Source organism: Eublepharis macularius, chromosome 7 (assembly GCF_028583425.1).
Source record: "Eublepharis macularius isolate TG4126 chromosome 7, MPM_Emac_v1.0, whole genome shotgun sequence".
Taxonomy (NCBI): Eukaryota; Metazoa; Chordata; class Lepidosauria; order Squamata; family Eublepharidae; genus Eublepharis; species Eublepharis macularius.
In genome coordinates, this window is record NC_072796.1 from 55,054,221 (window position 1) to 55,198,399 (window position 144,179).

The 144,179-nt window shown below is 41.8% G+C and overlaps 2 protein-coding genes across 2 annotated transcripts; one reads left to right on the forward strand and one right to left on the reverse strand.

The window, feature by feature from the left end:
* Positions 1–55,837: 55,837 nt before the first annotated feature.
* Positions 55,838–67,376, reverse strand: TIMM21 (translocase of inner mitochondrial membrane 21). Its single transcript, XM_054984331.1, has 6 exons — positions 66,823–67,376; positions 63,074–63,136; positions 62,879–62,976; positions 61,997–62,070; positions 57,721–57,826; positions 55,838–57,623 (listed from the first exon to the last, which is right to left on the reverse strand). Exons 1-6 carry the CDS (start codon positions 67,127–67,129, stop codon positions 57,531–57,533), a joined length of 741 nt encoding a protein of 246 aa, XP_054840306.1. The 5' UTR covers positions 67,130–67,376; the 3' UTR covers positions 55,838–57,530.
* A 765-nt stretch (positions 67,377–68,141) lies between these two features.
* On the forward strand, positions 68,142–100,337 carry FBXO15 (F-box protein 15). The gene is made up of 10 exons (XM_054985490.1): positions 68,142–68,315; positions 70,379–70,501; positions 78,898–79,002; positions 80,477–80,719; positions 81,038–81,244; positions 83,095–83,224; positions 86,492–86,571; positions 89,650–89,795; positions 99,063–99,187; positions 99,850–100,337. The coding sequence occupies exons 1-10, from the start codon at positions 68,149–68,151 to the stop codon at positions 100,123–100,125; spliced, it is 1,602 nt and encodes a 533-aa protein (XP_054841465.1). The 5' UTR covers positions 68,142–68,148; the 3' UTR covers positions 100,126–100,337.
* Positions 100,338–144,179: the final 43,842 nt, after the last annotated feature.

The following is a 144,179-nucleotide window of genomic DNA, read 5'->3' on the forward strand; positions in this document are numbered from 1 at the left end:
AATTGGAAAAATGGCAGAAGAAAATAACAGAATTTGTTTGGGCAGGAAAGAAGCCCAGAGTAAAGATGAAAGTACTTTGTGATGTGAAGGAAAGAGGTGGAATGCAGTTACCTGATCTTCAACTTTACCACGAGGCAATATATTTAGTCTGGTTAAAAGAATGGGTGTCTTTAACCAATCATAATTTGTTAACCTTGGAAGGCTACAACAAGCTTTTTGGATGGCATGCATATATGTTGTACGATAAGTATAAAATGGATTCAATGTTCCAGCACCACTATTTGAGAAGAAATCTATTGTTGACTTGGCTAAAGTACAAAAAATATGTATATCAGAAGAAACCACTGTGGATTATACCAGCTGAGTGGATGGGGCATAAATAAAGGGGGTGTGTTGAGGGAGGAAGACATCAGTAGAAGTGTCACCTCTTCAGAAACAAATGGTATGATATAAATCATGTTTGGTCTAAAATTATTTTGAAAACAATGGGAAAAAGTAATTTCTTGCCAACATCCATGAAATGTGTTCTTGTTTATCTCTTTTCCCCTCAGTAATATTAGATTTCATTCCGTGAATGACCTTTTGTATGTAGTTAGTAAACATCTAAGATATTTGAATTCATATTGAATATTAGATTACCTTTTCATCAGAACCAGCAGTCAAACCTGTTTTTAATCTGTATAAATTCAACAGCTTGACGGCCAAAAAGGCAAGTTTATTTTTTACTGCTCAGAATAAATAAGTTAGACTTTGACAGCATTGTTTGCTAAAGTGGAATACTTTCACTGTATGGGCATAGGTGCCAAATGGTTCCCTTAAAACACCATTATGGTAAAACTTGGAATGAAAGGAATATACTAAAACACATGCAAAATAGTTAATCTGTACCATTTGTCCAAATGGTTAAGGAGGGGGCCTATCCCCTTCTTTATGGAATGTTCCCAGTCTTGGGAATCTTAGGAAGGCAGAGGGTTTCTCTTGATCGTGTCCTTCCTCCTCCTGCATCCAGGTTGTCGCTCCTCCCCCCAGCCACTGCAGATCATCCTGACACTTTCCTAGGGTTACCAGGTCCAGGTTGGAAAATTTCTGGAGATTTGGGAGTGGGGGGGTGAAGCTTGTGGAGGGCAGAGTTTGGGGACGGAAGTAACCTCAGTGATGTAATGTCATACAGTCCACCTTCAAAAACAGTCATTTTCTCCAAGTGAACTGTGGCCTGAAGATCAGTTGCAATTCCAGGAGATCTCCAGCTATCACCTGGAGGATGGCAACTCTATACTTATTTACTTACTTGCTTAAATTATACTCTGCCCTCCTCATGAACGGGTTCAGGGCAGCTCACAACATTAATAAAATACAATAAATTAATCATAAAACTATAAAATCAACAATAATCTTAAAACATTAAAATAGTCAAGACGCCGTATCCAGAGGCTACTTAAATAAACAGTCAGGAGTCCATATATAGGCATATATATGGGCACAGCACATGGCTGAGGGCAGTCCCAGAAAAAGTGGTGGTCTTAGGTGGAAGAGGGGGGACACCCACTGGTCCTCAGCCAAAGGCCCAGCAGAACACCTCCATTTTACAGGCCTTGCGGAACTGTAACAGGTCCCACAGGGCCCTGATCTCCAGCAGGAGAGCCAGGGCCAGGGCAAAAAGAGCCCTGGCTCTGGTCGAAGCCAGATGGATGTCCTTCAGGCCGGGGACCACCAGGAATAGCTTGTCTGCAAAGCCCAATGCCCTGCAGGGGGAATAATGGGAGAGGTGGTCCTGCAGGTATGCAGATCCCAGTCCATGAAGGGCTTTAAACACCAAAGTTAACACCTTGAACCAGATCCGGAACTGCACTGGGAGCCAGTGAAGCTGGCACAGCACAGGATGAATGTGTGCTCGAATTGGTGTTTCAGTAAGGACATGTGCTGCTGTGTTCTAGACCTGTTGTAACTTCCAGGTCAGGCCTAAGGGCAGCCCAGCATAGAGTGAGTTGCAGTAATCTAGCCTGGAGGTGACCATTGCATGGATTACTGTAGCCAGGACCCAGGGAAAGAGATAGGGCATCAGTTGCCTATCCTGTTGAAGATGAAAAAAGGCAGACCTGGCAACAGTCGTGACCTGGTCCTCCATTGAAAGCATGGCATCCAAGGTCATGCCCAGGCTCCATACCATCAACGAAGGTTTCAGTTGTACCCTGTCGAGGGTTGGGAGCTGGGTCCCCAGCTTGATCGCCCCACAACCCAGACACAAAATCTCTGTCTTCAGGAGATTCAATTTCAGGCGACTCTGACGTAACCATGCTGTTACAGCCTCGAGACCCTTGGCCAAGGAATCTGGAGCGATATCAGACTGGCCATCCATCAGCAGATAGAGCTTGCTGTCATCCACAGACTGGTGATAACCCAGCCCAAAGCAACGAACTACCTGGGTGAGGGGACTCATATAGATGTTAAATAGCATTCGGGAAAGAATCACCCCCGAGGGACACTGCATACCAAAGAATGGCGAGTGGACATTTGTTCCCCAAGTTTCACCCTCTGTCCCTGATCATGAAGGAAGGAATTCAGCCATTGCAGGGTTGTCCCACATATCCCCACATCAGCGAGGCGGTGGGTTAGAAGATTGTGATCGACCATGTTGAACGCCGCTGTAAGATCTAAAAGTATCAGCAGTGCCGACCTGCCACGATCCAGGTGTCGCTGCAGATCATCTGTGAGGGCGACCAAAGCTGTCTCCATACCATGGCCAGGCCTGAAGCCAGACTGGAATGGATCCAGGATAGAGGCATCGTCCAGGTATACCTGCAGCTGTTCTGATACCACCCTCTCAATTACTTTACCCAGAAACGGAAGATTCGAAACTGGGTGGTAATAGGCTAGATCAACAGGATCCAGTGATGGTTTCTTTAACAAGGGCCGTACCACTGCCTCCTTCAATAAGTCTGGGAAAGATTAATGATGTCAGCTAATGGGACCCAAATCCCAGCATCACCAGTGGGCATGCGGCAGGTTTCACAGCATGCAAGACCCTGTCTGCCTCCTGGGAGAGTGGCCTGAATTGATCTAATGTCGACCCCGAGGACGACAAAAGATTCTCCTGTTCACATACTGTATCATCTGTGGTGGACAGGTCCCAGTGGCGTGACAGGATCTTATCTGCAAAATAGTCTCCAAAAGCCCCACAGCATATTACCAAATTTACATTTGTATTTGTCTCATGTGTGAGGGACGTTAAAGACCGAATCACTCTAGAAAGCTGTGCTGGGCAAGAACTAGTGGACGCAATAGAAGCTGCATAGTAGTCTCTCTTTGCAGCTTTCACTGCCGTCTCATAGGCTTTCATAAACGTCCTATAAGATGTTCTTGTTACTTTGTCATGGAGTCACCACCACACTCTAGCCGTCTCAGCTCCCATTTCATCTGACATTGTTCCTCAGTATACCAAGGAGCTACTCTAGTTCAGGGGCGGAGAGGATAACGGGGAGCGATCTCGTCGATAGCTTCAGAGAAATCGGCATTCCAGTCCTGTGTCAGCTCATCCAATGAGCCACCAGGGGGCATCGGATCCCACAGAGTGTTCTGGAATCCAATTGGATCCATTTGATTCCACAGGCAAGCATAAATCAGCTTGTTGCCTAAGTGGGGGCGGGGGGGGGGATGTCGCGGTGCCCAGACGAGCCCTCAGGACGAGGTGGTATGACCATGGCACTACTATGGGTTCGTCCAGATCCACCTGTATCCCCACCCCAAATATCAAGTTCAGCTCGTGTCCTGCTCAATGTGTGGGCATCAGTACAAACTGGGAGACTCCTAATTCCGCCATGGAGGCTATCAGGTCCATGGCCTGTGAGGAGGTAGCATCATCGGCATGGACATTGAAGTCTCCCAAGACCAAAAGCCCAGGGTACTCCAAGGCTATACTCTCCTCGGGATCCCACACCAGGCCCACACAGTCAATGCCGGCAATCTTTGGCATGGGGAGCGGCCTGATGGAGAAAGACTCTCGAATTAGCACCGCCACCCACCCCCCCGGCCACTGTCTCATGACTGGTAAAGGACCAAGAAACCTCTGGACCTCTGGCTGTGAGGGTGTAAATTGCACTTTGCAGCTTCTGCAGGCATTGCCCACCATCTCCAGACATCAAGGACTTCTGAGTCTTGAGGGATCAGATCTCTGTTTCCACTGTGACTCATCTAATGCCCCAAGAGACAGGAGGAGCCATGATGGCTGTTGGATTAATCAGCATAGCTATTGAGGCCCAATATTGTTCCCTGCTTGCAAGTACTGTAATTGGTCTCATGCCAAGAGGGGTGTGGTCTTGCAGCTTAGTTGGTACATGGGGACAGTTTTGGAGTTCAAAGGAGTGAGAGAGTTGAATCTGGACACCAAATAGACCGTATCATCACAGAAATCTATGATATGAGGTTTAGCAGGTTAGCCCTTCAGTCCAACAGCTGTGGAGGCCTAAATGTTTGCTTAGTCAGAAAATTTCTATGTTGCCTTTCCAGAGAACCTGCCCAAGGCAGCTTACAAAGAAAAACATAATAAAAACCTAAATTATGAAAGTTGTTTACAATTAAAAACACAGCAGTAAAAACACAACAACAGCATCAAACAGCTCTTAGGCTAAGAGTCAGAAGCAGACTGTAAAAATGATTGAAAAATTCCACTCCTTAATAAAAGTTTGGGTAAAAATAAATTTTAGCTTAGTGCCTAAAAGAGATTAGGGTAGGTGCCAGGCAAACTGAAGGAGAAGGGCTTTGTCTTTCACATAGTTCTTCCACATTTTTGCAAGATCTTCCATACAGATTTGGAAACTCTTAACTTCTGAGATGTTTCATCTCTTTCCATCATATTGGAACTACAAGACTGGTGTTTAGCAATTCAACAAACCTGAGAATATTGTAAGGCTTAAACTTTATGACTTATGTATCTTAACTATCCTTCATCAAGCGATGTCAGCTAAAAGCATTTTAGGACAGCTTAAAGGCAGGGAAGAATAGCTCTGGGTTTAAAGACCATTATTAAAACATTTATAGCCATCAGTTACAAGATTTTAAAGTGCAAACAGTTGCACTTAACTGCCTTAGACAGGTGGTGGGTTGTGACTGCCCTTAACTGCCTGAGAAGCCCCCAAACCTGTGATATGAATGAAAACCACTCATTCAGAAGCTCCTCCTCCCCTCTATATCTTATTGTAACAGACAGAACTGGTTTCAGCTCTGCCTCTCCTAAAAAACAGGCAATGAGAGCTGGTGAAATGCTGGGCCAGTGACAGTTAAAAGTTTGTTGGAAACGATTACTGAGGAGAGAAGCCTTGGAGGCTGCTATAGAATGGCAGCAGAGAGACAGCTGGCTGTTCATCTGTTCTGTTACATAGTAATCATTCCCTGTTTAACTATAATATATCTATATATTTTTAAATCATTCACTCTAGTGTTCTATGTTGTAAATAAAATTTATTCTTGTTTCTGTTTTAACCCTTGCTGTCTTGAAGTTTTTGGGTGAGGGGAATTAAAACACACACACAAACCACAAACACTCTGGTCACAACCAATGGGCCAATATGTTTAATCTAAATGGTGGCAGCGTATATTAGGGAAACTAAAGACTAAGTTCCCTTTCCCCAGTAGCCCTGGGCAGTAGCTGGATGAGGGTAAGTAAATATAGGGAATGGCCTGCCTGTCTGATGGAGCCTCTGGGAAGAGATGAGAGGGAACCCTGTGAAGATTTGGATCAGGGCTCTCTGCTTGATAAATATGTTAATTAAGTGGTGGGTTGTGACTGCCCTTAACTGCCCTGGAAACCCTCAAATCTGTGAAGGGAAGTTTATAGTGGGTGGTAAGTGGCCTTGATCTGAGGACACTTAAATCTGGAGACTGGAGCCATAAATGGACAAGACAGATCTTCCTATGCACCTGAAAAATGTCCCAGGTTTGCAGACAAATCTGAAATCTTTTTTTAAAAAAATGATAAAAGGAGTGCCTGTAAGTTTAATCAAACAGCCTCAGTGGCTGTTGCTAGGCAACCATAACAGTTAAGCCAGTATTCCAGGCTTGGTTTGTATCAGTAAAAGGCAGGGGAAGGGGGCGAGGCTCTTTTGGTCTTTGAGGAGGACATATTGGTCCACCAGATGACTTGCTACCACCTGTCTTGCATGACTCACCCAGGCCTGGCTGCTTGCTACTGTTCAACTGCAGCTCCCCCCCCCCCGAAAAGTTAACATAATATAATGGCTAGTGTTTCAGAGTAGAATCTGGTGAGACTTGAATCACTACTCTGCTGTGGAAGCTCCCTGAGTGATTTTGATCCAGTCACACACTCTCAACCTAACCAACTTCTTCAGGTACTTGTGAGGATAATATGGAGGCAAGGAGAATGATATAAGCTGCTTTGGGTCCCCATTGTGGAGAAAGGCAGTATATAAATGAAGTAAATTAGTAAATATAGATGACAATGAGGGGGCAGATAAAAGGTAATTTGATTGGGTGGGTTTGGAGGAGAGAAGGACATGTGGAAAGGTGAGCATATGGGAGCTACCAGGATGAGCAAAAAAAGAGGAAATAGTGTGGGGAAGGGGATGCAGGGGAAAGTGAAGCACTATCATCAAGTTCTCCACCATGCAACCAGGCCACAGGGAGAGACGGCGGGGAGGGGGGGAGGAAGAAGGTGAAGAGAAGGAGAGAAGGCAGCAGGAAAAAGAGGAGAAGCTATGGGGGGGCAGGGAAAGGAAAGAGGACATGGTGGGGAAGGGGAAAATGAGATGCCCTTCAAGTCCTGTTTGCAGGGATTGGAACCTCTAGAAGGGGGTTGCCAACATCTAGGATGGGCTTAGAGATCTCCTGAAATTACAACTGAGCTACAGACTACAGAGATCAGTTTCCCTAGAGAAAATGGCTGCTTTGGAGAGTACACTTTAAGGCATTATACCCTGCTGAGATCCCTTTCTAGGCTCCATCCCCAAATCTCCAGGAATTTCCAAACCTTGAGCTGGCGACCTTAACTAAAAGTAAACTGGGAGAGACTGTCTTTAAGGTTTGTGGGTGCCAGGCCATGAAGTAATTTTAAAAGTATGCATCAGTACCTTGAACTAGACTCAGAAACTTCTAGGCAGCTAATTTAATGACTATAAATTTAAATTGTGGTGTTCATCTTATATTCCCTCATGTAATAATATATTTCTGTCCTAGAATGGCCTTTTATTAGAAAACAACCTAAATACTTCAGTTCATGAAAGGTAACTTTGCTATGAAATATTTGCCAATATCTAGAGTTATCAACAGGCTTGGAGAAAAATGTTCTGTCCCTTTAACAGAGGCTTCATGTGTGGAAATGTGCATCTGAAGCTTTTCACGGCATGAAGGTGAATACCATCACCTGGAAGGTAACCTGCCATTCAGTGGCTTTTAAAAGGACAAGATTTTTTTGTAGGTAGTTGGCAACTCTATCAATATCTTGTCTGAAGCAACAGATATGTGTGTGAAATTTTCTGCAGGCCTTCATGACTGTAGTTGTGTGTTTGGAAGCAACCTAGTATTAAATTGGATAACTTTTCTCTAGATTACTCAAGTACTTTCTCAGTCTTAGTTTAAAAGGATTTAATTACTATTTTGGATTGCGCTATCCTTTGAAATCTACTTCCCACAGGGTGCTGCTTTAAGTGTTACTCACAATGAACTTCAACAGGATATTATGGTAGTGCCTCAGAGTATAATGAAACAAAACATTATTACCAAAAATTCTTGAATAATATTCATAACAGACCAGTATAAAAATATATACTGATAGTATAGTACATGCCAGTATCAGTCTCCTCTCCACTAAATCCTTAGCAACCCTCAGCAACATATTAAAAACGAATTGTCAGTTCCTCACCTCTAAAGACATGAAATTTGACCCTCATTTTCATACTGAAGCAAAAATGTGAAAGTGCAGGGAAATTCATATATGCTGTTACTAACCACATCAAAGAATTTTCTATGTTAGTTCTTATTCATGGTATTCATGCTACAAAAATATTATTTACGGCCATAGAGGACAGATCATTCCGGCTCCCAAGGAAAGATGAGTATGTGAAACTATTGGTTAATCTAGCCCAGTCTTGTCTAACCAGACTGGCAACAGCTCTCCCTATCTCAGACAGAGGAAGGTCTTTCCCAACAGCTATTAGCTACAGGGTACCAGACTTTAAACCTGGGACCTTCTGAATACAAAGCATGATATGCCTTGTTTTTCTTAGCCAGGAATCAGGTTTTAGCCAGAGAGTTTTTTTAAAAAAATCACTGAACAAAATGGGACTCTTCCTTTTTGAGGTCAGGTAATCACCTGAGAGCAGATGATAGTAGAGCAACTTCAGGCATTAACTCCCTTGACCCATTTCAGTCTGGTTTCAAGCCTGGGTTTGGGGCACAAACAGCATTAGTTGCACTGGTGGATGATCTATATTTACAAATGGATATAGAAAATCATTCCAACTATCAGTGGTCTTTTACAATTTGAGCCATCTCATTCGCTTAGGCTGGTTGAGGATGTAGTTTTTCAGGCACTATCCTCTGCTTTGTTTAGTTCCCCTCCCCAATCCTGCCAAATAGTGTTTCTATTGCAGAAATTGAGTTATTTTCTTGGGACTAAATTTCAGCCTGGATTCAGCAAACTTGGATCCAGCAATGCGCAAGAGAAACATAGATGGACTTAGCAGAGTTCTACTTATGCAAGACCTTGTGCAACACCTAGCAATTTCTGCCCTATCTATTTGGGGGGTTTCCTTGATTCTTAGTAGGTGCCTTCATTTATTTATATGTTGCTTGGAAACTTACCTCTCTTCTTAAGACTAATGTCCAGCTTCTTTAGGTTTTTAAGTTAGATTAATGCAATGTGCTCTGTGTGGGCCTGCCCTTGAAGACAACACTAAAGCTACAGCTAGTTTAAAATGTGGCTGCTTACCTTCTGGCTGATGTGATACATTATGAGCATATGAAACTAGTCTTAAATTAGCTATACTAGTTAGCTATTTGCTTCTAGGTCTCATTTATGGTGCTGGTTCTTTCCGTGAAAGCCCTTCGTGACTTGGGACCACATACTCGAAAGATCACCTCTTTTGAATCTGTATTCCAGTTGATATCCTCACAGAAATCCTTCTTGGTAGTGCCATCAAGTCAAAAAGAGCATGGAACTTCATCAATGGCTTCAGTCTTTTTCTGTAATGATTCTTTTCTGATACTGTAGATGAACTGTCTGAAGAGATACGATCGAAAAGACTTGCAAAGTGGTCTCGTTTGGCAAGGCATTTGCAAATGAATTATACTTACTGAAAAAGGCTAAAGGTAATTTTATTGGCACAGTAAGATTTCTATTTTTGCTTGTAATGGTATTGTCTTTAGTTTTTAACTGTTTTGGATTATAAGCCTCCTCCAAAGTGGGGATGTGTGCGCGCCCGTGCACACACGCACACAACACACACACAAAATTCATACCAAGAATCCAACAACGGCTTTTCTCAAAAGTATGGTTGATAGAATTTCCCCTTCCATGCAGCTACTAATCATGTCATGGTTAGACTGTAGTCACACGTTCTGGTGACCACGGAAGGAATTGTATCAGAGATTCTCAGAGTCTCAGCAGCTAACTTGAGGGAAACACTTGTTCAAACAAGCAGTCTGCTCATGTAAACAATATAAAGTGGGAGCTGCAAACTTGTGAAAGATCACTCCTGTCCTTCTGGTACAGAAAACTGCACTGAAGGACTCTTTTTTCATGGAGGTAGAGTTGTGGTGCTCTTGCATCATGCTACTCATGCCTGAGTGGACGTATAGTTTTTAACCATCCAGTAAGAATCCGTTCTCCGGCATGTGGAGGTCTTGCCATACTGCAACAAATAATATAAGTATGCATCCTTTTCTGTAAGTATCTCTGTCTTGTTGAGCTTCACCCAGCTCTTCTAAGAAGCCTTATTTCTCAACTACTGATCTGGGTTGGGCATCTCTGGAAGAAAATGCAGACAGATGTGATAAAACATTATCTGGAATGTGGAGGAATATCAGTTAGGGAGTAGAAGGATTTTGATTTACATACCAAACACTTCTGAACTGGCCTAAAATTAATTCTTTAGCTGAAGGATGGATTTCCCAACCTTTAGCTTATTGTCTGTACTTCACATTGGGAAATTAGATTGGGAAATTTATAAACAAGAGCCAAATGTGACAGCACAAGTTCGTGTAGCTACCATTCTTCCCTCCTGGTTTTTGGTGTACTTTTAAATGCATTTCACAGTACCACAATGATATATTTCTTGTCTGTTTTACCTGTTCCTTTGCATATAAACCAGCTTTCCTGCTGGTGGGGAAAAAAAAGAGGGTTTCCCTTTGACCACCGATAAGGTTATGCTGGGAATCATTTGTTCATTACATACTGCTCCAGGAAAGTCATTTTAAGGTGTCTTTGGCAAGATAATGTTAATCTTGATTGCCTGACCTGATGATGAAAACTTTTCAAGGCTAAAGTCCAGGAAAACATTTAATGGTGCCTTGAGAGCGAATGTTCCTGCTGATGACCAGGGAGAGGCCAGCTACATCTTGATTTTACCTTGCAGTCTCTCATTTAGCTGTTAGAATTCTCCTGGGAACCTCAAAATCTTGCCCTGTTGGTCTACAGTTGAATAGAAAGGTTGAAGTTCAATAGCACCTTAAAGACTGAGAAGATTTCCAGGGTATATAAGCTTCCAAAAGTCAAAGCTTGCAGACTATCTGATGAGGGAAGCTTTGGGTCTCAAAAGCTTATATTCTGGGAATCCTGTTGGTCTTTAAGGTGCTACTGGACTTGACTCTTGCTCTTGAAAGAGAAGGCTGTGATGGCTTCATCAAGAAGGGCAAGTTTTTATTTCTGATTGCTAAATGTTTTCCCATGGCTTTCTTTCTACAATTTGGCTTCTTTTAGAAATCTGTAGGGCACTTTTTAGAAGCTGCCCAGCCAGATGCTCCAAGGTATACCCTCCCTGTACTTAGCTTGTGTGCTCGCACACAGCAGTTGTGCTGGGTGGCATATTTTGAAAACAGGCAATTGTTTTGAGATGGGTAATAGTAGCACAAGTAGGGGATGAGTAACAGTATTCTAGTCTATAGCTGTATTACATTTGCAATTCTGGGTGAAGTTTCCATGCAATACACAGGTTTGGGTCCTGGAGAGGCCCTCAGAATGGTCTTGAGCAATGACTCTGCAAGTGCTGGATCGGCAAATGACGAGTGTGTGGCACAAGCAGAAAGCTGTTCAGAGCCAGTAGACTATGCTTCTCTAGAGCATGCCTCAAGCTCAAGGATCTCCATAGATGAGGAGGAACCATCAGAAAGGCTGCCAGAGAGATGTGGAAGAGGCCGGTCTCATGCCCATGGTCATCCAAGAGGCAGAACAGCTAGAAGATTTGTCCAAGGTGCAGAAAGTAGCAATACTGATGCCACATAAGACAGGAATGGAAGAAGCCAGTCCAAAGTTCTGCAACTGGTTCACCACATTGTACATGAACCTTCAGGGCCAAGGAGGGATGCCCAGAAAGAAACGATGTTAAAAGTTTTTGAGCTACTGCTTACAGAAAACATTATTTACCTCATCATCTGTGAAAAAAACAGATGTAGAACATGTATTCAGTCAATGGAACAACAACAACAACAAAACCCAGACGCAAACAGAGTTTTTAGATGTTTTGTTAAAAATTATGGCAGTTAGTGTTAGTTTTCTGATATATTACATACAAAATATTATTTTTGTTCATTCAAACTGAAAATAAAAATTACAGCTTTTTAAAGTGGCAAAACTGGTGTGAGTTTTTAATATGCTCAAATGAAAAAATCCTGCCTCATATGAAAGTGTGCTTTCAAGCTCTAGATGTTTTGGTATTGTCAAACCCAATCCAAACCAAAACCAAAGAGCACGCAGGCTCAAGGAAGTCACAACAACATGCGTTTTATGCAGTGCAGAATCAATAACTATATCATACAGTCCCAAATTTACAATATGATAAAGCCCAAACAGTGAACTGATATACTATCATCTATTAGCAACGAAAAATAATGTCATGTACTTGGTACATGACATTATTTTTCGTTGCTAATAGATGGATTCGTGACTAATAGATGGTGATAACTAACGGCCTGAAGAAGAAAATTGGTTGAAACGAGTAAAAGCAAGAAATATCGGTGCAGCTCGTCGCCGTGATTATAACTCTTGCCGTGGACATTCTTTTCGGCTGCTAACACTGTCAAACTTGGACACTTTGCCTAGGATTATGCCATGTATATAGCTAAGAGTGAATTCACCTCATAACAGCAGAACTTATACTGAATGGAAACTTTATATTGAATGTTCAATTGATAGTATATCAGTTCACTGTTTGGGCTTTATCATATTGTAAATTTGGGACTGTATGATATAGTTATTGATTCTGCACTGCATAAAACACATGTTGTTGTGACTTCCTTGAGCCTGCGTGCTCTTTGGTTTTGGTTTGGAACGTGTTGGGAAGTTGTTCCCTTCTGTTGGTTAATTGTCAAACCCAATGACTTCTGTCTCCACAAATATTAGTGATTTTGTGGGACATTTTCTACCCCAAGAGCCATTGAAATTTGGCTTGGGGTAGATATTATACGCAAAATGCAATATGTACAATTTTTTCCTCACCAAATTGGTTGAAGGGATAGGACATTTTTTCCGGACTTTGTTGGCAATCCTACCCACATCCCATCTTTTAAAAGGCTCCGCTGGACACAACCATTCTCCAGGTTCTTTCTTAGAAAACAAGATTGGAAGTCTTAATTTTTTTGTTCCCTATTAACTTTTGGAAGTATGCAAAACTGCTTAACCTATCACTACAGAGAAAAAGAAAGGAAAAGGTTTCTAATAAATCTTTTATTATAGTGATATTTATTATATCATCCAACCTTCAGGAATTGTTCTAGGCATTTTTTCTTTCTGAGCGTTTAAAAAAATAAAAAATACACAGATCAAAAGCTGAGATATGCGCCCTCTGCTGACTAAACATTTAACTGTAGGCTTAAATATTTGTAGTTGACATGTGCTACAGGCAGCGATAGTTATTCCTGTTCAAAGAAAAAAAAGAATATTGACCAAAAGCACAGAGAGGGGGCAAGGAAGGATTCCTTCTTGTGCAATGTGAAATTCAACATGCCATATAGAGCTTCAATATACATGCAGTATTTATTAAATAAACATTTCTATCAAATATTATTTCATGGCAATATTACCTTGTGAGTGTTACTGGTCAGTCATATTTCTGAAATTTCCTCTTGTTATCTTGCTTTATCTTGTACTAGATTTTGGGGACAGGGTAAAAGCCGGAACGAGACAGAACGGGCCGGAACGGGCACTAAAGAAATGCCAGTGCCACAAAAAAGAGGGGGATGTGTTAGAGACACTCCAGAACAATATTTTAGAAATGAAAACTCTGGACTGCCCCGCTTTTATTAACCCGTTCCATGCCAAAAAGCTCCCGGAACAGCACAAAACAGCCCGGAACGGGCACTAAAGAAATGCCAGTGCCACAAAAAACAGTGGGATGTGTTAGAGACACTCCAGGACAATATTTTAGAAATGAAAACTCTGGACTGGCACCCTTCAATTAACCCTTTCTATGCCAATATGCTCACGGAACAGCACAAAACAGACTGCAGTTTTCTGCAGACTCGGGACTGAAAGCACACCCAGACCATGTTTTTCGCTTCCCTCCACCCCAACAATTATCTGTTGGTAGCCTGGGACTTAGCCTCAGGCAAAGAGGAGTTACCTGGCTGGATGCTCCAAGTAACAATAAAAAAATAGGTCCTATTTTTTCAGTTATTTATTTGTTTATTTATTTGAAAAAAAATTAAGAGATGTCCGATTAATATATATAATAAACCAAAAAAAGGAATCCACTTTAAGGATTGCTTCCCATAGACCAATTCAGTTAGAGGGTCAAAATGAAGGTGAGTGCAAAAATGATGCGAAGGGTGTGTGTGTTTGTACAGTGAACAGTGGATTAATGTGAACAAAATCAGTGATGCAAAAATTCGTGACAGCTTGGTTGGAAAGCTGCATGAAGTATTGGTATCTGAAGAGGGTTTTGACTAAAGTGTCAGCAGGTGCTTGGAGAGACGGTTCAAGCATACAGGAGGGAACAGCAGAGCTGATTTGAAGAGAAGGAGACTGGGTAAGGTTGCAACCTCCAGATAGAGCCTGGAGTTCTCCTGGAATTACAGCTGATCTCCAGATAAGAAAGATCAACTCCCCTGGAATAGCTGCTTTGGAGGGAGGACTCTATGACATTATATGCCAACAAGGTTCCTTTCCTTCCTAAACCACACCATCCTCTGATATTACCCCTAAATCTGCTGGCACAAGCAGGAGTCAGCAACTGTAAGACGGGAGGCTGAGGATGGTGAAGCAGCAAATATCATACTCTAGAATGTAACAGATAAAGGGCTTCTAAGCAAGATCAGGTTTGCCATTATGGCCTCTAGGAGAAAATTTCCTATGGGATGGTGGTCTGGGGTACCACTTGTCTGCACACAACACACACGTCAGTGCCCAGGCAGCCAGGAGGGCCAATAAGGCTGGCTAGGCAAGAATCAGCCAGTGGTCTAGTGGTGCAGAAAAGCCTGGTGCTGCAGCTGCTGCCTATCCTCCTCACTTGGCTTGCCTTTGCCTCAGTTGCCCCATCAGTGATCCCTCTTGATCAGAGACACCAGCCACAGATGACCAATGATGAGGCAAGTGAGGCAAGGACGAGCCGAGGGAGACAGGCAGCAATAGTCCTTGGCTTCACTGTGGAGCTGCCTCCTGCTGCTGGCTTGTACTTGCATATTAGCCCATTATCTGTTGGATCTCCTCCAGATGAGGCAGTGTTGATGGAAGAGGGATGGGACCAATGGTGAAGAACCATTTTCCATGGCTTCTTTGGCAACCCTGTCCACCCCCGTTGCCACATCATAAAGATGATCCATTTCAGTCTGATTGTTGCCCTCATCATGGCAGACTAAGATCATTTGTTGCCCTGATGAATGCCCTACACTGATCCTCTTATTTGGAAACTGCATCCTTGTTTGTTTTCCTGTACTTCTTAGTGCCTTTTGATATCGTTGACAATGCCATCCTGTGACAGCACAGCATTCATATTTGCTAACGCTGTGACCTGGAACCAGGTATTTGGGACACAGGGAAGTTTAGGGGGCGTCGGGGGGAGCGGCGCAGCTGCGACCCCCGGGCCCCCCCGGCTGTCTTTGTCTTTGTCTTTGTCTTTGTCTGGGGATGGGGATGGGGATGGGGATGGGGATGGGGAATTTTATTTTTGGCAACCTCTTCTACATGCAAAACTTTTTTGGTACAAAGTTGTCTGTAACATCTTCTGTTGTGACTGGTTGGTCCAGATATTGTTTATGTTCTTGTGAGTTTTTTTTCCAAATTTCCTGTGATGATAAATAATTTAAAATATGATTAGTGTCAGGATTGTCTGATGTACCAATGGTTTGGTAGTATTCAGCAAATACATCGGCTAATTTTACAGAATTAGTTTGAGTTTTTCCTGGGTGCCTTTAATAGCTTGTACAGAATGTGAGGAGGTTTTTTCCTCTAATTTTCATGCAAGCAAGTTTATAGATTGGGTGGCCTTTTTTGTGTTCATCTTCTAGTTTTCTTATTCTAGATATCATTTCATTTCTAATGTTTTCTTTTTGCTCTTCATGACAGGAGGCAACGGAGATTAATTTCTCTCTAAGTACCACTTCCATAGCATCCTACACGTGGATTTGAGGAATGCCACATAGTTTGTTTCTATTGTTTAATTTCTAAAGAGACTTCAGAAGAAATTTATTTGTTAAATAAAAGTGATTTATTTAGTTTCCAATTTGTTTGATGTCATTTATTCTCAGTGTACATTCTGTCCAAGCATAGTCTGTCCACAACTTGTCACCAATCCTTGATGTAAGAGTTTGACTAATTAATTTAGGAGATAAGAATATGTCATTTAAATATGTAATTTAGAAGATAAGAATATGTAATCAATCCTTGTGTATATATTGTGGATAGAATAGAAGTATGTATAGTCTGTTACCAGTGGGTTTTGAAGATGTCACTAGATCAATAGATAAAGCCTAAGAGCCATTAATTGATCTTAGCAGCTTAGTAACTGTATTGTTAATTTTAATTGCTTTGACACGATAGGCAGTAAAATTTAAAAGGTCATTCAGAGAGGAGTGATACAAATGTTTACTGCTGACACATTGATTTACCCATGCTGAACGAAAGCAGAATTGAAAGCCAAGAGAATCAAGTGTACTCTGCATGAAGACAGCTCGTCAGGTTGTTTTGATCTACAAGCAGCTCTCCACACTGAAAGCAGTGAAAGCAGCTTTCTCAGTAATCATGCTTTGCGGTATTATCCAATACAATTTTTAAAGTTTGTATATGTACACTCACACATTATGCAATGCATTTATATTTTGTATCACTTTCATATTTATCAAAATACTTAATTTCACAGGTCAAGGGATGGTGTCATGGAAATATAAATAATAATAATAACTGTGCTTATATACCGCTCTTCTACACATATTAGTGCCTCACCCAGAGCAGTGAACAAGTTAGTGTTATTCTTATCCCCACAATGGAGCTGGGGCTGAGAGGAGTGGCTGACCCAAGGCCACCTACTGAGCTCATGTCAGTAGTGGGATTCAAACCAGTAGACTGCTGATTATGGTTTAGAACACATACTTCGTGAAACATATGCATTCTAAATAACGCTGTATGAACATCACTGTAGTTCTTTTTCTAGTATGGTGTATAACTGGTGTTTTATCTTTGACAGCCAATTAAAAATAGTGAACAGTATCAGATACATGTTCTGTAATTGTTAGCAGAGACCAAGGATGATCTGGTCATGTAACTTTTCTTGTCATTTTTACTATCCATATCTCTTATCTTGCAGCTGGGCATAGTGGTACTTTTGGCTAGGTAGAATGTCACATGATTGGAAATAGTAAAAAAGAATTAAATTATGATTGGTTTGATATTTATCTTTGTTATCATATGAAAAGATCTTAGATTTCTGCATAAGATGATATATAAAAATGGTAATCCAAATAGCAGATCAGGGTTTTGGCCAAAAGAAATCTCATGAAGATCTAGGCAGGAAACTTACCCTTGTAATATGTGCTACGGTAACTTGAATGCATTTCATCGTTAATCTGACTGAGTTAGATTTCATTAAGAAATGTTAGGAAACTTAATTCTTGTTGTGTTCATCTGTTCTATTTTTCTATGTTTTATTAAAATAAACATTTATATTTTGATACCTCATGTAATGAAAACGACTAGCGTTTGTTAATGAAAGAAGCCATTAAACTCTTAGGAGGAGTCTGTCTCCTGGTTGGGAGAGTGCAACAAAAACATACATCCCGTTTATTTTGTACTGAAAAGCAGTTTCTCTAAAACAGAGAAATGTGTTTTCAGTTCTCACTTGAAGGTTTCAAGCTGCTCAGGATTTAAGATAAAACCTTCAACCCATCTCTACCGAGTATTTAATACTTTTTACTTAATGTTTAAAAGTTATGTTTAATATTTATGCCTAATATGATTATAGAAGCAATACTGTTTGAATTATCTATAAACATATTTGAGTTGGATTGTTGGTAAAAATTTCATAAAATTGTAATTTTACTATTTTATAACATTACAACTTTGTACCAAAAAAGTTTTGCATGTAGAAGAGGTTGCCAAAAATAAAATTCCCCATCCCCATCCCCATCCCCATCCCCATCCCCATCCCCAGACAAAGACAAAGACAAAGACAAAGACAGCCGGGGGGGCCCGGGGGTCGCAGCTGCGCCGCTCCCCCCGACGCCCCCTAAACTTCCCTGTGTCCCAAATACCTGGTTCCAGGTCACAGCGTTAGCAAATATGAATGCTGTGCTGTCACAGGATGGCATTGTCAACGATATCAAAAGGCACTAAGAAGTACAGGAAAACAAACAAGGATGCAGTTTCCAAATAAGAGGATCAGTGTAGGGCATTCATCAGGGCAACAAATGATCTTAGTCTGCCATGATGAGGGCAACAATCAGACTGAAATGGATCATCTTTATGACGTGGCAACGGGGTTGGACAGGGTTGCCAAAGAAGCCATGGAAAATGGTTCTTCACCATTGGTCCCATCCCTCTTCCATCAACACTGCCTCATCTGGAGGAGATCCAACAGATAATGGGCTAATATGCAAGTACAAGCCAGCAGCAGGAGGCAGCTCCACAGTGAAGCCAAGGACTATTGCTGCCTGTCTCCCTCGGCTCGTCCTTGCCTCACTTGCCTCATCATTGGTCATCTGTGGCTGGTGTCTCTGATCAAGAGGGATCACTGATGGGGCAACTGAGGCAAAGGCAAGCCAAGTGAGGAGGATAGGCAGCAGCTGCAGCACCAGGCTTTTCTGCACCACTAGACCACTGGCTGATTCTTGCCTAGCCAGCCTTATTGGCCCTCCTGGCTGCCTGGGCACTGACGTGTGTGTGTGTTGTGTGCAGACAAGTGGTACCCCAGACCACCATCCCATAGGAAATTTTCTCCTAGAGGCCATAATGGCAAACCTGATCTTGCTTAGAAGCCCTTTATCTGTTACATTCTAGAGTATGATATTTGCTGCTTCACCATCCTCAGCCTCCCCAGTCTTACAGTTGCTGACTCCTGCTTGTGCCAGCAGATTTAGGGGTAATATCAGAGGATGGTGTGGTTTAGGAAGGAAAGGAACCTCGGTGGCATATAATGTCATAGAGTCCTCCCTCCAAAGCAGCTATTCCAGGGGAGTTGATCTTTCTTATCTGGAGATCAGCTGTAATTCCAGGAGAACTCCAGGCTCTATCTGGAAGTTGCAACCTTACCCAGTCTCCTTCTCTTCAAATCAGCTCTGCTGTTCCCTCCTGTATGCTTGAACCGTCTCTCCAAGCACCTGCTGACACTTTAGTCAAAACCCTCTTCAGATACCAATACTTCATGCAGCTTTCCAACCAAGCTGTCACGAATTTTTGCATCACTGATTTTGTTCACATTAATCCACTGTTCACTGTACAAACACACACATCCTTCACATCAATTTTTGCACTCACCTTCATTTTGACCCTCTAACTGAATTGGTCTATGGGAAGCAATCCTTAAAGTGGATTCCTTTTTTTGGTTTATTATATATATTAATCGGACATCTCTTAATTTTTTTTCAAATAAATAAACAAATAAATAACTGAAAAAATAGGACCTATTTTTTTATTGTTACTTGGAGCATCCAGCCAGGTAACTCCTCTTTGCCTGAGGCTAAGTCCCAGGCTACCAACAGATAATTGTTGGGGTGGAGGGAAGCGAAAAACATGGTCTGGGTGTGCTTTCAGTCCCGAGTCTTCAGAAAACTGCAGTCTGTTTTGTGCTGTTCCGTGAGCATATTGGCATAGAAAGGGTTAATTGAAGGGTGCCAGTCCAGAGTTTTCATTTCTAAAATATTGTCCTGGAGTGTCTCTAACACATCCCACTGTTTTTTGTGGCACTGGCATTTCTTTAGTGCCCGTTCCGGGCTGTTTTGTGCTGTTCCGGGAGCTTTTTGGCATGGAACGGGTTAATAAAAGCGGGGCAGTCCAGAGTTTTCATTTCTAAAATATTGTTCTGGAGTGTCTCTAACACATCCCCCTCTTTTTTGTGGCACTGGCGTTTCTTTAGTGCCCGTTCCGGGCTGTTTTGTGCTGTTCTGGGAGCTTTTTGGCATGGAACGGGTTAATAAAAGCAGGGCAGTCCAGAGTTTTCATTTCTAAAATATTGTTCTGGAGTGTCTCTAACACATCCCACTGTTTTTTGTGGCACTGGCATTTCTTTAGTGCCCGTTCCGGGCTGTTTTGTGCTGTTCCGGGAGCTTTTTGGCATGGAACAGGTTAATAAAAGCGGGGCAGTCCAGAGTTTTCATTTCTAAAATATTGTTCTGGAGTGTCTCTAACACATCCTACTGTTTTTTGTGACACTGGCCTTTCTTTAGTGCCCATTCCGGGCTGTTTTGTGCTGTTCCGGGAGCTTTTTGGCATGGAACGGGTTAATAAAAGCAGGGCAGTCCAGAGTTTTCATTTCTAAAATATTGTTCCGGAGTGTCTCTAACACATCCCACTGTTTTTTGTGGCACTGGCGTTTCTTTAGTCCCCGTTCCGGGCTGTTTTGTGCTGTTCCGGGAGCTTTTTGGCATGGAACGGGTTAATAAAAGCGGGGCAGTCCAGAGTTTTCATTTCTAAAATATTGTTCCGGAGTGTCTCTAACACATCCCCCTCTTTTTTGTGGCACTGGCATTTCTTTAGTGCCCGTTCCGGCCTGTTCCGTCTCGTTCCGGCTTTTACCCTGTCCCTAGATTTTGGGTTAATATTACTTTGCCTGTCTAACAGTGGGGAGTGGCCCTCATCCACCCTGTGTGGACTGATTATTCTTTTGTGTTAAAATGACATCTTTTTTACATTTAAGGTTGCCAGATGGGATCCAGAACAATATCAGACCCCAGGGAGAGGGAGGGCATACTAAACTTTCTTTAATATTTGTATGTGCTCCTGGATGGCAGTTAGCATCACTGTGCCAACCACTTCTATTCCCCCCCCCCCAGGCTGGCTGGCCACTCCTGCATGGTGCTGTGCAACTGCAGGAGGCCAACCGGGTGGCCGACTCCTGCCGGCACTGCGCAGGAGGTTGGGCGCCCAGGCTGCAGGCCATTTCCCCAGCTCATGGCAATGTTGCACAGGCAGCTGTGCAGGTAAGCTGGGAGATGGGCCAAGTGTCTGGTAATTGGGGAACATTTCCCCCGGACAGTCTCCCAAAATACCAGAAACTCTCAGTGAATACCAGACACCTGGCAACCCTATTTACATCTCTCTTTTTGCCTTGCCTTGCTTTGCCTTGATGTTCAGGATATAAATGCATCGGTGTTATGGATGTACACTCCGCACATCTGATACAGTAAATTCTTACTCACAAAAGATTATGCTGGATTAAATTCTATTTCACTGTACTGGAATCCTCTTGTATTATAGTAACTGGGTATTATAGAAGCATATCACACAGATCAGATATCATTGCATGCCTCAGAATGGTCTAGGTTGCTGCTGGTAACTGATTCTACAAAATGAGCCTATTTATTTTCCTCTCCTTATTTTTGTATACATGCAACTCAACCTGTAACATGCTATATGCAGAATGACCAAAATGAGCCCTCCTTTCTGTTTTGATGGATCCGCTGTAAAATGGACAAAAATTCCATTAATGGTGTGTCAGAAAATGTTCTGATGACCTTTTAAATTGCAAACTATCAGTTAGCAAAGTATTGTTCCAGATTATGCTTAAATACAAATAGAAGGTCTAAAACACAGCCAACACTGCATTACATTGCATGGGGAAAAGAGGTTGTTATCACATATAATTCTTATTAGCACAGGGTTTTATAAAGACAGAAGCAGAATAGTGCTAAGATTCATGCTTCTTTATTTAATTTGTCAGTTCTGGAAGTGGGCATCATCATAGAGCAGGGATAGGCAGCTTCTCTGTCATGAGGTGAACCCCTTGTTCTCCAAATATTAAGGCTGGAGCAATCCAATTTACTCACATATAGTCAGACTATAATAAAATGGGCACCATCCATCAGAGGTCTCACATGTATGGACATCACATGCTTGCTTGATTGGAGAGGCTGAGGAACCAGCGTGCTGCCAGATAGTTCTCAGATTAGCAGTGGTCCTTTGCTTTTATGGAACACACACGAGAGACTAAAACAATATTAATAGGAAGTCTCCATTTCTTGATCAGTAAAATGATGAAAAATGGTTAATCATACCATGATGGAAATATGGTAGAATTGCCAAAGCCTTTAACCTAAGAATATTCCTTTATTTCACCTATTTGGCAATAAGGAAAGCAATTGACTTCTAACCTGGAGGAATGTCCTTTAGAGGAGACATTTTGTAAGCCCATGTCCTCTCAGGCCTTCTCCTGTCGCTAGTCTTATTAGTTCTGCTACTGCACAGAGGTGCTCATAGTGATTTGGAACAGGGGAACTGTTTTGTCCAGTCCTGTCATACTAGTTCCCCATACTGAGGCCTGCCACCTAGAATTTATGATTAAACATTGCCCTTCTCATTGGTCAATAAAAAAAATTAGAAGTAGGTTAAAATGATAATTTTGTGGACCAACTTGTATGATGGTGCCAGAATATGGAAGCCATTGAGTTTCATAGCACTCTTCATCATCCCCTAGTTTCACATTGTAAATCCTTTCTGATTAAGTTGGGATATTATGTATTTGTATTAGCATATGTTGTATTGCAACTATGACAAATAGAAAATTAAGAGGAGAAATTACACTGTAACAGTCAGTCCTCATTAAATGTTTATGAAAGTATGTAATGTTTACAACAAATACATTCAATAAAGATAAAAGTGCTGAGAATCCTGATTAAAATTTAATCTAAAAATAATGAAACGTGTTTGAATACTTCATTAGGTCATTAAATATTTAAACCACTTTATCTTCTAAATGTCAACAGTAATTAAAATTAAGTTTGATTTGCAAGTGAAGCTGTATAAATGGACTCGTCCTCTTAATGGGCTCCAAATTTAGCAGCACATGACAACATGCACATGGGCTATAGGATTTGCTCTTCCCTCCCCATTGGTATTGTAAGTAGCTTATTTGTAAGATTTACATCTCACCTTTCTACTTCAAAGAGCACTTGGAGCAGCTTTTGAAATCGCTATTGATATTTGGGATGTAGTTTCAGAACAGATTGTAGTATGTGCCTATGTAGTTACGTAGGGCCTGGAGAAAGAAGAAAAGCACAGCTGTTTACACAACTATCCATGTACCTAGGAGGTTTGCTAGATTTTAGCCATACTGGCAGACTTACTTTGTGGGCCACACCAAATGATCTGAAACCTCTTTCTAGTTGTCTTGTCCACGTTGGAAGTAGAGGGCAGTGCAATGTCTCCTTGTACCAAGCATACCAATAATGTAGAGGGGGCAGTAGAGCTACTAAGATGAACAAATGAAATTCCTCTGTATCCTTCCCCTTCTCTGTTTTGCTGCTGTCGCTTTTATCCAGAATGCTATTCTTAGGGACTTCCTTTCTTATGCCTTCCTCCTCTCTCTCTAGTCTCCAAGAGGGCAACACATGCTCTATGAATCTCTGAAGCTCATAGTTAGCTAGAATGCTTATCTTTTCTTTCCTGTAGGGTAACAACTTTGGATTGGGAAATTCCTGGAGATTTGCCTGTGCAAGTTTGGGAGAGTGAAGCTCATCAGGGATGTGTAGGGTTGCCAGTCCCCCGCTCTCACCTTCCACCCCCTGCCCCTGCTCACCTGGCCAGTGGGGGAAAGATGGGGTAACTTGCCTCTGGGAATATGCTCCCGGGCGGTGCAGCACGCACCCGCGCTCTGCAGTGGGCCAATTTTGGCCCCACACAGGCCCAATTTGGCCAACTGCAGAGTGCAGGAGGACTGCCAGGAGGGCCCTGGAGCATTCCTGCACTTCACAGTGGGCCAATTTAAGCCCAAATGGGCTGAAATCTGTCTGCTGCAGAGCACGAGAATGCTCCCAGAGGTAACACAAGGCCCTATGTGATGATATCACTCCCAGAAGTGACATCATCATTTGGTCCCGGAACTGCACATGCATTGTGCACACATGAAGTTCTCCACAAAGATGAATGCCAGGGCTCCAGCCTCCAGCATCCCTCATAGAGGGTGAGGGGACCTGTCAACCTTAGGGATGTGATAGAGTCCACCCTCTAAAGCAGTCATTTTTTCAAGTGGAATTGATCTGTCATCAGGAGATCAGTTGTAATTCTGGGAGATCTTGAGGCCCTACCTGGAAGCTGGCATCTCTACTTTCCTAGCGCAGTATAAATTTCTTAAACAATAAATGATACCCTTTCTTTTCTGAAAGCAACAAGCCTCATATGGACTTCATTCTAAAGCAGCCTCTTCCTTCCACTTGTGTACAACTAGCTCCTGCTAACCATCGACACAGGAAAATCCAGTTGTGACTGACTTCTTTCGCAGAAAGATGGCATTCATTTACAATGCCATGTGAATGCAGTTTTAGACAGCACTGCTATGCTCTCCTGTAAGGTTCCCAGATGTATTAAAAACAATGGGATTTCCTTTCACCTAATCTGTTTGAAAACCTATTTTGAAACACAGTTGCAAAACTGTGAATCCAGTTTTTTTTGGGAGGAGGCCTGTAAAAGCCAACAGAACAAGAGAGAATTGGAACCCAAGTAGTAATCCAGTCTATAGCTCATAGAAATCCATAGGCAACAGATTAATGATATTGCAATAGGATTACAGAATCAGATAATATGTTTCACAAGGGATTTCCCAAGGGCTAGACAGTCCCAGTCCATTAAAAGGTACAATTTTGGGTTGCTGCTGATACAATGCTAAGGATGGGCGGCGGGGGACGGGGGGACGGGACACAACCACTACATTACTGGCTAGTACCAATGAGTGATAAGAAAGCTTGGGAGCTCCACGTTGTAGCAACATCTCATACAACTCATTTCTAACACAATATTTGTTGTCTGTGGCTTGCAGGCATTTGACTGGACATCCAGAGTTGCTCCAGTGGCAATTGGAGCCAATCAGGTAGTACCAGAAGTCAGTATCTATTTGCCTCTTTTTTTCAGAAGGAACCCAGAGTAGTTTAAAAATGCAATCAAAATACAATAAAAGCAAAGATACAGTTTAAATATGTGAACAAATACGAATAACCAGTGGTATCTTGGGCTGGTCATGTATCCAGTGGGCTGGATGCTTGAAGTCATAGGGATGAAGCCATAGGCTAAACGGTAAAGAGCCTCAGCACAGGGAAAAGCATTGCTTTTGCTCATCATTGCCTCCCAGACCTGTTCAGCCACCAACTAGCAGTGGAAATACACATTGCAAATTACCTGCGGATGTGCAGGTGCAGGTTTTAATGTGTGGTCGTAAATTCACATGCAGGCTGTCTCTTGCTGCACACATGTGGGAGCTCCCTTTGTGAGGCTGCATTTGCAAGTGAGTATGAACACGGAGTTGGGAGGGCAATTCAGCTCTGTTTTCACAGAGAGAACTCTCAGGGATGGACACTGCAGAGCAAGTACTTTAGGCTCCTTTGACTTGCTAATTTGCATTCCTTTAAGGTGTGAGACAGTATCAAGATCTGCATTTCAATGAATGGATGTAGGAGGTGGGGGAAACTGGGGATCTGGCAATTGTAAAACAGCCTGGGATACTTTTAGCAGTTGAGGAGGAACTGATATCAAACACATGAATGTACTCATGAGAAAAAAAGTGAAGTGTGACTGTGTGAGCAAGTACGTGGGAAGTTAGAGAGGGGACACTTGAAATGAGGTTCATTTGAGCATCCCTACGAGTCTCTCTACATAATACTTTTGATACATGTTCTTCACATGGTAAAAGACGCAATGTTAGTCAGGAAGCATAGTCTTAAATGACAGAGCCAGTGAAGATCACTCTGGAGGGCATGGATTCTCCGCTGTTTCTGGTGTCTCCCCTTCCAGAAGCTTTGCTCTGCTGTGGTGCAGTTAATTCAAAGTTTTATGAAGCAAGGGCAACAGGGTAGAAGCTCCAGAAAGGAAGACAGTCTGCCCACCAGAGGTGGCGGAGGGCTGTGAGAGAGTCTGTTCCTTCTGGGGCAATGTCTGCTGGCTCTGTCTTCCGAAGTACGCTTCCCAGCTAACATTGCATCTCCTGGCACTTGGCAGACATGTGCCCCAGCAACTTATATGGAGATACTCTAAGGCAAGACCCTGAAGTGCTGGAAGCACAGCAGGGGTTTGGCATGTTCCTAGAGGGTCTGGCCAAGAACAACCCTTTTGTCTCCCTCCTGCCCACTTTGTTTGCCAGCACAGCACCACCTTCACAGGTAAATACTGCATCCCCCCCAACACTTGGGTTAAGTTGCTCGCTTACTTGCTACAGTTGGCAGCCTTGTTCCTCCCAATCTGCCCTCAACTGTAAACAATCAGTGTCAGAGGACAGAGGCGCTTATATATTCCAGGCGACTTTGGGGATCAGCTGGAGAGTAGCAAGAGAGATTCCTGGCTGAGAGAGCTACGAGGGAAGGAAGGAAAGCAGGCATACAAAAAGATTAGGGGGTTCTGGCAATTCTACTTACAAGGGTGGTTCTATGCCAAAGAGCTGGAAAGGAGCCTTGGGAAGAGGTGTGAAGAAACATTCCCACTTTGTCTATATGATGAAATAAGACAGGGCTCGGGCACCTTTCAGGTAAAATGCTGGGGCCAGGGTTGTGTCCTCTGAGGCCTCGAAGAAGTGCAAATCCAGCACACAGATCTAACTGTTGCATCCAAATTTTATCTTTACTCATTTCTGCTGCACAAGAGCTGTATGTGAACAATGTAGAAATGGCTGTCCTTAGCATGGAGTCTAACTCACACTGCTGCAACTGGAGAAATAATGCAGAGGGGCTCACAATACTGCACAATATAACAGATAATTAGCCTTATGCTAATGTCGGGGTCAAGGCAAGCAGTCAGAAAAGCATAATTTTAACAGATTAGGCTGATGAATCAATCCAAATGTATCGGTTCAAATCCCACATTGATTTCAATGGGCTTAAGTGCACCTCATGATATGTTGAATTGTTACAATTATGTCAAACTAATTTTAAAATAACAATTAATTTATAAAATGCATTCTACCATGTTGTACAACAGTCTGAATAACAAAATCTCGTGGATTTCAGAGTACATGACATAAATCTACCAAGAGTGTTTAGAAGCAAGGTGCAAATGTTTCAAAATGCAGGTAAGCCTTCTTTGTTAAGAAGCTACCTCAAGTACCTTCTGATGTTTTTACCCAATGTCATTTATTGTTGCTGTGTCTGGACATGCCCACAAATACAATGTCCCCCCGCCCCACCACATCGTTTCCAATGGTTTAAATGAAGAAATACAAACATCTTATTGAAGGAAAGATTTTCATGGGTGGGGGGAGTCTTTTATATTTACTGGTTGAGTGCAGTGCCCATCTCTGTGTTTCCTGGAGTCTGACGACTGACAGGGAGAATAAAATGAAGTATGCTAATGATGAGGAAAATGGGAGGGAGGAGGGTGGAATCTGGATGCAGTTCAAGTGCAGAAATAATCCAAACTTTCATCTGATAACCATTGAATGTGCACAGGCTAGGAACAAAATGTTGCTCTTACACATCACAGTTGGAAGCTTGACTCCAGCAAACTTAAGTGCTAGAAGTGCATGGCAATCATACTGATTTCTTTCATATGTGGTGGTTCTAAGTAGGGCTGTGCGCTTTGGGTTTTACTTCGGGTAATGTTACCCTAAGCAACCTGATTTGGAAAGCTTCGGAATTCCCCGAAGCGGGGCCAGCATGCCGAAGCTAAGCTTTCCAAAGTAATTCGTGTCGCTTCGGAAAGCTTCAGAGCAGCCGCAAGTGCGGGAAGCTTGAATAAGCTTCCCATTGCCAGCTTATTGCAAAAAGTAGGGAATATACTCATTGAAGCAATTTAAATGATACATCCTAATACTGATACCCAAAGATGAGGGACATGGAATGTTCTGTGTTTAAAGCACATACTGCTTCAGTGATCCAACCATGATCCTTGGATGCAGGAAGAGGTGTGGTGTTTGAGATTGATCTTCCCATACCACACAGGCACACAAGCAGCCACTTGACAAAACATAAGCAAAAAAGCAAGCCTATGACAAAGCTGTCACAAACCCATTCAGCTCTGTGTATGAGTTGGACAATGAAGAGTGATGTCAGGGTAACCCAATCAGAAGCTCTAAATTACTTTTGGTAATTTGTCTGGCTATTCGATTTATTGGACAAAATCTTGGTGTTGATGGCACTAGGAGACAATATATTATGGAGTGTATTCGCAGATGAATATTTTTGGTGGTGCCCAGATGTCATTCCTTACCTTGGAATATTCATTCTTAGAGATATTAAGTACATGATTATGCTGAATATCAACAAGTTGATAGCTGATATATCTTTGGATTTGGACAGAAGGGCAGTCTTAAACCTGACTTTATGGGGTAAAGTAAACACACTCGAAATGAACTTTATACCATCACAGGAAAATTTCCACCATTTTAAAATGGTTTAAAAATGCTGTGAGGGTCCAATCCTGATTAGGCCCACAGCACTCTAGTTTCCCCTGATGCCTATTCAAGGGCTGAAATGGCTGTATCCCCATGGTTTTTTCAGCTCTTGAACAGGTGTGTGTGCTTGGGGGGGACAAGAGTGACTCAGCCTAGTGCACTGTGGGCCTGATTGGGCCCTAATGGTATTTTCGAAACCATTTTAAAATGTTGGAGGTGTCTCCATGGTGGATGCAAGGATGCTATCACATCTAGTTTGGCCCTAAGACACTAAAGTTGAAGGGCAGCCACAGCTAAACACTTTTCAGAACTGTTCAGTGGGAAAGGCTTATCCATGGGCACCACTTCAAACCCTACACTCCATTAGATTTAGATTCCCCTTTCCTAAAGCAGTTTTCCACATTATCACACTTCTGTAATTTTATGGAGAAATGCCTGTAGATCAGTAATGTCAAGTGTCTGCTATAACATTTTATGACATTGTTATAAAATGAAGCCATGACTGTGGAGTCCTTCATAAGACCAACGTTTATTTTTTATTGTATTTGCAAAGCAAACTTTTAGTTCCCTTTCCTGGAAGTACTAGAGAGACAGATTTTTAAAAACCCAGAAGCTTTGGAGCCAAAAAGAGGGGAAAAGCTTTGCTAAAAAATCAACTGAAGGGTAGTTGGTCAAGTAAAGAATCACAGGGGCATGAAGAATTTAAATTTAAACTGAGCCACTTCTGAGATTAATGATTCTATCAACTAGGCTTCCTTACAACATGCTGGTCTGGATGGGAAATAAAATTAACTAGGACACAAGGTGTCCTAAAAGGATTTGTTATGATTAATCCGCTTGTGGAAGGGGCTCCAGAAGAAACTGTTGAAATTCACCCTAGATGGCACACCTGAGAAACATGATGGACTTTCTGTAGCAGGCAATCTGACAGACCATCAGCAGTGCCCTTCCACTATAAGAAGAGTGCTATAAACTTTGTGGTAGAAACAGTAAAATATGTTTCTCTGGCTAGATGACTCCTATCAATCAAATGGAAAAAACACCTGCTGGCGTATGGGTTTTTTGTTGCTGGTTAAGATTTATTTTTTTCTTTCCTCCCAGCTTGCTGGAAGCCATTCTGAATTTTGATAGAGGTTGAAAGGATTGAACCAAGTTGACAGGGATAATAAAATGAAGTATGCTAATGATGAGGAAAATGGGAGGGAGGAGGGTGGAATCTGGATGCAGTTCAAGTGCAGAAATAATCCAAACTTTCATCTAATAACCAATGAATGTGCACAGGCTAGAAACAAAATGTTGCTCTTACTCATCACAGTTGGAAGCTTGACTCCAGCAAAATTAAGTGCTAGAAGTGCATGGCAATCATACTGATTTCTTTCATATGTGGTGGTTCTAAGTAGGGCTGTGCGCTTCGGGTTTTACTTTACCCGAAGCAACCTGATTTGGAAAGCTTCGGAATTCCCCGAAGCGGGGCCAGCATGCCGAAGCTAAGCTTTCCGAAGCAATTTGCGTCACTTCGGAAAGCTTCGGAGCAGCCGCAAGTGCGGGAAGCTTGAATAAGCTTCCCATTGCCGGCTGCTTGCAATTGCAAGCAGCCAGCAATGTTTTGAAGCCTATTCAAGGCTTCCCGCTTTGGCTTTGGAGAGGGGAGGGGGAGAAGGAGTGAGTGACTCACTCTAACCTCCTCCTTCCCCCTCCCATCTCTGAAAAAGTGGCAGGAAGCCTTGAATAGGCTTCAGAACTTTGCTTGCTGTTTGCATTGCAATGCAAGCAGCAAGCAAAGTCTGCAGTGATTCCCTCCAAATGTGCAGGTTTGGAGGGTGAAGAAGGGGTGAGTGAGTGCAAGGGGGAGAAGAGAGGGGGATCAGGGAAGGGAGGGGGAGTTAGGAGTGGCCAATCCTGCAGCAGCATTCTCCTTCCAGCCAATAAGATTCTCGGGAAGGAGAGTGCTTTTTTATTTTATTTTTTAATGCTGCAGGGCTTTAAATTGGAGGCTTGCCTTTAGGAAGCTTCCAATTAGCCCTGGTGGAGAGAGAGTGACTTCTTGGAGGAAGAGGACTTCTGGACATCTGGACTGGTCTGGACTTCGGGAGTGGGTTCCCTGCCCTGCTGCTGTTGACTGGACCTGCTGCTTCTCGCTGGTGAGTCTCACTGACTCACAGGCTTCTTTTCTTTTGGGGGGAGGGGGTGGTGGTGGGGGAATGGGATTGGGAAGGGATGTGTTTTTTATTTTTATTTTTAAAATTTAACTGTGGCTTCCCAGGAGCAGAGTCACTCCAAGCCCTGGTGTGTACTAAGGCTTTGGCCTAGTTGCGGGGGGGGGGCTTACTAGAAGCTGGCCCACTGCTGCTCTGTTTGAAGTTCTTTACTTTAAGTGCTTCCACACTTTTGGATTGAGAGGTTAGAATTTAGAAATAGTTTTGAAAGAGTTAATACTTATTTAATAATCAGCTTCCATTCTGCTCTGTCCTAGAGACTGAGAGACTTGAAAGGCTCCCGCTACTGCTGTGGTTGGTTGACCCTCTAGTCTCTGTAGTCTTGCTGTGGAGGAGGACTTCCCCTGTTGTATTCCTGTGTGCCTGCCTGGACTGCATCACTGGACTGCAGGAGTGGTGAGCGAGTCAGTGACTCACAGGATTTTCTCGGGGGGGGGGAATTTTTGAGTTTTCTTGGTGGGTGTGGGGTGGGAAGGGGAGGGTTAGGGGTTTGACTGGGTGGGGGTGAATTTGTGTTAAAAAAGATTTTCTAATTTTTTTTCTATTTTTTTTTAATTTGCTGCGTTTCTGGGGCTGGGCCTGAGTTAATTTCAGTTTTATTATTTGTCTTACTTCTTAGCTGTCTCTGTTTGTGCATGTGATTTTTCTAATTTTCTACCTAATTTTTTTCCAGAATTTTTTCTTAATTTTGTAGTTGGGGAGTTGAATTCATTTTTACTGTTGTTGGTTGGGGGAGGGGGTTTGTTCTTGTTTAGAGTATTTTAAGTTTGCTGTTTGAAATTTGAAGTTTCATTTCTGGTTTTGGTATGAGGGGGAACTGTTCTTGTTTATATTGTTATTAAAGGTTGCTGTTTTGGGAGATTGAGTTTTTTTCAGTGTTTTTATTGGGGGAGACTGTTACTTGTGTGAATTGCTTGCTTGTGTGTTTCTTCTCTGCTCTCTGTGTGTTTGTGTTTGTGTGTGACAGTTCAAGGTTAAAAGGGTTACAGAGTCTTGGGGGGGAAGGGTGTGTTTCTTTGTGTGTGTGTGTGTTTGTGTAAGTGAACTAAAGTTTAAAAGGATTAGAGGCTCGGAGGGGGGAGGTGTTTTTCTCTGTTTGTGTGTGAAAGAGTTTCAGTGTAGTGTCAGGCAGGCGGCTGTGGATTCTGGGTTCTAATGTAATTTGCTGCGTTTCTGGGGCTGGGCCTGAGTTCATTTCAGTTTTATTATTTGTCTTGCTTCTTAGCTCTCTCTGTTTGTGCGTGTGATTGTGTGTGTCTGTGTGTAGGGTTGTTTAAGGGTTAAAGGGTTGCTTGGAGGTTCAGGGTTTTTTTAATTGTTTGCATTGCTGTTGTATTTCAAGTTTTACAGTTGTTTGTTTTAGTGTTTATTATAACAGTTTGAGTTTTACAGTTGTGTTTGTTGTAGGTTGTAAAGCAGAGTTTTGGTATAAATTTTAGATTTAAATAGTTAACTGTTGTTAGGTAGGCATTGTCCCTCCTTAATAATTTGTTAGGGAATCAAGGTTAGTTCTCCCTATTAAATAGGGTTCAGTAGAAAGAGTTAGGTAGAGTTAGGTTTCATATATCTATACATACACACACACACACACACACATATATATATATATATAAAGAGGCTGCCCATAGTACCCCCTTAAGTAGGGTTTTCCTGCCCATCTCTGGCACCCTTGGAGCCAGGCCGGGCACATTAGTTGCAGTAAGCTTTCCTTTAGCTTGGGATTTAGGGCCAGCTTGATTCCTGAACAGGAATTTAGCTGTTCGTTAGATTTAGGCTCCCCAAAATAAATAGGGCTATTTAAAAAGAAATTGTACTGACCATCTCCAATAGTACTAGGGCCAAAGGGAAAAAAAAGGCTTAGAAATAGGTAGATTAGGTAACTGAAAACCAGTTTTCTTTTTGGGGTTAGCTTAGGTTTAGGGAATGGCTGATAGGAAAGGTGAGAGGGGCCCCGGGGGAAAGGCCAGAGGCAAAGCTAGAAGGGTGGAGGGGAGGGGGAGGGGGATTGCAGCGATGTTCCTCCCACTTGAGTGGAGGAGGCCCTCCCCTGTGCCACTGCTGTTCACCAGCCTGGCTTCTGGTGACAGCAAGAGGGTTCACAAGGCCCTCTTTTCTGAGGCAGCTGCTGGAGGGCCACCCCCATTCCCGGTGTCTGAGGCAGGGGGTGCTGGCACTGGGTGGGGGGCCTGCTGCTGAGGCTCTGCCTTCTCCAGAGGTTGAGACCCAGCTTCTGGAGGAGGAGCAGCATGTGGTGTCTCCTGGGATGGACGAGGGGCACATGACTTTCCCTGCCCACTCACTTACCCCAAGAACCTGGAGGATGTTGGAGGAACTGCAGGAGGAACCACCTGCTGGGCGGTCCTCCCTGGTTTTCTCTGAGGCCAGCAGCATGCCTCTCATGGCTGTGCAGGAGGAGAGGGAGCTGGAGGAAGAGGAAGAGGAAGAGGAAGAGAGTGTGGTGGAAGAGCCCACATCTCAGCCCCTTCAGCCTCTTCCATCCCCAACTGCCTGGCCGAGAGTGGAATACGGTGTGTCCGGCCCATGCACCTCACAGGAGGTACCTGCTGAGGGGCCCGTAAGTGCCTCCTCTGGACGGCCTGGGGCCCCCATCACCTCCGAAATCTGGAAGCACTTCAAGAGAACAGAGAACCCCCGATTTGCCCAGTGCCAGCACTGCAGGTAGCGTATCAGCCATGGCAAAGATGTCAACCATCTCACCACGTCTGGGATGAGGAACCACCTGAAGAGGCAGCACAAGGCGGTGCTTCTTCAGGGGGAGAGTTCGAGAATAATCATTGGCAATGTTTAAGCCCCTTGGAAGGCTTGAGCCCACTTACATTTATTAATCACATATCCGAATGTATAATTATGTCTTTGATATTATGCTTTTTTCTGAAAGCTACAAGCGGAGGTTCCTGACATCCTGGGATCTCATTGATCAATGGCCAATATTTCAAAATAGCCTGTCGGATCTGGTTTGCTTTGGTACTATAATCTAAAACTCAAACGGTTCGTTTGGTTTTTGTACGTTCCCTATTTTGAAATAACTCATTCCTGTTTTTATTAATTGCCCATTGTTTAGCATCCTCTAGGACCCTGACGGGATTTTTTTTGGAAGGCTTGAGTTTGGGCTCAAGCCTTCCCAAGGGCTTGCACAAGTGTGGCAGGTGCAAACAATGTCAATTAATTATGAATGAGAACGAATTGCAGGAGCTTAACATCAGAGTACCACAAGTCTTTGTTAACTGCAACTCTCATCACGTAGTATACCTTTTAAAATGCCCATGTGACTTTTTGTATGTGGGCAGCACGGCTCATTCTATAAGGATTCGCCTATGCGAACATCAGTCCCGAATAAAAAATAAAGTTATAGAGGCGCCTTTAGTTCAACATTATAGTGATCTTGCGCATAAAGAAACTGATATGAAATTTGCAATTTTGTATAAAGCAGAACATAGAAATTCGGATAATGCAATAAAGGAGCTTAGAAGGAAAGAAACATACTGGATCTTCAAGCTTAACAGCTTGACTCCAGGGGGCTTAAACATTGCCAATGATTATTCTTGTTTTTTGGATTAAATATTAAAACAAGGTATAGTTAATTGTTAATATAGTTCTCTTTAAGAAATGATGACGAGCAGATTTATGGGCGTGGAGCAGCTGGATATATTTAGCTTGTTACTGATAATGGTAACACAGCATCAATAAGTGATTTTTGTGAATTGTTACTTATGAATGACATGAATGGATTTTTAACGCAAGTAAAGCATCTTGTTTGTATTTTATACTTTGTATTTTAATGGTTAATAGTATTTATTGATAATTACTTTTGATTTTTAGTATTGTGTGCTCCTTGACAAAGACTGTAGGAAACGGGTCACATTAGGATCTGGATAACCCGTTGGAGGACCAATTTTTGGATTTCGCACAACCATTATGAAATAATAACAGAAGATGAAATAATATACAACAAGAATTGTTTTATTTCACTGGAACTCTTCACCCACTGTTGGACTGTTACTATCCAGGACCTGTGAAAAAGAATATGCTGAGAGCAGGACCACAAGTGACGCCTGACACAGGTTGGACACTAGTCAGCTTCCCTCAAGTTTTGATGGGAAATGTAGGCATCCTGGTCTTGCAGCTTGACTCTCTGACTGCTGTCCAATGGACTTTTCAACTGTCACTTGTCCAACATTCCGCCAAGCTGCCTACATTTCCCATCAAAACTTGAGGGAAGCTGGCAAGTGTCCAACCTGTGTCAGGCGTCACTTGTGGTCCCGCTCTCAGTTGTTACTAGGCACTTGCATTTTAATTACATAAATGTGCAATGATTTCCTGTAGCATTTTGTAGCACCAGCACTTTATCAACTTGTGGTACCTGTATTTTAGCAACTTTATTAATGGTTTCCCATATGTGAGGTGTTGAATCTGTTTTATATAATTGCCTTTTAGAGTATATGTGTTTTACTGTGTAATGTGTTTCTTGTATTAAATATACTGGTTTAATTGTTGTCAGACACATTTTTGCTGTTAGACCTCTTATGACACCACTTGATACTCTCTTTTTTGCAGCTAGCCAGAGGGAGGCAGGCTCCCCTGGTGCTCCCCCCCCCAAAGGTTCCTGTAGGGCAGGGATGCCAAGCCTCTCTGCCAGAGATGCTTGGTAAAAAAAACCCTAAAAAACTACACAATGAAAAATCACCCGGGTATTTAGAAAAATATTCAGTTGTTATTATTTAACAAAAGGACAATCACAATGTGAAAAATTCATACAATGTGCAAAAAGTGCATTCATATACTCTAATTATCTCTAAGAATGTCCTTATCTCACAGTCCAAACCATGCAGGGAACTCCATGCCCCACTCCCATCCTCTTAGGAACACGGCAAGTACTCCATGGGTAGAAGAGATGGTATCAAATATATTAAGGATCATAAGTGATTCATACTTACCATCTCTTAAGTCCAGTCATTAATAATGACTGAACAATTTGCATTGAGGGGGTATCCAGCTGAAATTATTGATAAAGCTCTACAGAGGGCTAGACTGGCAAAACATGAAGATCTCTTAACATCACAAAAAAGGAACATAGACTCCAGAATGAAATGCATTTTGGACTATACTCCCCTCACATATGATATTAGGAGGGCCATTTACAAACATTGGCATTTGGTGGCAGATATACCAGGGTGCCAGGCACCCCCGGTAATAGCATTTCGCAGGACACGTAACATCAGGGACCTTCAAATTAGATCTGAATTTGTGTCCTCCACTGCATCGGTTCCTAGCCACTTACCTGTTGGACATTATTGTTGTGGAAGATGCAAGGCCTGTTCTCTGGCACTCAACGAACGGGACTTCCAAAGGTTGGACAAAAAAACGACCCAGGGCTTTAGTAATGGTAATACACAAAATGTAGTTTATTTAATAAGATGCAAGTGTGCATTATTGTACATTGGTAGCACCACTCGTCAGGTCAAACAATGTATCCTCGAACACCAGTCCCGTATCCGCCATGGTGTTCTTGAGGCTCCCTTAGTCAGTCATTTTTTAGAAGCAGGTCATAGTGATCAGGACTTTGAGTACACCGTACTGTATGTGACTAAGGAAAAACGTTCAGAGGCTGCTGTGTTTGATATTCATAGAAAGGAAACATTTTGGATCTATAGATTACATACATTGGCCCCGGGAGGTCTGAACGCAAGCAATGATTTCTCCTGCTACCTTTAATTTAGTCACCTTTAATGAATTCCTTCCCCTGTTGCCACACATGATGGCTATTGGCCGGTATGTCTCTTTAATAGTTTTGATCAGCTAATTGGTCAGCGTTGTATAAAATAGGCAACTTGTAATTGTTCATACATCACCTTTGTATTTGACTTTCATGAAGGAGAAGGGTTGATGCATGTATGGAATTATTATACTGTTATGTGAGTACAACTGGAATTGTAAACATAACAATGTTGTTATGACTATTTATACTATCGCAACTGTATATCATATTGTACCGTTGTACCTTAGGAAACAATTAAGAAAAGCATCAGCACCCTTTGTGGTACCATCTTGCCATCTTTGAAGAAGATCCGAAATGGCTTTTTCAGGAACCGGTCCATCTGTCGATGGCTTGTTCGTGGTTGGACTGCTCCTTCCCTTTCTAATTTCCTCAGCAGCGTCCTAATAGTTTGTTACTGGATTAACTATTTGTGAGGCAAGGGGTGCTTGAACGGACTACACCTTGCCTTAGCACCTTGCACTTTAAGAAAATATTTATATGGACTTTAGGAATTTGTATGAGTAAGGCATAGCACATAGCACTTTAACTGTGACCTCTCCTAACAAATTAATGTACTGTAGAATTTTGACGCTGCAGAATGGTCATTGTGCGGTCTGAATTATATAGCATACAACGTTTGTTAAATTATAGCACTTGATATATTGATATATTTACAATAATTACACATGATTGAAACATATGATTGTTATTTATTGTTGTTAGTTAGGTTTCACGAATTTCTCTTGGGTTTGTATCTCCTCGTGATACTCTCTTACGTTGTGGCCCAGTTAGAATGACTGCCCCTTCTAAGTCAACTGAAGTCAATGACCATCCATAATTTCATCTACTGCCCAGATGCAAAAGCAGCTACAAGGTGGAAGGAAATGAAAGCCCATCGCCAAAGGTACTGCCCCCGCTACAGCATGGTGCTTGAGTGAGATGGCTGCGAGGTAAGGAGATCTGATGCTTGGCTCATCAGTGATTGCAGTTGTTGAAAATGTTATGTTTGTCCACAGGGCAGGGGAGGAATTGTGGAAGATCCTGAAAAGTAATAGCAACTACATAATACCTTACTGAGTTTGTTTTCTTCTTTGTGCACAGATACTAAAAGCCTAGGCTTGCTCAGAGAAGTGAGCTGAAGGGCTCTTATCTTAGGGCTTTGGACTCACAACCCCACCTCCCAATTGTTTCTGTCTTTCCTCCTCTGTCTGTATTGTTAGCTGCTTTGAGTCCCCATTTGGGGGCTAAAGTGGGCTATAAATGTACTATGAAATAAATAAAAGGTCACTGTGAAGTTTGTAGCATCTCTAGCGAAAGACACAGGAAAGCAGTGGCACCAATAACTAAAGAGTGCTTACTAAAGATACTGCAGGTTGCAGAAATGGAATTATGATGGATGATGAATGTCAGTTGAATGCCCTGGAGCTGTTTGCAACTTTGACTGAAACGGACTCCTTTCACTTGCATTAGAAAGTGTGCTTGTGTGATCTTAAATAGGAAAGCATTCTTCTGCAAAATATAAATAATAAATACATTCAAACTTTTAAAAAAAGTTGTAATTCAATTATCTTGAAATCCTTGATTGATGGAAAGACAAGCTACACATTCTAAAATATTTGTGAGTGTCAGTGTTGTGAAGGCAGGTCTAGGCAACGGATCATAGGATTATGTAAGAATCCTATCCTGCAATAGTACAAGACATCTACAAGACTTATTAAATTGAATGGTTTGTGTTGGCTGTACTAAAAAATGGATTTAAGCAGATGAGTTTGTGTAGAACCATCCCCATTGTCTCACCCAAGCCCTGGTACACTAATTTAAAAAAAAGGTTCAGTAAGCACTACAGCCAACATGGGCCTTGTGGCTAGAGTTTCTTCTCCTAAATGCATGGCCAACCGCAGCAGATGGGCAAAATGAACAATTGCCTGTACATGTGCATTCTTTGTGGTGGCCCCCACCTCATGGAACAGCCTGCCAGAAGAGGTCAGGAAAGCTCCCACTCTCCTGGCTTTCCACAAACAATGCAAAACTGAACTTTTCAAGAGGGCTTTTTTATTCAGACAGGAGGACTGTACTGTAAGGAAGCAGTCTCAGAGGGATGCATCAGTCAGTAGCTATCTGATGCTCTGGGTATGATCCTACTGCATAGTTCTATGTTGTTTAATTTTAATTTACTTTAATGCATCAGAATTGTTTATGCTCTGTTTCAGTATTTCTTCAACTCTGTATTGGATTTCTGCTGGTTTTCAATCTTTGCAAGTTTGCGTTTATAGACCCTATTTTATTTATTTATTGAAATGTCTTTGAAATTGGCTATACTAACTCACACTACGTAATCTGTCTTGAGTCTCATTGAGAAAGGCGAACTATAAACGATAAGAAAACTAACAAAAATTTTTATCCTTTCCCATGGGAAAAAAAGGTTGTATCAATTGTTAGCAGAAATATGTTCTGCCAAGTGAATTTATTCACAGGTTGTAGCATAGTTATACATTATCTGCTGCATGTTCTTCCCGGTACAACATATTCAGGAATTTACAGATCTCACTGACAAAAAGTCATTTTTGCTTTTGTCTTTTAATGCAGCTCTATGAATATAAGGGCTTGCTATGCTGAACATCTGAATCTACACCATCTGTTACTGACCCAATCACAATTTTGCCGAACCCATCTATTCTATTGCTACTCATGTTTTTTCAACACAGGCACAGAAGATACATGAAATAGATGCCACAAACAAGAACTAGTTATCTCTTATGTTCAAGATGAGTTTGCTGGCAGCCAGTTAGGCAATAAATTGTACATCATTTTTATATCAGACTCTACATTACTAGACTTAATCATACATAATGAGAATAGACGGATGGCAGATACCCTCAGTTTATGAATGGATAAAGCTAGGTTGGAACCTGAGTTTAGGAAATGAGTTCAGTTGCTGCAGCTTGGCATTACAGCAGGGCTTCAATCCAAGATGGCATCCATCTGGCTCAGCAGATGCACACAATGAAGGGTGATGATTTGCTTCCTTCAAGCCAATTTCAAAATGTTGTTTGACTGCCAGTTGTAGAGCTTAGTGCAGAACAAAGGGTATTAGAACTAAATTCTTATTCAAGATAAAGGGTATATCAAATGATCCAGTCCAAATCAACTCTTCACACGCAGCTTTGCTTCCCTATGGCATGTTCCCATGTGGTTGTAGGCTTCAAGTGACTAGCATAACCACATAGATGGGGGTCAATTTTATGACTCTCGGTCAATTGAAAAGATACACAATCAACTCCATGAGGTTGTGGTATTCATGAGCTGCCTTGGGCCACACCATGAGGAAGTGGCTCCTTCATTATGGTGACTGTTTGTAAAAGACCTCTATGCCATATGCAGACACCAGATTGCTGTGGCCAGACTTGACTTTCAACATGCAGTGTAAAAGCTTTTCTCATATTTTCATGGTTTCAATGCAGTGGTTGACTGCAGCAGAATGGATCATTGGATACTTACTGAGAAGGGTCCTTCTCCTCTGAGTAGCAGAGGACATCTTGGGTGATTCCCTTTGCCCAGTCAGGGAGGCAGGAAGTTAAGTTTCTTCCTCTTTCCTGTTGGTGTCTGGAACACTCTCTCCCTCAGTTCGGGTGACTCCAAATAGCAGTGGAATTTACTCTTCTGAAAACTGGAGCTACTTGAAGGCAGCTTTCCTTTCGTGGAGTAACCTGAGAATGAAAGAACACTGAAAAGGGATAGTCAGAGAGCCATGAGATTAGATGATGCTGAAAGTATTCTGCATGAACTATAGATACAGAAAGAAAGAAAAGGTGACGAGGAGTCTGGGAGGGGCAAGACGTCCTCCGCTACTCAGAGGAGAAGGACCCTCCTCGGTAAGTATCCAAATGTCGTTCTCCCTCTGAGGCGGTGGACATCTTGGGTGCTCCCAAAGCAGTTAATCTTTACATGGTGGGTTGAGCTTCTCATCTTGTATCACATGTTGCAGCACTCTCCTTCCAAAGGCAGCATCTGCTGAGGTGGATAAATTCACAAATGAAGATATGGACGACCACGTGGCTGCTTTGCAAACCTCTTCTATAGACACATTATTGTAGAGAGCCACTTTGGTGGCTGCACTCCTGGTAATGAGCTGTGATACCTTTAGGAACCTCTCTATTGCTAGCTCTGTAGGCTTCCATGATGCAGGATTTAATGTTCCTCCCTATAGATGTCACAAACATCTTCCTCTTGATGTTAGGTGGAGAAATGTTAATGAAAAGGGAGTCCAATTTCCTGATGGACTCAGTTGTAGTTAGGTAAGCCTTGAGTGTTCTCCTCATGTCGAGACTGTGCTAATCCTTCTGTCTTGGATGTGTTGGATTGGGACAGAAGGACAGTAGGTAGATCTCCTGCGCTCTATGAAATCTAGAGCTCGCCTTAGCTTAGGAAGGTTAGGTCCGTCCGGAGGACCACTTTATTCCTATGGAAAATGCATAGGTTCGTTTTTTTAAAAAAATATTTATTAGATTTTTAGTCCGCCCTCCCTGCCAGGTGGGCTCAGGGTGGAGTACAACATTCCAGTTTACATAAAATACAATTTAAAACAGATAAAATATTATAGGAAAATTAAAACAACTGTATACAATAAAACTTCTCCTCAAGATGGTGACGGTAAAATACTGCATTTCAGGCACGGCCCATATGTATATAGGGTGGTGGACAGAGCTTTTCAGTATGGCTGGTGGGGGCCCAGCCTACCTTTCGCCATATGCCTGGTGAAACATCTGTCTTACAGGCCTGGCGGAAAGATAATAAATCCTGCCAGGCCCTGGTTTCATCATACAGAGAGTAAAGTGTTGTTGTGGAGATTCAGGGCAGCCAGGGATTTGGACAGCAAATAGTGATAATCCTCCACTTTGAACAATCTGTCTGGTTGGTCAGGCTTAATAACCTCTACATCCTCTTCCTCTTGTTAGGCCATTTTCCCTCTGTACGGCATTGCTTAGCAGGGCGGGGGGAGGGAGCGGAAGCTGTCTCTCGGCCTGAGACTTGCAAAATCTGAGGATTTACTCCCTCATGGTCTGCCTTAAAAGAGACATAAAGTCACCCTGAGAAGGGGCTCCAAGCTCACAAAGTACGTTACCAGACATGGAGGGGTCCGAATCTGCAGCTGGCAGGGTCCAATCCGCTCTGGAAGGGCCTGTTGTGAGATCTCCTGCTGGGAGGCTGGCAAGCACGTCATTCCTGGCTGTGTGTGATTTAGTGCGGGCTCCGCTGCTGTTTCCCACCATTTTAGCTGTCTCCATTTTGGCACGTTTTTCTGCCTCCAAGCAGGGTCACACCGCCAATTCCTCTTATGGCTGCTTCTTTTGGCTCCACTTGGTGGCAGTACATGGCTTCAGTGCTGGCAAGTTCCCAGGATTCCGTTCTTACTGTGAGGACAGGACAGTACCAGAGGAATTGGCACCTCCTGCCATCTATAAGTGGTTGTGACAAGGTTCCCCTCCTCGCCCTCCATGAAACTCCTGTTGGAGTCTGCAGGTTCCATCGTCTTCTACGTTTGCCAAGGCAGACAGAAGGACAGGAAGAAGGGAAGATAGATAGCAGCTCTGAAGAGTGAAGAAAGATAATAAGTAAAAAGGAAAGAGGAGATGATAGTACTAAGGAAAAGAAAGTGAAAGTGAAACGCTAAAGTGGCAGAGCAAATTGTCTCTGCAGCAGCTGTCCCTGGAGGCAGGAAAGAACAGGGGGAAAGGGTGTTCCAGGCACCAACAGGAAAGAGGAAGAAACTTAACTTCCTGCCTCCCTGATTGGGCAAAGGGAATCACCTAAGATGTCCCCCGCCTCAGAGGGAAAACATTAAATTCTTAGCTAACGTTAATGGAAACAAATTTAGTAAATCTAACTTTAATTCCTAAGTATATTTAATTTCTTAGTGGATCTGCCTTCCATTGCATTGTAACAAGGTTATAATGTTACTAGGTATATTGATAGGATAGGCTGTGATAGCAAATTCAGATTGTTTGATGTCTCAGTGCATATCTAGATCAATAATACTTCGATAGACTTGTGGAGGTTGCTTCTCTGAGAAACAATACTCTGGCTCTATACGGTAACATAGTGCTGCTTAGCAGCAATATGATTATCTTTCTTTAAATGTTTGTTTCTTTTATTATTGTGAACAGAGGTCATTTCGTAGAAAAAGAACTGCAGGAACTTACTAGAATAACTCAGTCATTAGCATATTTCATTAGCATATGCCACACCCCCTGCCATCACTGGAAGTGTGTCAGAAGGCAACACCCACCCCTCAGGACCCTTTCCCCAAAAATCTCCAGGTAGTTCCTGAAAATAAAGCAGAATGAATTTAAAGCAGCTTTACCCTCCTCTGGAGAGCCAGCCCCAGCAGCCCAGCTTGCACGCACGAGTCATGAATGAAAATAAAGCAGCAGAATGAATTTAAAGCAGCTTATCCTCCTTTGTAGAGCCAGCCCCAGTAGCCCAGCTTGCACTCACTCACTCGTTCACTCACGAGTCACGAATGAAAATAAAGCAGCAGAATGAATTTAAAGCAGTTTAGCCTCCTTTGGAGGGAAGGCAGCGGTGATGAAAAGGAATCACGTGGGCGGGGCCAAAACCCACGTGACCTCTTTTTAAGATCTACAGGAATGCCGTTCCGGCGTGTTCCCCCTCCAAATGAGCCCTGATTGTGAATTTCATTTATACCCAGTTTACATCACTTTAGGAATTTGGTCATGCAAACCCTGATAGAAATGGCCCTGGCTAGACTGATCATGTCAGATCTCAGAAGCTCAGTAGGATCGGTGGTGGTTAGTACTTGGATGGGAGAACACTAAGGTCGCTATACAGAGGCAGGCAATGCAAAAACCCCTCTATTCATCTCTTGCCTTGAAAACCCTATCAGCACTTGCTGTAAGTTGGCTGCAACTTGATGGCACTTTATACTTACACACACACTATTATGACCCCTTCTTTCTCTTGGGTAGATTTTGCCTTTAATCTTTCCCTTACACCCTCTGGGTAGATTGCTGCCATCAGGCATATTATATTCCGAGATATTTTATTTAAATTTTCCCTTTAGTAACGTGCCCAAGCGTCAGGCTCCTTCATGGTTCTATGTGGCTCTGAGGATAGGAATGGGATATATCAATGACAGCTGCTCTGGGATATAACAAAAACAAAATAAACTGAGCAGTTTAAGCATTTCTGTGAAAAATATTTTGTCTTTCCCTGACGAAATATTTTTCACAGAAATGCTTAAACTGCTCAGGCAGCGCACAGCTTGCCTGCTTTTCTCTGACTGAAACTTTGCTCTCCACTCTCAGTCTAAAACTGCATTCACTCCGCCCACACTCTCACTCATCAACCAATCATATCACTCACTCATTCTTCTCTTTCACCCCCCACTCTTCACCTATCTCACACCAAGCATTTAAAGATACATGCACACATTTACTTGAAATCATTACACTCACATACATGAGTTTTGTATGGAAAATGCACTGTACATTAAAAAGATCCCCAAGAAATACCATGACATCAGAAGGTGGTAGGAACAAAAATTCTGAGCAGTTGAGACTTTAATGGGTGATGGGGATAGCCAACAAGTGGTTCCTGTACAAATTAAACATTTTCTTCTGAGATCTTATATTTATTGTCCTACCTTTCCACCATACACATGGCTTTCAAAGCCTCTAAAAAGGTAACAAATTAGCAAGCCCTCTTACTTGGGCTACCCCAAGGGGATAGCCTCCTTTGGCATTGCTCTTTTAGAAACATCCAGTTCATTTTGATCCACTGCAGATAACAGCCATGGATAAATACTCCAAGTCCTTCCCCAGAAACAGACTGTTACAAGTCCGCTTATCTTGTCAGTCTTTGCACAAATGAAATTTCTGTCTCCATTCTAGCCTCACTTTACTGCAGAGCCCAACTGCTTCATTTTTGATGTCAACAGCAGCCAAGGAAGTTCTGGAGGAAAACTGTTGTTTCAGTACCCTCGTCCCAGCCCTTCTAGTACTCTGTGTGGTCTCTAGGCATGTGTACTTCCAAGTCTGGGCTCTAATCTACACTAAAATAGTTTGACCCCAAGAAAGCTATATTCCTTCTGCTGCCTCTCATTCTTGAGAGCTTCTGACTCAGGTTCTAAATCTACACCCAGTTTAAAGAACACCCCTAGTCTGTGCAGTGACTCTCAAAAAGAGCTTATAAGGGATCTTTGACAATGTGGTGAGGCACCTCTACAAGCTTGGAAGGAACACTGAGAATCTAGATAGAGTAAAATAAGTTTATTGAAGGGTATAATAAAATTTCTGGGTTGGGGACTTCCTGTTTGGGATCCATGGAGGTCTAACACAGCTCTGGGAGCAGAGCTGACCGGGCTGCTGTTTTTAGTGACCGGCGGGGGCAAACAAGCCCGCGGTCCCCTGTTCTCAGGCGGAGAACAGGCTTTGAACGCTCAAGTACCTCAGGGCGCGTTGATCTCGGGTGAGGGGGGGTTCTGCGCAACGGACTCTCCCCCGTCCCTTGAGGTCCCACCCTAAGACAGGTCGGCCTATATCTCTGCGGCAGTTCTGGGGCCAGTGACGGCTGGCATAAGATCTACATGCCCAAGCATCAACAGGAGGAAAGAAGGTGAAAGAGAACCTGAGTTTGAAGCAGTGATTACAACCCAGAAAGACGTTTGAAAAGGTAAAGATCACTATCTCTTGAAACGGGATGAATTACTTAAAGTAAAGAAGCATTAAAGGGGACTTTTAAACTGCAACAGTTTGATTAAAAGTAGAGGAAGACTCGGCAAGAAACAGATTAGTAAAAGGACTAAGCTAAAAGAAGTAATTAGAGAAATTGGAGGATTGTTGTTCATACCTGTGGTTGTGAGGAGATAATAGACTGTGAGAAAGCTTCTACCATCGCGAGAGCTGCTGTGAGGAGACGGGAAACAGGAAGTACGTAATTGTGATAGAGCTGCTGGAGAGAGACGGCCCTAAGGCAGACAGGAAGAGGGCAATCGCCATCTTTGAAGAGGGAAGGGCACGGGCTTCAGCAGAAGAGGAAGTATGCCATATTGGATTACAAAAATATAGAAAAACCATAGAGAAAAGACGCCTGGCATTTTGGATTTTGTAAGTGCTTTTTTTTTCCTTTTGAAACCGGGACATTTGAATTAAATTAAATTAAAGGGACACTTAGCCAAGCGCCACGGAGTTAAGGAAACGAGCAGATTCGTGGGAGCGAGGCAAGTCAAGCCCCACGATGTCGAAAAAAGAGTGGCAGACGGCTATGAAAATTTAGACAAAAGATTTTTGGAAATGTTAAAGGTCCAGCAGGAGCTGGTGAAAGAGATCAAAGAAGTTAAAGAGACAGTTAAAAGTGAATTGGCAGAAATGAAAAAGGGAATGGAAGCAACACAGCAAAAAGTTAACCTGGTGGAGAAGGCGATGGAGAATCTCTCAGACACGCAACAGACAGATATGAGGACGATGAGGGGCAGAATGGCTATTGCGGAGAGCAAGTATATGGAAAAGCAGCTAAGGTTTCGCGGTTTGCCGGAGATGGAGGGAAAGACAGCTCAAGAGCAAGTTGCTGAAGTGCTAGCTGGATACCTGGGGAAGGAAGAAGAAGAAATCGTGGCTATCCTAGATGTGGTGTATCGTATAAACTCAAGACTTGCGACCCAGAGGAAGTTACCAAGAGACGTGATTGTGCAATTTACAACCAGAAATATGAAAGAAATGATTGTGAGCAAGCAATTCCAAGACCCATTGGAGGTTGATGGCAAGACGGTGATTATTATGAAGGAGTTACCTAGATCGGTGTTGCTTGATCGGAAAAAATATAAAGCCTTAGTCCAAATTTTGAAGGACATGAAAATAAGGTATAGATGGGAATTACCGGAAGGACTGGCATTTGAGTTTGGAGGAGTGAAAAAGCGCATCAGATCTGAATCTGAAATGGAAAAGTTTATGAGGGACAATGAAAAGGACTTACCAGCAACAAGGCTATGAATATGGAATGTAAGGTTATATCTTGGAATGTAAATGGACTTAATTCACCCAATAAGAGAAAAAGTACTTTTCACTGGCTATTAAAACAGAAATGTGATATTGTTTGTTTACAAGAGACTCATATTAGAAAACAGGATGTAAAATATCTAAAACTGAGCAAATTGGGCACTCATTTTGCAGCGGCCACAAAAAAGAAAAAAAGGGGAGTGGTCTTGTATATTAGAGAGGAGCTGCAGCCAAAGTTAGTGTTTAAGGACCCAGAAGCCAGATTTTTAGCGGTGGAATGTACATGGAATTTAAAGAAAGTGCTGGTGATTGGAATCTATGCACCTAATGGAGCAAAAGAAAGCTTCTTTGAGGATTTGAGGAAGCAATTAGATGAACTTTCTTACGACCAGATAATTCTTGCAGGAGACTTCAATGGAGTTACAAATTTGGAGCAGGACAAGAAATCAGCAACTGCACAAAAGAAAAGAGGACTACTACCAAAAACTTTTTTTGCATTAATGCAGCAGGAAACTTTGGAAGATGTATGGAGAATACAGAATCCCAAGGGCAGACAATTCACATTTTTCTCCGCAAGACACTCTACTTTATCACGAATCGACATGATCTGGACCTCAAAGGACTTAGTGTTATGGACTAAAGAGGTGGAAATAATGCCTATGGTAGGCTCAGATCACAATCCAATTATGTGGAAGTTTGGGAAAAGAACTAAGAGGAAAGGATGGAGAATAAATGAGGACTTGTTGCAAGAGGGAGAAAACTTGGAGATGTTGAGAAGGGAAACCGTTCTTCATACAATACAACATGAATCGAGAAGTACCAACCAACAAGGTATGGGATACCTATAAGGCAGTAATTAGAGGCATACTAATGGACTTAAACGGAAGAGCCAGGAAAAAACAAGAGGAGAAGAGACAGGAGATTACAGAGAAAATAAAAGCCAAAGAAATACTACTAAAGAAAAGACCAGGGAAGAAGAAAGTTTACCAAGACATTAAAATTTTACAAGAACAGTTGACAGCAATGAATAATAAAGAACTGGAATGGAATCTGAATAGAATGAATCAAAAGTCGTTTGAAGGAGCAAATAAACCTGGGAAATATTTGGCATGGCAATTGAAGAAGAGAAAGGAGAAGAAGACAATAAATAAAATATGTGAGGATAATAAAGTATATCTGGAACAGACTGCCATTAGTAGAGCCTTCTACAAATTTTACGCTAAATTGTATAATAAAAAAGAGGTGAATAAAGATTCAATAGCGACATATCTGGGGAAAATGAGGCTCCCAGTGATCTCGGAAGATTGGAGAAATAAATTGAATAGTGAAGTGACAGAGGAAGAGATAAGGAAGGCAATACAGTCAACAAATCTGGGTAAGGCGCCAGGGCCTGATGGACTCACAGCTAAATTTTATAAGGTAATGGTCAATGAACTGGTGTCATTCCTAAAAGAAGTGATCAATGGTGTTATGAGAGACCAAAGAATTCCAGATACTTGGAGTGAAGCTAATATATCATTGATCCCTAAAGAAGGACAGGACTTGACTAACGTCAAAAATTACAGACCTATTTCCTTACTTAACAATGACTATAAGATCTTTGCGAAGATCTTAGCGGAAAGAGTAAAGGGATGGCTATCCGAAGTTATTGGGGAAGAACAAGCTGGTTTTTTACCGAATAGACAAATCAGAGACAATTTAAGGACAGTTATAAATGCTATTGAATATTATGATAGGCGTTGTGATAAGGAGGTTGGGTTCTTCTTTGTGGACGCTGAAAAAGCATTTGACAATTTGAACTGGGATTTTATGTTCGCCACTATGGAACAGCTACAGTTGGGAGAAAGATTTATCAGAGCAGTAAAAGAAATCTACAGAGACCAGAGTGCAGCAATTGTGGTGAATGACGAGGTGACTAAGAAATTGACTATAGGCAAAGGTACAAGACAAGGTTGCCCGTTGTCTCCACTGTTGTTTATAATGGTTTTGGAAATTTTGATGATACAGATCCGAGAAGATAATGCAATCCGTGGAATAAAGATAAAAGACTTTTCCTATAAGGTCAGAGCATTTGCAGACGATATAATGTTAATTGTGGAAGATCCAATTGAAAACATGCCAAGGGTAATAGAAAAAATCACAGAATTTGGAGATTTGGCAGGTTTTTTTGTAAACAAAAAGAAGTCAAAGATACTGTGTAAAAATATGACTAAACAAAAACAACAGCAACTTATGGAAATAACAGACTGTGAAGTAACAAATAAGGTGAAATATTTGGGAATTGAACTGACTGCAAAGAATATAGATCTATTCAAGAACAATTATGAGAAATTGTGGACTCAAATAGAGCGAGACTTGATTAAATGGAATAGATTGAATTTGTCATGGTTGGGAAGAATTGCAGCAGTCAAGATGAATGTGCTGCCAAGAGTGATGTTTTTGTTACAGACAATACCAGTTATTCGGGATTCCAAGCAGTTTGAGAAATGGCAGAGAAAGATATCGGACTTTGTTTGGGCAGGCAAAAAGCCTCGAGTGAAAATGAAAGTGTTACAGGACGCGAAAGAGAGAGGCGGAATGCAACTGCCCAACCTAAGACTTTACTATGAGGCAATCTGCTTGGTTTGGCTGAAGGACTGGATGATGCTTAAAAATCACAAATTGCTGGCCTTAGAGGGATATTAAAAAATATTTGGATGGCATGCATACTTATGGTATGATAAAGTAAAAGCGGACTCTATGTTTTTACACCATTACATTCGGAGAAGCTTCTTCACAATATGGAAAAAGTACAGAGATTACCTACAAGAAGGAATTCCCTCCTGGGTGGTTCCTTATGAAGCGATAGATCCGAGAACTGTTGATAATGAACAACAGTGTTTAACGTATAAGGAGATAACACGAATAGAATTTTCTAAATTAAGAATAAAGACGCAAGAAGAGTTGTCGCCAAACTATGACTGGTTTCAATATAGACAGCTCAGAGACCTTTATAAATCGGATTGTGCCAAGGGAGGGATAAGAATGGAGAACTCGGACTTGGAGGAAATAATTTTACAAGAAGACAAAAAGGAAATTTCAAAGGTCTATAAAGTGTTGTTAAAATGGTATACTGAAGAAGAGGTAGTTAAGGTGCAAATGGTGAAGTGGGCTATAAATTTTAATAAAGAAATAACAATGGAGGCGTGGGAATATTTGTGGAAAAATACTTTGAAGATTACGACATGCACTAACATTAAAGAGAATGTCTATAAAATGATCTATCGTTGGTACCTGACACCAAAGAAAATTGTGCTAGGGAATGTGAACAAGTCTAATAAATGCTGGAAATGTAAAAAGCATGAAGGATCTTTGTACCATATGTGGTGGACTTGTGAGGTAGTCAGGCAGTACTGGGGGGAAATAATAAGAGTAATAAGTGAGATTTTACAGTTTCAAGTTAATAAGAACCCAGAACTCCTGCTACTGAACTTGGGAATGGAAGATATTCCAGCACAACATAGGACATTGCTTTTTTACATGACAGCAGCGGCTAGACTTTTGTATGCGCAAAAGTGGAAAGTACAAGAAGTGCCAACTATCGAGGACTGGATTCACAAATTGCTGTACATGGCGGAGATGGATAAACTGACAAGAAAACTAAGAGACCTTGATCCAGGACAGTTTAACACAGATTGGGAGAAGCTGAAACAATATTTGGTGAAAAAATGGGAGGTGGGAGGAGAACTGTGGCAGTTTGAAAATTATTGAAGAAAAACAAAAGAAGAGAGAAGTGACTATACCGGGGGGAGGAGAGTTAAAGAAGAATTACTAAGCAATTATTCTATTTGATTATTCTATACAGTATTAAGTAATAGTTATTATGTGATATATAAGAATAGAAATTAATTAATTAATTATGTTGCTGGCAGATAGGGGTGTAATTGAGAATTAACAGAATTAAAATTTATGAATACAAGAAGGGGGGGAATGAGAAGTAGCATATAGAATATAGGTTAAATTGATTGACTTATGCTGAAGGTATTTTTGGTTATAGCGATATTTAGAAATGTGCAGAACATGGGTCAAATTGATTGACTTATGTCGAATGTATATTGTGTTTATAGGTATATTTAGAAATGTGTAGAATATGAGTCAAATTGATTGACTTTATGTTATAAAGATAAGAGATATAAGAGATATAAGAGGAAGTAAAGAGTAACATATAGAGTATAAGTTAAATTGGTTGACTTATAAATGTATTCATCACTTATGAGTACTCAAGCTATGTATAGGGAGGGATAAATTGTTTGTCCCATATTGATGACATTAGAATGAATAAGTTAGAGTACAGGATATTGAGAATATTACCAGTATTATTACTATTGAATAACATGCCAGGAATGTATTAGTTAGTTGATAAGTGAAGGGAAATTGACTTAGTACTGTGTTATAATAGACTAGCTTAGAAGAGTGTGAAAGTATATGTTTAATTGACAAAATAAGTTGAAATGAGTAGGGGAAGAATAGACAAAGGGTTGGAAAACTGTTGGAAGTCAACAAACGGGGGGGAAAGGGAGGGGGTTAGAACTGGAATATTAAAGTAATTTGATTGTTATAAATGACAAAATATTTCTAATTCCAATAAAAATTCTAAAAAAAAATTCTGGGTTGGGAAGTAGCAACCTCAAGCAGCCAAAATAGCAGCAAGTATTCATAGAATCATAGAGTTGGAAGGGGCCATACAGACCATCTAGTCCAACCTCCTGCCCAGTGCAGGATCAGCCATATAATTATTCATTCTAAAATCCAACACTAGGACTCTCATTAAAGCAGCCAAACACTGAAACACAGTGCAGCTTCCTCAAAAGAGAAGGAAAGAAGTTAAAGGGGTGGAGTGAGAGAGAAAGGTGAGAATACTATAGTTACACCCCTGAAGTTAGCATGATGAAGTTAGGGGAATGCAAATGGACTTCTATTTTATGAAGTTATGTGTAGGGGTGTGTGCTTCGGGAATCCGAGCATGCTGGCCCTGATTCGGAACTTCCGAAGCAAAGCTTCCCGAAGCATTCATAATGCTTCGGGAAGCTTTGGGACAAACTTTAAATGCCTGTTTCTTTGCCGCTGAGCAGCGGCAGGGAAAGGGGCATTTAAACCCCTGAATCAGCTGCTCGTGGGGCTTTCCCAATGAGCGGCTGAGTGCCCGAGCTGCTGTCGGGGCCCGGGAACTCACCAGCCCCATCTCCGGGGGCTGACAGGGGCAGTGGGGACAGGCATGTGGCTGCGAGCCCCAGCCGAGCGCTCCCTGTCAGCTGCAGCGGATGGGACCGGGGACTTCCCGGCCCCAGCAGTGGCAGCGGTTGACAGTGGTAGCAGGAATGCAGGAATTTGCCTGCAGCCCCTGCCAGCCCGGAGCTCTCTGTCAGCCGCCGCTGCTGGGCCAGGAAGTCCCGGGCCCTGGCAGCAGTGGCTGACAGCGGTGGTGGGAAGGCAGGCATTTGCCTGCAGCCCCCGCCGATCCGGAGCTCTCTGACAGCCACTGCTGCCAGGGCCCGGGAAGTCCCAGGCTCCGGCGGTGGGGGTGACAGCGGCAGAGGGAATGCAGGCATTTGCCTGCAGCCCTCGTCGGCCCGGAGCTGTCAGCTGCCTCCACCGGGAAGTCCCAGGCCCCAGTGGCAGTGGCTGACAGCGGTGGGGGGAACACAGGCATTTGCCTGCAGCCCCCACTGGCCCGGAGCTCGCTGTGAGCCGCTGCCGCCGGACCGGGAAGTCCTGGGCCCCAGAGACGGTGGCTGACAGCTGCGCTGGGAACTGACGTTGCCTCCAAGTGTCCCCCCCACCCGAACCAGCTGGAGGAGGGGAAGAGGGCTCTGAGGCGAAGCTGGTTCCTGCTGATATCGGTTTAAGCAACCAGCTTGCAAGGCAGGGGCACTTTAAACTATCAGCTGTCTGGCGGCAGGGGGGAATCTCCCTTGCCCCCTGCCAGCTGATAGTTTAAAGGGATCTTTAGGGCCAGGTAAGGTGGTTGGAGGGGAGGGGGGCTAAGTGGGGGTGGGTTGGAGTGGGGGTGGGTGGGGTGCTGGGAGAAATCCCAGTCCCGTAAATCATTTTGGAATGCTCCGAATCTTTACAGAGCATTCTGAAGTGATTGAAATACTTGAATCCAAAGTGGCTTGCCGCTTCAGGTTTTGGGTATTTCCTAATATATTTCCTGCTTCAGGTAAACCCGAAGCAGGAAATCTGAATATTTTCAGGGTGCACACCCCTAGTTATGTGTAGTCCTTTGTGCATTTTCTTTTACCTTGGGAACGGTCAGAGGGTTATGAAACAAAGCATAGTCATCTTGGCAACACTCAAGATCTTCTTCCTAACATTGCTGTTTCTTTTTCAGATTGAAGTTGCCATGTGTTAAATACTCACCTGTACTGGCAAAAATAGGGAGAAGTGAAACATCCATGTCAGCTACATTCTCTCCCCCCTTTCCTGACTTCTATGAACTCTAAGGGGGGTTGTCTTACATTTTGAGTAAATATGTTACATAACAACAGTAAAACAAATGGCTGCTTCAGTTCATTATTTGATTCTATCTGAATAAAACCATCCCTTCTTACCAGAGACTTTTGTATTAGAGCTGTAGTGTCTATAACACTCAGTTAGCAATCTACCATATGGGTATTTCACATCAAGCAGGTTCTGAGGAATGACAGCTTAGATATTTTCTAAATTCTAAATAAATATGGTACCTTGAAACATGGTAGGCAGTCCCGCCATTTTGTTTGGTCATAAAGACAAAAATCTGGCAAACTCAGATTTTACACTGAGACTGGACATTTGTGATTAGTAAACCAATTCCTTTCTGCTGCTATGAAGTGCTGTCAAATTAGCAAATTACTGTGACTTGAATATGATTCCACACAGTTGGAATTCCTTGTACAATTTATTGCCATACATCAAGTCAATAGGAAATGAAGAGGAAAGCTTAAGGCAGCCTAGAAATCAATTGAGGAATCTTCTTGAAGCCAGCTTGCCTGTGCTTTATTCTGAAAAATTGACTCTGCAGCTAGCAACTGCCTTGTCAGAGGGGGAAAAAAGCACAGGTTCCTGATTGGGCTAGCACAGGCACATTACAGAATGAATATGGCCAAACAGATCAAAAAAGAATTACAGCTACTGTGATTACAGTCTCAAAAAGACAAGGTGGTTATTGCACTGTATAAATATATAATGCACATTATATACTGAGCCAACCAACTTTTGGTGGCATAATGCACAACATTATATACTGAGCCAGCCAACTTTTGGAAGGCACTTAAGTATATTTACTTTAAACCAGACTCTCAGCAACTTTTGAAAAGCTCATTTTCCCAGTTGCTGGTCATTTAGAACTTGAATAAAAGGAGACCACAGCCTCAGTTGCTACATTGGTCCCCACAGAATGAAAAACACATATGATACCTTTTATTGGCCTAACTGGTCTGTAAACTTTACTATGCATATATTTTGATTCTACCTTTCCTCCTCGATGGCACACGTGGTTCCTCTCTTGTTGTCACCCAAACATCCCTGCCAGGTACATTAGACTGTGAGAGACTGGTCCAAGATTAGCCAATTAACTTCATAGCCAGTGAAGGTATGAACCCAGCTCTCATTAGTCAAAATCTAACAGTTACCAAGCCCTCTGCCTTCATGAATATCTGTTATGGATGCACCCCAAAAGGGACCATTTGATACCAGAGGTGAGGCAACACGTTCCAGAAATCTCATTTTAATGTGTCAGGAATATGGGGACCAAAATATCCCCCAAACACCAGATGTAAGCAGGGGCAGCGCCAGGGTTTTCGGCACTCGTGGCCGGCCGATTGGGCGCCCCCACGCATGAGCACGCTCACACCGGCATGCGTGATGACATCACACATGACATCATCATGGGAGCGTGCATGGCTCCGCCGGCCCGATTGCTGCGGTGGGCGGCTGTGACGGTGTGCGGATGGACCTCCGAGCTTTCCCGCTTGGTTGCCTGCACCGCCGCAGACGCCTGCCCGCGGCTGCTGTGCCTGGCCAGGGGCGTGTGGTGGTGGCAGTGTGGGAGGGCTAGGAGGCTGCAGCTCTGTGGCGTGCGCTCCTGCCCCGTGCCTCCTCCGGTGCTCCCTCTGGCACCCCGCGCCTGAGGCCACCGCCTACCTGGCCTCAATGGGCACGCCGGCCCTGGATGTGAGGAGAAATGGCATATCTTGTCACATTAAAGAACTTTTTGATCAAAGCAATGAATTAATATGTGGTACACTCTTAGTTTTCCAGAACACCTTTGCACCCACGTTTCTGGAAGGAATGCACCTGAAGCAGTTTTGAGTCTTCTGTTTGCTGTGTTTTTAAAGGGGCCACCTGCATCTGTCCACTTCCCTGTCTTTCTTCGTAGTCATCTCCTTTTTCTGAAGTGACTTAACAAAATTGCACTGATGTCAATATATTGCTATAAAAGATGGGCTGAATTTCCCATTGAATAAGGCACAGTAGCACAGGCTTAACAGCTATTTTCTTTTGGCTGGGACATTAACAAATGCAGAGTACTTCAATAGTTTTGTGTCTGTTCTTTCCCCTGTGGGCATCTGCAATGCCCTTCCTTTCAATACTGCTTCTGCTGGTGGTATATCATGCAAAAGGAACTAGCCCCTGGAGTATTCCACTATACTGATATAATGCCTGCGCATAAGAGAAAAGGAATGGCAGCATACTGCCACTCTCAGCTGTGACAAAAAAGTCAAGTGTGAAAGAAACAAATTTAGAAAAAGTAGAGGAAGCCCACTGCGAGAGATCAGTTGTCAGTGGGCTTCAGCGGGAAGTAGGGTGGCAACCATGAAAAGCCAGAACAGCATTTTTCTGCGAAAACAGCCAATGTTGTGCCATTCAAAGCATTTGCTTCTTTATGTCTTGATTGTAGGCTCCAATGTGTTTAGGCCCTCCATCAGCTTGGCATGTTGCACAAAGTCTTAGGGTACGTATCCATTTCCATTTATAGTAAATGGGCTGTTCTATGCAGAGAACAAATCAAAATTGTTAAAACTAAGCAGGTTTCTGTCTAGTAAATGCCAGAATGGGAGTCAGCCCTTGAAGCTCTCCCAGAAAGAACAACTGGCAACCTCCCAACAACACTTACATTTATCTTTAGCATCATTTGGGTCTCAAAGAATCTTAGAACACCGAGAAAGTAAGGAATAACAAATAGAAATTATATTAGATAAACCAGAGTTTAGTTTAGAATGAACACTAAGGAGGTCAGTGCAACAAAAATTCAATGTGTTTCCTAGCAGAATTTGGTATTCTATCATTTTGACATGCAGAGAGTATGTAACCTATCTGACAAAGTCAAATTTTCACCAAGATGGGTACATGTTAGCCTGTCTGTAGCAGCAGAAAAGAGCAAGAGTCCAGTAGCACCTATAAGACTAACAAAATCTGTGGTAGGGTATGAACTTTTGTGAGCATAAAGAAGTGAACTGTGGCTCATAAAAGCTCACATCCTACCACAAATTTTGTTAGTCTTATAGGTGCTACTGGACTCTTGAAATTTTCACCAAGTTGTGAAAAACTATTTTAATGCAATCTATGTAATTATATCTACCAGTGTTTAGGATTTCATGAATCTAATGAGGTAGACACTAGGAAAAAAAGGCCAAGTCCAAATGATGCAGATTGAAGTTTAATGTAATGTTCTCTATTGCATTTAGAAATATAATGGAAATTTTCTAGCAGACTTCATACTTCCTTAGGACAGTTTTTAAAAGGAAGGTCCAGCAATAATATAATACAGTTTTTGAAAGGAGGCTCTTATACCATAACAAACTCATTTGTCTTTACAGTATCACTGAACTCTTTATTACATCTGGTAAATTTGATGGTACTTGGTGTGAAAGCTTGCTTCTACTTCCTTTAAAGGTTAATTGGTAAGTAAAATTTCTTTCTCATTTCCTCTCAATTAAATAACTAAGAAACTTAAGATCAAGAAAAACTCTATTACAAAACTACACTTTGTAATATGGACTGTAGACCATGATAAGCTGAAAAGGAATTAAGCATATGATCCTAAACAGAGTTACAACTTCCAAGTTCACTTAAGTCAGAATGTACCTCTGTTTAGGATTGAACTCTTAACTGATGCAGTTTGCCATAAGTCCCACTAGATGGCAATACTCTGGCTGTATTCAAACCAAGCCATAGACAAACCATTCGTTAGATATTATACCGCCTCTCCATTATCAGGCAAACAAACCAGACACTGCTGGGAATGAGCTGAAAAGATGAGAGTGGAAGGCATTTTTGCCACTATTTTGGCAGCATCAAAAAGTATCTTACCTTTCAGTGATTTATCAAGGGGGGAGAAAGCGTTTTACCTATTTGGAGAGACGACAAAGCTACTCCAACTGGACTTGTTTGCAATCAATAACATTAGCATGCAGACTGATCCTACTTTAATCCCTAATTGACTGGGATCAACATATGACTGATCTGAGAGGCACTGACGCCCCTCTACACTGGCTTCGTTTGCCTCAGTTGTATTTGTCAGATGACCAAATCGGATTGGCTATAAAACATTACGTTATCCTGTTCACTATGTGATCCCTGATTGCCTATGTGACTAACCAAGGAAGAACACACCAGAATGAGAGGAAAGAAAATGGTGCCAAAGCAACAGCAAGCAAACGATCAAATGGAGTACTGATAAAGCTGAATGTTATGACATTTGAGATTTAGGGGGAGGAAATATATCACTTCCTCTCCCCTAGAAAGCACCATTTTTACTCAAAATCAAAATGAGAAATCATCCAGTGAAACCCGATATCCTGCTGTAAAACAATAATCTGAGTTATACTCTTACTAAAAATAGTAATGTCCAATCAGAAACCCTGGATCATAATATATATCCAGATCCTGAGCATAAGAGTACGTTACGGATTGTCTATATATTTGGCATGTCATATTTATTGCATTAAGGGTACGTCATCCGTATTTAACTGGAGAAATTTGTCCTGAAATGCTAGATGACAGTGAATGATGTGTGTGTTGTAAAATCACACAAGGAACTATTAACAGTTCCTTGACAGCACTGCTGTTGTCACAGCTTGTTGCCAATTTATATGCAGTGTGTCAACACTGTTTGCATTTCCTATTAAAACCATGATTTCTACTTCCAGCATTGAAGTCACAGAATTAGTCATAAGCCCATTGGTTCCACTAGCATGATGCTGATAATACATGAAGATTTGAAATAATCTTCTGGGTCTTATTTGTTTCATCCATCCCACTTTTGTTAACTTATTAAGCTTATTGTGGCAGTGAAGAACTGTCATAATAATGGAGGGTTTTTCTAGTTCTTTCCTTATCTATTGTCCTCAACGATGATGGTTCTTCTAGGGTAGACATCAATATCCACAAATATGTAGCGATATTCATACCTTCCACTTTCAGGATTCTATAAGAAAAAAAAGGAGACTATAATTAGCTTTTGATTCATGGTTATTTAAGAATTAAATATTACTGTTGGCTCACATAATTCATAGCTATCGCACCTCTTTCACTTCCAGATGTACTGTCCCTTGTTTTCCTTTCTCTGATCCTTCAATGTAGAACTTTAGACGCATATATTTCAGCCCATCTTTTATGTACTCAATGTGACTGCAAAAACAGAGTGAGAAAAGGTATTTCAAGATTTCAGCTGAATAAAAAAAAAGTAATAATACACAAATCATCTATATTCAAAGCAGTTGTTTAACCAACTACTCCTCAATTGGACTCACTTTTGAGTAAATATGCACAGTTGAACTGTCAGTTATCTAAGACACACGATGCTTGACTGATTACGAGAATGTGTAGTGGTGAAGCAAGGCACTGTTTTTAAAATGGTCAGACTAGATCTTCAAGGACAAAGACAGGGAATAGTATGCTATAAGATGTGGATGTGATCTGGAAGGCTGAGAAGAGTAAAATTAAGTGGGAAAAAAGGAATTCTCAGAATGATGAACATTACAGTCTGAGCAATATGTGTCTCAAGTTCCACTGAATGTAGATTCAGTTGTTGTACAAACAACATCTCTTTGTAATAGGGAATTCTGTTTTACTTAGAAGTCAGTTTTAAGCCAGGCAGGTCATACTGGCATTTACAAACAGAAAGCATTGACTTCTAGATTAAGCCAGGATATCTGGATACAAGTTTATAGCCAATCCTACTTCTGTTTATTTGGAAGTAAGCCCCACTACATTAATTCAGTTGAATTTATGCTCAGGTAAGTGTGTCTGAGACTGTTGTAGTAGTCTTATAAAAATGGAAGAAAACAGTCACAAATATTCCATCATAAGCCAGCAAATCTTGATTTTGTTTTTAAAAAACACAGACTTCTGATAAACATATACTTTCTGACCCCCACACACTACCAGCTGTCATCTCTTTGGCATGCAGGTGCACAGAATTACTGTACACAGTTCATATATGTAGTTTGCTACTGTGAACACAAGGATCTGTGGACTGAGACACTAACCCAACACTGACTTTAGAAGAGAACGAGAAAAAGCTGTCTAAAAACCATCTGGGAAAAAAAGTTAGAGAATTGGCACATACGTAGACAACTAGTGACTGCTGCTTCACACATTTTTGCTTGATATGGTAATAACTAAAACAAATAGATACTGTGGCTACAGTCACATGGTGAGGATTCTCTGTTTTGCATTCATTGCTGCTGCAAACACAAAGACATTGACAATGAAGATTCCACAAGAGAATTTTCTGTGCACTTTCCTCCGCTGGCCACCATTTTCTTGGCAGTTTTTCTGCCACTGAGCCAACAGCTGGTTTTCTGTGGGATTTAAACTGCTCCCCCTGACTAAATGGTATAATGCTACAATGTTGGAGCAATTACTGACATTCTAAAAAAATCCACAAAAAGCTATCCAGTGGAAGGCGGAAAAATTATAGTTACAAGGGCCTGACAAAAGGTTGATAATGATGATATGGGCTGGACCTTTGAAAATGCACACCTTCCTGTCTAAATAGTGTGGTAATTTGCTTGGGCTATACTCTTTTCCAAAAAGATTGGAGCAAATCAAGTTTGGAAAAAAAATACTTTTTTTTTTTAAAATTACTAGTACTACAAAAAGGAAAAAGTGGGAACAGGGAGAAGGGGAAGAAACAACACATAACAACACAAACACTACATCTACAAGTAATGCATTCCCTTCATACTGCAATTATTTAACATTAGAACTTTGTAAAATGCTGTTAGATTGGTAGATCTTATAAAATACAAACTACAATCAGGATTAGGTCTCCTTCCCCCCTCTGGGTCTTGGTCGCAATTCTCTCTGAACAGCTACAGTCACTGTGCTCGTTCCCTCCTCCCCTCCCCCTTCAGGCTTGAAATCCTCTTCTTCTTGCTGGAACTCTTGATGTTTACACACAAAGTCCCTTAGCTGGTCTTCTGATGTTATCTTGTGAGCTTGATCTTTATAGCTAAACCAGATACCTTCCGGAAATAGCCATTTGTATTTTATTTCATGTTTCCTCAGAAGAGCTGCAAACCTTTTATATTTAAATCTTCTTTTCCGAGCTAAAAATGGAACGTCCTTCAATATCTTAACCTTATTGCCCAGAAAGTCCAAGTCCGCATTGTATGAATTATATAGGATGGTGTCCCGAATCTTCTTAGATGAAAAGTCAATAATAATCTCGCGAGGCAGCTGACGCTTCGTTGCATATTTTGAAGAAGCCCGACGGACTTCCAAAATGGCGCTTTTTAACTCTTCTTTAGTTGCCTTCGCGGGTATCGCCAAAAGTTCCGACGCCAGATCCTTTAAATTCTCATTTTCCTCCTCCTTCACATTGTCTGAGCACGATCCACTTGCAACCCGATCAATTGGTTCTCCAACAATTTAGTTCTTTGTTTGTTGCCCTCATGAGTGTTGCGTTTTCCCGAGCAGACTTTTCCGCTCCCACCGCTGCTTCCTTAATGGTTTTCACTTCACTCTCAATTAAGCCAACCCTTTGATCAGTTTCGTTTAACTTGTCAACAAAGGGCTTTATGGGTTCGACGACCGACCGCTTTACTAGCTCCTCAAGAGACTCTCCTTTCCCCTGCAAAGCAGCCGAGATGGATTTGCCCATAGCGGGGCTCTGCTTTTTTGTCGCCATCTTGGGGGGGGGGAATCCGCCAGCCAAGTTTCGAAACTCAGTGAGGGGGAAGAAATCCGAGCCTTCTTAGCTTCAAATCCCACCAATCCTTCGCATACGCTTGTAGTAACAGAAGGGATTCGCTACTTACAGGTTTTCACCTTAAATCTGCTTTTTGCCGTTCTCCATGGCCCGGCGGCACGTGATGTGCTGCGCAAGTCTGCCGGCCTCCATAGGAGCAAACGGGCAATTTACCCCCCGCATCGACTTCGGGGGGTTCTTCCCGTTGCGCTCCGGACCCTGACACCCTCGCTGGGAGTCTTGGGGGCTAACCTTCGCAGGTCAGCCACCCGGTCAGGCTGCTCGGGCGTTTCCTCCCGGACCTGTGGAGAGGAGCGTCCGACATGGCCGAGAAAACGAAACCGAAACCAGTTTGGAAAAAAATATACTAATGGTGATGGGAAGGCATCTGGAATGACAGCATGAGGATGCTCCAGAAAAAAAGCTCTCCAGTTTGGATGCCAAAGTTGAAAAAAACCTCTGCATGGAAGCAGCCTTATTTGCAGAACATGCATCTTGCTATGTGTGAATGGGGCCATAAGTATTCTTTGGCCATTTATACAGTTGACAAATAGGGCCCTGACACTGCAGAACTTTGTTCCATAAATTCACGTTCCAACTTTACACAGTACATACTTTTCTCCAACAAGGAACTTTCACTCTGTAACTTGAGAAAGATAATGTGTGAAGTGGCCTTTAGAATAAAGGTATCTAGAATATGTTCCACAATAGATTTGGTCTTATAAATCATAATCATACTTTGTTCATGTCTCAAAGTAGAAAAAAGGTATCCTTGAGATGTTAGAAATTTAAAAAACCTCTTTTGTTCATTGCTATAATAAGGGGGAAACAATTTTGACACTTTCTTCAGATAGCTTATTGAGTAAAATTCTAATGGTACTAACAAGTTACTCAGGTGTTCAGTTTACACAATGTAGACTTGCTCATTAGCACACCTGTTATTTCTTCTTTCTATGAGCAGCTGCACTGAAGTGAGGGCTTACGCGTTGTAGCGTGAAAGTTCTAATGACAGCATGAGATGAATCCTGGTTCTCTTGCTTCAGTGCTCAAATATGACCCCATAACACACCTCCAATGAGGCACTGACTCATTTAAATCAGAAAAAAGTTAAAGAGAACGTAACTTGGTGCCTATACTTCCAGCCTGAACCTAAGCCAGTATCTCATTCTGGCCTTGCAAATAGACCTATTTCAGGAAACCATCCAGCCTCCTCCTCCTCCTCCATTGCTAGCATATGTTTATCTTGCCTTCTGCAGCACCTACGGATCAAAATGGGACCCAAGGAGGTTGAAGAGGACCCTGCTCCATCTCATCCCTTGATGGAGTTGCATATAACCCTTATACATGGCATAACACCACTATACTGCCTCACAGAAGTACTGGCAGCAACTATGTTTGAGGCTTAGGTTCAGGCTGGTAGTATAGTTGCTAAGTTACGTTCTCATTTAAATTTTAAAACTTTTTTTTCTAATTTAAGTGACACTAAAACTAATGAATGTGAAAAAAATGAAAAAGGAAAAAAGGAATAAAAAAGGAATGATGCATGTTCCCAGAGTACTGGGAATGAAAACTGGTGCTTCCAGAGGAGATGTGTTAACAGCTACCTTACATGCTGTCTTCTCCCTCGGCGTGTTGCTTCACCATAACCTTTTATGGGTTCACCAAAAACACCTATTACCTAATGAATAAAGGCAGGATAGGATAATTAGCATTCTCTTACCTATCAAGTAGTAGGTCAGTGGTTTATTCAACAATAAAATTAGTAATGGTAAGCATAGTTTCACGGGAAAAAAGCATTCCTCCCAAAAGTAACCTTCCTCTGAAATGTTCAGACATACTCAAAGGCTGACTCCTCATCCATGCAGGGCCTGCCAATGCTCATCTAAAATGAGATGGTACCCCAGAACTCATCCCAGAATGTGTAAAGGACAAGCATGCAGCAGTTCATTGACTGACTAGTGGACTGAAAAGGCTTCCCTGAAATCTCTGAAGATTATTTTGGGATCTTTCCACACACAATCATTTGAAATAACTTGGCAATTGCCTCTTGATGATTGCTGCTTAATCTACAGGGCTGCACGAATTTACCAAGGATGCTCCAAGTGTCTGTGCATGATCACCCTTGACAATCAGAAGACCACACAATTGCTGCCCCTTCCACATCTGATAGATCTGTGGCACGGAGCTGAAGAATATTCCAAAAGAAAGAATACTTTTTGCTGACTTACCAGCTAACAGGACTCTAATTTTGGCAATGTACAGTATATGCAACTAATGATCTCATCATCAACTCTATCATGAAGTCCTTTTTTCCCCCAAGCACTGTTGATCCAGTCTCGATTTCAAGATAAAAAGAGAACTTGGAGCATCAGATGAGCAAAACCAAGTGCCATTGGTTTAAACAGGTTACAGAAAGGGAAGATTTCCTTTGTAAAACAAGAAAAGGGCATCTTTTAAAGGAGAAACACTCGAGTATGAAAACAAACCTCAGGGTGAGCTCTGCATTTCTCTAAAGCATCGCCATAGATCTTACTGGGACTGGAGGAAGAGAACAACTCTTTAAAAATCACATAGAATAAACCACCTGAAACAGAGAGGGGAAAAATCAGAAGTGGATGAAACAAGAATCATTTAGTGAAATGGCCAATAATAAATTATTTGTAAGTTGTTGTTTTAGTAACCTGTAATGCCGATCCCAACAACCACCACTATTAAATATGTGAAATCTCTTCCAGCTTCTTTCACTGAAAGAGACAAAAACCAAGACAGTATTTACTATATCAGACAATGAAATCCACATCAGTGTCTTACGGGCATGCATTAAATGGCTTCTAATGGTTTCTTCAAAACTTTCTAAAGATAAAAGCATCAGTGTTTGTCCCAAGAAAGGAATATACAGCAGCTTAAATAAGGATACAAGGAATTTAAACCACTCCCAGCAAATGTACTAATTCACAGGGCCCCATGTCCACTCCTCACTCAGGCATTTTGCAGTTCAATCCTTTGCAGAGGTACGCCAGTTTCAGCCCATTGACTTCAATGGGCTTACACTGGCTTTCAGAACTATGGATGAATCAGTGTCAATAAATATGGTTCTTGTGTGGTGACTGTGCTGAGTCTCTACCTGGAAGTGCAATTCTGTGTCATTACAAAATATGCACGTTTTACTGTCACCAAAATATGAATTATACTTACTGTATAAAATAACCCATTTAATGATGAGTTGCAACCAATGAATTTGGAGAATTATTGCTGTATTAAGTTACAAATTACTTTTCTGCATGCCAGTGTGGGCTGTTTTAATATACCACACTTTGTCACTGACTTGACTGCAAGCTCTCCTGAGAATATGGTCTTATTGATCTCTCTGTTGCGACTGTTAACCTCATATTATTTAGAATCACTAGAATATTTACAGTAGCTAGGATTGCACTACAGGTGTAATTTCACAGGACTGCTGTTAGTGAAGTAGGCAGAAAGTGCAAGGTACTTTTCAAGATGACCAAATTTCAATTTAGAAGGGAACCTGATTATGCTTTATTGGTAACTCTAGATGTCCTTGTGCAGCTTCAAAACAGGGCATAACGCTCCCCACCCCCCACCCCAAGCCATTTTGGATTGGGAAAATGGCATGGTGTGGTGGTGGTGGAGGCAGAAGCCCCCCTCCCTCAGACTTTTAAAACATAACGTTCCTGGCAGCTGCTGTGGGGAAAAAAGGTTAGGTCTGAGGAATCAGAACTGCCCATGACTTATTAAAAATGTATTGTGTATTTTGGTCCTGAGCTTCCATACCTTTCTGAGCACACATGCCTTTCTTTTGTGCTGACAGTTGAAGGGCCACAAACCTTTGGGACCTCAGACAACAGTGGTATGACATAACGTGCAACAATGGGAGTATCGTAACATCTTCAACTCTCTGGGAATAAACTGTTGTCTTAATGCCTCCAGCCTAGGCTTCCGTTTGCCTCTTAGCCATCACTCCAGTCAAAATCCATTGAAATAAATGGAATTAGACTAAAATAACTCTGCACAGAATTGTACAGATACTGAGGTAACCTAACCTCAGTATCTGTTGTTCAAGACTTTAGAAAATGCTTATTTTTAATGTTAAGAGTATAACATTCAGCTTTATGCAAGGAACACTGCCTCTGTTAATTAAACTCAGCCAGGCTCTCATTTTTATGAACTGTCCTGCAGTCACATTATTAGTTTCATATACTTGAATAAGAAAACCATAAAACTGACGACGGAATTGGGTTGCATGAAACATATACAATTCAACTATAAATAATGCAGTGAGTACAGTTTTTTTATATGACATTTTATATGTATGTTTAGGTAATCTGCAGACTGATCCCAAGGTTCTTAATCCACTGAAATACTGAGCCCTAGGTGTTCCTAACACTGCACAGGATCACAGTCTTAGGGATTCTAGCCACACAGGATGATAATATTAAAGCCAAATCTACACTACAAACTTAGTGTAGTGTAATAACACTACATTTACTTGTCCAGGAACTCCCACAGGAAACAATGTAGTTAACAAGAAGGCTAAAAAAAAATGTGTGAATACTAATCTGGGTTCTTCTTTTCTCACAAAAATGAATGACATAGGCAGAGGGTTAGTAAAAAGCTTTGTGGGCTAGAAACTTTGAGCAACTTGGGGGATGGTGCAGCCTCATTTGGAATACGGTGTTCAGCTCTAGTTGATGTATATCAAAACTGTGCTACAGAACTGGAAAACATTCACATGAGAGCAATCAAGAAGATTGAGGGGTTGGAACACCTTTCCTATGAGCAAAGACTGAAGAGTCTGGGACTTTTCAGCCTAGACAAAAGATGGCTAAAGGGGTACACAATAGAGGTTCATAAAATGATACAAGGAGTGGATACAGAGAGATTTTCCTCCCTCTCTCGTAACACTTTACTCAATTAGTAATTAAGTTATTGAATTGGCTGCCAGTGGATGTAGTAATGGCCATGAGCACAGAAGTTTAAAAGGGCCTAGACAGATTCACAGAGGACAGTCCATCAATGACTCTTACCATGGCAAGTAAAGGGAACCTCCACATATAAAAGCAAGAAACCCATGAATATCAGTTTGCTAGGAGGCAGCATCAGAGGAATGCCTTGGCCTCCACGCACTATTTATTTGGCCCTCCATGGCAACTGCTTGGCCTCTTTGTGAAACAGTACAGTGGGCTGGATGGACCACTGATCTGATTTAGCAAGGCTCAGCTTAGCTTCTTTGCTAAACCTTTCACAGGCATACATTTCCTAAGCTTTGTTGGTAATAATTAATCTTATTATACTCTATGATCAAGACTTTAATTCAGTTAGGATTTGCCTCTACAATGTACCTTAGAGTACCTTAGAGTAGGTTGGGCAGAGGTAGGCCACTAAGGTTGCCATCTTCAGATTGGGAAATTCCTAAACATTTTAGGGGTAGACCTGGGGGGAGTTGGGGAGAGATCTGTATCGCAAAGAGGGAGTCTCAGATGCTCCCTCAATGAGTTAGGAACCATAGGCTTCACCACTATGTTGTACTGGATTCCTGCTAATGCTATGTCTTTTTGAACTTTGAAACTATTTCCCGTATGGCATTGTTTATGGAAATGTACTTGATATTGACTGTACTAATCTCACACTGTGTAATCCGCCTTGAGTCTCAGTGAGAAAGGCGGACTATAAATAAACAATATTTTTTTTAAAAAAAATCTCAGCAGAGCGTAATGGCACAGAGTCTACTCTGTAAAGCAGCTATTTTCTTCAGGGGAACTGATCTCTGCAGTCTGGAAATCAGTGGTAATTCCAAGAGATCTCTCTAGGCCCCAGTCCATTGGTCAGTTCTGGTGACTACTCAGTTCTTGAATTATTGCAAAAGAAAACAGCACCAGGTGGACCTTGATTTGATCCAGAAAGGCACATTTTATGTTTTTTTAACCATAACACAAATTATGTGTGCATTAACTACCAAGAGATTCTGGATATTCAGCTGTGAAAGGTTACACACATTGTGTTTTTCTTCATGTACACAAGTACACAAGGCTGAAATCTGCCATCCTAGGTCTTAACAGAGTGACTCTTTCACCAGGAAGTAATCACACTCAGTTTAGGAAATGACTCTCAGGAAAAATGTCCAATTTCAGTGAAAGTTTGAGCTTAGGCACTTCTTATTTTAGAAATTAAAGATGGTTTCTGCCACTGCATCACACTAAAGCAAGAGAGCACACCAATTATAAGTCCCAATCAAACACCTCTACACCACTGGCCTGAATAAGTCCCACATTTAGTATAATACTTGCAATTATGGATTAAAAACCTTCTGTAGTTACACATAGATTAACCGTGCACAGAACAACCCAATGTTATAGCTAGAATGATACAGAATCACAGGCAGTTTGGGCAGCCTCCCATCCTATTACCTTACCTTTCTGAGCAGCTGACAAGGACCCTCCTCCTCCTTTTTGGCTTCTTGACACCGACACCTGCGTGCTGCTGTTCTCAGACCTACCTGCTCTCAGGGCCCTTTCTGGAGTCCAAAAGTTCCTCTTTACTTCCTCAAAGGCTACCCCAGGGTGCAAGAGAGATTCGCTGCGGCTCAACCCTTGCCCCAACCTGAAACATACCCAAGTCCTTAGAAACGCTCTCCTATGCTGCACGCGCGACCACTTCACGGGCGCTCCCAGCAGCTTGTCGCTTAACTGAATACCTCGCACAACAGAAGAAAGCATCATAACACGGAATCAATATTCCCCCGAGTGTGTAAGATCTATTAATTAATTACATTAGACCGTCTTGAGACCTGTGCACAAAACGGGATTCATCGTTCTGTGATTTACTGTCTCCGCAAAGCCTGCATGGCTCACGCGAGGGAAAAAGAAAACAATGCCGCGTTTATCGCTACCACGTTCAGCTCTCGCTTGTTCAAAGCTAAGGACGCCCGAACAGGCATGCACTGACAGGGGCCATTCAGCCCGCCATTACGGCTGCAAGGCTCTCTGGGAAGTGAAGTTACGGGGCGTCTGATCTGCTCACGGCCGCTCGGAAAAAACACTACAACGACCGCAGTGCACCGCGCCGCGTCTTCCCGTGAGAATCTGACAGCATTCGAGGAGTCCTGATTACTCCCCACCCCCATTGCAATCCCTTAGTTTAAGAAATAAACAGAACTTGCGAAGTTTAGGCAAGGCGAGTCCTTTTGCCTACGGAAATAGTAGGGCACCGCATTGCTTAGAAACAAGCGCTCGTCTTTGTAAAACTACAACTCGAGGAAGTATTTGGACTCGGTTTGCTAGAGAATGTTTTGCTTTTATTGAGTTAACTGAATAGTTTCAAACGCTGTCCGCAAAAGATTAAAATCATGGGTGCACGTATGACTACAGATAGACACCGAGCGAAACACTTATACCAGTTCTCAACGCATAAGTGATACGTCTCCATTGGGAAAACGGGCGCTGGAACGAACGGGGCTGAGGTGACTGTCCCATAGTAAAATATGCGCACGCGAATAATTTTCCATACAACCCTACACACTTTTCCGGAAGTAATCCCGATCGAATGACATGGACTTGCTTGTTGCACAGAAAGAGAAACACAACAGAAAGAAAAGAACAGTGAAGCCCGTGCCCCCCCCCCCCCCGAGAGAATGGACTCGTTCAAGCCGAGGTCTTCCCCGCCCCCTCGCACCTGCGCTTCCGTTTTGGCGGGAAGGGGCAGCAAGCGGTTATTGGCGCGTGTGTGGAAGTCTGTCGCTATGGCGACTGGCCGCGGTTGGATTCTGCAGCAGCACACCTTAGGTGCCTCATGCCCCGCCGTTCTTTCTTCCATCGACCTCCGGCGGCCGCCATCGCGGCAGCCAGCTTCTTTTGTTCTTTCCATCCGAGAAAGTTCGGACCCGTTTGGCTCTCCTGCTCGGGACAGGTAAACAACTCGGCAGCCGAACTGCAATACATTTGGAGTGAAGCCGCCAAGCCTCATTTGCTTTTAGGCGGGCTGTTTTAACCCCCTCCCCACCATTTTGCCTGAAGAAGGAATCCAGCAGGCGACGCTTTTTTCATCTCTGAATCTTCAGGCGTGGGGGGGGGGGGCGGGCGCTTCGCTTGCAGAGTTTCCTTCTTTCCTCCGAGGAGTTCAGGGTCATGTTCTTAGTTATGTCCTCTTAGAAAACCCCCTGAGGCAGTTTAGGTGGATGTAGAGTGGCTGGCCCAAGGTCACCTTGTGAACTTCGTAGTTGAGGGTTTTGAACTCACTGTATCGCCACTATTAAACTCATTTATCTCTGCTCCTATGTCCACTTTTAGAGCTTGCTTTTCAATCGCGGTGTTGCCGCTATTTTGTTTATTATTTTTAGTTCTGGACCCTACTTTTCAACCAACAGGTCTTCAGAATGCCTTACAATATTTTAGAAAATATGTCTTAAGTTAGGCTACCCTGTTCCTAAAACATCCTAGCCCTTGATATGGACCATGGACCTGTCCATGCTACCCCAACACTTAACTTTTAAAGCAATAAATAAATATTTGTATCGTATTGTGACAGACTGTGCTTTTTAAAAGCCTGGAAGTGCTGTACAAAAAACTGCAGGGCTGTTAAGGGTTAATCCTTCATAGAAATAGAGAGCTTTGAGTAAAATCAAGATACCATCGTATCTGCGCCAATGCTCTTGATCGGGACTCCCACTTAAGAGATTTACAACAAGCATTTTTGGGACTACAGTACCCAACAAATGAAGCGAGGAAACAAATCAACAGGGCCAGACTAGTACCCAGAAACAGCCTAAAGGACAACCCTAAAGGAACTAACAACAGAACACCACTGGTTGTCACCTATAGTTCCCAGCTCAAACCCATCAGTGAGCTACAACCCATCCTGGAAAATGATACCTCTCTCTCAGAAGCCCTGGGTGGAAGACCTCTCCTTGCCTACAAACAGCCCCCCAACCTTAAATGACTTCTCACTTACAATCATGAATCTGCTAGCAGAGTCACCAACACAGGTACCAGGCCCTGCAACAGACCCAGATGCCAGCTCTGCCCTTATATCTACCCAGGGAATACAATTACAGGACCCAATGGCATCAACTACACTGTCTCTGGCTCTTACAGCTGCTCATCCTCCAATGTGATATGTGCCAACAATGTCCATCTGCTCTGTACATTGGACAAACCAGCCAACCTCTACGCAAAAGAATAAATGGACACAAATCTGACATTAGAAATGGCAACATCCAGAAACCAGTGGGAGAACACTTCAATCTACCAAAACATTCCATCAAAGACTTAAAGGTCACTGTAGTTCAACAGAAACCTTTCAAAAACAAAATCCAACGGGAAGCTGCTGAATTGGAATTTATATGTAAATTTGACTCAGTTAGGCTGGGACTGAATAGGGACTATGAATGGTTATCTCATTATCAGAAGTAACTGATTTCCTTAACAGAAGCAAACTGATCTCATTGGTACTACTCAAGTACCAATTCATATGCAAAAGAACCTCCTCAGGATACAGTGAAGCCTCCCGCCATTAGCATTCCACACCCTGGGAAACTCTTACAGGATGACTCAGCTCAACCCCACCCCTCCTGAGTAGATACAAATGACCTACATCTTTTCCACACTGTGACACTGAGAGATCTCTGTGTTTTGGTGCTACACCTCTGAAGATGCCAGCCACAGCTGCTGGCGAAACGTCAGGAACTACAATGCCAAGACCACGGCAATACAGCCCGGAAAACCCACAACGACCATCGTTCTCCCGCCGTGAAAGCCTTTGACAATACATTGCTTTTATTTTATTTATTTATTTATATTTCAATTTTAGGTACAAATACAGGGTTAGTAAAATTGATGATATCCCTACTATAATAAATTTTCTGTTTATGGACTGACAATGCTTTGTACAAACTATACAAATCATTCTTGAATCTTGTCTTAATTCTACTTTATATAATTTTTTAGTTGATGATATAATGATTTTTTTTCTAGCACGGTGTCCAAATGCTCACCTGTTACAACAATGCAGTCTTCTGAAATCAAAGCAAAGCACATTCAAAAGCAGCATTGGAAGAAGCCCTTTATTAAATTGATTTCTACAACAGGAATTAAGAGGTAAACTATGCATTGTTGTATTACTGTGCACTCTTTTGTATGTTTACATGGAATCAAACGTAGCTAAGTGCAGTGTCAGAATGCTTTCTAGAAATAGTGCGTATGATTATAGTCATGAAGTTGTATTAAAGTAATAGTTCTTGTAAAGCAAATTGTCTCTTTAAATGGATTTCTCTGTTATGATCTGAATGACTTATTCAAGTGAAAACATTGTTTGCTTTGGTACGCTGCTGTATGTTGAGGGCTTGGAAACCTTAGTGTAAACTTTAAAGGTCAAGCTGAATTCCTTTGATAGTGTAACTTTAGCAATGTTCATTTATGTGTCTAATGAGTCTTTAAATTGTTCTGGATGACTCTGGTCTGGCCTGATTCAGATACAGGCATGCACTTAAGAAGGCTTGAGCATCTAATTAGCTTTCCTATATCAAATCATTTAACTCTTGGCCAGATGTACACCACAGATAATGTCTTTCGCTCATTACTGGATATAGTACACAAGTAATGCAATGATGGAGTCTCTGCTTCCTTTTTAAGCCTTTGTTATTACAGCATGCCTACTTAGTATTCTTAATAATAACTCAACAGAAAATCATACTATCTCTTATAACAAATACTAAGACTATTTTTTTTAGAATAGATTTTTATTAGGTTTTTAAAAGGAAGAAAAAACTTTTTAGTATCAGGTTCGTGTACAAGATAGTCATTATACATCCAAAATTTCAAAAAAATTGCAATACAAACATCAATCCATAGAAAAAGAAACTGAGTAACCGACTACCCCCCTTCCCCCCCATTTATACAATACACAGTCCATTTAGATCTCTCCAAGCACCTTTTAAATTCCTTGCTCTTTTACCAAACTACTCAATTCCTTTTCTCATTTCTTACAATTACTTATATTCTAAGTGAGCAGCTTCTTAAGGCACACTTCAATCCTTTAATTCTTAAGCTTAGGGTACTAAGCCCATGACCAGTCCGGAGACAGAGCTAAGAAAAACAAACAGCCACATCTTTATATTCTATTATTAGTCCCATTATTTGTGTATATCATTGACTAAATAATTTCTTAAAGGAGAAAAGTATACAAAAAGGTTTTTGTAACAGCCTACCCTCCGTCTTTCATACATCAAAACCCAAGCCATCTGAGGTTTTGTACTTGTATTTTCATTACAAAAGGCAAAAGAAAGTGTATAGGTAGACTTAGCTTAACTAATAGTTTAAGTTTTGAAATTTAACAAATTTACAAAGTTTCCTCTGCCTCCCTAGTGTTTCCCCTATTAATCCTAGAAGATATCTTGTCTCAACATCTTTCTTATACTTTTATTTAAAGGAAAGAAATCCAAAGAAGAAGATAAAGGGTGAGAAGGAAAGTAGAAGACTACAAAGACCCATTTGCCACACTCCCTCTAGTCCAGTAACTAAACATAAACAATATCTAATGTGTTAGAAAAGCATAGAGGATTGTATTAGGTCTATATTAAAACCACATGAAACAGAAGGAGGCATATTAAGCCTTGTTTCTTTCCAGATTCTCTGAGTTTTATGTTAAAGCAATTTAGATAGCATTTAGAACATGGACATATAAAAATCACAATATATCCCATATACCATCCTTATTTGCAAAAGCCCATAACAACCCTATTAACCCACCCTTTTAATCTCACTTCAGTTTAAAGCTCTATGCCATATAAACAGCAAAATAAGAGAGAGGGGAAGAAAAGATAAAGGAACAAGGGTCACACTTTAAGTTTCATTTTCCTTCTTTCTCCCTCTGGAATAGTATTGAAACTCTTTCCAATGATCAGCCATAGCCGACTCTTTTTGCCTTGTAGCCATTCATGCGAGGTGCCATTAAATACATTATAATGTCCCTGTCTCTCTTCATCTCTGATATGTTTCTTGATTGGAGTTTGTTGTATGCTTTGTACTTCATACAGAAGCAGTACACTAAAAGTCTTCCTCACAGCTTCCTTTTCATCACGGTCCTCCAACTTCTTCTCCGCTTTCTGTACTTTGACAGAAGAAAGCTGATTTTCTCTTCCATTTTGTTGGGAGTATTTTTCACAATTCCACTCCGATTTTCTTTTAGGTAAGTCTGTCCCATCAAAATTCTCTTCTAACTTGGCTTCTAACACCGTGCTCGTGTCTGTTTTTATTCCAAGTGTTTCGTCTGCTTTTCTTAATACACAATCCATCAGTTTAGAAATTTGTTGCAGCTTTAAAAATATCTCTTCAGAAAACGCCATTTTGTCCACTCATTTACAAATGTTCAATCACATATCTTTTAAAACTGGTAAAAAGCTCCTTTGCTCTTACTATTTGTAATTATAAAGTTTTTTGCTCCCCAGCTCTCCATCCCAAGAAACCTCTCCTTACGCTTCCCTTCTTGAGTGTCAATTTCCTAGTCCGTGAGGCGGCCACCTCTCCGGGAGATAATAAACCCCACTCATCAAGCTGTTTAGTTGTCGTAAAGCAATAAACAATATTCTTACTTGGAGAAATGTCAGGTAAATCACTCTTTTTCAGTCTTTCAGTTGTCCTTGCATCTATCTTGTCAGGAATCCTTGCTTTGTTTTCGCTTGTTTCAAAGTCTCTGGGTTCATATCTTATGCGCCATTAAGGCTTCTTCCTCGGTCCTTGCCTTCGAGCCGGTGCGGGGGCTCCAACAGGGGGTTGCCAATCCCTGTGAGCTCCTCCACCTTGCTCTGGCCTACCCCCCCTCTCTGTGGGGAGGTCTTGAGGGCCCATATCCTCGGGTCCTAGGGGATCGGGAAGATCATGGTACTGAGCTCATAAACTCAGCTGCCATGACATCGCCACGCCATTCCGGAAGTCCAACAAATACTAAGACTATTAAGGAGAGCAATTACATGAATCCAAAAAGTATCTTACCCAAAGATAAGAAGGTCACAGGCAAGGAGCTGCTTTTGAGAAGAAGCTCTCTATCAGTTTAGCTTGTCAAATTTTTAAGGTTTCAGAATCTTCTCTTAACAATAGCTGCTTCAAAGACTGAAATTCTTGGCTAACTTATTATCTTATGATTTCATATACCAAACAAGGTTATCCATATTGGAAACATTTTCTTGAACCATATAATAGCTAGTTCATTCTTGCTACTTTTTGAGTTAACAGAGTCTATGTAGAGTTAGTGATTACAAATTTCTCATACATTTGAAAATCTTTTGACCTTCCACCAGTATGTCTATAGTATTGCCAGTTTCTATGAAGTTAGACATTCCTGCCATTCTCAGATATTCCTGCGCCTGGGCCTTGGTATATTGTATACATTTGAAAATAACAAAGATCAACAGCACACAAAACACACAGCACACACTCAAAGCTAACTGGAAAGCGGTGGTGAAAGTTGGGTAGAGTAAAGGATTGGGTGATGTTTACCATCCAGGAGAGGGTGCCTGGGAAAGAAAGTGTTGAGTGACCTGCATGTCAAGGCAGAAGGTATCTAACAGAGGTTTGAGGGTGGATGCTGGATCCAAGAGCACGCACACAGCTATAGCAGAGGGGTAGTCCAATTATACTTTGGATCCTACTCAGGGGCAAGATTGCATCTTCTCCGCCCCCCCCCCCCAGACTTAATGGTGGTTCTCAGGGTGGGACAAAGGATTGAGAGGTCTGGCGTGAGACAAAGAGTGGGTGAACTGTCTCTGAAGTGGGACCGTGAACCAGCAAACCGTCTCTGGGGTGTCACAATGAACTAGGAATGTTTGATTAGGTCTTCCTGGGTGGAACTAGTCAATAATGATTGACGATCAGCAAAGTGGATGGGTGAGGCAGTCGGTTCCCTGAAGCGCCTAAGAATAGGAAAGTGGTTAAGGGGAGATTGATAGGTTGTGTTACATTGATTAATTTAGGAACTGTGGGAACTATTGTGTCAGGATCCTTAGTGCACCTCTGGGGTGTGGGATGGGGTTAGCTGGCCTCGCGTGTCATTCCCCATGCTTGCACGTTCCATCTCCCGGCTGGGATCCGACTTCCATGTTTCTGCCTGCTTGGGCAGTAGTTTTAGTGATCTAAGCACATTCAGAGAAGGGGCTTATGGCATAATCATATTCATAAACCTTCTATTATTGTGGGAGCAAGTCTGACTGCTAACATCTAGACTTCCTTTATGGCCTATCTACACTAGTGGCCAAAATTGTGGAAACCTTTTGGAAAAAGTGCATTTTTGAGGTTTGATGGCTCATAACACCACTTTTTTTTGGAGTAATACCATAAAATTATATATCAGTGGAAAGATAATTTAATCAAGAATGTAATGCAACAAAGATTGTTCAATTATCTGTATTCTATCAAATGTTATAGCCAAATAACCAGGAAAAGGAAGCACAACTTGCTTAGGTTGATATGAAGTAGCTTTCCTTCATTTGAATGTAGCCATTTAACGTAATACAATTAAAGAAATGGCACAAAGAGTTGACTGGTCACCCAGAAAGCGATGTAAAATAGTACTATTAAGTGAACAAGGCTACAGTTATGAAGAAATTAGAAGAAAAATTGGTGGAAACTTAATCAAAGGTGGCATTTCTAAATTTTTGAAGAGGTATAAGGCAACTCAGTCACTACAAAACCAGACTGGTAAAGGCAGGAAAAGTTGCACACAAGCAAGGGATGATAGAAGAATTGAGAGACTGAGCCTAGGTGACAGAAGAAAATAATCGGGGTGTATACAGAACGAAATGGCGCAATTCAATGTGAAGTTGAGTGCAAGGACTGTTCAACGCAGACTGGAGGAATTTGGTCTTAATGCTAGAATTCCACAAAAAAAACTATTGTTATCTCTCAAACAAAGGTTGAAAAGATTAAACTGGGCTAAAACCCATGTTAACTGGACAGCGGAACAATGGGACAGTGTTATTTGGAGTGATGAGACCAAAATCTCCCTGTTTAGTAGTGATGGCATAAAATACGTGAGAAGAAGAATCGGAGAAGATTTGCATCCTGATTGCATTACACCTACCATGAAACATCCAGTCAGTGTTATGATATGGGGTTGTATGACATCAAAAGGTGTGGGCAGAATTTGCGTGATAAATGGCAATATAAATGCCCAAAAATACATAAATGAAATACTTGAGCCCAAACTGAAGCCTTCCACACATGATCTTTTCCAAGATAATCATTTATATTTCAGCAAGATTCAGCTCCATGTCATGTTGCTGCTGTGTGCAAAAAGTGGTTTCAAGATAATCATATTCCACTGTTGGAATGGCCTGAGAATAGCCCAGACTTTAACCCCATTGAAAATCTATGGAGCCGACTAAAGAAACTGGTTAGTGAGAAGCAACCCAGCAATAAAACGCAATTAATAGAAGCAATAACTCAATCGTGGTTTCACATTATAACAGCTGCAGAACTAAAAAACTTGGTTCACTCCATGGGAAGGCGTCGTAGGGCCGTAATTAAAGCAAAAGGTTACCCAACTAAGTATTAACTGACATGGTGAGAATTGTTGTATAACTCATTTTTTCTATGTGTTTCAATTTTCTTCTTAATAACTACTGTTCTAAAAAAAATTCCTTCATAAAAGTTATTGCATTACATTCTTGATTAAATTATCTTTCCATTGATATATAATTTTATGGTATTACTCCAAAAAAAAGTGGAGTTATGAGCCATCAGACCTCAAAAATACACTTTTTCCAAAAGGTTTCCACAATTTTGGCCACTAGTGTAGTTATGGGTCCAGGCTATGGGTCCATTTCTGTGTGCATAGGTGTTTTGAATAATAATGATGATAACATACAATTTATATACCATCCTTCAGGACAACTTAACACCCACTCAGAGCAGTTTACAAAGTGGTGTTGTTATCCGCACAACAATCACCCTGTGAGGTGGGTGGGGCTGAGAGCTCTCAGCCCAAGGTCACCCAGCTTCAAGCGGAGGAGTGGGGACTCAAAACCCAGTTCTCCAGATTAGAGTCTTGCCACTCTTAACCACTATACCAGACTGGCTCTGGAATAATTTCCTTGGTCATATCCAGCAATTTTCCCCCTATAGTTCTAGCCATATCTATGACCATATATAGATATATGAAGGCCTGGAAAAATTTAAGGATGACCCCTAATTTCTTCTGAAGACTTTCTTCAGTTTTCCCAAGAGAAATTTAGAAATTTTAGGGAGCACTGGAAAAAACCCCTCCTATTTTGTGTTTTGAAATGAATGAAATCCTATTTGACAAGATTTTACTCATTTAAAACACGCATCATGAAATTTTTATGAAAGACAGTCTATAGTATTAGATAATTACAAGCGGGGGACCCACTAGGTCTTGCAGGAGGCATCTGATTTTCCCATCCCTCACCATGTCATCTTTCTCTTCTCTGCCCCCCATAGCCTATTTCCCCCTTTTCCCGTTTCCTTCTTTCCTTCCCACCACTTCTCTCTGCCCCAACTTCACTTCCCCCTCCATGGCAGCCTCTTCTCTATGGCCCAGTAGCATGGTGCTGACTGAGCTAAGTTCAGTTGCATGGTGGAGAATCTGCAAGGACTTCTCTTTGTTCTGTATCCCCTTCCTCTCACTATTTCCTCTTTCCCTTCTCCATATTTTCACCTTTCCCTATGTCCTTCTCTCCTTCAAACCCACTAAACAATTTATCATTTACCTTTCCTCCATCTTCATCTATTCTTATTAATTTGCCTCGTTTATATACTGCCTTTCTCCACAGTGTGGACCAAGAGGAGCTTACATCATTCTCCTTGCCTCCATATTATCCTCACAACAACCCTCAGAGGTGTAGGCTCTAGAATATCAGGAATGATCTTGAGTCTAATTAAGGAGTGAATGAAGAGAGTTTATTCAGGAACTACAACTTTGATAGAAAGCAGAGAAACAGAGTAGATACTAACTACCTTACTAAACTGGGAGAGAGGGACTTCCGAGAAGAAGCAGGAAGTAGCCTAAGAATACCAATTTGGAGACATGCAAAAAGGACAGAAAAAACCTGAGCACGACAGTTACGGATTGTTACTATTTTACCTTATTTAAGTCTCATTAACTTATAGAATAAGACGAAGGGGAGGGGGAGGGAAATTGGGGTGGGGTTATTTTTTTCTCTTCTGTTCAGTATCTCATAATTATTCTTTTATTTATCTAAAATTAAAATAAATAAATAAACATATAAATTACAAAAAAAAAGGACAGAAGAAAGAAGGATCCCATCCTGCTGTCTATCTAACTGTCAGACCTGCTGTCCCCTGCAGGTATTCTGTGTCTTCTGCCTTCTCTGTACACAAGACATTGTATTTCCAACAAGAGATAGGTTCGGCTGGGAATATGTGTCTGGCTCAAAGGCACCTAGTGAACTTCCACAGCAGAGTGGTGATTTCAACCTGAGTCTTTCATATCCTACTCTGAAACTAACCACTATACTACAAAGTAAAAGGGTTTAGAAGAGTCTTCTCTCTGGCAAGGTGCTCTGCCCTTCCTTCCACCATACTCAAAACAAGTACAAGAACATTCCTTTTACCGAAAGGTTTTATACTTGTCAGCTAAGGGAGGGAACCTGTTTTTTTTACATGCCTATACTATAAGGTGGCACGTAGTGAGATCATTACCCTGTTGTTCGAAAAAAACAGGGCCTCTCAGAAAAAGCTAGACTTGAGTTTCTTCTTTCCTATAGAGACGCCAAGATTACTTACCAAGTAGCCAGTTTCTGTAGCCTGGTAGTACTCGGGCTAAGGAAATTTTATGGTATTTAGATTGTAACGTAACTGCTTTATATTATTATTATTATATTTAAATGTGGATTTTAAGTATGTATTTTTTTTTGTATGTTTGATCTAAGGACTGCAACAATAAAATGAATGAATGCCATCTCAAATCTGTTCTGCAATGCTGACCCTTTCTGTTACTCCTAGATGTAACCAAATCTCTCTGGGTAGTAACCATCATCCCCCACAAATCTGAAGTATCTCAGGCTATACTAATTTGTAATTCTAACTCTCTGAATCTGCATTGCTGTTTAGAGGTTGTTGCATCCTAGGTGTCATATCTTCCAGTTTGCTCATCCTAGCTAGCGCACAAGTTATAAATTGCACCTTCCAGTTTTGAACTATCACACTCAAGGGATGGTGAACAGTTTTGCTGCCTCTCCTTTTTACACTGTTTGGATAGCAAGACCAAATAGGCATAGTATGTTTGCTGAGATCAGATGCTGAGCATTGAAAATATAAGGAAGTCTTAATAAACAAAAGTTAAAAAAGTATACAGGGTGTGTTCAAGTATCAGACTGAGCACAAGGATAGAAAGAAAAGGTGAAAACATCGTTTTTAATGTTGACTGCTAAGGGAGTTAATTTCTCCCATTCCCCAACCCATACTATTCCTTATTTCTATTCAAAAAAGTACACCACCCTTTCATCTTCTTCATCCTCTAGCCTGCCCTCGGAGATTATACTGAAGATATTCTCGTATCTGGATGCTGTGTCTCTGCTGTGTACCGGCTGTGTGAATAAGCATTTTTATCATCTGTCCAGTGACAAGTAAGGAAGCATTGCAGTTGTTTTGACATGATAATGAGTCCAGTCTAGCCTCCTAATTTATTTTTGTACTTAATTGTCTGGGTAATGAATGTTTTTCTTTAATTTTTAAGTGGACAGAATTGTTATTTTATCTGGCATTTTGTATTAGTCTGAATGTGATTTGTCCAGGGTGAAGGACAAAAGATATATGACTTGCTTGTCTTATCCAACTTCAAGAAATCTTCTGCTTTCACTATGTAGATAATACCTGCAGCTTCTTCACACCCCTTTCCCATTGCAGTTTGGACATTCTGGCTAGCTGTGTTATATGCAAAAAATGAACAGCAAAAATTAAGAACGCTAGTATATTCCAATATAGCTTTCCTTAGATCTGTTAATGAGTTGTTTAGCCCCTTATTAGACATTCCACTCCCTGACTAGACCTTCAAGATGGTTGAAAAAATTTCAAGTCTAACAGAAATTATGTATATTTGGATTCTCGTTGGATGCATTCAGATGTTACAAGAAACTATGATTTGTTTAAGCCATGGCTAGCACAACAAACCGGTAAATTCACAAGATGTAAGCGACTAGGTGGCTTAAAGGGGTGATGCTGTGATTTGTGAATTTAGATGTTATGACAAACCACAATTAGCCAGCTGTGGTTAACAAATCACATGCAAACACTAAAGTCCATTTCAGTGTCAAGAAACCCTGGTGTATTGAATTGTCTGTATTCAGACATCTTTGGGTAGGATCAATCTGCAGTTTATAAGCTTCAGTTTATTATGACATCTTAATGCAACCATTGTCTTTAGATTAGTATTCAGGCATACTCACAGTGCTAGTTTCAGACTTTAACAGTGCAATCCTAAACACATTGATTTCAGTGTGTTTAGAGTGGAGTAACTGCACTTAGGATTACACTGTTAAAGCCCTAAATGCCTTGGGCTCTGTTTTAACCTCCTTATGCACTTGGTTCTTGCTTGGACTGCTATTCTTACCTATTGTTAGATTAACTGATTGGAACTTTCTTAACAAGACCTTCTTGGTTTTGTTTTTTAGGTGGTCATCTAGGACCAAATTGTTCTAGTAAGCTTTTGGGGAAACGTGAAATGTAATCTGATCTTGTTTGATGTTTTATTGGTACCTGCTGCTATTAGGGATTTGTAATGTTTACTTTTGTTGATTTTTAAATTATTAATAGATTTTATTATATTGATTAGACTTTGTAGCTTAATAGCTAGCTATCCTGATATATTTTACATAAGTAGAGGTATAGAATGAATGAATATGTTCATCTTCCAGTAATAAAATTAAATCAGTGCTAATCAATAATTAAAGCTTGGATGCAGAGTGTAATCTAATGTCAATTACTATCCCACTGGTTTTACTAGAAAATCTCTAAAAATGGATTTACAACTTCCTTTTTTATAAGCTTTTCAAAACATCAGTTGTCATTATCTTTTTGTTGTGTGTGTGTTTTCTCTCTCAGTACCATCTGGTTAAAAATATACTCCCAGTCGTTTCTCCGTAAAAAAAGCAAATGGAAGACTGAAACTGTCCAGAACTCAGGTGTTTCTCTGAGCCTTTCTGATTCACAACATAAGGAATCGGGATATTGGAAGAAAGAGTACATCATAAAAAAAATAGCTTCTGGTAAAGCTGGAATAATTCATCTTCTGAAGTCTGTAAATACCTACACTGGCCTTCCAGTTGAAACAAAAAATGCCATTAAGTAAGCAGTGTTAAAAAGTTCATATGTTAACTATTTTCTATTTTAATGGCTATACAGGGAAAACGTAAGACTATATGCTAATTTACTAGTTTCTGATAATTATTATTTAGGTTATGAAAATTAATAATGTTGCAAAAGTATTTATGAACATTTTGTCAGATCTATTCATGATGGAAATGTCTTGGCGTAATCTCCTCAGATAAAAAGGGTGGGAAATGTTGCCTTTCTCCCTGAAATTTCTAGGTATGACTAGTAGAAGGTTTCCATATTCTGTGTTTCTAAGTACAGTCTTAAACCTTTACATTTTTCTGAAAACAGAGTGTCTGGATTGAGATGGATGATCATATTAAAGGAAAGAAGTGGAAATGAACATGTAATGGATCAGGCAGATATTTCTTTTAATGAGACATCTCTTACTGTATGTTGGTATGGTATAAACTGCCTTTGTTTAGACAACTTGTTATGTCTACGATTATATGGAGTGACACCTGTCCTAGGTGAGGGTAAACTTTATCTCAGGAATGGGTAAGTTAATTCTTTGAGTTGTGTTGTTGGTAGCTGTATTTGTTTGAACTTGCTGGTGAATTATTTGTTGACTTTGAATTTATTTTCTAGAACTGATAGGAACGTGATTTTTATAAATACAAGTGGAGAACCTGCAAAGACTTGCCGGGGTCACTCCATTTTCTCCTGTATCCCCTTCCTCACAAAAAGCATCTTGTTTCTGTTCTCATTAGTCTTAGGATTACCTCAGCCCTAGGTGCAGCCTGGAGTTCTCCTGGAATTATAACTGATCTCCAGATGACATAGACAGTTCCACTGGAGGAAACAGCATTTTCAGAAGGCAGACACTATTGAATCATGTTCCGCTGAATTTGTTCCCCTTCTCCAATTCTGTTCTCACCAGGCATCCCCTCTAGTCTCCAGGAATTTCCCAAGCTGGAGCTGGCAAACGTAGACAGTCTCTATATCCACTCTGCTTTCCCTGCTTCCCTTTCTCCTTCCCACTCACCAGACAACTTGTCTTTTATCTAGCCCCTACATCTTCAGCTTTATTTATTGTTTATTTACTTCATTTATACCCCACTTTCCCCCCCAAGTGAGCACCCAAAGCAGTTTGCATCATTTTTCCACCTATGTTGCAAAAGTTGTGTGGTTGCAAGTTACCTAGGAAAGTTGAGTGATGGCCATTGCTGGGCCCAGTAAGCTGGGAAATTCTTGGACATTTGTGGGTGGAGCCTGGGCAGGCTGGGCAAGGATTGTATAGGGAGGGACTGCATATGGGTATAATGCCATAGAGTCCACCCTCCAGATTAGCTGTTTTCTCCAAGGGAATAATCTCTGTAGTATGGAGATCAGTTTTAATTCTGGGTGATCTCCAGGACACACCTGGAGGATGGTAACCCTAGGGCCCAGCTAAGCCATGCAAATTCTGCCGAAGCTGCTGCTGGGCCCAGACAAGTTGTGTGGCACTGCCACATCTGGGTGACTCATGCAAATTACAAGGCAGAAGGATGCTTGGTGGTTACTACTGGGCCTGGCTCTGGTAAATCCTCCCTCCAGGGTAAGAGGCAGGGGTGGGCTGGAAGGCCTAAATAGCCCTGAAAAGCCCCCCTGCCTTTTACTGACAGAAACCAAGATATGAATGCTGTTAATGTTGTCGTGGTTGCCTAGCAACCCCCACAATGGCCACTGAGATCTTTTTTTCTTAAAAGTACAGGCATTGCTGTGTTTTGGGGAGTTTAGCCCCACCAGTGTATTTTTTTAAAAGATTTTTCTGCAAATTTTGGACTTTTCTCAGGATTGTAGAAAGATCTGTCTCATCTTTTCATGGCTCCAACTCCCTGGATTTAAGTAACCAGTTGGGGCCATGTTGAGAATTAGGTATATTGATTACAGAAGAACATTTCTAGAAGTATTACAGTTTTCAGATCAGCTACTCACCACTGGTGATTAGTAATTATACTGTGCTGTTCTGTACAGCACAGTGCCACATTGGACTGTATGATATATTAGGCTTTGAAAAGTATAAGGATTGTAAAGCGAAATGTGCATATCAGAGTGTGTAGTGGCAATCACTGCAGTTGTGATTGATCCCTGTTGCATATTGCCTGTTCACTGGCAAAGTAAACGTGGGGATTGACATTTTGCTGCTGCTTCCTGTCACTCTTGGAGGAAGAGGATAGGATTGGGCATCCAGAAACATGAAATCATCCCTTCAGCAACAATTTCAAGATTGTGTTCATATGTTCTGAGAATCAGTAAAACAAATTGCTTTTACTTTGCTGTGTTGCCAATCATTGCTTGTGAAAAAATTGTTGTCAACTTCCATGTTAATGAAGTTTGATTTTTACTTAACTTGACATTTTTTAAAGGCCTTGGCGACGTTCCTTAATTTCTGAATATCAGCTTGCCAATGTGACTCAAAATGCAGACATTATTGGGTGTGATGCACTTGTTGAACTTTACCGTGTTGAGGAAGGAGTCTTACTGGGACTTTGGAATGTAAGATCACTTTCCCAGTACAATGTTGTTTATGGTTCCTTGAACGTTGTTTATGGTTCCTTGTTTTTCTCGTACAAGAAAAACATCCAAATTAATTAAAAACAATAACAATAATTGCACTGATGTCTTTTTTTATACATAAATTTTATTGAAAAGTTTTTAAAACAGATACAAGTTTTAAAAGATAAGAAAAAAACCAAAAAGAAAGAGAAAATAAAGGACAAAGGAAAAAATGAAAACATATATAGGAAAAAACTTGATTTTCTCTACAACAAATATCGACATTATTTCAGAATTCATACTTTTGTTATTCTTCTATAGTTCCCTTCCCCTTACACTTCAAAGCCAGAAATCATAAGTTCATATTTTTCAGTTTCATGCACAAAGTCAAGGGATTTCCAGTTTGTTATAAATGTAGATAATTAGAGCTGTGTACTGAAAAAAAAATTGGCTGATTCGGGTTCAATATACCGAACTGGAAAGAAAATTGCTATTCCCTGAATACTGAATTAATTCTCCAGTTTGGCTTGGCAATACAGAGCAAATTCGGAAAAATGTGGCCATTGTTTCCAATAGAAAATGCAATTGGGGGCTTTCCAGGAGCCTGGGGGAGCCGTTTTGGACCAAATTTTACCAAATTTGCTGGGGACCTGCTCTTGACTGTCCTATAATGACCCCCCCCCCAAGTTTCATGAAGATTGGACGTTGGGGGCATTTTATAGCCCCCCCAAAAGAAGGTGCCCCCAGCCACATCCAATCTCCATTATTCCCTATGGGGAAAACTGGGGGAGCTATCTAGGAGGCTGGGGTGGCATTTTGCAAGCCAAACCCACCAAATTTGCAAGGACCTACTCTTAACTGTCCTACAAAGACCCCCCCCCCCAAGTTTCAAGGATATTGGACCCTGGGGGGGCATTTTATGGCTCCCAAAGAAGGTGCCCCCACCCACACCATGTGTTTTAGTTGTAGGGAAAAAAGTGACTCCCACTGCAGAAACAAATGGATCATGGCTGCCATGGCCACAGACATACTCCCAATTACAGTCTACACACCAGACAGCCAAACAGAACCATAATGAACCCCCCCCAAAAAAAGAAAACCCAAGTACCCCCTGAGCAGGCTGACTAGCCACTCTCCATTAGTTTCTGTTATGGGGAAAATGACTCCCACTGCAGAAACACATGGATCATGGCTTCCACAAGAATACAACCAATAAGAACTGCATAATCACAATGACTGGGAAAATCCAAAAGTAAACACAACTAGGTGACAAAAATCATGACTGGTTAAAGGCTTGCTGTAATCTGCTTTATGTTGGGTTGCCCTTGAAAATTGTCCAGAAACTTCAGTTGGTCTAGTATGTGATGGCCAGGTTATTGACAGGGACTGCTTTACAGGGTCCTTATCACCCCTCTATTGAAAGATCTGCATAGCTACCCACCTGCTTCCAGGCACAATTCAAAGTTATGGTTATTATACCTGTAAAGCCCTACATGGCCTGCGGCTAGGGAACTGTTTCCACTAGTATTGTCCTGCCCAACAGTTAAGATCCTGTTCTGAAACTCTGCAGTCTGTGCCCCTGTCTTCAGAGGTGAGGCATGTTGTGACCAGAAAAATGGCTTGTTCAGTAGTGTTGCCTTGCAATAATAGTGTTTCATGAGGCTTACATTACTTATTTTAGGTGCCAGACTAAAACATTGCTTTTTACCCAGGCTTTTAACTAAGGGGTTTTATCTTTTAAATGCTTTATGGTCTGCTTCTGGTCTGATGATCATTCTATTTACATCATTTTAAGTTTCTGCAGTGTATATTTGAGACCTTACATCCTGGCTTGTTTTAATGACATTGGCCTGGTTAGTTTTTTTTAAAGGGCATGTTTTAAGGGCTTATTATCTTAGCTGTAAGCCTTCTTGAGCACGTCTTTAGAGAGGTGGCATATAATTGTTTAAAACAAATTGTCAACAAGTGCCAGGTTGCTGCTCTCCCAAAAGCCTGAGCAACTAGGAGATAGGACTGAGCAGAAGGGACGTTCTTCCCAAGCCTGTCCATATGCATATTCCCTACACTTAAGACTGTATCTATCATCTAAACAATTTATTATTTGCCCAGTGTGATTTTCTGTGGGCACTCTAAACCATGTCACTTGGAAATTACACATGTGACAGAGCAGTAGTCATGCATTATGTTCATTCTCCATTCCATCATGTAACCGCCTTTCGTACATACTCAACATATTTTAACTGTAGTATACATGTAAAGGAAGCAGGAGGAGAAAAGCATACCAGTGATTACATGCAGGTGCTCGCTCACCTGCTCCTTGAAACAACTTCTTTTAATTTCTCTACCGTTTTCTTGTCCCTGCCCTCTACATTTCACCTTATTAGCTTTATAATAAAATGACTGCAGCTCCTTATCCTTTCACTGTCGTTCCTTTCTCAACTTCAGTTCTTGAGAGTATTGATTTATCTTTTGATTTATTACTTCCATATCCTATTATTTCATCTTAATCTATTTAATCTGTTCTACATTTAATGTGCATTTGCGTAAGAATAGTTATGAGGCAGTAGATACGTGTAGATTAGCTGTTCTTTGATGATATTTTCAAATACTTGTGATACTGAATATCGACCCAGTTCTTTTTGTAGTCAACAAATGAACACCTGAAATATAGAATTCATGTAAATACTGTGTTGGACTGTGTGTGAAGCTTTGTGAACCTGTGATTATTTGGGGAAATTGATTAGAATTTAGGGGCAATTCTGTGTTTCTGCCTTTTTTCTCTGAATTTGGATTGAACAAAACTCCTTGCCCTCCTTGGAATTTCTTTGCTACTGTAGGAGAATGCTAAATTGACATATTTTTCATTTAATCAGGATTTCATATGTTCTTGTCCCATTGAATATGCCAGGTTGGGGATCAGGCTGCTAATAATAGGATTCTGCCATTTTATTTCTAGTTCTCCTTTCTGTAGAAGCTAATTTAACTACATAAAATTGTTGCTTATTCTCCTCCTCTTCTAGATCTAATTTCCTAGTGTTTATATTGGCAAAGTTCATTTGTGCTGGAACGCTATATACAAGAATTCAGATGTATGAATTATGGCCTGCTTGTTGTAAAGTCATAACAATAGTATTAAAGTACCAGTGAAACAGTATAACAATTCCAAAACATGAAGAAGTAGCTTTTCTGTAGGTTTAAATTTGTTTTTGCTTCTGAAATGTAAATGCTTTGTTCTGAAAAATATGTTCTTTGTGATTAATTTTGTAGAAAAATGAAATTGCTTTTGTTATGGTATGTCTTCATTACCATCAGCTTATTGAGCGAAGCATCCTTGGTTCTGCTACAATGTAAGTACTGGTTTTAGTTGCCTTCTGCTATATGCAGCATCAGTTGCAACAGAAGGTGAACTAAGTGTCGCCGTGGAATTTATTTATGTATTTTATTCGATTTGTATTCCACCTTCCCCACACCAGCAGGCTCAGGGCAGATTCCAATTAATAGAATTATATAAAATACAATATCTTTAAAACCAATAAAACATATGAATGTTTTAAAATATTTAAATATTTAAAAAAGAACACACACAACAAGCAATACAGCATCAGGTTTTGAAAAACACATGGCAGCAGATTTCACCAGCAACCACCACCCAACCATCTCCAGAAATATATGGCAAAGGCTAGGTGGTAGATATCCCTTTCTAGGGGCACAGCTTTCTCTAGGTGGCCGGCAGGGAGGCCCAGAGTGTCAACCATATGCCTGGTGGAACAGCTCTGTCTTACAGGCCTGGCGGAAGGATAGCAAATCCAGCTGGACCCTGATCTCTTTAGACAGAGCGTTCCACCAGGTTGGAGCCAGGACTGAAAAGGCCCTGGCTCTGGTCGACGCTAAACGGGCCTCCCTGGAGCCAGGGACCAGTAGCAGCTGTTTATCATTGGATCTAAGTGTCATCTGGAGCTCATAAGGGGAGAGACGGTCCCGAAGATACACCGGTCCCAGTCCGCATAGGGCTTTATAGGTTAGTACCAAAACCTTGAATCTAATCCAGTACTCCACTATAATTTAGAATTATAATTCCTTTTAAACAAGAATGAGAATTACATTGGGTAGTATTTGTAATAATAGCATTGCAAAGCATAGCAGATAGGTTTATATGGTTAAATTACTTAATTACTTAATCATTAAAGAGGCATAATTAAAGGCTTCATCTGAAACCTTTAAATATAATTGCAAGATTAGAGAGTTCAGTTTTATGTTAAGTACTCATGTTTAAAGGTATTCTCTGTCCAAAGGAAAAACTAAATTTCCTTCTGCACTGCTACCCCCCAAATCACACAATTTAGTTTGTGCTGAAGTTGAGTACAGCAAGTGACTGAAAAGCTGTAACAAATATATAATTTAAAAAATCCAGAGGAGTTAGCCGTGTTAGTCTGTAGTAGCAAAATAGCAAAGAATCCAGTGGCACCTACTGTAGCATAAACTTTCGAGAACCACAGTTCTCTTCGTCAGATGCATACATAAAGAAAAATATAAGAATACTCTCCAATTTTCTCTGTGAAAGATATATTGGTATTACATATTCTATACTCATTCCAAAATTACCATAAACAAATGCTTATCCTTTCCCCCTAAACTTTTTTTTTTGCTTCCTAATCTTCAAAAACACAAAACTTCAGTTCATTTCTTTCTGTTTCCTACAAAAAGTCTATAAGGGAATTTCAGGTAACAATAAATTTAGTTAATGTCTTTTCTCTAATCAAAGAAGTAAGTTTAGACATCTCTGCAAGCCCCATCATCTTTAACAGCCATTCCTCTATTGTAGGCAATGTCATAACCTTCCATTTTTGCTGTTGTCATATATAGAAACAATGTACCATGAGTAGTTTCTAGCTGTTTATCCATTAGTCTCAACAAAAAAGCCTCTGGTTTCATTTGTATATTCATCTTTAAGATCTTCTGAATAATTGAATGTATTTGTATCCATTTTTTAGCTTTGTTACATGTCCACCATAAATGATAAAATGTCCCCTCTTGCTGCTCACCTTTTCAACATCTATTTGAAACGTTTTTCTATATTTTAGCTAATTTATCCAGTGACATATAGCACTGATATATCATTTTACAAAAATTTTATTTCAAGCTAGAACTTAATGTAAATTTGAGACCCTTCAGCCACATATTTTTTCATTGTTCAAATTGTGTGTGAATTCCAAACTTGCTTGCCCATTTAATCATACACCTGTTCTTCATCTCCATCTTCAATTTCACCTGTTCTTCCTCCATCTCTAATTTTGACAAAAATTTATAGATTTTAGCAATAATATAGTCATCATTCAAACATAATTTTATTTCAAATGCCATCATGGGTTGATTAAATCTATACATTCCTTTATCAATTTTAAACCTTTCTAATAGTTGCGCATAGAAAAACCATTGACAATTATATCCTTGTAGATTTAAATCTTTTGATTTCATTTTACCTTCACCTTGTAAGAAATCTAGTATGTTAATCATATGTTAACCACTTATGTTCAGTGATAATTTCCCATCTAAAAAAGGCTTCCTGTGGTGAAATCCATAAAGGTGATTTTGGACACAACCTAAGTTTATATTTATTCCATACTCTCAAAATGGCACACCTAATATAATGATTTTTAAAATCCACATTAAATTTAACTTTATCATACCATAAATAGGCATGCCATCAGAATCTCAGGTTGTGACCTTCTAACTCTAATAGCCTTTTTATTTCTCAGCAGTATCCATTCTTTCAACCATACCAGACAACAAGCAGCAAAATATATTTTCAAATCAGGTAGCCCCAAGCTGCCTCTTCTGCATCTATTAATATTTTATATTTAACATGTGGTTCTTTCCCTTACCACACAAATTTTAATAAATCCTTCTGGCATTGTTTAAATGGTGTATCAGATGTCAATACTGGTAATATTTGAAACAAAAATAATATTCTGGGTTATTTACAAACAAATCCTTATTATGTAATTAATTATTCAGATGACTGAAAACTGTCCAAATCTCAAGTGTCCAGAGAATTTCATTTATTTATTTGAGCCAAGGCAGATGAAATCTGCTATTTTTAAAGGTTATTCAGAAAGTCTGAGCTGAGATACCCATGAAACTGCTCTATAGGTCTTTTAAGGTCAGCATTGTCTACTCTGACTGGCAGTGGCTGTCCAGGGTTTGTTGAAGTCTTTCATAGTACTGATTAGCAGGTCCTTTAAACTGGAAATGCCGAGATGAGACCTTTTGCATGCAAAGGAGATGCTCTTCCATTGAGCCACTATCCCTCCCCCAAGATGAGGTGAAAGCTGCTAGAAAAATAGGTTGGAAAATCTTTAACTACTATTTTCTTTGGCGATACTTGCCATGCTTTTGTATAATTGGTTTGTTTCTCTCTTTTTCAGGATGCATGTTGTAGCTCCACATAAGGCAGTCTTAGATGATATTGACCCAGAATACGGCTTGCATGGTTATCAGCTACACATTGATATGCACAACAAAGGAAATACTTACATGTGTGGAACATTTCGCAGTTTGTTTTGTAGAAAAGGTAATGCTTAGATTACATGTTTACATATGGGCCTGCTGTTCTTGTTTCTAGAAGACTAAGTATGACTAATAATTTAATCTGAATCTTAGGTGCTACTTTACAAAATGTGGTAAAAGAATTCACTTTAATGGATGCTGCATTTCTGTCCCTTCCCCCAGGTTCTTATGTTTAAATTGCTTTTCCTTAGATTATATAGGCTTACAGTGAAATCCTAATTATTCTAGTCTAACCTCCTTGAAATCAATGGCTTTCATTGTAAGATTGCAGCTGTGGAAGGGGAGACCGAGAAGCCAAGTTGGCGGCAAGTATTTAACTCTGGGAATGGAATGTAAGCCTGAAGCAGAGATTTTAATTCTCAGGTTGTACCAGAGAAGAAGCAGAAAGGAATGTAGAGGATTCTGAAAAATGTTATTGTTCTGGTAATTGTAATAGTTCTGGTTGGGCAGCAGCTGGCAGGTGCGTGTGTGTTGTGTGTGTGTGTGTTTGCCCTACATTTTTTGAACTGGCCCAACTGCCCTGTTGAATTCACCCCTAGAATAATTATTCAGGGGCTTTATCCCGTGTCCTGTGATAAGAGAGAAGCAGATTAATAATTATCCAAACAACTTACAGGATTAATTAGCTCAGGTCAACAACATATTTTTTTAATTGTTTAATTACTGCATATATCCAGTAGGTTTGAACAACAGGTCAAATATTTGTTAGAAAAATTATTTCTCAAACTAGAAGAAACGGGGATGTAAAGTCTGCTGCCATAGCATTCTTTTAGAATTCAGCTCCATATCAGCAAATAGGGCCTTTGAGCAATTTCTGCCCCATCACTCCCCTTCCCCTCCCCCTGTGTAGAGCTTTCCAACAGCTTTTTAGGGAGAAGTGGACAAGTTCATGGAGACAGCGCTATCAGTGGCTACTGATCATGATGAATATCTACTCCCTGCAGTACTAGAGGCAGTATGCCTCTTTATATCAGTTGCTGAAGAGCATGGGTGGAAGGATGCTGTTGCAGTTACCCTGCTTGTGCAGTTCCTAAAGACAGCTTGTCAGCCACTTTGTTACTTGCATTGGTCTCCTTGCGAGTAATAGAAAGTGGGGGAATTAGCAGCAAAGAAGACAGCTATGAGAAAAGCGGTAACAACGGGATCTCCACCAATAATTTACGGAATCCTAACCCGAGGATGCACATGAGACCGGTGTTCTTAATTAAAGGGCAATTTTATTTAGGGAACAAATTCATACACACACATACAAGATTGCACACAAGAGGCCTAGGAAAAGCAGTAGTGAAGGTGGAATAGATTTGAGGGATTGCAAGGTGATAATTACCTATTTGGAGAGCAGGGAAGTCCATGGAACAAGAGCTTCAAATGCCAGCGTTCTCAGCCAGGAGAGAGAGAGGCTCAGGGCAACCTCAAGGGAGCAGCACTTTGGATCCGATAAGTGTGCACGATTTGAATGGGCCCAGGGCACTACTCTTATAGGGCAAAATGTGCCCTGAGGTGGGATAGCCCATCTAGCCGTGGAACAAAGACTCCAATTGTCAGTTCCTGGGAGCGACAAAAGGTTTGATTACCTTGATTGCTAGCTGCCAGGGCGTGTGAAAGTGAATGCAAAATTTGTCCTGGCACAGCACAAAGGGGCAGTTTGTTAATGAAGTCCACCGGAGCTAAGTTGATGAATTTAGTTGAGGAATGTACCTTCCCAGGAAGGAATTATAAATATTTATGAATGCTAGTTGATTTTCTCCTCAATCATGGACAGGAGATCTCATCACGGGAACGGACTGTATTAAGTGGGGTGACTCTCCGAGACCTTTGTTGCACTGGATTCCTTCTCGGGGCTGGGGAGCCTGTAAACTAATCACTACGAGTCTCTCCGCCATTACATGCGGCATTCTGTTCATGCCTGGGTCTGCTAGCTGGAAATCCCCTGGCTGTAATCCAAACTGTCATTTTAATCCAGGGGCCTTGTGATTTTCGATCACAGGTAGCCATGCTGAATGGCTATTAAAGATGGCAAGGTCAGGCCGACTGCTTACAATTCCCCCCCTCCAAAATCGCCCTGCTCGCTGGGCGACTTTGGGGCGCACCCAGCCGGAGCCAGGCTCAAGGCTCGGGTCTTCATCAAGAGAAGAGGGAGTCGGAAGGAGGATTGGGGCAGAGGTATCAACTGTCATCATAAGCAAAACAGGCGATTTGGTAATGCCACATCGCACAAAAATCTTTTAGTAGCCAAATAAAAATGAGTTCCAATTTCAAAAAGAGAGAGAGAGAGAGACAACGAGAATGTGGTCTTCCTCTGCAGACTGGAGTCAGGGAACAACAGAACCAGGGGTCCAAACTAGAGGCATAAACATTCTAACTCTAAGCAAATGAAAGCAATTTTAACTTAAGCAATAACTGGAACTAAATCAAATTCGTTTGTGAGGCCCCTCCCCTCCCCCCGCCGCCCCTCCCCGCTCGGCCGTGCCTCTGGGCGTTCGCTGGGATGGTGGCAGGGAGTCCCCTCCGCCTCAGACTTGACGGGGACAGCCGTCGGTGCACTGGCCTCAGCCTCCACCCGTTGGCCAGAGCCTGCGTCTTACCCTCTCTCTCTCTCTCTCTTACTCTGCGCGTGCTCTTCTGTTCCCCACTTCTCCTCCTCCTCGGCGTCCTTGGGTGTCTCCCTTTTATGCCACCACTTCAACCAGCCTCCCCCTTTTCCACCAATCCCTCGCCGTGCTCCCCTCTTCCCCCTCCCCGTGCCAAGCTTTCCCCTCTATCATTGGTGCCTTCCCCTGTCCCTCCTTGAGCAACCCCCGTCCCCAGCCCGCCTCCTTCCCCTTTTCCCCTCTCCTGTCTTCTGTCAATCTCTTCTCCCCTTCCTCCGCTCCGGCTTGGCCCGTTACACCGGGGAGCCTTCCCAGCCCTCCACCCCCCAATCGGGCTTCGAGCTGCCAAGGGTCCCCGCCTCCTGGCTGCCGCTGACGTCCGGGCCCGCCCCTGCCCCGGCATGGGCCTCGCCCGTCCAGCCGCCATTACGCCGGCCGCCCGGCTTGGTCTCCCCCGGGCTCCTCTCCCTTCCTCCCTCTGGCCCCGGCTGTCGCGGCGGCGCGGGGCGCTGCGCCTCCAGGGTCGTCTGCGCGGGCCGTGGCGTTGGTGGCGGCGCCGCCGCGCTCGCCTCCGTCGCTTCCTCCTGCCCCCTTCCCGGTCAGGCGTCGCTCCGGCGCCTGGCTCGGCCGCTTCTCAGCCTCCTCCTTCCCTGGTTGCAGGGTGAGTTGGAGGAGCTCGGCGGGAGGACGGGCTCTGCTGGGGCCGCAGGGGAGGGTGGGGCCGGGCCGGGCTGAGCCCAGTCCGGGGCAGGAGGGTCCTGCTCCGGACACCAATGAACCATCAACTGATACAATTTCAAAATAAAGCAATCAATAGCAAAGCAATCAATTAATGCACACACAGTAATTGAGACCAGGAGCAGACAATCTGCAACTATGTACACGTTGGGAGGGTAGAGAGTTTGTAAATCCCCCCCCCCCCCGCCCAGCAACTGGAAGTAATCCAGAGTCCAGTGGCTCAATTGACAAAGCAGTTTAAGAGCTCAGTGGCCCAAGTGGCAAAATCTTTAGGGCCAACTGGTTCAAGTGGCAAGCGCAGTTTGTGGCGGCTCACCCCCCCTCGGTTCCAAAGGCATGGAAGGGGCGGCCGATTGCAGAAAGCAAATGAGAGTCCGAATGTTCTTTAATCCAAGTCACTGGGCCTGCAAGGCTGGCTCACTTTCCTGACCACGGCTTGGTTAAAGAGTCCATGATGCAGGCAGCACTAATGCCGGTTGAAAGCAGTGAGGCAAGAGCAGCTGGGCCATGCAAAGTAGCGGCTTGAGAGAGCAGCAACTTTGAGAGCACACCAAGCCTGCAGTCTGCTTTGATGGTTTTCTTCCATGGGGATATCAGCTTGGAAGGAGCAGGGAAACCGCTCCGTAGGGCTTGCATTGGGTACCTTGGGTTGGCTAGGCACGGCTGAGCTTCAGGGGCACACCTCATCACTGGAGCGGCAGGCAAGCTGCTTTTCTTTTTGGTGTGCAGTGTGTGGGGCTGAGGCTTCTTTGCCTGTTAAATCAAGCAGCTGAGAGAGGGTTAGCGGGGCTCCGCGCTGCTTGGGGCGTGAAGCAGAGCAATCGAAGCTCTCCAGCTCGATCAGCAAGGTGAAAAGGACACCAGCTTCCAAAAATTACCGAGCTGAGCCGAAGGTGCATGGCGCCGCTAAATCTGGGGCGATCAGGGGTTCGTGCTAGCGCAGGGGATTCTGGCTATGCAAATGAGGCACACTCCTCACTGAGCATAGCAAATGCACCACAAATACAAACTCCAGATATATTTTACACAATAAATAGTAACATAAATCGAGAGGGCAGGAAAAAAGCGTACCAGAGAGCAGCAAGGAGTTTTCTCGTCACCAAAACTGTTTTAGATGTTGGAAGAAGAAGAGGTGCTGATTTCCAGTAGGAGCACCCTTTAAGAGAAGACTTCAGCCTTCAGAGCCAAAGCTGACCATTCGCAGATGCACAGTTGGCTAGGTGAGATCCCCGGCTCCGTATGGATGGACTTTCATCAGCACGGTTTATATTCCTCTGTTGAATTACTTTCTGCTTGTGGTCTTAATTGGTTCTGAATGCTGAAGTACCCCGACCCATAGGATCCCAACTTGGGGCCCACCCATAAAAGTGAAAGGATGAAAAGCCAAGAAAAGGAGAGGGTGGCAGTGGAGAGTAGGAGGAGGAACAGCAGCGGCAGTAGCCTAGGTGGTTCCTAATCTCCCATAGCGGGCTGCATCGGTCAGAGCCTCTAGGTGGGTCATCTGGCAGCGAACCGAACAAGTTAAAGTAATGAGAGAAATAAGTAGGACTTGGAATTGTTTCCCTCCAGGCATGATGGCCAGTGGATTCAATGGTGGTGGACAGGGCGGCTATTTTGGTGCCATTGTGGGAGACCGTAAGAATGGCTTTCTCTCCTGCTTCCTTAATCTTTTGTAGTTCCCGCTGAAGGGAGGGATGAGTGAGGAGGTCATGGATGAGTTCAAAGCCTAGTCCAAGGAAAGTGGGGGCAACAGAACAATATGGAACAGGGGAGAGGGAGATTTCCTGCCTAGTCCAGATAGGGACAGTAAATTCAAAGTCACAACCTTTTTTGGTAGTCACATTACAAAATCATCTATTTACAAGAGTCATCATAAGCTGTATTCTATTTGAATTAATAAAGACTGTGCTGCATGCAGTTCTAACACAGGCACATCCTTTTCCTATGTAAACCAGGACAGATTGCTCTTCTGTTACATCATATGAGCACTGGCCTTCTAAGTTCTTTCTGAGGGCTAGGAAAGGGTGATGTGCCTCTAAGGCGTTACTGTTGCAGATGAACCCTAGGTTTTTTCTGCATTGGCAGCCTTCGATGTTAATAGTCTGCCAGCTGGAGGAGGAAGCTCTAGCCCAGTGATTGCGGTCCCTTGAGTACAAAATGGTCCTGGTGCTTGTTTGCAAGCCAAGAAGGGACAATTGGATAGATGGGGAAAGGATTCTTGGGTCACAACAGTTACAATAAATAGGCACAGTTGTGGTAGGAGTCATAGGTGGCGTTAACGAGACTCCACTAGTCTTCTAGTTGGATTTCCACCTGGGTGAGGTTGGCTTTTATGAACTGTCTCACTTCGAGGGGGATGGTGCCACTAAGGGAATTTTGAATAAGGTCCAAGGCTGTGGCCATATTAACGGCTTGGGCTTGGGTACAGGCAATTGCCATGGAAACATTGCAGTGCAGGGACTGGGTTCCTTTAGTCAGCAGAAGAAATCATTTTCAATGAACTGTTCCCAAGTAATCAATAGGGAGGAAATGGAATGCTGTACATCAGTAACTGAAGTGAGGGACTGGGTCAGTGAGTCTCCTAGCTTGACTGTGTTGGCAGTTGCATAGGACAGTTTATTCGCTCAGACTTCTGTGTTAGCGGTGTCTATAAGAAACACCCGCTCCAACTTGGGTGATCCAATCTTTTAAATTATGCTTCCATCGCAAGGGGTGTTTAGCGCCTTGCCACAGTCTTACCCATTCTTCCCAACCTTGCTCGCTAGGTGATGGTAGGGGGCGCACTCTGGAGTGGTGAGAGAGGTGTTGAGGACGATTAAACTTACTTTCACCTCTTATAGACATTTGGGGTTGAATCAAGACTCGTTCCTGGATATCGGTCTTAAGGACGTGAGGTCCAATTATGGGGGAAGCAGCTCTTTTCATGGATTCTATGTTCCGGAGCAGAGGGTCAAAATGCAAAGAGGCAGGGTTCCTCTGTCTTGTAAGCAAGGTGTAATTTCCATCTTGATGGGTTGTATTTATGGTCAGGATTCCTACTGACTGAAGGGATTCTGGGGGAGCGGACATCACATGGGGAGCCTGTCAGTCCAACTATCCAGTCTGGGGAACCTTGGCACATAAGGTCTTGCCCAGTGAGGGCCCAGGGAATCTGTTACCAATTAATCATAGTCAGGCTATGGTTTGAGCCTGCTGGGTTTGTAAGGATGATTGCCAATTGATCTCCTACTCTGAGGTCAAAAGTGCCAATTGTGACCACAGTTTGGAGGGGATCTCCAACATTCCAGACTGCAGCAGTGATTAAAGCCAATTCACAGGTTTTGCAAGTTCCTTTTTCTGGCAGGTCCCCTGTGGGAATTTCTGTGGTTTGCCTGTGCAGGGGTTTGCAAAGAGCTGGAATGGATGAAATAGAGGGGTTTCCCAGAGTGTAACAAAAGGATTCCTCCTCTCCTGAAGCTCTGTGAATGCTCTTGGCCATGAAGAGGGGTGGACATTTTACAAATAGGTCCTACTAGTGGAACCTGTATAATCTTTGGAAAACTGAAGGGTTTTGGGGGTTTGCATAATACCCTGTCATTTTGCACAGCAATTTTTCATTTGGAGCACCTTGCACCTGTCAGCTCCAGTATGATATGGGCAATGGCGGTCTGGAAGTAGTTGGCTGCGGGGTGGCATATATTATAGAAACAATGAAGAAAACACAATGACGCGAGAGAGGGGGAGTGGCGTCCTTACCTGTTCTGGTAGCTGTGTTTCTTAACTCAATATCCTACCTAAGAGCGGGTTTTTTGCCTTCTGGAACATGTTTATACACACTCATATTTTAACTGGAGTTTTCCCAGGCTCCCGGAACACTTATTTAGGCTAGTGGGAGGGCTATTTTCTCTCTTCCCCCCTTGTTTCAGAGACTGAGGCAAATGACAAAACCCAAAGGGCTACAAATGTTTCTGCTAAGTTTACGGTCGGCAGGGCAGATGCGGGGCTTAAGCAAAGTTGCTGAACCGTGATTGAGGACACCTGAGGTGGCTGAGTGGTTGTGGGAGGAGGTTCGGCTGGGGGGTCTTGGCTAGTCAGGACCTCTCGTGCCTGCTCCCCACCTTCTGCTCTTTAAGTTGGGAGCAGTGAAAGTATTTCTTCCAGGTTCCGTCTCTCTTGGGGATCTCTATCTGGTAGACAGCAGGTACTCTCTGAACAATAGGGATAGGACCCAGCCACTTTGCTGTGAGGGCGTGTTCCCTTTCCGAAAATTTCCTGTGCATGACCAGTTACCCTGGATCTCACTGTCTGGGGTTGCGAACCCACCCTAACCTTTTATCCATCGAGTGGCAGGCAGTTCCTAGTTGTTGGGCAACTTCTTTGTGAATCGAGGAGACCTGTGTGATCAGGGAGCATACCCATTCATCATTTATAACTACTGTTTTTAGGTCTGGGGGCAAGCTAGTGTTGAGCCAGAAGGCTTTGGAGAGGAGCATTTTCCTGCCAGTCATAACCATATTCGGGATGAATCCATGGACTGTGCTTCGGATGGCCATTAAAATAATAGGGAGCTTCTCATCCCAATTCCTGCCTGTGGAGCGTACCATCTTGTGCAGGGCTTCCTTAAGGGTGAGGTTAGTCCTTTCTATGCTGCCTGAGGACTGTGGGTGTCCAGCTATATGGAACCTTTGCTGGATGCCGAGGGCTTTACAGAGTTCCTTGGTCACTTTGCCTATGAAGTAGGGGCCCATGTCTGAATCTAAGACCTGTGGGATTCCCCACCTTCTCCACACATTGTTAAAGAGAATTCTGGCAGTAGTTGCGGCTGTATTATTTCTGCATGGAAAATCTTCTTCCCATTTGCTGAAGGCAGTATTTATTTCTGCGGGTGGTGACGGGGAGGGGGGCGATGAAGTCTGTCTGTATTTGTGCCCAAGGTCCCTCTATTCTTTGGTGCTGTAAAGGAGCGTTAGGACCAGCTGGGTTTGCGTTAACCATAGCACAGGGTAGGCAGTTGACCTCCCATCATTCTACATCTTGGCACATTCCAGGCCACTAGCCTGTTTCTTTGACTCTATCCAGGGTAAGTTCTTTCCCTCTATGTCCCTGCTCGTGGATGAACTGTATACGGTTGTTTAGGTCTGGGGGCAAGCTCCTGGGGGAGCTCCTGGGGTACTATCCAGTGTGGCTGCTGGGCTTCGTCTACAGCCCCAATAAATTCCATCTGTGAGGGTGATTTTAAAATGGCCGGTGGGGTCTCTTCCTGCCTGGGCTAGTTTTGCAATGGCGGGGTCGTTTTCCTGTAGGGTGGCCAGGTCGAGTAAGGACGCAGGGGCACTGTGCTGCTGTTTCTGGGTTACTACAGGGTTAACAGGTATGGGGGGGGGTGAAAGCAGGGTCCGGTTCTGTGTCTTCCAGAGCAGCTTCCTTAGCAAGGGTGTCTGCCCTGTTGTTCCAAATGCAAACTTCTGAGTTGTTCCTTTGGTGGCCTTTTACATGCTAGCAGTTCTGCTCTGGAGGAGGGCTGCTATGCGGATCCATTTGTCTGTATGGGAAATGGATTTTCCTTCTGAGGTTTTGTAATCATTTTCTAGCTAGACTAGATGGGGAGCCAAATGGTGGCTGCCTTTGCGGTCCAATCTGAGTCGATAGAGATGGCTAATGGACAGTCTGGAGGCTCAAACTCTAGGATGGCTTGGAGAGCTTCCACCTTGGCTGTCTGACTGGAGTAGGGGCATGCTGGACCTTTAAGGACGTGGGAGTCGACTGTTTGAGTTGTTATGTTATACACGTCTAGCTTCTGAGTTCAGCCCATATAATAGGGAGAATGACCATTGATATGTTCCAGTGAGGTCTTGTTTTATAAAGGATAGTCTTATTCAAGGTAAGGAAAAATAAATATGTAAAAAATGTAAACCTGATAGGATCTAATTTGATGTAATTTTATATCTTATTGGATATTATAGATTACATTAAAAATGGATACCTGAGACTTACAGTGATAAGTTACAAAAATAATTCCCAACATTTGCCTCTTGTGGGAAAAGTTGGCCTCTCTTGGAAGACTGATGCACTTGAAGGTATTGTTCAGGTAAATTGCAGCAAATCTGTTTTGTTAACGGGAAGATATACTAATATGTAGAAAGGACAATTAAGTGCATTTGCAATATTAAGAATAAAAATCTTGAAATGAGTTTTGTCTCATTTTTAAATAGTTTCAAGATTTGCTAAAGTTTGACGTTTCCGTGTAAGTCAACGTTTATTCCTCATTTGCCAATGGAGCATAGGCAATCAAAGTATCATTACGTTAAAAGGAATGTGGAACTCTGATTTATAAGACACATTCAGTAGGTTAGTAAATTCGCTTAGTTTTTTTGCAAGAGACAGCTCCTGCTGAAGGGCAGTGGAACACTGGGGAAGGGTGGGCCATAGGGCATTGCTCTCCTGCCTGGATAGGCGGAGAGGATGCCTAGGGCAGTCTGCCTGGGAGAGCCTAGAAGGAAGGCCGAAGAGATCGGAGGCAAAAGAGGTGGGCTACAAGGGTGAAGGGTCTTGTGGTGTGAGCATGGGGAGGCTGAGGAGGATTTCCTAGGAGCCTGCTGGTTGTGTTGAAGGGTTCTGGTTCTGGCCAAGGGACATATTGACAAATGGGAACTATTTATTGCACGTATTTTGAAAAAATTAATTGTTGTGTTAAGTTTTGAAAATTGGTTGACCTTTTAATCTTCCTCTTTCCCTTTTTCTGTGCTGTAGAATTGTTTCATTATGGATGTGACTGTTTTGGATGAATCACAAAAACCATTTTGGTGTTTTAGTGCTCCAGTCAACATGGAAACCACTTCCAGGGCACCTGATCTCAATAAATATTTTGGGCCCAGCTATTACTTGAATTATACGGATTCCATTGGAAAAGTCCATGTGGAAATGGTTTGGATGGAAGAAACACAAGAATACTATATAACCAATCTGGTTCTTTATTTGAGCACTCAAAAAGTTAATAGCTGGTTTGGTCGAAATTATGGTGTTTAATTTCTTGAATATAATTGCTTTCCTTGAAAGGAACTCATTTGAATTTTTATTTTGTTAGTAAACCGTGTCCCTCAGTAATGTTAATTTAAAAGTGCACTGGTTGTTTGTGAGAAAAAAAGTTTACCTAGTTTTCGCGGGCAGCTTTTAATTTTGATACTGTAAAAATATAAATGACTGTGTCACTTTGGAGTGCTCTGTGTGTTACTACAGAAATTCACATTAAAACAGGAACATTTCATAAGATATTCCTCAGTTGTAGTAAGTTATTTGTTTCCCTTTAATATAACAATGGATGCAATGTACAGATAGAATATGTACTTCTATAAGATATTACATCCTGTATCAGTATGGCGGGATGATGTTCATAGATGCTTCCATATTATGAGAACAACCCCTCCCCCCCCAATGCTTTGGGTGCAATTCCATGCCTCCTTAGAATCCTTGGGATAATGTAAGAATAAGTGTCTTGCTGGATTAGGCCAAGGGATGGTCTAGCCCAGCATCAGTGAGCCAGATGCATCCAGGAACCATGTAAACCAGGGCATAAATGTAACAGCTCATGGTGTGCCTTATCCCTTTGCATCAGGGAGCTGGTGTTTGAAAAAAACTGCCTGTGAACACACACATTTCTTTTAGCTGTCCTAGTTCATAGCTGTTGATAAATCTATCCTACATGCATGTTTTTAACCCTCTTTGAAAGCCATGTCAGCCAGGTAAGTACATGCATATGCAGGAGTATTTATAAATGTATACATTTGTGTATTCCACCTGGTTGTACTGTAATTATAAAGACTAGAGAGTACCTTCGTTTACTTCCTAAGTTGGAGCCAAAATCTCAGATCATTTGAAAGGCATGGGCATGAGCGGGATCAATGCACATACTTGACGAAGGCACAAAGTTAGCATTTGGCAAAGTAATGGAGATTAACTACTTTTTTCTGCTCTCAAAGAATGCTATAATATTTCTGCAAATTCAGTTTGAAAGCATCACAGTCCCCAAATCATAATGTGGTGGTAGTATTTTTTTCATAAAAACTCCTGGAAACATGATTTTAATGGTAGTATTATGAATGAAACCTGTGTCACACTTAATATGAAAATGCTTTGATCTCCCTCCATTGATGTTTCAGCAGCTGTTTGAGGAAGATCAGTCTTCACACTGTGCAGAAATTGAAATGAAGCTCATAATACTGTGTAAGAACAAGTCGTACGTGCTCCATTCCATGCAGCTGTCATCTCATTTTGGATGGCAATGGATGCTATCTGAGCATGGTACCTATCCAGGTAATGATCAGCTTCTAAGTAGGCCATGTGAGGCAATCTGGCTAAGAAGAGACTGATCAAATGGACATGCTCAGTGCCACTGTAAATTCATATCTGAGTTGAGATAGGTATACTAGTTTCCAAGGAAAAGCTGGCTGGTATTTAAACCTTCCTCTTTTTTAGGGACTTAAATCTATGCACTTTCAGGATAGTTTTGTTACATAAATATACTTTTTTTCTTGGAAATAAGATTCAAATAACTATCTGTCACTGTAGTATAGTTACACTATAACGGGCCTTTCTTCTGTTCCCTCTGGATTTGATATATTTTTAAGTAAAGAGTGAGGAAATATAAAGGGCTACCTAGAATTTTTAAAAATCTGGCTGGTACCTGGCAGGTTTGGATAATTTTAGCCATTGTAACCAAGAGAGAAACAAATGCAAAAATATAGGTTGGGTAAATGTTAGCTTGTCTGAATAGTGTAAGAATCTTAAATTTTGTGCAGAAGATACATAAAAAGATGTTTTGCATCTCTGGGCCAAGTAAATTATGCCTTTAAACTAGTATGTATATTTTTATTTTATGTATAATAGTTTCATTTAGGGTAATGAGGTGTAATTGCCTTAACGTTTATTGACTACTCAAAAAACATAACCTTGCCGTATCATTCTAAATGACTTTTAAAAATGAGGAAATCGTAAAAGTTTAGTGTAGTGGTTAAGAGTGGCAGTACTCTAATCTGGAGAACCGAGTTTGATTCTCCAGTTCTCCACTTGAAGCCAGCTAAGTGATCTTGGGTCAGTTACAGCTCTCCATTTGATTGTTCAACTTCTTTACCTCCTCAGAGGTTTTTTTTAACAACACCTTAATTTGCTCAGTTAAATCTGTTTTAAATTTCTTAAAATTGTCTTCCATTCTCTTTTCAGATGAATCTAATTTAACCCCTAGTTGATTAAAGAGTTTTTGCATCAAATCTCTGGTTGTAGGAGTGTCTATAGATGCAGACTGTTTTCTTGTACCTTAAGACATCTTCTGCTAGGGAAGATTTAATAGCTAAAGATTATAAATGTCAATGGTTTTTCTATGCTCAACTTCTAGAAAAGTTTAAATCAGATAAAATATTATGGAGCTTTGATTACAAAAAGACAGAGTTTGAAAAAGAACTTTGTACAAATGACGAACATGTTATTTCCAAAATGTATAAACTTTAGTTGAAATTTGAAACAAGAAGGATCTGTGAAAGATTGTATAGTAAATTGGGCTAAAATTTTTGGGTATAATATACCAATGGACCAGTGGAAAAATATGTAGGTAAAGGGGCTCAAATTCACTTTGAGTTCCACACTTAAAGAAAATTTCTATAAATTGATGTATTGGTGGTATATGTCTCCTGATAAATTAGCAAAAATGAGTAAAGGTATGTCAAACAAATGTTGGAAATGTGAACAATGCGAAGGAACATTTTATCATCTTTGGTGGACTTGCCCTAAAGCAAAAAAAATTGGTCACAAATTCATATGATAATACAAAAAATGTTGAAGTTCAATATACAGTTTAAACCAGAAGCCTTTTTGTTGGGACTAATGGTAAACAGTTGTAAAATAAACATGGTATCTTATTTCTATATATGACCATGGCAGCTAGGCTTTTATATGCACAAAAATGGAAAAGTGCAGTATTGCCTTCAATCGAGGAATGGAGTGTGACAATGACGGAGTTAGCCGAGATGGCTAAACTTACAGCCCTGATCAGAGATAAAACATTTGTCTACTTTTATGATTAACTGGAAACTTACTCTATGCAGGGCTTCCTTTGAGTCTGGTTCGGAGGTTACAGCTAGTTCAAAATGCAGCTGCATGTGTTATTGTGGGAGTCCTGAATGGGGCACATATAACACCTATACTGTGCCAGCTGCATTGGCTGCCAGTGGAGTACTGGATCAGATTCAAGGTTTTGGTACTAACCTATAAAGCCCTATGCAGATTGGGTCCAGCATATTTGCGGGACCGCATCTCCCTATATATACTCCAGAGGACACTTTGATCAGCAGAGAAACAACTATTGGTGGTCCCAGGCCCCAGGGAGTTCCGCCTAGCCTCTTCCAGAGCCAGGGCCCTTTTGGTCCTGGCTCCGACCTGGTGCATCTCTCCGTCTGTTGAAACCATGGCCCGGCAGGATTTGTTATCTTCCGCCGGGCCTGTAAGACACAGATGTTCCGCCAGACATATGGCTGAGGCTGGGCCAGGTGTCTGCTGGCCATGGAGGAGGAGGTGGTGAATGAGCTAAACCTCCTTATCAGATCTGTCCACCACCCTGTGTGTGGGTTTTTAAAATTATCTAAGCAGTGACTGCCGCCACCAGGGGATTTGTAATTTTTGTATCAAACTCTATGATTTTATACTGCTTTTATGTGTTTTTATGGAACCATATTTAAATATGTGTTTTAAATGGTGTGATCTGCCTGAGCGCGCTTGCAGGTAGGGCAGAATAAAAGCCAAACAAAATAAATAAAATAAACCCCTTATTGACTTTCTGTGTGAGATGAGGAAAAATGAACTGATGATTAGTGATTCTGATTTTTAGGAAGATAAATTTGAGAAAAATAAACAGAAGGGGGGCAGTATGGAAAAGGTAAATTTTGGATATATTAAAACTAAAAGTATAATGCTTGTTAAAATAGGATAGCTTTGTAGAGAAAAATGGAAAATGAACCATATTATTTTTCTTTGTTATTTTCAATCATTGTTTTTCTTTTTTTTCTCTTTGTATTCTTTTTTCTTTACTTTTTTCTTCTATTTATCTGCCCCTTTTACTGGGCTTTTACTCTTATTAATAAAAAAAAAATCTAAATCAAAGAGCTTTCTCGGCCCTATCCATCTCACAGGTGATTTTTGTGGGGATAATAATAACACACTGTGTAAACCACTCTGAGTGTGGCATTAAGTTGTCCTGAAGGGTGGTATATAAATCAAATAATGTTGTTATTAGTATTATTGCTTTTTTCATCCTATTTAAAACTATTTGAGTTGGGCAAGGAAAGTTTTTTTACATTTTGCATTTGGAATATTCTGTTCATCTTCACTAGGTGCCACTTGAGCTGTTAACACTGATGACAAGCATGCAGTTTATACTGTGTAAGGATTAGCACTAAATGTCTATTCCAAATATTAGAAATTTAACACATTGTCCAGTCATTCTTATAGACAGAATGCCATTCAGTGTTTGATTTGTAAAAATGTGGTTCTGACACCCAAGTGTAGCCAGTATGTTTATGTTACAGGATTTAGGCTCCTTAAGTGAACTTGGTAGTATTTATTGTTAACTTGCAGGTTTTTCACTGATGAAACTTTTTCGAGGAAATTTCCTTCCTGACTCCAAAGTGGGGGTCTGCATTACCCTGGGTACAAAAGAAAGAGCAGCAAGAGGCAAACATTGGCCCTTCCCTTCCTGCCCTCCCTCTCACAATCTGCCTACATTCATACTAGCTGCTTCCTCCTACTCATAATCTTCTTCTTCCAGTATTTTGATCATAATGTGGTTGTATTGACATTAATGAGGTTGATGAATTGTGAGAATCTGGTTTGAAATGCCAGATGCCTTTTCTGTTAGGTACAATAAAAGCTGGATTTATGGCTTATTCACATCCAAGTTTTTGAATTATAAATTGAGCATTTGTTGAATGAGTTAGAGGTAAAATACATGAAATTATGGTTTTAAATGGCAAATATTGATCTGTATATATTAATTGGCAATAAAGCTGCTCAAAAGTCAAATGTGGAACAATTTTTTTTAGCAGATCAATGCAGATTTAATTTAAAACCGAACATACTGATACTTGAATTTTGTTAGTTGTTCAAACTCAATGGAGAGTGACAGGAAGGTATTTCCATCAATGTATGTGATAGGGCAAATTTGTGGTGTTCTTTTTTTTTTGTCTGTCAAAATCCACTGGGAATCTTTGTACTTATTTAGAAATTCTGCAGTGGGCAAATTAGAAAACTTTGTTTGAAGTGGGGCTATAAAAATAGAAGCTGAAAACAAGGTTAGTGTAAACCATGATTTGGCATAAAATTTGTATTAAATGTTGATGATTGGGGAAGGCAATGGCAAACCACCCTGTAAAATGACATCCCCCCATGGGGTCAGTAATGACTCGGTGCTTGCATAGGGGACTACTTTACCTTGCATTAAATCAAGGATTTTTAACATGAAGATGATTTTTGTAAACAAACTGAAAATTGATTTGTGGAGATAAACCACAAGTGCCAATGTAGTTACTCATTTATCAGTAGTATGTTCTGTGACATAGAATATTAAACTTTGTAAATAATATGGAGTGTGGCAGTTGCCTATATTCTGTGTTTCTCTTTTAAATACCATCAGACACCTGCTGCTGCTACTACCTGTGAATAATTGATACTCTTGGAGACTTCTGTGAGTCAAGTGCTCTTGAGTCCCAAGGCCACAAGAAGAAACTCTTCTGAATTTGCTTTTCCATATTAGCTTATTGAATTTGCATCTACTTAGCTAGGCATGCTGAAACCTACATAGAAAAATATCTACAGCATTTTGCCTCCCTATAGATGAAGGTAGTATTAGGTTAACCTCTGAACATTAACAAACTACAAATTAAGCATTACATTCTGAAACTAATCTTTATCCAGGTATCTTTGGATTGCGTTGTCACAAGAGGCACAACATGTTTATATGGAATGCTTACAGTACAAGTCAAAATGTGGCTAAAGACTTAGAACGTATTCTTTATAAAGTGTGTATGTGTGTGCGTGTGAGTGTGTGAGAGAGACAGCATGCACCAGAAGTGGGGAAGAGAAAATAAGTTGTTCATTCCTTCCTTCTTGCTCTAGTTTCAAACAGTGAAACACGAGAGTGATTCCTGTTCTATGTAACTGAAAATGTCTAGAGGGGATAATCAAAGGAGATTTAGGGGAAGTTTTTTTTGAAAAGAATATGTCTTCCAGTTCATCTTTGGCTATCCTTTTTAATTTCCCTTGTGTGCTATTTGTGTTAGTCTTTCAGCTGTCTTTTTAATTTAATTAAATAACCACAGCAATATACTTGGCATTAATGAAGTAGCATAAGCAAAAGACCAATCACTACCTTTGCAGTCTAACTTTGACAGGAAGAGACAACAGCATGATGTAGGAACTGGCAGAATGTGCACGTTTTCATGAGCAAATACTCAGACTTCGTAAACATTTTAATTCAGAAAAGATATGAACGGCAGCTTTTTTATCTAAGAAAACTTAACAGGCCAACCAAAACATTTTCTGGCCTCTCCATCCCCCCTTCATTTTATCCACAGGAAGGGAATAAAAAGATCCACCATGGTGCTTTTGATTTTGTTTGATCTCCTCACTTTGGAATTGAAGATTTCATAACAAGACAATTGGTTGACTCTGAAGTAGCCAGTCTATTATAATGCATATATTCTTTGTCCTGTAAAATGCTTGTCACATATGACTCTAGAGATTGCAAATTTCATGTTTTGACCTAAACGAGAGATGCAGAGTTTCGAAATGTGCATTCAGAAAATGTGCATTCAGAATTGACATCAGATGTGTAACTCATATTTGACATTTTGTATAAAGAACGTAGAAATGGTTCAAGGATGTTTAAAAGACTCTTTAGTGTGTAAAAACACACCCCTTGCCTGTTGCAGTTCAGCTCAATGTCAGATGCACATTCCTGTCTTCCCTGCTCTATAATACATGCCTACTAGCTCCTTTCCCTGCAGTTACCATAATGCTATCCAGTTTCTCAGCTGTGGAAAGATCAGTGTTGTGTGTATCTTGTTTCTATTGTGGTATGTCCTACATGCGTTAAATGCCATGTTTGTATGCACAGAAGGTGCTTTCGTATATTGGAGACTTAGAGAGAAACTTGAATTTTACTGTGCATTCACAAATACCTTAAGGCACCTGTATGTTGCAGTGTCAAAGTAGGAACCAGTCCTTAGAGTACCATCAAACATATAGAACTTCTTGGGGAAGGAAGCATATAAACCACTTGCTTCAGTACTGTTCTGTTACCAAGCCCTGTCTCTTCTACCTTTCTTCATCCTACCTTTTATATAACTCTGTTCTATCAACACCTGCCACTTCATCATTACTGTTTAGTAGTTGGTGCTGAAGCACTTGGCAGTCAAATCCTATGCTTGCCATTAGCCAGATGTGCCATATATTCAGAAGGTTTTTAAAATTGCAAATGAGACAATAAAGGAAGCTATATAGCTAAGTTCTTGCAGCTCTAAATGCTTCTGATTGTCTTTGCCTAGCTTGCCTTAATAGGAATTGTGCACAGGTGATGTTGAGGAGAAATAACAATCTATTTGTAAGTGTGAAAGTCACTTTGAGTTACTGTTATGACTAACTGAAAGGTCATTTGAACTACAGTTCCCAGAACAGTAGTGTAACTGGCAGGTGAATGTTCTTCAAGCAAATAATAATCCATCTTTTGGAGGCCAGTTAGATAGATTATGATTCCCTGAAGTTCAAGGGATTGAGTTGTACTTTGCAGAAAATCTTATTATATTTCTCTTTGTGCCCCACCTTTCAAAGTCATCCATATATCTTTCCATCTTGGAGGCTGATATCACTTATTTTTACTTTAGCTGAACTGTCCCAAGCTTATGGTTACCAACCTCAAAGTGGGGCCTGGAGTTTTCCTGGAATTGCAACTGTTCTACTGTATCTGATGAAGGAAACTGTGACTCTTGAAAGCTCATACCCTGGAAATCTAGTTGGTCTTTAAGGGGCTACTGGACCGGAATCTAACTGTTCTACAGCCTGCAGAGGTTAGTTCTTCTGGAAGAAGTAGCACCTTTGGAAGGCAGCATATTCCTGTTAAGCTTCCCTCCCTCTCCCCATGCTCCTCCCTTCCCAGGCACTGCACCTAAATCTCCAGGAATTTTCCAAGCCAGTATTTGCAAACCTATCCAAGTTTCTTTTTCTATTGTTGGGGGGAAATTGCAGCTTTGGGGGGGGGGGTATTTTGATCAAGATAATGCTGTAGGGAGAGGTAAACTCCTACTATTATATTTCATTAAAAAAGGAAATTACCGGGAGAGCTGATCACAGATTTTCAGGATAAAATGTTTTTTTCCTGTCATGGGGGCTTTCAAACATTGCCAATGACCCTCAATGGTGTTTCAGTATCACATGAAAGTACATTTTTGTCCAGCTCCAGCTCCTGCTCTCTATTTTTCATTCCTTGTGAATTGCTTAGTGTCAGTACAACCCATTTTGTATAGCTAGTGGGATGGATTGGTAGCTTTCACCAGAGTCAGTGCAATATCTCATAGCGCATAATGCTTGCCTGTGGTTTTAATGGGCTGTGCTGAAATCCAGTTACTGCAGTGTCATGGCAAAGTCACAGTTTGTCCTGAGAATTAAACGCTGGAAGCAATGCTGTCCAGTCACAATCAGGATGTTATAAGTTTACAATTGCTCCCATAGGACTTCTCTGATAAGGCTGACGAATAGCATTGTGCTCTGCTTTCGCTTGCAGAGAAGGGAGAGCTTTGATGTGACGGAAGGAAGACATATCACCTATCTTGACCTCCTTTTGAGATTCTCAGCAGGCCTTCAGTGAACATCCTGGTAAGAGTCTGAGAGGAATATACCGATGTTGTCATTAAACACTCTGCAGTTCGCTGCCACCAGTGGCAAACTCAGCTTTTCTAATGATACTGTACAATGTGAAGTGCATTTGAAAAATGATAAGGCCTCACAGCTTGAATAGATGATGATGATTCTTGGGCTTATATTAGGAATGTACCTGGTTGTCCAAAGGCATTTGATACCTAATTTCTGCTGTTCAGAATATACCTCTAAGCTTCACAGTGTTCAAATGTAGTGTTCAAAGCCTACAGGTGTTTTAAAAGTATCCTGATTGTAAGTAATACAATCCCCTTGTTGCCCCTTGTTGCTCCAGCCTACAAAGGTTGTTGTAGCCTGCACTGCTGCTGCTGCTGCTGCCAAGGGAGCTGCTTCCATCAAGGGCTGGGCTTTCCATCTGCCTGGCCCCGCCCCTTGATGCTCCAGCCTACAAAGGTTGTTGTAGCCTGCACTGCTGCTGCTGCTGCTGCTGCCAAGGGAGCTGCTTCCATCAAGGGCTGGGCTTTCCATCTGCCCGGCCCCGCCCCTTGTTGCTCCAGCCTATAAGACTGCTGCTAGGGGACTGCTCGCCTTGTTACTGTTTATTGTTTTTATACTATGTGTGTTAGTTATTGTAGTCTACGTTGTTAATTTGGTAGGGTATTGGGGTTTTGTGTATGTTTGATAGCTTAGTCTGTGATAGTTGGTGGGCTGTTGATTTTGTGAGGGTGGTGGGTTAGCACTATGATCATTGGTGAGGAGGCCGGCTTGGGGTTGGAGATCCCAGTGATCCGGGGACGCGGGAGGTATGGTGGTGGGAGCAGATTATGGAAGGGAAGGGCATTGAGACATGGTAGGGCTCGGTGCCCTTCCAATCTGCGTCCCATCCCAAGATATACCTGTTGTGGGGCTAGGATATTAAACCACTCTCCGACACTGGCGCTGTACAATGCCAGGTCCATAAATAATAAGACCAAAACACTGCAAGATTATCTTGCAGCATTGAATGTGGACCTGGCTTGCGTGACCGAGACATGGGTGAGGGAGGGCGAGACGGTCGCTTTGAAAGAACTAGCCCCCCCAGGTTATACGGTCCTCCACCAGTCCCGGACAAGTGGTCGGGGGGGAGGCGTGGCTTTGCTCATTCGGGAGTCTTTCTCCTTCAGACCACTCCCCATCCCAAAAATTACTGGCATTGATTGTGTGGGCCTAGCGTTGGACGCCGAGGAGAGGTTGGCAATATGCGTGGTGTACCTACCGCCTACTGCACCTGCATCTTCCCTGTCTGGTCTCTTGGAGGCGGTGGCCAGCTGGGCCTTGGAATTCCCGAAACTTTTGGTTCTCGGGGATTTCAACGTCCATGCTGACGACGATGCCTCCATGCAGGCCATTGACCTGGTGTCCTCCATGGCGGCCCTAGGACTCTCCCAGTTTGTTTTGGCTCCCACGCATCAAGCAGGTCACACGCTGGATTTGATTTTTGGGGCAGGGATGATGGTGGTCCTGGATGCCTATGATGCAGTGCCATGGTCAGATCACTTTGTTCTGAAGGCTCGTCTGAGCATGCCACTCCTTTCCCGGGTGGGCGGTGAGCGGATTTACGCTCGCCCGCGGAGGCTTATGGATCCAATTGGTTTCCAGGCGGCTCTGCGGGATCCGATGCCCCCTGGCAGTACGTTAGATGAGCTGGTGGATGATTGGCATGGCCGTCTTTCCGAAGCCATCGACGCTATTGCCCCCTGCCGTCCTCTCCGAGCCCGCAAACGGGTAGCTCCTTGGTTTACCGAGGAGCTTCGCCAGATGAAGCGGTCTCTGAGACGACTAGAGCGAGTGTGGAGGCGGGGGGCACGACGAAGAGGCAAGAACATCTTATAGGATGTTTATGAAAGCCTATGAGGTGGCAGTGAAAGCAGCAAAGAGGGATTTCTTTGCTGCTTCCATTGCGTCCGCTAGCTCACGCCCGGCTCAATTATTTCAAACAGTTCGGTCCTTGGTCTCCCTCTCTCAGGGAGACCACCAAATTCTTAATTCAACTATTGGCTGCGAGGCTTTTGCGAGCTATTTTGCGGGTAAAATCTTGTCCCTTCGCCGTGGCCTGCCACCCACTGTTGATACAGTAAGGGAACTGGAGACCCCTTGGCCGTCTTCTGGGTCCGTATTAGACCATTTCAGGCTGCTCTCTCAGGACGATGTTGACAGGATCCTGCAGGGGATGAGGCCAACCACCTGTCCTCTGGACCCCTGCCCATCCTGGCTGGTGAAGGCCAGCTCGGAGGGGCTACGGGACCATCTGGAGGCCATTGTTAACATCTCCCTGAGCTCTGGGGTTTTTCCAGGAGTGTTAAAGGAGGCGGTAGTGCGGCCCCTCCTGAAAAAAACATCTTTGGACCCCACCGACCCGTCCAGTTACCGCCCAGTGTCGAACCTCCCGTTCCTGGGCAAGGTGATTGAGCGGGCGGGTGGCGGTACAACTGCAGGAATTCCTGAATGATGCTCTAGTCCTGGACCCATTCCAGTCTGGCTTCCGTCCTGGCCATGGGACAGAGACAGCCTTGGTTGCCCTCACAGACGACCTTCGCAGGCATCTGGATCGAGGCGGGTCAGCGCTGCTTGTGTTACTTGATCTCACAGCAGCGTTTGACACGGTTGACTATGATTTGTTGGCCAGCCGCCTTGCCGACGTGGGGATTAGGGGGACAGTCTTACAGTGGCTGGTCTCCTTTCTCCAGGGTCGGGGACAGAGGGTGGCGCTCGGGGGAGATCTATCGCCCCGTCACCCTTTGGTGTGCGGGGTTCCCCAAGGGGCGATACTCTCCCTGATGTTATTTAACATCTATATGCGCCCCCTCGCCCAGTTGGTGCGGAGGTTTGGGCTGGGTTGTCATCAATACGCGGATGACACCCAACTTTTTCTGTTGATGGACGGCCGGCCAGACACGGCCCCAGACAATCTGGCCAGATCTTTGGAGGCTGTGACGGCATGGTTGAAACAGAGCAGGCTGAAATTGAACCCAGTGAAGACGGAGGTCCTGCAGCTGGGACGGGGGCTGCCAGATGTTGGGATCCAGCTCCCTGCCCTGGATGGGACACCACTGGCAACTTTGCCAGTGGTAAAGAGTCTGGGTGTGTTCCTGGATGCCTCCCTATCGATGGAGGTCCAGGTCACGGCGGTTGCCAAGTCTGCATTTTTCCATCTTCGTCAGATCAGGCAACTTGCCCCCTACCTGACGCCCCAGGACCTGGCTACAGTGATCCATGCAACGGTCACCTCCAGGCTAGATTACTGTAACTCACTCTACGCTGGGCTACCCCTGGGCCTGATCCGGAAACTACAACTGGTCCAGAATGCGGAGGCACGGGTCCTGACTGGTATACCTTACCAGTCACACATCACACCTGTCCTGCACCAGCTGCACTGGCTTCCAGTTGAATTCCGAATCAGGTTCAAAGTGTTGGTTCTTACCTTTAAAGCCCTGAGTGGGTTGGGACCGGCATATCTTCGGGACCGCCTCTCCCTGTACGTTCCCCAGAGATAGCTCCGATCAGCGAATAAATATTTTCTTGTGGTCCCCGGCCCTAAGGAAGCCCGCCTCGCTTCAACCAGGGCCAGGGCCTTTTCAGTCCTGGCCCCAGCCTGGTGGAACACTCTGTCAATGGAAACCCGGGCCCAGCGGGACATATTATCATTCCGCCGGGCCTGTAAAACAGAGCTGTTCCGCCAGGCGTTTGGTGATTGAAGGGGGCGGTGCCATGTCGGCCTCCCACCTTTGGGGTGGGGAAGGTTCTCCCCACCACTGCACCTTGTTAATTTGTTTTATTATTTGTATATTGATTTTAGTTTTTGTTTTTATCGATTTTAACTGTTCACCGCCCAGAGCCCCTGGGGATGGGCGGTATATAAATTGAATAAATAAATAAATAAATAAATTGTTGTAGCCATAGGCCATAACATACCAGCATATACACCATGTAACAATATGCCACATCAAAAGAGTTAAAATGTAAGTACATATTTACAAGGTAAGATAAAGTTTAAAATTTTAAACTAGGCTGATTTAAAAAAGCAGTAGAAGGATGCAGAGAAAACCCATAAATATTACATAAAATGCTTACAGGATTAGCAAAAACTAATTTCACCCTTATGTTGGTTGAGAGAAAAGTAAAAACAGCCACTTTAAGAGTAGCCAGAGGAGACTGAAGGAACAGGGATCTCAAATGAGTATGACTCGATTACAATTGTCAGAGAAACAAGTACTTGAAATTTTATGTACAAGTGTGTAGTTTTTATGTACAAGTGTATATTCGTGTTTTTGGAATTTTAAATGTATTTATATGTTTTTAAATGTTACTGAGCACTTCATTATACCCCGCCCTGAGCCTGTTTGTGGGGAGGGCTGGCTAAAAATCAAATAGATAGATAGACAGACAGACAGACAGATTGATTGATTGATTGATAGATGCTCTGTAATTAAATATTTCTTGTTACCATGATTGGCTTTATGTCTAGTTGCTAGTGGTGGCACAGTGAGGAGGGTATGACACACTACAGTGGTTGGGTCGCTCTTAACAGTAATATGGGAGGAGGTGATGGGGGTGGATTACAGCCATCATCATTTCCACCCTGGGCTTGCACCCCTTCCAGCCATATCCAAGCCAAACCCCTACAGCATTGACAATCGTGGGGTCTCAGTTTCTTCAACGTAGGAGGAATTAGAGGGCATACCTTGTGTTAGGTAACAGAACACCTTGAACTGACCCTGTTTGGTATATCTTTTCTGCTGGCAGAGAACATGCTTTAAAATCTACTGATCTGAACAGCCTTTGAGAAAGATGTATTATTACAGTAGTGTCATGACATAGGTTATATCAACATTTGAGCAGATGCGTTGGGCTTTTAGAGTATGAATAGAATGTCCCATTGCTTACACTGCTTGTTTTAAATATTCCACCCCATACTTTTAATTAAAGACTTGAATGTCCTGATAGTTAATATGAATGGCCCAGCTAATAATTATTATTAGAGGATGGGTGATAGCTCAGTGGTTTACTTTGCATGTAGAAGATCTCGGGTCCAATCCCTGGCTTCTCCAGCTAAAAGAATAAGGTGATGTGAAAAACATCTGCCTGAGACCCTGGCAAACTGCTGCCAGCCAGAGTAGATAGACCGATGGTCTCATTCAGTATAAGGTTGCTTCTTGAGGTAACGTATTACAGACAGGTTGTAGTTATTTTGTATTCTGTGGCACATACCAAGTGTTCAAAGTACTTCATGTATATTATTTCAGAAAATCTTAAGTGTTCCATATTTCAAATGGGGGTGAGGTGGAAAGAATGGTGGTTTGCCCTAGTGAGTTTGTGAATGAGGTGAGACCTGAAATCAACCAGGTTCGCATTTTCTATTACTGCTACACAGTGCTTCTTCATTGCCTCATTCAGTGTTGTGGTTAAATAATTCTGAGCAAATATTAGTGACAGAGAGGGAGAGAATCTGTTAAGCCCTAGAATTGCATTGTTTTGTTTTGCTGTTTGCTGTGCCTTGAAATAGGAGCAGCACAAACGAAGGTTACAGGGTGAAAAGCAATGAACTGATGTCTTCCATCATTGGAAGACATGTAAATTCTATAATGGCACTGCAGTAACTAATGAAATAATGGGAAAGGGAAGCTTGTGAAATTTGTTTACCGATTAATTAACTATACAACAGTGAATCATCATGCAGGTGTGATAAAGTGCCATATAGGGTCATGCTAATCCGCTCATTCCTGATATAGTTTATAAATGTATGCATATGTATAAGTAGTGAGGGACTGAAAAACATAGTTTCCATGCAGTAAATTTTAGAGAGTGAGAGTGAATATTATTCAAGAGATTTGAATGTTGAATTATTCAAGATATTTGCTAGGAAAGGAAATCTCCCATCTCTGTATAGTCATTTTTCTGTGAAGCTTTCATTAGAGAAGTAGCTAACAAAGGGAGTTGGCAATATATTAAATTCAGCTTGGGGAGTATTAGTCAAGTGAAATTTTATATGATTCCTTTGTGAGTGAAAAAGTAACTGTAGCTTACTTACTAGGGCACATAAGCAATCCCATTAGAATCCCTGGAAAAGCTTATAGTTTAGGAATTGTAGTAATAATAATACCTCCCTCCATCCTCCAAAAATTCTGTGATCAGAAAAATCTGATCTCAAAGACTTCATATGGGCTTTGAAACTCTCCCAGAACACCCATATTTTAAGCTATGGGGGCTATGATAGGGAAGGGATGAAAGATGGATTTGAATTCTTGGTTCATTTTTGGTCTGTGCAGTCTCACATGGGACTGTGCATGTGCAGGCCTGCCAATCAGGTTTTGTAGCTTAAAATTCCTCTATGGGGCGTCTGCCCCTTCCCAGAGTGCTTGATTCCCACTAAAGCAGCCTCTGGGAGGAGCAATGCTCCCAACCCTCAGTTCCTTTTTTGCCCCCGGTTGGAGAGGTTCTTCGTAGCATTCCTCTGTCTGCATCACTTCCTCACCTGGTCAGAGAAGGAAGATAAAGGGATGATCAGAATGGCTGAAAAGGCCCTATTTTAAAAATGTACTAAGACAGAGGGGCACTCTCTTTGCCTTGTCTGTTTGGGAGAGGGGCATAATGATGGCTCATGCAAACACTGCCAGAGCTTCACCTCTACAGCCTGAGAGGAAAAAGCCACCAGCCTCAAGGCTACACTATGGGAACGGGCATTATTGACTGTGACTAGCCCATCTTCTAAATCGGCGAAGTCTTCTCCCTTTGCAGAGCTAGCTGACTGGTCAGATCCAACACCATCAGCTGGTTCACCACAGAAGATTCCTAGCCCATTGGGATTCAACTGCACCATCTTGAATCCGAAGGCATTACTCAACCTTAAGTGCACCGAGTTTGTTGGATCCAGCAACATCAAAGATCCATCAACACCAATGGGTTTCAAGTATGCTCAGCCCATTGGCTCTAACAGCACCCCAGCTCTGACAACGCTTCATGTCTAGAGAGCCACCGGATCCAGCAGCAAGAGCTCCGTCAGTTATACTTGCCTTTTCAGGTCTACTCTCAACTTCTAGCCTAGTCAGGCATAAATTCAAAGGAGCAGACGGACCAGTTTCAGAATCATTGGAACCACCCTGGAAGAAGTCCAAGTCCAAGTCAAAGCATTTGTCCAAGCATAAGTGGAGCTCCCACAGAAGCCTGGAAATGGAAGATTTGGACACCATGGAGACCCATGTACCCCTTTCCCTCATTCTGGTTCATGTTTAGTATGTTCCTTGGAGGAAGAAGGAGAATTGCTACAAGCGCCATTGGACCCAACCCATTGGGTGCATAGACAGATTTCACACCAGAGCTTCTGTGTCCACATATGCCCATCATGGTATCAGGGTGTGCCTCCACCATCAGAAACTGATTGAGGCCTATAAAGCAGATCTGTGGGGTTCACATCTGACTTTACACAGCAAAGGGTGCACCATCAACAGCATTCCATTCTGAAATCATTAGGAAATCTCATAAATAGGATAAATTGGTAGCGTGGTCCAAGAGTAAAAACCTTAATCCTTACGTGTCCTTATATTGGCTTCTATTCTGGAGTATCTATTGAGTCTAAAGCATGCTGGGCTTTCTATGTCTTTGATCAAGGTATATCTAGCTGCAATATTAGCAGTTCACTTCCCTGTAAACAAGAAAGCACTTACCTCATTACACATCTAAACAGTTCCTGAAGAACTGTATTGCCAAGACCACGGCAATACAGCCCGGAAAACCCACAACAACCATAGTTCCTGAAGGGCTCCACAATGTGTTTTCTCCAGCATCTTGAATAGTTCCTCTGTGGTCATTGCAGCTGGTGCTGGCAAAGCTTATGGCTAAGCTGTTTGAGCCCCTAGCCACCTGTCCCTTAGGGATCCTATCAAGGTAGCGTTTCTGGTGGCTATTACCTCCGCCAGGAGAGTAAGTGAATTAGCAGCACTGCGCATGGATCCACCTTTCTTGAAAATCCACGTGGAAAAGGTGGTGCTGAGATCTAGGTTGAAATTTTTCCCAAAAGTAGTTTCCAAATTTCATACCTCACAGGAGTTAATACTTCCTGTATATTTCCGTTGCAGAAAGGACACTCCGTACATTAGGTATGAGGAAGGCTGTACTCTTTTACCTGTATTGTACTGCATCTTTCAGATGTCCCAACTTGTTTATTATGTAGGTCCTAAAAAGGACAAGAAAGCTACTTCTCAGACCATTGACAGATGGGTAGTTCAGGCTTTTAGGATGTGAAATGAGCAACTAACTTACCTTATCCACTGGGAGTTCATACTCAGTCCATCAGGTCACAGGGATCTTTGGCAGCCCTGCTCAAAAGGTATTCCTCTACAAGACATCTGTAGAACTGCGACATGGACATCAACTGATACTTTCAACAGCCGTTAAACTAGATGTACATAATAGGAGGGAAGCAACCATGGGTCAAGTGGTCCTGCAAACCCTGTTTGGGGACTGCACAGAAGCCTGAAAATGAAAACAGGGTTACGCTTACGTGTAACGTGTGTTCATTGAGGGCTTCTGTACAGGCACACATACCTTCTCTCTTACCCTGCTGTGCGCTCTTCACTACTTATTTGAAGAGTCTGGCAGCTAAGGAGAAACTGAGAATTGAGAGCATTGTTCCTCTCAGAGCGCAGGCTATTTTGTCAGGAAACAAGCTCTGCATGCAGTCTTGGAAGGGGCAGATGCCCTGTAGAGGAATTTTAAGCTACAGAACCTACCAATTGGTAGGCCTGCACATGCGCAGTGCCATGTGTGATTGTAAGAAGACCTAAATGAACAACAGTTACAGGTAAGTGCAAACTTGTGGTACAAACATATGTTGAATTTGCACTTGTTTTGCACAACTGCAAAAACAGCTAATGTGATCACCCTGCAAGGCAGGAGGGAGGGTACTGCGGGAAGATCTCTGTGGGCTCATCAACATGATAGTTTCCAGCTTGTAGCTTTACATTGTAGCTAGGGCGGCTACATGCAAAGGATGGGCCTCCTATACCTTTTAACCACTGTATGGATAAGAAAGGGTTGCAACAAAGGCAGCTTTTCTCCCCGCTGCAGAACAAACTGCACTTAAAAATATTACTATTCAACACCATTGTTAAGGTGGACCACTTACATTCTTTGCATTTGATCACCCTAAATGTAGTCCACAGAACAGGCTTATTATGGCCGGCGAGGGGGGATTTCTCTCACTCCCTTTTGGTCATGGTTCCGTTTGTTCCCTGCCACCATCAAAAGTATAGATTCTAACCCTCACCAGCTGTTTGAAAACTGATGTACCTCTGGCCTTGAACAAAGTATTAGCAAATGGATGAGTGGCGGGTGGGTGGGTGAGGACATCTCTTGACACAGCTTGTTCTTAACCAAAGAAAGATCTTTATTGGATTAGAATATTTTTAAAAAGAACACACAATCTACAGTAAGATACAGCACACTAAGGCTGACAGCTAAATATGAAAAGGAAAAGAAAATCACGAATATCTACCTACAACACTTGAGAGTTACAAAGATACCTTGACATCCATCATGATGGGTGCACTGCACATCTCTTTTGGAGAGTCAGGGAGTAGAGCTTCCTCTACCTCTCCTTTTTCCATCGCAGATGAATCACACACTACAAAAGACTGCATACTTTTTAAAACCCTTTCCTCAGAGAGGAGGATTTCTCCCTCCCTCCTTTTGAGTTAGAACCAGTCTCCCAGGACACCGTACCCAGGCTAAACCCTAGTCATGTCACCCACAGAGTTCAGGTTTTTATGATGGCATCAGAAGGCTAGAAAAACATCCATTTGTCCATCTCAGGATGACAGTGGCAACAAATGTTAACATCAGGTCTCTTTTATGGTTGCTCCTTTCTGAGAAGAAATTGGCTTTCTCAGGACGTGAGTCAGAAAGGTAAATTAAAAGGTTAATTTGATATCTAAGGCCTGTAATATCCCTTTAGCATAACAATGCTAGTGTGTTTTTATTTGGGATGTTCTATAGTATATACGCTCTGACCTGGATAGTCCAGATGAGCCTGATCTTGTCAGATAACAGAAACTAATTACAAATCTCGAAGATTATATTTATATATTTAATATATTTTGTAAATTTTTATATTTTTAATTCATACAAAAGTGCAAGTGCTCAAATGTGATAAATATTCTACAATAAATATCTAAAATCTAAAAGTACTAAATATTCATATATTTATGATCACGGCAATGGTCCGTCGGCTCCTTCATTTTTCAGGAAATGAGTGTGGTGGTGTTGGAGTGATTTGTATGTTGATTTGAGCCTTTGAAAAAAGACATTGTCGAAATGGGAAAGTAGGCTGGCGACACCCGTCAGGCTCTTACAGCCCAATTTTTGGATGGTTTCAGCTGTAACCATTAGGCAATGTTGCCATTTGAAGATATTCCATATGGATAAGAACAGTTCTGAAACGTCGAACAGATATTAACAGCTTTGAAATAGCACAAAACAAGCTAATACAGGCTTTCATAGCCCAATTTTGGAGAGTTTCAGCTGTAACCACTAGGAAATGTTGTCATCTCAGGATATTCCACACAGATATCCATAGCTTTCAAGCTCCGCACAGATATTAACAGCTTTGAAATAGAGCAAGGACAAAGAAAATACAGTTTACTACTCTGGAAATTGGAATTGATTATTCAAAGTGGACTGGAAGGATTGGACGCTTGATAAATATGAATATTTATGATTATTTATGAATATTTAGTAGTTGTAGATTTTAGATATTGTAGAATATTTATCACATTTGAGCACTTGCACTTTTGTATGAATTAAAAATATAAAAATTTACAAAATATGTTAAAAATATAAATACAACCTTCGAAGTTTGTAATTTGTTTGAGAGTGTTCTACACTTGGAGGACCCCTCTTATTTGGTTATTGAAGATCTCAGAAGCTAAGCAGGCTGTGCCTTGGTTAGTAATTAGATGAGAGATATTCAATGAATACCAGTGCTGCAGAGGCAGGGAATGGCAAACCACCTCTGTTAGTCTCTTGCCATGAAAACCCCACTAGAGGTCGCCAGAAGTCAACTCTGACTTGAGGGTACTGTCCACCACCACAATGTATGCAGTAGAACGAAATTTTGTGTTGGCCCAGTGCTTTCTAGAATGTTCTGGCAAGCTCTGATTTAACGACAGGGAGGTGTAGTGCTTGGCTGTCTTCTACACTTCTTTCCCTCAGTACCTAACTGCTATTAAGAAGTCCTTTATCTGTATTCTCCATCAGTTATATCCATTCACAGCAGCTGCACTACTTGTCAAAATTGTGTGACTGGCTCCTAGGAGAATGTTAAATGAGGAGCAAATATTTCATTTAACATATGATTGTTTTGTTGGTATGATTATATTATTTCTAGCTTCACTGCTGTCAAAACAATTTAAACATGATTATTACTGAAAGTTCTCCCCCCACACAACTATTTTTCCTCTCTTTACCAAACATTACGTTATCGGAAAATACAAACAGAGAGAGGCACGGAGCAAGTCCACAACCAACTATACATACGACCGTGCCCGACTAACTATAGTAATTATTTTGAGTCCTCAAAATCAATTTGAAAGAGCTTTTAAATACCATTCAAAAGTACAAATGGCAATATCACACTCTTCTGTACATACATATGCTGATTTCATTCAAATATTCAACTGTGTCATTCATATATAGTCAATAATATTTCTTATATCAAAGCATTATTTCCTATTGCACATGCCACTGAGAAATTTCAGTACAATAAATACAGGAAGTGTAACTGCTGACGGGATTGTCAGCAAGAGGTGCCCGTTCCGGATTCCCCTTTCTCAAAGCAGTTACTCAATTACCAATTTGATAGATGTTAATTCTCATTAATTAAATCACCAAGTCAAAAAGCTTTTTACGTGCAAAGTGCAAAGCAATAGTCTGCTTAGTGGCTAACGCAATAGGAAATAATGCTTTGATATAAGAAATATTATTGACTATATATGAATGACACAGTTGAATATTTGAATGAAATCAGCATATGTATGTACAGAAGAGTGTGATATTGCCATTTGCACTTTTGAATGGTATTTAAAAGCTCTTTCAAATTGATTTTGAGGACTCAAAATAATTACTATAGTTAGTCGGGCACGGTCGTATGTATAGTTGGTTGTAAACATTACATTACAGCTCCTACTTCCCCAGGTGTATCCCTATGAGTGTGTAGCCAGTTCTGAGTAGACATGGGCACGAACAGCATTACGAACAGAAAAAAACCCACAAACAGCCCAAACTGCTTTTCGCGAGCAAGCTGTTTGTGAGGCTCCATCCTAAATGAACAGGTGGTCGTTAAAAGCCTTGTTCGTTACCTTCCGCAGCAGTTCAGCAAGCCAGACAGTCTGGAGCCTGCTGCAATCAATCCCCTTGGTAACCAGAGAGAGAGGGACTGAACTCTGTCTGAACTCCTTCTGGCTTTCCTTCTGACTTTAACCCTTCAAAGTACTTCCAGCAGAGAGTCCCATTTCTGCCACTGTGAAGAGAAAATGACAACAAAGGGGGAACGCATGGATCGTGCCTTTCTTGGGGTGCAATCTGTCTGAAACTTGGGTGGTCTTCGTAGGACAGTGAGGACTATGTCCCCTGCAAATTTGGTGGGTATTGGACATTGGGAAGGTCAGTTTGTAACCCCTCAAAGTAGCTGCCTTCCAACAGGCAGTTCCGTTTTTGTCACTGTGAACAGAAAATGACAGCAAAGGGGGGGACACACATGGATTGTGCCTTTCCTGGGGTGCAATCTCTCTGAAACTTGGGGGGGGGGTCTTCGGAGGACAGTGAGGACTATGTCCCCTGAAAATTTGGTGGGTATTGGACATTGGGAAGGTCAGTTTGTAACCCCTCAAAGTAGCTGCCTTCCAACAGGCAGTTCCATTTTTGTCACTGTGAACAGAAAATGACAGCAAAGGGGGGGGGGCACATGGATCATGCCTTTCCCAGGGTGCAATCTCTCTGAAACTTGAGGGGTCTTCGGAGGACAGTGGGGACTAAAGGGGGAGAGCCATGGATCATGCTTTTCCTGGGCTGCAATCTCTCTGAAACTGGGGGTGGGTGGGTCTTCAGAGGACAGTGGGGACTATATCCGCTGCAAATTTGGTGGGTATTGGACATGGGGAAGATTCTCCCGGGTGCGAGAGGGATGGGGAGAATCTCCCCACCTCTCTCCCACTGAGCAGGCAGCCTGGCTGTGCAACTGCTCTCCTGGCCTTTTAAACTATCAGCTGGCAGTCGGCAGGGGGAATTCCCCCCTGCTGCCTGCTAGCTGATAGTTTAAAGGGATCTTTAAAGGGCCAGGTAAGTGCATTTGAGGGGAGGGGGTGCTAAGTGTGGTGGGGGTTGGGGGTGGGGATGGCTCTGCCCCCCACGAACAATGAACATGTCCAGGAACAGTTCATGTTCATCCATGTTCATTGTTCATTGTTTGTGGATGGCACCGAATGACAAACAGGGTGTTTGGGTATTTTTTCCGTTGGTGTCTATGTCTAGTTCTGAGTGCTAAAAGTCCAGTAACTTCGTAGAGTATTTGATGCTGAGTCCAGGATTGGAATGATATGTTCCTCAGCAAAAGATTAGCATTGAAATAATTGGATAAGATAATTTCTTAATTTTTAAAAACTTGTCCCTAAGGATGTGAACACTGAGGTTTCCTAGATCTGAAAAAACAAAGATTGGGGTTGCCGTTAATAAAAATGTGTTTTGTTTTAATGAGATAATATACCAGCCCATGTATTTAATCAAGGAGAAAGGCCCAAATTTGTCTATAGGCAATATTATAAAGTTAGCAAACTGATAGCTATTTTCTCAAGGTTAGTAAAGGTAACTGTTCTTTCTGTTAGAATAAATTGGCTTTTGTTCTCATTTTACAGCGCATGTAATGACATCTATAACTGGAGCAAAGACTTTTTTACACCATCAAAGAGTCGGATGAGATGAAATTAAATGTCTTTTCTGAGCAATAAAGCAAATAGATACTTTTATTTCATTATATAATAATTTACCAAAATGCATGTGATTCCAAATATGAGTTGTTGCTCTACAGATAGATAGAAAATCAATTTGACTTTCTCTCAGCTACATGTTAATTTTCCAGAAAAAAACAGTTTTCTCACTTATAAGGCAATAAACGAATTTACCTAGCTTGTGGTTGACACCCATCCATTCATCATTGTTCAGATTACTTTCTACTCATATAGTGCAAGTCTGATGTACTGCATGTGGTGAGCGACAGAGCTAAGGATTTAAGAGCAGAATTAAATGACTTTTTATTGAAATGTCCCTTTGTTGAGAATGGAAAGTTAGCTCCAGGAGCTAGAGTTTTGTGAGGAAGAATGTATGTTCACCAAGGAGCCATAAATGGTTCCAGCTGGTTTTTGTGTGGAAAAAATGAGTTTTCCCTACGCGTAATCAGAAGTCTTATCATCCTTCAAAATTTCCATAGAGACAGTTCCCAGTGATTATCCGTTTATCAAAAATGTGCAGGATCTGCTGCTGGGTTGTTCTTCCAAAGGTTTATGATATTTAAAGAAAATGTATATTAAGGCGCCTTAAGATTCCAGACAACAAAGAAGATCCAGTTTTCCACAAAATGTTTGAGTGGAAGAAGCAGGCTAATCCTGTGTATTCTGTTTTAAATTCCCTGGTGGAAGAGTCAGACGCTGAGATGATATGCTAGGATCCCAGCAGCAAATAAGTCCTGTACAGTTAGTTGTTATCATGTGGAAGAGAAGATAACTCTAAAAGATGATAATCCCAAACAAGGATTACCAGGTTTTGAACTGATCATTCTAGCTGTCATTTTAATATCACTTTGATATGCAATAAGTTATCAGGTGTTATTTTTCATGCCATTAAATTTTTCAACTGCCAGTTTCCATTTATTAAACCTCTCTTTCTTTCTTGTCCAACTGGCAACCTTACCCATAGCTATGGATCTGACAGAGTCTGGTACCCCTAGCCCAAGTCAATTGCACCTGTTCTGGTTGAATCTTACATTATGACATCACAGGAAGTTAGAAGTGAAAGCATTTTAAAAAAATTATACTTCTATTTAATCATTTGTAGCCCTAAACATTTTTAAATAAAAAAAAAACTGTTGTAGCCTGTCCCTCATTGATATTCTGATTTCCCAGTAAAACAGAAGGCTTTTTAGGAACATGAATTTCTCATCCACCCTTCTCTGTTGGATATACCTTATTAAAAAAGAATTTTGTTTCATCTGATACGGTTTGTGCAGTTTGGATTGAGCAAATTCCATTTGTTGTTTTTGTATGGGAAATACTTGGGTGCCACCTGCTGAGATATGAATTAGATAGTTCACATAAATATTTGGTAGTGATTTATGGCCAGTTTAGTAGTTTCTGGCCAGGGCAGACAGATAATGAAAGCATATTCCCTGGTGTGCAGTAAGCAGCCCAATAAAGCATAATGTGTAAGGGTTTGTATCTTTTTCCATAAAACCAACTATTTGAATTTATAGTGTTCAGCATAATTCTGTCCAGCTGGTTCCATACATTGCAATTCTGCATCCAGCAAGGTAGTAAAGAATTTTACTAGGGTGAATAGTTCAATGTATTAGTTGAATGGGATCTGAATAATCTCTAATAATCTGTTTTAATTCAGCAGATTCCTGTGGTTTCTATATTTATTTAAAATCCTATGAACTGATAGCTGAAGCCATGTTGCTTTTGGAGCAAACGTTTTGTATTCTTATTCTGACAACTAGGAAATTCCACACACACACCCCAGTCAATAGCAAGTGCTGCAATTATAAGTAGAGATGGGCACGAACAGAAAAAAACCCCCAACATGATGTTCGTTGTTAGTTGCCATCCATGAACAGGGACTCACGAAAAACTGCAAACATTACCCTGTTCACAAACATGTTCATAGTTGGCTGTTCATAAGGGCCAGCAGGCTCTCCTCCAGCCATCATCCAAGTTTGGTCAAGATCCCTACTGCACCACTCCCAGAAACCTGACCTGAGCAGGCACCAGGAAAGGTACCAATAATAAATAATAGCTTGGCCGCAGAGCCTGGCAGCAGCCCTGGAACTTGAAGGGGTAGATCCCTACCGCACCACTCCCAGAAACCTTACCTGAGGAGTCAGCAGGAAAGGTACCAATAATAAATAATAGCTTGGCCCAGAGCCTGGCAGCAGCCCTGGAACCTGAAGGGGTAGATCCCTATCCCATGACACACAAAATTCAAGTTCCAATGCACTCTATCAAAATTCCAACAGCACCTGTGTCTCTTCCTCTCCACTATCTGTAAAGCCAGAGCTGGGAGCCCCCCTTCCCCCCTGGTCTTTGTTCCCTTGTAACAAATTTAGAGCTCCACACTGTTACCTGAAATGGTCTCCTTGCATAAATATGATTTATTGCAGGGAATTAGCTTGCAAGGAAGATGGCTATACGAGAGGCGGTAACTAGAATCTATCACCTTTGTATACCAGGTCCCAGTCCCAATAAGCCAAGCGAGTCTGGTGCTTCAAATCAATAACTTTTATTTTAAAGTACAGAACTTAATGGACATACACGCCAATTACTGGGGAAAATAACCACACGCACACACAGACAGAGTCCTAGGAAATAATAGTCAGAAGTGTGGGAATAGAGCAAGAGGGAGTAATTATATCTACCTATCCTGGATAAGGGGTCCAGTCCATAGGAGAGAAGCTTCAAACGTCCTCCGTTGTCTGCCCAGAGAGAGAGGTGTGGAACAGCGCTTGTGGATCCAGGAAAGTGAGCAAGCGTAAACGGTTTGAATGGGGTTGGGGATCAACCTTTATAGGCAAAATGTGCCCCGAGGCCAAGGAGAGTTCTCCAGGCGGTTAAGACAAAGAGTCTAATAGTCAGTTCCTGGGTGTAACAAAGGGTCCGAGTACTTTGATTAATGGCTGCTAGGGTGCATGCAAGCAGATGCAAAACTAGTTCCAGCACTGCACAAAAGGGGCAGTTTTCCTGATGAAGTACCGGAGCCTGGTTAAGTGTTTTTAGGGAGGGGATACAGTGTGCCAGGAATGACTGTACAAGCTTATGAATGCCCTTTGATTAACTCCTCAATCATGGATAGAAAATCTCATCACAGGAAGAGGGACAGGAATGTGCTAAGTGGGGGTGACTCAGCAAAACCTTTATTGCTCTGGACCTTCCGGAGCTTGGGTGGATAGCGAGACCAGTTGCATCACAATGCCTCTGCATTTCAGTGCGGCATTCCGTACATGCCTGGTTCTCCAGGGCAGGATCTGGCAATGACAGGGGCTCTCTGGTTGGCAGTGCTGCAGCCATTTTAAACTCCAGAGGCTTGTATACTTTTAATATCATGAACAGTCATATGAAAACTGCTATTAAAGTGGCAGAGGCCGGGCTGACTGCACACACACACTTGAAAGGAAGACCTGCCTATCAAGCTAAATTGGGTTTAAATTGGGGTTTCTAGAGCAACAGCAGGAGTTCAGACAGAGTTCAGACAATCCCTGCCTAAGTTGCCAAGGGAATTGATTGCAGGTGCCAGACTGTCTGGCTTGACGAATAGCAATGAACGAGGCTTGCAACGACCACTTGTTCGTTTAGAATGGGGCCTCGTGAACAGCTTGTTTGCGAACAGCAGATTGGACTGTTCCTGGCTTTTTTTGTTCGTATAGCTGTTCGTGCCCATCTCTAATTATAACAGAGGCTGGGGAAAGTGAGGTTTCCCCCAGTCATGTGGCATCTATGCTTGCTGCTAGGTCTACCTGTGGTATTATAAGATGGCAGGCTAGGTTAACTGGTAAATGTGAATGTGGTAATAAATGTATGTATCTGGTTAGAGACTTCTTTCATGCATGTGAAATTCTCCCTAAAGTTTTTCCTTTTTGTCTTTCTTTAATAATACTTAGAGGTATTCCTTTTTAGGGTTGTTATTCCTTGTTACCTTGATTTAATATAACCCACTTAATAGTTTCTTTCTAATTTTTTTGCATCCCTTATATAATTCAAGGAAACAAACATGGAACTATCCCAATTTATTATCCCAGCACCATTGTAAGTCTAGGCTAAGCTAAAGAGTGCTTTTTGCAAGGCATTGAGATTTAGAGAGGCACAAGTTTGATTGGTTTAAATGCATAGTCCTGTATGCCATATAGTCTGTTATTTTGATGTTCATGTATGCACTTGCTGAGTTTATTGTATAAATCCATAGCGTAATGATATTCAAGAAGAAGGTGGTATGAAGGTCAGTGTTTTAAATGCCATTTAAGCAGAGGTAGTGTCCTGTGTAGTTTGACCAGAGTGGTCTCTATTCTAATGTTCTATCGACAGAGTGAACCCAAGTGGCCTTCTGAGTGCAGTGATTTCATATGAGAGCGGAACTACAAGTGACAAAAGGCACAAGTTGGATACTTGTCAGCTTCCCTCAAGTTTTGATGGGAAATGTAGGCATCCTAGTCTTGCAGCTTGGCTCTCTGACTGCTGTCTAATAGACTTTTCAACTGTCACTTGTCCAACATTCTGCCGAGCTGCCTACATTTCCCATCAAAACTTGAGGGAAGCTGACAAGTGACCAACCTGTGCCATTTGTCACTTGTAGTTCCTCTATCAGACAACAGGGAAGCAGGCTAAAACCAGTAATTTTTGTTCGATACCAAAGATAGGATAAATAAGTTTGTAAAGGAAAAAGGCTTAAAACTATTTACAGGTAACACAGAGCTTATGCTGGGCACATTAAGTTATAATGTTTCAGATGTCAACTCCTGGGTACACAGAACAGTAAAACAAACTTAGTGAATATTGGCATTCCTTCAGCCTCAGGAATCTCACAGTGTAAAAGTGAGCGCCTCCAAGGAACCATAGAGTTTTACCATAGAGTTCTGGTAATTTCTCGAGCTACACACTGTCATTTCCAGGTTGTACCTGGAAGTTACATTGTAATGTTGGCAACATCATCAATGTCACCCCCAGCCCCTTGAGCCTTCTGGTTGCAGGCTCAGCCTGGCAGCCCTGTGCTCCCACTTTCATCTTGCTTCTTCGGAAATCTATGAGCCCTGTTTAGCTGTCCTGCACACACATCAAACAGGCATACGGGAGATTGATGTCTAACAGTAAGGGGCAGGAAAAGGTGCCTGACAGAAGGGCCCATCCATCACAGATTAATGATAAATTTAATACTGCCCGTCAACTCTTTCCAACAATTAAAATAAATGTAAATTTTATTATTAGATGAAGAATGTACCATTTGGATAATTGGTATCGTAGATTAAGCAATAGGATGATGCACACATCTGATTTTGGAGGATGGTGAATCACAATTTCCCCAAGTAATTGCTTCAGTGAAGTTGATAATTGTCTTCAAAGGGTTTGTTTTCTACTGTATACTTTGTAGTAGTACTGTTTTTCTTGCCTGTTGGTGTTACCAAGTGTAATCCAATAAATATTGTGGCACCTGGAGGCATAAATCTACCTAAATATCCACAAAGAATGGAAATTGCCAGAGCATGTATCAGGCTTCCCAAGTCTCTTGCTATAGCAGGAGACCTGGGGATTTTCTGTGGCCCTCCATGGCACTTTCTTGGAGAGTTTTTTTGCATCTAGCTTTCTATGTATTTCCATCAGACAATCTGTTTACTTGGGGCAGTTTTAATTTGATGTGCATACTTGTTTGATAAGTATCTGTTCCCTGTCCATTTACAATTTGGAGCTGAAATTGCTTCCAACCATGTTTTTAAAAGATAGTATACAATAAATAACCTCATTAAAAAGACCCACGTTAAAATAGGTAATAACGATATTACTTAAGTCAATGAAGCCATTTTAATAAACTTCATTGGCCTTTGGAAGTTTGGATACCAGCTGTTTTAGAAACCTGTCCCATCCATACAGCAGACTAAAAGTTATAGTAAGAGAGGGAGTGTTTAGTTTATGTATACCTAACCCTTGCAAATAAGTATTATGTTACAGGAGTGCTTATATCATTGAGGTTTGCTTAAAATTGTTGATACGGATTATTCCATTGTCAATATTTGCTATTCACTGTAGTTCTTTATTTCTTTTACTTGAAAGTGCTTAGTCATTTGTTGGACTATAAATATCAGACCTGTTGAAAAGTCTGGGAACTGGGATAGGCTATGACCCCTGCCATATGTGTGTCCAGGTTTGTGTCCGGATATATGTCCAGGTTTGCCAGTGAGTAATGTGCAAAACAACATTAGGGAGCCACAGAAAATAGATCATGAGCAAACTAACCGCCTTTCCTCTAAGTTTCCAATTCTGTCCCTTTCACTTTTAAATGTGTACTTTTTGGAGGCTGTGAACTCTTGTCTTGACCAGCAGAAAAGTATCTGGAAATTTATATTTTTTTTTTTGAAAAAGAACATTCTCCTGTCAACAGCACTAAACCTTCACCTCTTCGATTCTATGGAGAATAGACTATCACTGTTACTGGCTGGTACAAGTAAAGCACTAGCCAATGAAAGCGATACGTTCCCAGGAAATGATTTTCTGTCTGGAAAGGCTGATAGACTGTCTCTAAATAGACTGTGCTTACAGAAGAAGAGATCAAAATGTATAGAAGTGTGCATTGTGGATGCAAAAACGTTAGGCCTTCATCAAAGGAATGTGCTATAAATGTTTTGAAGTAAAGAATTTTTTTTTAAAATTAAAATTGTGGGCAACACACTGGGAGTTGCATCTAAAGTATGTGTGTCGCTAGAAGTAATTTTCCTGTATATTCTATGATGTCTTCTTTAAAAGCTTTTTTTGGCTTCTGGTATTTATAATCTGCCATGTTGTGATCTGAAAGTTTTGTTTATTAAAGTTCTATGAGAGAATTGACATTTTTCTTTTAAGCCTGGCTCATGGTTGATGCAAAATGTAGTTCAAGTATTTGATATTAAGAATTAATATTTGGCAGAAATGAACATGGCTTTTTAAGATGTCTTTTGATGCTGGAATTAGGGCATGTAATATTTCCATTTCTGACAGATGTAACTATAATCTAGTTGGCCTTGGGTCACTGAATGCTGAAGCTCCTCAGTAGTTGCCTTTATTTCTCAACATATTGTGTAACTGTCCGTGTTACCTGGGGCATTCACAGTTGATGGATTTCCATCGCCTTAGAATGGAGTAACACTGCATAGGATTGTACTGTCAGTACTTCCTTTGCTTTCATTCTCTCTTTATAATAGCCTTGTCCTCAGCAAGGAGTATTTTTGAAAATCTAACCTCAATGAATATGTGGTAGCTTGTGAAGTGATAGTCTGGGACAGTCCACAGGTTCCATGGATCAATTAAACCCAATAACTTCAATGGGGTTATGATGAAACAGATTTATAAACTGCTTTGTAAAGCATAGGACTGAGATGCAGGAAAATCCATGATTGGAGATCTCTGTGTTTTGGTTAAAAGCAGTAGTGGAAGAGGGGGGATCTGGAGACTGGGGTGGGGTATTTGCCATTTCCTATGAGTTTTTTCCCCCTCAGTGCAGATTGCTGCCTTGGAGCTGCTTTTTATCCTACATAAGAAATTGTATTTGTTTTTATTCTTCTTACTGAGTAGATGACAGTTTGAGAGTGGAGGAACAATTGCATTGGGAAAATGGGGTGATAGAGGAGAGACTTATCCCCTGCTTATAGCATTGCAACTCAATCAAATTAGAATGCCCCATGATTTCTTTAGACTTTTTTGTGCATTATTATTTCAAATATCTGTATTTCTCCTTTCTCAGAAGATTCAAAGTAGATATCAGGCATGCTAACAGGGCAAAGATGTAAGACCAAATTCATTAGACTACAAAAAACTAGAAAAATCTACCACAACACTCCAATAGGAAAACAAAAATGAACTACCTGCAGACAGTTGAATCTTTCCCTTTAACAGTCTCAAATATGTTCCCCAATACAATCTTTACAGCAGCTCCAGCAGTAGGCTCTCTGAAAGAGGATAGCCTTGCAAGCTCTTTGAATCTCTTCTAGAAGTTCATTCAAAAGAATCAGCGCTGTGACTGAAAAAACTTCTGTCCCATATAGAAGTGGAATGCACAACTCTGTGACATGGGCCTCTGTAAGTTAATGGTGAATGGTGATGAGGTCCTTTATATATGCATGTCCTATGTCTTTAAAAGTTTTAACGGTAAGAACCAGCATCTTATACTAAGCCCAGAACCAATAGGCAGCCAATGGAATCATTTGACAGTTTGTTATATGTTCATGGTGGCCGCTGTATTCTACGCTAATTATAGGTTCTAAGTTGTTTTTAAGCGTTCCCTAATGTAGAATACATTATAGTATCTCAATCTGGAAGTTAAAGCAGTATGGCTTAAATTGGAAGAGTCCATGGAGGGAGAAAACTTACAAGCAAAACGTATTTGAAAGAAGATGCTGCTTACCTCCCAGTTTTTCTAATACTAGGGCAGTGTCCAAGAGAACAAACTATTTATATGACCTAATAAATCCAATTGGCAGATCAACCCCTGGCAAGACTAGAGATGGGCACGAACTGGAAAAACACTGAACCATGCGGTTCATGGTTCGTCAAATGTCATGAACCACGAACGTTCACGAACCTGCCCCTGGTTCGTGAACCGGTTCATTTGGTTCATGAAAATGTCACATCCGTGTCAGAAAACCATCACTTCCAGGTCAGCAGAAGGTCACTTCCGGGCCAGAAGAAGGTTACTTCCGGGTCAGCAGAAGGTCTGCTGGAAGTCCATCCCCGGATGCCTAGGGAATGGATTGATTGGCACCAGGCTGTCTGTGGTCACGAACCAAAAAATGAACCAAACGAACCAGCCTACAGTTTGTGGCGGTTCGTCAGAAATGGGATCTGATGAATTGTGGTCCACGAACCAGTGTGGTTCATGCTTAATTTTGGTTCGTATTTCGGTTCGTGCACATCTCTAGCCAGGACACCAGCCTTCCCAATCAACATCAACTTCATCTTGTCATGATTCAGATTGTTCCTTATCTGCCATAGCTTCTGGTCTCTGGTTCAAGATGACCATAGCAGATCCTTGGAGGCTTGGATGAAGAAATGCAGAATTGGGATATAATCTGTATTCTGATGATAACAGACTCTAAAGCTACAAACAGTATCATCCAGGATCCTAATATAAATATTTAAGAATGTAAACTGATCCTTGAGGAACTCATGACAAATCCCAAACTGCTGATTTTGCTCCTCCGTGGAAAACTCACTACAATCCAATGAAGGTTTATCTGGAAATAAGATTGTTGAACATGTTCAGGAGGCATGCCTAGGATTGTACTATTGTACCGAGAAGGATAAAACCATCTGGGAACTGCTTCCTCTAATAGCCATCCCCATCCCCAAATGCTTCTACGATATATTATGATACACTGTGTCAAAGGCTGCTGCAAGATCTAAAAGGATCAGAACAGAAGCATGTCCCTGTGCATCCTATTTTTTCAGTTTGGCCAGTGATATCTAGGGCTGTTGGTACTGACATAGCCCTTACTATTCCACTGCATAAGTCAGCCAGGGAGTGGGACCAAGTTTTGACCTTCCAGTTTTAAAGCTAGGAGTTGGAGATGAGAGTATGATGCTGAAAATTCCGTATTCTTGCCCTGATTCCCATCTAGCAATACTGTGTTGAAATGATAATACAGGAATTGGTTATATAGATGCATTCTAAAGTTTGCAGGAGAAGTGGGACTCTGAAATGTTTGGTTTCAGTACTTTTCCTTTGCAGATTCAACTATTTGTGTGTAATTTTCAAATCACTGAAAATCCTGCTGGAAGAGAAGCTAACCTAGCATATGGATATAATGGAATTTTGTAAAAGTCTCTGTGGCTTAGTGTTCACTAGATTTCAGTTGTCTCTCTAAGCAGAATTCATGCTGAATTCTCTATCAAAATTTATTGAAGTCTTTCTCTTCTGCCAAGCCAGTGAACGATGACATATAACTTCACATCTCATCTAAAATTATGATGTGCCAATATCACCATTTATGTTTCATTGGAATTAGAAGTGTCAGTATGGATTTATATCTGTGAATAAGGGATTCTCTCTTAACTAGTTCTACTGTATTATACATTAGGCAGTTTACTAGGCATCTTTTTTCCCTTTGCTTGCAAGGTTAGAGTGAATCACTCCAAGCCACCAACATGATTAATTTGTCTTCTCTTAGGGGGTTTATTTTTCAGAATAGTTCCTTGATAACCAAATTGTCAACATTTGTTCCTGCAGGTAATTTACTGTTTATCATCATTGGATAGGTCTGCAATTATGTAATCCCCTCTGGAAAGGCTTGGTACTTTTGGTTATGCAATAATGCCCCCTCTAGAAAAGTCCCGTTCTTCCTATGAGCTTGGAAGTCTATGGTTTTGCCTCCATGCTGTAACCAAGTCCCAGAGACTCTGTATGGTTTTGCAAAGAGGGTTTGGGAGTAACTCCTGCTTACCCAAAATAAATGAGCTGTTGGTTTTATAGAGCTGATGCTACACCTGAGTTTCTCATAAATGTCTCTTGGAAATTTGTATTTGGACTAGGGATTAAAGTACATCTGCCCTTGAGTTGCACAAGGGCAAAACTGCACACATACTTCAAACTCTCTGCAAGTCACTAAATAGCATGGTCATGTCTTAATGTCAATCTTTATTACGGTCATAGACCACACAATAATAACATACAACCCGCATGTCTTAATGTTTAAATATGTTTTGTATTTACAAGTGTAATTTTGAAACCAATATCATTTGAAACAAATGTCACTTCTTTGTCTTGTTTTAGATATAAATGGTGATGAAAGAAAATTTATATACTGTGATAATGCCAATTCCAGCCATTAATACTAATCAATTAAAGGGCAAAACAACTGAGTTTTCAGGGATTTTTAGGTAACAGTAGTCGGCAGAGTGCACTTTTGTCTAGTAATTGTTTTATCTTGTGCTTTTTAGCTTGATAAACATACATTATTGGCAGAAAAAGCAGGCCTTTGTTGCTCTTAGATCTAATTCACGCATGGACGTAAATTACTTAGCTAAAAGGCCAAAACAGTTGAGCCACCAAGATGTCCTTCTTTTCTTAGAGAAGAAGGACCTTTCACGGTAATTATCCAATGGTCCATTTCACCCCTCTAGGTTCCTGAAGCTAGTTTGTGGTCTGCCTTTTGAGAAGCAAAGCTACCTTCACATGGAAAGATAGTACACAAATTCGTAGCTACATGCAATAACAGTAATGCACTAAATTATTTTGTGATGATCCTCAGTTGTGGTGCTAGTAAAGAAAATTTGGGTTGATGTAGTCATTAAAATCTCAAAATGCTGATGAAGATCAGTCTTAAAATGTGCAGCTTTAAAAACTAAACTCATTTTAATGTGCATTTAATTTGGAATGTTTAAGCATGTGGATTCATTTTGTTTTCTGTGGAGTCCCACAAAGGACTGTGTATGCGCAGGGCAGCTGACTGTATAGCTTTAAGGCTATGAAGGGAGTGCCTGTACCCTCTCTGTGTGCTTGCATGGCTGTTTCCCACTGAAACAGCCTGCACTCTGGTAGGGGTGGTGCCCTATTCTTGCAGTTCCTCTTTTGTTGCCACACAGAGGGGAGTGTATGCAGCAAACTCATTGTTAGGGGATTCTTCTTCGATGGATCTCTTCTTCTACAGGACTGTAAGGAGAGAAAACTTTCTGTTATGGATAATAAAGCTCTTTTTAAGAAGTGCTCAGAATGCAGCACAAACATGACAAAGATGGATAGACATTTGCTTTGTCTTGTATGCCTCAGGAAAGGCCATAATGTAGAGTCATACAAACACTGCCAGATAGTTACTTTCAAAACCTGTCCAGAGAGAGCCATCCTCCTGAGGACAGTAGTGTGGGAATAAGCCTGGTAACAAAGCTATCTGCCCCAGCAGAGTGCATCAAGAAATCAGATCAAGTATGTTTGGTCATGGGGATAATGGACTTGAGCTGTCCAGGACCTTCGGATCTGGCATTGAGTCAGATACAACTCTGTTCCAGGTTGAGGGAACCCTCAGAGTCAGCATCTAGATCTCCATCTTCGACCTCAGTGCAGGGTGGATTACAGGATCTACAACTGTGGTGGTCCTGCTCACCAGTAACTAGTGGCCCACCCTGAGCGTCTTGAAGCTGCCAACTAAGAAGAACAAATCTAAACCTCTCTAGAAGCACAAGGCCATGGTTTCTCGCCTAAGAACTGCACATCTTGAGACCATGAGTGAAGACCTTGAGGTAATTGGCATGCCCAGGATGCCCTTGATCTAATCATACTTCCCTTCCTCCTTACCATTGGGGACTAGGGAGAGATGATTCAGCCCCAATGGGAGTCAGGATACTGGAGCTGTAAGCACTCTCCAGGCCAAGGCCCTTCCTCCCATCAGTGCCATCCCTGAAACCCTTATTACCTGCCTTTTTCTTGCGCACCTGATTGGGGAGAAGTTGAGCGCCTGGGTCCCTATGTGGATGCCTCCTCAATCCTCTCTATCTTTCCAGCTGTTGGACTCTGAGACTGAGGGAGCTGGATCTGACTGGAGTCTGAGTATACCATTGGATCTGTCCCTGAATTGCAGTTTTGGGGATAAGGTGCTGATATCATCAATGGATGGTTTCAAGCTTTTTTGGAGCAAATGATGAAGATGGCGAAGTCCCTCCTCAGAATACAAAACTAGAAGACAAAATACTCCAGCATCTCTACTCAGGGAATTCATCTACCTTAGCCTTCTTCATGTTAGAGGGATTTGTGGGGCTTATGAATGAACTCTGAAAAACCTGCCTTGCTGCCAGCCATGTCCAGGAAAGATGAAGGTACATGCAAGATGAAAGAGGACAATTGTGCCTTCCTCTTTACTTGCCCTCTTCCATCTCCTTCATCATGGAGGAGATGCAAGCTAAGCAGAGATAAGGTGCAGGCTCCACTCCAGCAGAAAAGGAGGTAAAGAAATTGAATGCTATAGTCTGTAAGATCTACACCTCTTTGGTTTTAATGTTAAGATTGCCAACTATATTGCAATCATGGGGGCATATAAAATATTCCTATGGAATGAGATGGCATGCTATAATGAATATGTAGCTGACAAAAAGACTACCTTGGCCAAGTCATTCAGGATGAGGCCCTTCAGTTTTCAAAATAGCAAATCAATGCCTGGAGACTTGTAACTGACTTATCCATGAGAGCTCTGGTGGTTCTCTGGAGACATGCATGGCTACGTTTGATGGCCTTTCCTGTGGCCACAAGAAATAAGGTTGAGGACATGCTGTCTGAAGGACAAACCTTGTTTTCATAGAAGACTGATGAATACTCCTCTCAAAAGAGGAAGGAGAATCCTATAGAATTCTCTCTTTTGTCCAGCAAAGCACTGATTCCAAGCAATATGGCAGGCAGCATTACTATTGCGGGAGGAAATTTTAATATCAGCCATACCAACAGTATCCACAACATCACTCTTACCTTCCACAGTAACTACACCAATAAAGACAAAAGACTTCCCTGTGACAGGCAGGAATAATTCCAGCTCTGCCTTTCTTGGGGAAAAGCCACTGGAAGCTGGTGGAATGTTGGGGCTAGTGATTGTTAGAATCCATTAAGGGAATTGAAGAAAGGGGGAGAAGGTTGAGGGGGTGCTCAAGAGTAGCAGCAGATATCAGCTGGCTGTTGACACCTGTTAATTTATATCATAACCATCCATTAGTATACAACTATGAGATTATAATGCATCTCTTAATGATATATATGTGTATTTTAAATCATGTTCAGCATCTTATAAATGTTATTTTCTGTTTAACCCTGATTGGCTGGAAAGTTTTGGCTGAGGAAAAATAACACACATTTGTGAACATCAAACATTCTGTTCATACTAATGGGGCCTGGTTAATTAAATGGTGTCAGTGTATAGAGTAAGTGAACACTGAGCTCCCTTTCCCCAATAACCTTGGGCAGTAGCTGGGTGAGAAGTAGTGAACGCAGTGAGCTGGCTGCCTGTCTGATGGAGCCTCTGAGGAGAGGAAAGAGAGGATCTGGTGTGGATTTGTGTCAGGGCTCTCTACCTAATAAGTACAGATTAGACAAGTGTTATGTTTTGACTGGCCATAAATACCTACGAAGCCCCAAACCATAGGGAGGTTTATGGTGGGTGGCAATGTGTAAGGTGGGTCACACTCCCATAGGCTGAAGCAGCAAGCCCATTCTTCCAAGGAGCAGCCTCATGGACAGAAACCTGCTTTCTGACTAGGACTGGAGAACAAACTCCAACCAGTAGTTTTGTGAGGTATGCTTTCCCAGTTAACTGCCAATTAGATAGCCCTCAGATATTTTTTCCCATAAGGAATAATGCAGAGTAAATGAGGGGGACCTTCTTTGGGGGCCCATAAAATTGGCCCCCAGGGTGCAATCTTTTTGAAACTTGGGCTTTAGAGGACAGTCAAGGGAATTTTGGATTTTTTCTCAGATTTGGTTAAAAACAGTTCAGATTTACTGAATTTTGGGGGGTGCACACCCCTACCTCCAATCACAAATGATCATTAAAGGAATATTATCTTCTGGTATTCAGCCAATGAGGGGACATATGATGTGGACTTACTTGCTATGAGGCACAACACCAAGGCTCCACTGTTCTGTTCCGGGCAGGGAATGGCAGGTTATCTATAGGGGATGCCTTTCAGATCAATACAGGAGCCCTGTTCTATAGCGTTACCCTTATTCACCAGAACACTCAGCAAGATTCAAGAGGAGGGGACCAGGTGCATTGTGGTGACACCATTCTGGCCATGGCAACTGTGGTTTCATTGACTAGAACTACCCAAGAATCATTATATCCACTTTCCTATGGCCCCAGACCGGATGCAGTATGATTGAGCAAGATTCTATAACATACCCAGGCTACACCTTACAGCCTGGCTGCTGCCCCTTTAGAGACAACTTTCTCAGATAGGGTAGCCAAGATACTGATGAATGCCAGAAAACTGGCCACAAGGCTACTGTATGCATGGACGTGGCCTGGGTGGAGTCCCAAGGGGCATTGACCTTTTCTTGCCCAGTTTTGACTGCTCAAATGCCTCCTTAACCTTCATCTAATGGGCTTGTCAGTCTTGCCTGTCAAAGTGCATATGGCCGCAATCTCTGAATTCCACTCTCAGGTTGATAACAAAACCCTATTCTTACACTACAAATCCAAACTTTTTAAAAAGCATTGACCATCATGTTCCTGCCAGCATTGTCCATCGTGCCACAGTGGACCTTAGGACAAGCCTACAATTCCTGCTCAGTTCCATACCTACATCTGACACAGAGCCTTCCATATGCTTGAAGTCAAGAAAGCCATTATAATCTAATTAGACCATATGACAACCTTCCTTATGGACAGGCAACTCTTTGTATGCCACTCAGGATCTAAGAATGGCAAAGTAGCCTCTTCCCGAACCATCCTGAGATGGGTAGTGCAGACTGTGTTATAGGTTAGAACAACTACTTTACCCCTTAGAGGTGTGTACACATTCTACTAGGTCACAAGCATCCATCCTACAGCTTTCTTCAAGGTAATACCCAGTCAGAACATCTGCAAAGTGGCAACTTGGTCATTGATCAACACCTTTATGAGGCACTATGCAGTAAATGTCAACACCAGGAGGATTGCTGCAGTGGGGCAAACAGTTCTACATCCCTAGATGTAGCCCTGTCTTTTGTCCTCTGAAACCTAGGTTTCAATATGGTTATTCCAGAGGAATTGCATAGAAGTTTGTAATTCATAATTTGTTCCCTTTTTATTTTGGTATGAACTTTATCACATTCTGCAGATTGCAGTGATCTGGCTCTGAAGAGTACATTTAACTTTCCTAAGTGCTGTTGTCATTGCTAATATACTATTGGAGGACAAAGGAACAAATTACTGTACAGGATTGTTTAGTTGCTTGAACATTTAAAAGATGACAGCTCCCTTCAGTAAACACTTGGAAAGAAAATGTTTTATTACAGCCTCATTCCTCACCTTTGTTGAAGTTTACATGAAAAATTTAATTATAAGAAACAAATTTGAGACTGTATTTTCTCGAGTCTTTTAGGTTTACTAAATGGTAATAGAACTCCGTCAAAATATAGAAGATGTGAAGTAATATGTGTATACGTGTATTTTATGTAACAATGTTTATTTGGATTTCTGTAAACAACAAATTGACACAACATTGGACAATTAGTGTGATACAGACAAATCTTTAAACAAAAGGCAAATGAAGGTCATGTTGTTACTGGTATCAGAACTCAATAGCCCACCCATAAACAATTTTTTTCAATGATGATGTTATTTTTCATGCTATGAAATTAGAGACATGAGCCCTGGAATTCTGGATTTGTTTTAAAATACTCCTTTAGTTGTGCTGTTCAGGGGTTGCTCTATGTTTCTTTCCAAAAGGGCCTGAAGGAAGCATCTTTTTACCTGATTCTTTATTCATGACTGCATTTGCTTGTTGTCATCTTTGACTACAACAAAGCTTTTCATGGAGAGATGCATACTGTCCATATATTTTGCTACTTATCTCTGGCTCTATAGAGGCTATGAATTGACTTCTTTAAAAATTGAAAGCTGGGAATACAATCCACCTAATAGCCCAAACAGGTACTATGTGTCAAGTCCAGAATCTATACTATATCAGAGTATCGTTCTGTAGGTTGTAGGGACTGTATCAGTTCAGTCTTGGTCCATCTACACTGGCCATCAGTTTGTTTTGGGGTCCAACTCAAGATGCCTAATAAGGTTTGGGACCAGCATACCTTAAGGGCCACCTACTCCCATACAAACTCACACAACCATCATCTTCTGAGGCCTGTTTGGGTACCCTCACCTTCTGATATTAGAGTAGTCATGTTGCCAAAATTATGGGGCTCTTTCCCCAGGGATATTCGTTTGTCCCCTTCTATCACTGTCTTCTGCCAGTGAAATAAAACTTTTGTCTGGAGTTACCTTAATAACCTCTGCTTCCTGCCTTATGTCTTCATAGCTGCCCTTGTTTATTATAGCAGGATTTTAGTCCAGTGGCAACTTAGAGACCCAGAAGATTTTCAGGGTATGAACTTTTGAGAGTCAGAGCTCCCTTCTTCAGATATTTGACAAAGGAGAGAAGGGAACTCTGACTCTCAAAAGCTCATACTCTGAAAATCTTCTTGGTCTCTAAGTTTCCACTGGACTCCAATCCTGGTGTTCTACTGCAGGCCAAAATAGCTACCCACCTAAACCTTGCTTATTATAAAAATATTTTAGTTTTGGTTTTAACTGACTTTATGATGTACTTCTAAAACATTTGTTAGAATGGACTAAAGGAATAAAATTTACCGGATGCCAATCACGTAGGGAAAATTGGTATAAGATGTTTTATAGATGGTATATTACACCAAAGGACATTGAAAAAATGGACAAGAAATATGTAGGATTGTATTAGAAGTGTAACGAGGCAGATGGTTCCTTCTTTCATATGTGGTGGACATGTAAAAAAAGCAAAGAATTTTGGAAAGATATACATGCTGAGATTCAGATCTTAAGAATTAATTTTGCCGTTATGCTGCTGGGAATGACATTACATGAACTATTTCAGTACTTGTTAACGGCAGCAAGAGTAGTGATGGCAAGCAAATGGAAAGAAGAAGAATGCCCCACCAGAGAAATATGGAAGGATAAAATGTCAGAATATGTGGTGATGGCAAAATTGACGAATTATATCCGTAGAAGGTCCATTGACAAATTTGAAGAGAAATGGGGAAGATATTTTGTTTACAGAGAATAAAATTTTATGAGGTCTTAATTCTGGAACCTGGGAAACAATTGTATATCGATGTATTTCATAATTTGATTTTAAGATGGTCAATTACACAAAGATAATTGGTGGTTTATGTAAATAGTCAGTAAAACAGACTATATAATATGGAAATATTGGTATAGAAGTAACATGTTTATTGGAAAGTAAAGAATCATCACGAGGTAAAAAGATGTAGAAGAGATAAGAGAATTCCCTTTTGCACAAGATAAGGGATAGAAAGAGGTTAACATTTTTTATAGTACCCATATTTATATTAAAGGTTATGGTAAGTAGTTGTATTAAGAAATAACTCGTGATTCTGCCATTAATTGTAATTGTTAAAAAGGAATAGATAGTAAAGAGCAACAATGAAATAATGAGGTCCTTCTTTTTATTATTAGTATTATTTATATTAAAAATAAGCAGGAGTAGGCTCAAACTATGCTTGTGTAGCATAGCTGGAAAATATATACTAGCTAAGTTTAATAATTAATTAATTACTATCTAAATATTGGGAAAATTTTCAGTTATAAACTCTGTATTTTTATAATCTTTGTAGCACAAAGTTATATATCTGTTTTAACTTTCCTTCCTCCTTTACACTTTTTCTTCTGTACCCCCCTATGAATTGAAAATAAAAATACATTAAAACAAATAAAACATCTGTTAGATTTTGGTGGCCTTGATTGGACAGAAAGGACAGAAATGTTGCAAATAAATAAATAAATAAATAAATAAATAAATAATCTTAAGCAAAGTTACAGCCTTTTAAGCCCATTATCTTTGACGGAATTAATAGCAAGATAGAAAACATAGGTTCAATTATGTGTATGCATTCTATTAATGAAATAAAAGTTACATACAATGAGGTGTATCCAGCTCCTATCCTATCTACTAAGCAAAGTTTGAGTCTTCCTCCAACTTTACTGGCTCTTCCATTGGAGGAAGGCTCTTTGGAGGATGATTGGGTCCTCTCCAATGTATTAAATCTGCAGTGTATACTGATGGGGGGAAACAACTGGATATTTGCACAAGAGGAGAAAATAAAGTAATAGCTATATTCCAATGCTTCACAACCAAGCAAGCACAAAGAAAGCTGCTCTCTATCTGAGCTCTTCTTGGATCCAGCCACCTGATTAGAAATGCTGCCATTTCCAGGGACTAGGAATCAAAAACTTTCAGCAGCAATGAAGCTTTGTCTTTCTGTTCTGGATCCAACTAAATTGCTATTGGAGCATTCATACATGAATTAACTTGGAATGGGTTGTAGCAATGGCTAGCAGCCAGCCACAAATCATGCCTCAGTGTTCTTGGTACGTGCGCTACATCCACTTCACAACACACTGCAATTTACACTTTGTACTGTTTTCAGCTTTCCTTTTTTCTAAATCTGATGTTTTGCTGAGACAGAGACTGCAACTTCCACTAACTGATCCACCCCTAATGCACTCTGATGGTGCTTGGCTAAAAGTAAGTTACTTGCTGTTGCTTTATAAGCAGTTATGACCATCTAGGTTTGAGGCATAAGGGAAATAAAATACTTTGCAACTGGCTGAAGTTTCTTTGGATGCTGATTTTATGACTTTATGCTACATAGCTTTATGATATTTATTCAGCTCTACAACTCTTTTTTAATTAAGGCAACTTAAATGAAGTTTCCCATTTTGAAACTAATATGTCCTAAGCAAGCATGCTTATTAACTGTTTGCTATAACAAATATATTGGTTTGGAATTAAGTAGAGTTTAGCAGCATAATCGAAAACATTTAGTCTTTGTCCTGCTTGTTTTTTGCATTGGCGAATGTCTCTTAAGAGGCAATAGACTTTGATACAGTTTTTATATCTATCTGTCTATATACATATTATATACAGAGAGAGAGAATAAGCAGGATAATCAAAAAGAGTCCAGTAGCACCTTTAAGACTAACCAATTTTATTGTAGCATAAGCTTTCGAGAATCAAGTTCTCTTCGTCAGATGCATGGTACAGTTTTGATTCTCGAAAGCTTATGCTACAATAAAATTGGTTAGTCTTAAAGGTGCTACTGGACTCTTTTTGATTTTGCTACCACAGACTATCACGGCTAACTCCTCTGCATCTATAAGCAGGATAATTAACTGGAAACTTAAGACTACAATTCTGAGCATTTCTGCACAGCCTTGTTTGGTTCAGTCCGCAAACTGCTTAGGTTTATCCCCTGGCTTCTCCAAGTTCTCTTCAGCCATTAGTTTTTGCCTCATGTTTTTCCCGAGTGGAGGGCATTTCTCTGTAGGGACAATATGACAATTCTTAAGCATGTGCAGGGAGGAGAAGGGCAAGGCCTAGCCCCTCTTCCAGCAGCATGTTGATAATACAGCACATGCGCAATTTGAAAAAGGAAGGGGTGGTGGAGCTGTGCTGTTCCTGGTAATGACAGCAGCTTTGCTCAGAAAACCCAATGGAATTGAGGCATATCTGTCAGAAAATAAACTGACAGGGCAGCTGGAAAACTGCAGTGGGGGTGTTAATGAAAGGGGGGGGTTAAATCCCTCCAAATAGACAAACTGAAGCATCTCTGAGGGCTGGGGGTTGGTTTGGTGTCATCTTTGCCTTGGTGGGATATAAGCACAGCTGGGCTAAAAGTGGCACCATGCCACTGATGGAGAGTGGCAATGGGGAGCTGGAGCCACTGCTGACCCTTTCTGGCTGCATGAGCAGGCAGGGAGATGCAATGCTAGGTGGGTAAGTAGCTGGGTGGAGGAAGGGAAGCCAGAATGCAGCTTCTCCAGCTATGCAGACTGGACAGATATTGACAGTGGGACTGCAGGTGGGCTGACTGGCTGGTGAGTGGGTGACCAGGAAACTAGACAGCCCAGAGAAGGAATGATGGTGGTGGGGAGGATGGGAAAGTCCATGAGTTTTGCAGGTTTCCTGTTTGTTTATTGTGGGATCTAGAGGGCAATGACAGCCCCACCTGCTTTGCAGTTGTTAGCCAAGACAGAGGAGGATATGGCAGCCATGTCAGTTCAGCCTCCCAGTCCTCTGGCTTCTTGCTGAGGGTAGGGCCACACTGGACCTACAGCCTCTTCTGCCTGCCTCTCAGCCGTGTGGTGGGATGGGCAAAGTGGCAGAGACCCATTCTAAGGGGCAATTCCCTCAGCCTTCCAGTGGGCAGGAAAAGTGAGGAGGAAGCGCAACAGCATTCAAGGACGCACACTTGGAAATAGGCATCTGCCCACCAGTGGGAGGCTCTTTCCATGAGAACAGGGAAAGCTCTGTGAGGCACACACAGACTGCTGGACTGCCTTCAAAATGGCGAGGGAAGAGGCTGATGTGGACAAGCTGGCAGCTCTCTCCTGAACCTGGAAGGAGAGATGCTTGAGAGAT

Coding starts and splice junctions, on each gene's coding strand:
- TIMM21 (XM_054984331.1), bottom strand. CDS start 67,129: ATGATGCTTTCTTCTGTTGTGCGAGGTATTCAGTTAAGCGACAAGCTG. Junction 62,977..63,073: donor TGTTGGGATCGGCATTACAG/GTTACTAAAACA, acceptor TCTCTGTTTCAG/GTGGTTTATTCTATGTGATT. Junction 57,624..57,720: donor TACATCTGGAAGTGAAAGAG/GTGCGATAGCTA, acceptor TTTTTCTTATAG/AATCCTGAAAGTGGAAGGTA.
- FBXO15 (XM_054985490.1), top strand. CDS start 68,149: ATGGCGACTGGCCGCGGTTGGATTCTGCAGCAGCACACCTTAGGTGCC. Junction 86,572..89,649: donor ATCCTTGGTTCTGCTACAAT/GTAAGTACTGGT, acceptor TCTCTTTTTCAG/GATGCATGTTGTAGCTCCAC. Junction 89,796..99,062: donor CAGTTTGTTTTGTAGAAAAG/GTAATGCTTAGA, acceptor TGGATATTATAG/ATTACATTAAAAATGGATAC.